This window comes from Ochotona princeps, chromosome 1, assembly GCF_030435755.1.
Source record: "Ochotona princeps isolate mOchPri1 chromosome 1, mOchPri1.hap1, whole genome shotgun sequence".
NCBI classification, from domain to species: domain Eukaryota; kingdom Metazoa; phylum Chordata; class Mammalia; order Lagomorpha; family Ochotonidae; genus Ochotona; species Ochotona princeps.
In genome coordinates this window covers 11,721,244-11,865,422 of record NC_080832.1, presented here as the reverse complement: position 1 = coordinate 11,865,422, position 144,179 = coordinate 11,721,244, and positions in this window count along the sequence as shown.

Genomic DNA, 144,179 nt, shown 5'->3' with positions numbered 1-144,179 from the left:
CTCTGCCCTTCAGCACAGATAAAATTATTAATTTTTTCTCTAGGGGTAGTCTACATATTATGTGTGTTTGTCTCATTAATAATTCATTATCCAGATCTGAATTGGCTTTTAAATGTGTCAGTAAGTATAAGATAAAATGGTTCTATTATATGTTTTTGATATTTGTAAATATTAATTTGCTCTTCTCTTTTTGGCGGGAGAGTAGGAAACCACATGAAAATAATTTCACTTTGTTTCCAACATGTAAAAAAAAATCTTGAAATTCTAGAACAAATGTTGGAAGACCTTTCCTTTGTATTTAGTTCCGATTAGCTTTAGAAAGAAGATGAAGGCAGGAAAGATGAAATGAAAGTATTCACTGAGGGTGAAAGTTGCTTTTTGCCATCAAGTAGGTCAATTTATATTTAAAGACTCAAAGTCAATTGCATATGTATTTTTTCTCAAATACTGAAAAAGACATTTGTAGCAAGTTGAAACCTGTAATTAATCTTTTGCTTTTTGAAAGTTAGTCTCTTTCATCTCTGTTTCATATTCCAACAAAGTCAGGAAAATAAAATGTTCGTCTCTCTTGACATTACGAAAGCTCTAGAGATGTCTTTAATAAAACATCAAAGGAAGCATTTATCAAACAGGTAATAGGTAAGTATGATTTCAAAGTTGAAATAATAAATGTCACTGCATGCTTTTAATTGAGCTTTATTTGAATTGAAAATGAATCTTGTAATTGTCATATGTCTATGTATATAGTTATACATATATACTATAACTATATATACATATATAATTACTATGTATATGTATATAGTAATAATCAACTATACTGTATAGCTGATTATTAGCAAATTATCTATACCATTATTATACCTGAAATACATCAAATACAGTATTTCTTCTGTATTTCTTTTTTAGTTTAATGAAAAGTGCCTATAAATTTATTACAATGAGTGCATACTTATAGTCTCATAAAATCCCCACTAAAAGATATTTTAGAAAAAAAGAAACTTAAGTAAAAAAAAGTGTCCAAATGCAAACAATTTGGGTTAAACTTGATTTTAAAATTTATTTGCTTGAGTAGAAAAGAAGAGAATACACAGACAGACAGACAGACAGACAGAGTTCATTCCCACCCAGTGGTTCACTTCCAAACTGTATGGGATGGCCAGAAAACAAACCTGCAGATCAGAAATGCAGTCCAGGGCATTAGATGTATGACAGGAACCTAAGCATTTGAGCCATATCCACTGCCTTACAGAGTCCACATTAGCAGGAAGCTGAAATTAGAAGCTGGACCAAGGAATAGGACCCAGGGGCTTTTTTGTGCCATGTGCACCTCCTAAATGTAGTCCTTAGTCCATTCTCCTACAAAAGCCTTTTCCCTGAGTCCTGCACACCTGCACACCACACAGGGCATGACTGGAGATTTCTTCAACTCTCTCAAAAGCATCCCAACTGCAGGCTTCTAGTATATATATATACCTCCAAACATCTAACTTCAGGTTTATTAGTGAAGTTTATAACATTTAAGAGGCTTATGTAAACTAAGAGTCTACAGTTGGGATATTTTTGAGAGGGTAGAAGGCTTTTGTAGAAGAATGGCTTTTATTATATAAAGAAAGATTTCAAGAATACATAACAGAATTTATAGCCCCCTATTTAATAATGTGTCATTGAAGATGTAGAAAAGTAAGATCATGCTGCAAATGGTGAATTTTTAGTACCCATGGGTACTGCCCCTTCCTGTTCATTTATTTCAGGGAACCAGCCATTCCCCGCCGCCCTTATTTGCAAATGGAAGAGCTGGATGGAGCTCTGGGCTCCATCCCGGGTATTGTGGCAAATTAGGGAGGGCACCAGTGATGAAAGAACTCTCTTCTTGTCTCTACTACCCTATATAACTGTCTTTCAAATAAAAAATAAATCTTTAAGAAAAACAGCACATATTTTTCATAATTCTATACATCAGTAATCTTGATGAGCTCTCACCGGAAGACTGAGGAAAGAATTCACTTCCAGCTCACTCAGGTTGTTGGGGGAATCTAGCTCCTTGCATTGTCAGTGGCCAGCAGCCCCAAACCCCAGGTGTCATCCATTTGATCCCTCGCAGTGGTCTGTAACAGCTTAGAGCTAGCAATGACATGCCAAGCCTTTCATTATGAAACCCATCTGGCTTCTATTTCTGCTATCTTTCCTGTTTCCTCTGATAGTATCTATCTGATTCAGCCAGATAAACCTCTGTCTTTAAGTGTTCTAATAATTCTAGTCTGTAAACTTTGTTAACCTTTTGTGATACAATAAAATATATTAACAGGTTCTGTTATAGAATGGAAACATTTGCAGAGTCAATGTATTTACCGCACAAATCATTTTATCACCTTAGCCAAATCAAGGTCTCATAGTCATGAATACAATATTAAAAATATTAGGTACTCATGTCACTAAGACAAAAACAATGCTAGACTACATAAACAATATTAGCTACTCAAATTCGCTAGATGAAAGTCTACTATATGGAAATCAGGACATTTTTCAGGACCCTATTATTGACACAAACACCATTTCTAACGTGCATTGTCCTTTCCCAGACCCTCTTGAAAGCAGCACTGGATGAGGCCAGTGCCAAGAAGACAAATAAATACTCCAGCAGACTAAGCCTAATGAGCAATTTCCTGTACAGTCCATGGAAAAATAGTCATTAGGAAGTGCACTTTCTGCTTTTGTTTTGCTTTCACTATGAAAGAATTCCCTCTGTGGCTTTTTAAAGATGATGAAATAGGGACACACAGCAGAGAAATAAACCTTACTCATGCTCTGTTCTCACTCTCTCCTCCTCTGTAACTTTCCCTATGGAATTCGAGAAAGGAACCAACAGGCAAACGAGACATTTATGAGCCCTCCAGCTGACAACTGCATGAGTTCTTCATTGTCTTCTGTCATACTTCTACTGTATTTCAGGTGCATTAATACCTTTAAAAATTTTCTCCAAAATTTACCAGATCATACTATTTCTACCTTGATCAGTTCTACCTTAATCAACAATTGGGATGTCAGAGAATGAACTTTCTATCATCATCATTGTTAAATGTCATAAATGTGCTTGATAGGTTTCATTTGATTGTTTTCAGTGACCTCTCAGTGACAAAAGGGCAAATATAGAGAAACTTCCATTTGACAAAGGTAAATTATAATTCAGACATGGTGAAGGATGAGGAAAAGGAGCTATTAATTAACAGTTTTTTTAAGAAAATGAGTAATTATGATATAAAATTTCATCATATGAAGAAGTTCTCATAACAAGAAACTCTAAATGTCAACCGTGAGCAATGTTGAAGCTGTTTATTTAAACCTGACTTAAAGAGATTATGAGATATTTTGCTTGCCATGACCAAAAGAGCAAATGCTGAAAGGAAATGATTTTGTATTATGTTCCCACAGAGAAAAGAGTAGGCAGGTCAATAGCTAAAAATTATGAGATTTATTTATTTCCCAAGTGAACCAAAGCAATTAAATAATTCCTTCTTTCAAATACCTTTAGGATATAACAAATATTCCATTATTATTACTTGCTGGAAAATCGAGCACCTTTTAAAATCGTCTATTTCAAAAACTCATGTTTTCTGATTTTTGGGGGGTGGGGGAGTAAAACTTCATTATATAAAATAAAAAGGTATTCCTAACCATTAATGTAGAAGACAGAGCATGTAACATACTCAAGCATGATTTGTAGTGGACATGGTGCAGTTGGGAAAGACTGGAAGAGAAGCAATAAATGAAACTACACCATGCACAGTCAAGATCATTAGCAATTCCCTTTGCTCCTGAATGAACTTTTCCTCAAAAGTCTTCAAGCTCATTAGGAAACTCTTTCTTAGTTTTCTGTTTCATTTTTCCTAGAGGAATTCCATTTGTGGGTTTTTATAAGTAAGATTAACATGAAAACGTGACAAGCAAAGAAATAAACCCTTATATCCTAAACATTCAGACAAAAACAACTTATTAATGTTTAATTCCCCTTCTCCTTTATTTCTGACTCTGGCTTTAACATTTCCTATTTTTAGGAAATTATTATGATCTGATTTTTAGCTTATCAATAACTCTTCTTTGGAAATCTTTAAGTGGTTAACCAATGTTGGCAGCAAGCATTTTCCACTAATGGGGTACATTACAGATGTCACTTATCCCTATTCAGATAGTGTAAAGTGTCTTATTACTTTATGTTCTCAAGCTTGATTTCTCTCTTAATGGACACTCCTTTTTTTTTATGAAGATGAAGTTTTGACCAACTGTACCATTTTCTTTCTGAAGAACTTAATTTACCATTGCTTGCATCTAGGTTGTCTGCTGACAGATTTCCTCAATTTTTGTTTGTTTGTTTTATTTTCTTCACTTTTTGAGTGTACTTTCCAAGGATACAGAGTTCTATTTTTGTGATGTAGCACATCAAACATTTCATTCTTCTAGTTTGCATTCATGGTTCGTGAAGATAAGTCAATTAAATCCTTATTTAGTCATTCCATAGGCAAAATGGTTCCTTTTCCAAAGCTTATTATCTTTGATGAACATAGATAAAAAGAGTAATAACAAAATACTAGTGAATTGATTCCAAAACCACATCAGAAATATCATATTATATATCATAGTGAAGAGGAGTTTATCCTAAATAAGTGTTAATCAACATTCATAAATCAATAAAGGTTATACAGCACATAAACAGAATAAAGAACAAACAGCATAGTCATTTCTATCTATATGGAGAAGGTTGTGATAAAATTAACCACCACTGCATGATAAAAACACTTCAAAAATTCAGAATAGAAGGAAAATATCACGAAATTATTATGGCAATATATGATAAAATAGCAACCAATCTCATACTGAATGAGGACTATATGAAACATAAAAATCCTGCACACCAAAAAATAAGAGTTAAAAGATGTAAAACAGACCTGAAAAAGAATATTGCAACATGTCTATCTGACACAGGATTTATAACTAAACTATATTAACAACTCGAGGCATTCAACAACTAAAAAGCAACCACTCCAGTTCAGAAATGAGTGAAGTAACTCAGTAGACAGCTTTCAGAGAATACATACACCCACTATACGAAAGAACACTCAACGTCACTAGTCATCAGACAAACGCAAATCCAAACCACAATGAGATGCCACGTGACCCACAAAAGAGTGGCTGCGACTCCAAAGACAGTAACCAGTGCTGGTGCGAACCTGGAGAAAGGGAATGATCTCTGTACTACTTGTGGAAATGCAAATTGGTGCAAATGCTGTGGAAACCTGAAAAATGAAACCACTTCAGGGGGACAACAATTATGCATTTTTCTTGAAATCCAGAAACAGACTTAACATATGATTCAGCCATCCAGCTTCTGCAAATATACCCAAAGAGTACCAAAGAGATGCCTGCACCGCCATGTTTATAACACACTATGTATTCAGCTATAAAATAAACAAAATTTGGGCCTGGCGCGATAGTGTAATGGCCTCGCCTTGAACGCGTCAGAATCCCATATGGACGCCAGTTCTAATCCCAGCAGCACCACTTCCCATCCAGCTCCCTGCTTGTGGCCTGGGAAAGCAGTTGAGGACAGCTCAAAGCCTTGGGACCCTGCACCCGCGTGGGAGACCCGGAAAGAAGTCCTGGCTCCTGGCATCGGATAGGCGCAGCAGCGGCTGGTGCGGCCACTTGGGGAGTGAATCATCGGACGGAAGATCTTCCTCTCTGTATCCTCCTCTCTGTACATCTGCCTTTCCAATAAAATAAAATAAAAATCTTTAAAAATAAGCTATGGTTCATCTACTCCATGGAATACTACTCAGGTATTAAAAAAAACAAATGCAATTCTTTGTGGCCAAATGGGCCAAACTGGAAACCATAATGCTAAGGGAAATGAGCCAAAAGGTCAGATACCACATGTTTGTGTTAATTTAAGAGGATATGATGTTATATAAAACATGTTATTTCATGTATATTATGTTATATGTTGTGTGTAAACTAAAACTGAATTGACAATAAGGTGATCACAGAAGATGGTTAAGAAATTGCAATTGTTTTTAACATACTGGTTACTCAATACTATAACTATTAGATACGCAACGAAGTTAATTGTTGCTGAGGGTATGTTGGAGCCTTTAACTGATCGGGTTCATAATCTGATGGTTCTGCCCTCGGACCGGACAGGGTCTCCCCAGGAAGCCGAGGAACTAGACTGGACTATAAGATGTTGGACTCTATGTTTAGTTTATGCTTGTAAAGAAGGAATCTCAACTGTACTTGATCAGTGGATATGCAACAAGGTGGAATATTCCACATGGGGGGAGGGCGGGAGGAGCGGTGGGGTGATTCCCAGTTCTAACGAAACTGTATCACGTAATACAATGTAATCAATGAATAAAAAATAATAATAATTAAAAAATAAATAAATAAAGCTATAAAGGAAAAAAATAAACAAATAAATGAAATTTTACCATTCCATCAAAATGGATGCAACTGGAAGACATCATGTTTAATGAAATAAATCAGGGAAAGAAAGACAAATATTGCATATTATTTATATGTGGGAGTTAAAACTAAAAAATAAAAAAGGAAAGTAACTCCTGTATGTATCAATATTGCTGCAAATGTACTTTTGTCACATTTTGTTTTATGTCCTTGCCATCAACGGTAGAGAATGCTAGACTACAATCTTTTTAATGATGTGTGATTATTTTAAAATAGGCTGTGTATAGGTGAAATGCTTATAATTCTGTTTTATAATTGTTGATAACTTTTGCCCCTATGATTGCTGAACCAAGGTATCTAGAGTCTTTTAATTTCTGATTTAGATTTCTGATTTAGTGTAAACGTTAAACTTTGATGGAAATGCTATTTACATGGCATTACAAAAACTAAAAATGAAAAAAGAAATAAAGAAGAAAAGAAGGGAGAAAAATGGTTAAAGGAACGGAGGGAGGCAGAAGGAGAGAGAGAGAGGAGATAGAACAGGAGCTAGATGGGAAAGCCATTGGATACTTAACATTGTTTCTTTGAACTACATTGAACTTGTTCTCTTTGTATTAATGATGCATACACTAAAGATAAAGTATCAGAAAAAATAATGAGATAAAACAAAAAATCAAATTGATACATGTATGTTTTAATAAATGTGTTATAAAGCAATCTTATCATTGTGTCAGCATTTGCAGAGTTTACTTGCAACAAACTAAGGCAAGCATTACATCCTATGGAATCACTGTCATTCGCACAAACCACAGAGCTTTTCATTCATTCAACTGTCATTATATAGTGCATATATATTTTCATCTCTTCTTACATGCTTACTTTCTAATAAATTTTTTTTCCATGTCATCAATCTCTTTAATTCCACAAAAGGAAACAGAAAGAAAACATAGAGGCAGAATTCTAAACACAGTGAAACTTTCTGTCTGAATATGTTTGGTTTCTTCTCGACTCTTTAGATTTTATCAATATTCCCAAAAATACCCATTTTGGTATTTGTAAAATAAAATTCTTTCACTTTGAGGTGTTTCATTAAAGTTCAACTACTGATGCAATAATATGATATTGTATCAATATGAATTTGTTAAAACCATGTAAACAATATGTATAAGTGTTACTAAAATGCTAGGCTAGTTCCCAGTATCCACTTGTGAGTCATTTACAGTCAAAACTCTTCAGAACTTAATATGAAGTTAGTAACAGTAGCTTATCAACCACATAATATTACATAAGACTGTATGTTAATATCTGTATTCCCTTTACATGGCTAATGTTGATCATATGATAACAGTATTGATCATAAGTTCTGATTAGTTAGCCATTCAAAGAAAGAAGAAATCGATACGTTACATAAGTATTAAAATAATCATTCATCCTCTGCTTAGGAAGATAAAAAAATGCAGTGAAAAGTGTGAAAGTATAGATTAGGGAAATTTTCATTTATTATTTCATTAAATATATCTGTAAAACCAGTTTCTCTTTCTGCACCTCTGGGACTCCCATAGCTTTTATATTTGGCCTCTAAATAGTGTCTTTCAATTCTTGAATACTCTTTTTTGGCCTGATCCAGCTTTGCTTCCAGCTTTTTGTTTGCTTCCCCCTAATGACAGGAAATACCTTCCAATTCTGAGATTCTTTCTTCTACTTGCTTCATTCTATTTTGGAGACTCTCCACTGTATTTTTAATTTGCTCTACTGTGTTCTTAATTTCTGATATATCAGCGTTGATTTGCTTTATTGCTGCTATTTCTTGTGTAGCATATTCCTTAACTTCTTTGAACTCTTGTATGTGCTTCTCGTTGTTAATCAGAATCTTGAAAATGGGTTTTCTGAATTCTGTGTCCCCAGTTTTCTCGATGTCTTCCTCAATGAACTCTCAGGTGGGCATAGGGTTTCATTTCTTTGCAGGGGAGTCTTCAGTAATATTGATTTTGCCTTTGTCTCTTCTTTTGCTCTTGATCATTGTACTTCTGGTTAGCAGAGTCTTCTCCTTGGGGCAGGTTTCTAAGCTGTGTCACCCACAGGTCTACAGTTCAATTTTGCTTATTGCCCTTGGTACCCAGCTGTTTGCTTGCAGCCACTTGTGCCACTGCTCCAGCAAGTTCCAGGTCTGAGTTCTTATGTTAGATTTCGACCGTGGTCTCCTAGCCCCAACTCCTGGCTCACGAAGCTCCACCTTCTGTGCTATCATGCTACGGTCGTACTGTTGTCTGTATGACCTTTCTCCTGCTTCCAGTTGGAGCAGGTCTCAGGATTAGGGAGAAACCAGATATCCTGTATAGCTAGTTTGTTGGTGATGCTGATCTTGCGGGAACCTGTTGGACATTAGGTCTGGGTGCCACACGGACCTATTTTGACCTGTACGATGCCACAGTCAGTGCAATCCACTGAACTCGGTGAGTTCTTGCGAGCTCTACACATGCGCAATTCACTGTTGTCCCTTGTAGTCCTAAAGCTATTGCCACAGTTTACACAATGGCACCTACTAGAGTTCTTGATCTGCTGGCCATCATGTCTGAGGGCTACCCAGACCTGTCTTGTGTGGAACCTGTAGAATGTCACGTTGATGCAGTTCACTGAGTCAAAAATGAGTTCACTCCCAGCTCAGTTTACGCTCAGTCCTTTCCTTTGCCTTTGTTTCCTTAGGCAGAATGGCACACAATTCAGCTCTGGGAGGCTTTCTGGGCTGTGAAATCCACTCTGTTCTCACACTGCCAGTCTGGGATCTGCTGCTGTGTCTCTGCTCCTGGTCAAATTAAACAGACCAGCAGGACAGACAGTTCTTTGCCTGAGCTCACCTCCCAAGCTCCCAGTGAAAGTCCCTTCCTGCCTGGTTGCTGGTGGAGATTCAGCTGCTGGTGGAGTTCAGATCACCGTTAGCTGAATGTCGCAGAAATATCAGTCATTGCAACACCACACCATTGTGTCCATTGCTTTCCTGTGTCTCTCCGTCTCCAGGTACCCCTCTGCTGTTGTTCTGTTCTCTCTTATATCCTGGAATGTGTCCTCTCTGCTTCATCCTGATTAAATGTTTCTCTGTCCATTTAAACGTGTCCTTACCCTATTCCGCCATCTTGATTCTCTGTTATTATTATTATTTTATTTTATGACACATTTCCATAGGCTCTGATATTCCCCCAACCCCTTCCTAAGCCCTCCCCCCATATTAATCTCCTCTATATTACTACAGTAGTACCTCATTCTGCTATGCCCTCTGTTTTGAAAATTTATTTTGTTCTAAATATCATATTTTCTCCTCTCCTGAATTTTTAAAAAAGAATAATGGTTGGAAAATTGTAACTATTTAGTGGGTAATACTAAAAGTGCTACAATGTTAGTAAAAATGGCCTGAAAAGCATTAGGGCAAGAAAAAGTGTTTAACATAAAAATGATACTGCAAAGCTATTTATTATATAATTTCTTTTGCATAGTGAGCACTGAACCTTGCAGAATTTAGCCCAATTCATGCAATTTTAACATTAAATTAAAATCAATCATGAAATTACTAACGTTTGATATAAGTTGGTTGAGAGAAACAGTTTAATTTTACCATAACATCTTTCATTCTAAAATTATCAGATTAATTCAAATGTTATCTCAGAATAGCTACAAAAAAAACATGCTTTCATGCAACACTAAACATATGACACAAATTTTTAGAATACTGAAGCATCACTCTACTACATCATTTTGCTTTGTTTTGTTGTTGCACAATGGCAAAAGGGGTTGTGGTAAGACATGAGGAGGAAAATAACATAAGCTTCAGAAAGAACAAGATGTGGTATGTTAGGAATGTGAAATTTTAGTATTGACACACAAAACAATTGGAAGTTGTTACAATGCATACAATAGTATGCAATTGAAGAAGCTGTCAACAGCTGTCAACCCTATCAAGGATTGAAGTCCTATGTCATAATTATAACACTGAAATGACTTTGTAGATGAAACATGCTTATGCTTTATTGTACAAGAAGTCTTATGTTTTTAAAGCAAATAAAGGTGTTTAAAAAAAAAAACACTGAAATGAAATCTTGAGCTATTTTTTTAAAGGAAAACAGTTGAGGTCCACTTACTTACAGCAAAAACCTCCATACCCATACACTTACAGAAAGTATTGCGTGACCATTTAAAAAAATTGTGCTAAGAAAGAAGTGACATACAATTTATGCTGCTTACCATCTTTTAGTTGTAGAATGCTCTAATATTAAATGTATCATTAAATATATTCACATTGTGCAGCTATCACTGCTAGCTATCTCCAAAATATTTTTATCCTGTGAAGCTAAAATTGCTTCATTTCCATGAAGATTAATAGATGTTATATATTCATGATACTGATCTTTGTGATTATGCAAATGTTGTATCTTCCAAAATACGCTGCATCTTTACAAATTCTAAGAATATCGTGTGATTTTAAAAATTCACCTTTCATAAAATGAAAATGATCAGTCATTTAAATTGTTTAAAAAGGTCTGTGCCTTGTTTAAGTATGTTTGCTATTCCAAGATTTATGAAAATATTCTCCTTTGTTCCTGAAAATTTTTAGAGTTGTATTTCTTACTAATGATCTTTATATCCTCTGTTCTTTTTGAGGAAATTCTTAGAAGTTTCTTAAACTCATGTCAACTAATATCCAGTCTCCAGAAATTTATGAAAGTGTGCCCTTCCCGAACTTAAAATAAAATAATGTCCTCAAGAGGACATTTCTCCAAAGAAGAGATTTAAATTGCCAATAGACTACAAAAGATGCTCAGCAAAAGGAATCATGAGAAAAATGGAAATCTTGGAATACTTAAAATCTTCTACTAATCTTTATGAAAAGATAAGAAATCAATGAACAAACAGACCAAGAACATGAAAAGTGTGCTCAGCATAGGAAGCATAAAGAGTCCACAAATAAAAAGAAATATGTGCAGTTCTGTTGATCAAGGAGATGTATGGCATAACTAAAAGGCGATATAGTATTAGAGTTACTGAATTGTTAGTCTAAGGAAAACATTTTTGTTCCAGGCACTATTAAAGAAGCATGCTTAGGATCCATTGTCAAAAATCTTCATTTTTCCTTTAAGTGGAATCTTGGGAGTGCCTAGTGAAAGAGAAAGTGATTGGTGTTAACATGGCAATGTAGATTTCACACAACTGTCCTTCATAAATTGCCTTCAGTTTCTCTTCATTCAAACTCCTGCGTTGGCATTCATGAAAACAAATATGTGCCTTACCTGTTATCGGATCATAGTTCCCTGCTGAAAGTGTTAATTACATTAAAGTAATTAACATGATTGGTAGTAGCACTGAAGGCTGTAATGTTAACAAAGTGGAGCTGTTGCATCCTTACCTCATGCAAGGACCAATGATGACAATTAAATGATGAGTATTAGTCATGATTATATTGAATAAATTTTGTTTGCCATTTCACTTCCTCAGCAATATTGTGAATACATTTTGCTTTTTGTACAAACTTAAAGAGTAACATTTAACCTCATAGACCAGTAAAAGTTGAAAACAGTAATACTTAGAATCATGCATCTATTAATATAGTTTTTATTGTTTTTATGAAACCTTGACTTCTTTGTTATGAAGAATTTAAGCATGGCTGCAAACATAAAAATATGATTTTAAAACAATATCCTTCACACCAAAATCTTTAATCCATTTTAAAAACTTGTATATGCCTTAGACTTGGCAAAAGTTATTTTTCATTTTTGTAAAGAAATGAGTTTGATCAATATTCATATATGTGGGCTATACTGAGAAGTTCTTAGTCTGCATTAAATGAGAGTTAGTGCTGTATAAACTTGAAAACAGAGTTAGACCCTATGCATGTGAGCAAATATCTGTGTTTTTTGTCTGCCTTGCAGAAAAACAAACAAGTACAATTCCTTGCATTGGTACCTCTCCCAGTATAGCATGTATGTGAAATCTGATGAAATTACACCATCATTAAGCAGGAAAATAAGGGTTTTGTGGCCATCACAGACATTGAATGTTCTTAGCGAGTGCATGACATGATAGGGAGAATAGAAAGCTTTTCAATATAGCTTCTTCTCACAAGCTCAAGCTTAATGGGTAACAAAATTAGAGCTTGCTTAATTAGTGACAGACAAAAAAAAAAAAAAAAAATCAATAGAGCTGTAAAGTAGCAGGGACCCAAGTTACCCAGTCACTGATCTAGGTTCTCTCAGGGTACATATTAGCAGTGAATCACATGGGAAGTGGAGGTGAAACTCAAACTCACCCGATATGGGATAAAATTACCCAAAGACATAGCTAAATTACTTGCCCAACAACACATGTCCTACACACAATTTAGACTCTGAGTTTAGTTTTAGCGATCTGAACCCTATTGTTGCAAGAGATACTGGCTTTTATTTCAGAGTAGTCATGCAAGCGTTCTGATATAAAAGTTGATTTTTAACTTCCTACATCCAACCAAGTTTTTCAGAATACTTTGAAGCTGTGAACTGAATTCATTATTCACTTTATTTTCAATAATAATATTCTATGTGAGCAATTAATTGTCCAATACACTGTGAATTATTAGTTATGTAACAGTTTCATCAATGGGTACCATTGAGATATACTCATGTGTACATACACATATAAACACACACACTTTTACCTACAGACATAGCTAAAAATCAGTATTCTTACAACTGGTATAAGAATCAGTAATGCCTTTAAATAAATCCGATTAGAAAATCAATTCCAAGTGACCCAGGTCTAAAACTACACCTATTTTTAGTAATTCTATTCTCCTGGAATAACTTCTGGTTTTCATCTCACTATCAGAGTTTGAACATGGAAACAGCACAATTACGAGTCATATGAAATGAATTTATTCTCAAGATTATGGCTTTCACAGTTTAGGAGCTGGTTAAGAATTTCTGGGAGGTTATGGCCTCTATGCTGGGTGGAGGGTTTGTACTTACGAAGCTCAGTTGGCAGTTGGGAATAATGTCAGCCATGTGACAAAGTGGGAACATGTTGGGTTCCGTGCAGTGGATGTGGGGGACACGAGGGTGTGAGGAGTATTGTTCCATTGTAGGCAGAGCCTCAAGGAATTTCCTGCTGTATGGCAGGGTCCGGTGGATGTCTCCACAACCACCTGAATGCAGCTCCACCTTCCTTTGCATAGATATGGGACCACCCTGTGGAAGAATTCTAATCCATCCAGGCATTGTTTGCTACTGTGAGGCTGGCTTTTTACACAATGTGAGCTTGGAGGTTAATGTCAATATTAATGCCTTACAAAAGGGCCTTCTATTGTTCCTACTGTCTTGGCTGTCCCCATTGAAATCATGCTAATCAAGGGACCTATATTTAGCGTTTCATTCTTTCCTTTATCTTTAGGTTCTCCTTTTCTTTGTGATACAAGATTAAGTTGTAGAATAAGAATTGTAGCAGGAACTTCCATTTTTGGGGGGTAAAGCAGGTGGCAGGGTTGTCCTTAGAAACACCCACTTAGGGCCCGGCGCAGTGGCCTAGCGGCTAAAGTCCTCGCCTTGAAAGCCCCGGGATCCCATATGGGCGCCAGTTCTAATCCCGGCAGCTCCACTTCCCATCCAGCTCCCTGCTTGTGGCCTGGGAAAGCAGTTGAGGACGGCCCAATGCATTGGGACCCTGCACCCGCATGGGAGACCCAAAAGAGGTTCCTGGTTCCCAGCATCGGATCAGCGCAGCACCGGCCCATTGCGGCTCACTTGGGGAGTGAAACATCGAATGGAAGATCTTCCTCTCTGTCTCTCCTCCTCTCTGTATATCCGGCTTTCCAATAATAATAAATTCTTTTAAAAAAAGAAAAGAAAAAAAAAAAAAAGAAACACCCACTTGACCATGACGTGGAAAGTCTGAACCAGAGTTTGACTGATTCTGCTTAAATAAAGCGGACTGCATTATTGCTGAGTCCAATGATCAAGGAATCCTAGTGGTCCGACTCTTTCTTTATTCTTTCTGCGCCTCTTCCATGCACCCTTCAGGAGTTCCGAACCTGGGCTGGAGCTGACTGTAGCAGGAACACACAAGAGAATCCATCATTTGAACTGATATCATGAGGATAGTGTAAAACTCATTTCTACTTCTCATGACTTCGAACGACAATATTGTGAAGGTCATGTAAAAGAAGCTGAAATCCTTTGTCAAGGAGCTAAGAGGTACAAAGCACTGTAGGGTGAGTTACACAGAAGGTTGGACAGCTTAAAAAGTTGTAACAGATTTGGTCTCAAGCACTTGAGTCATTGAGGGAGCGGCAACCCTCAATAACCTTGGATATGATGTTGCTATTGGCTTATTTCTATGCTCCAAATCTCATGCCAAATTTCTCCCATAGCCAGGCTGGCCCAGATTCAAACAGCGAAGAGTATCCTAGGGGAAAGAAGTTTCGGTATAGAGAAGCAGTACAAGAAAATGTTATAGCATTTTCCTCAGGCAAATGAATGCTAGAGGTAGGGCACTACTTGCTTGATTTCATCACTTGCCTAGATCAGACTGTTAAATGTAGTTTCCTGTCAAATAATAAAATCAAAGGGTATGCGTAAGTCAATCATAGGTGTGTTGTTGCATTTTATTTGTGTTCCTTGGAGCATTGGTGAGTGTGTTAATTCCTTTGAAGCACAAAGAAAGAGAATGTTATGAGTTTAATCTGAGAAACTCCATTGGTATGGCAGTTAAGTCCCCAAGGGCTCTTAAACACCCCACATCAGAGTGGGGTCCCAGATATTTTGACTATTCCAGTTAAAGCCTTCCTTCTTTCTCTCCCTCATTGCCTTAAAAACAAACAAATAAATCTTCAAACAAAGGAAAACACTCTTTGCAAGTACAGGGTAATTATTTATAGAAAATGCATGTAAAATATTTATGTATTTAAAAAGTTTTTGAACCATAATAGATTATATTTTGATTTCCAGGAAGTTTTTTTAGCTACCCTCACATATACATTGTGCTCCCATCTTGGTACAAAAATAATTCTGAAAATCAGAGTATAAAAAATTTGCCCAGCACATGTCATTCTAAAGATAGCCATGTTGATTGCATGGGTCAGTTAGAAATTAACTACAACAATTAGCTAAAGCAGGAGCAACACAAAAAATGAAATAAGACAAACAAAACAGAATCATCAGTGAAACAAGTGTGCTGAAAAGTTCTCTGAATCAGCCAGATTGATTCTGTTGTTCACCAGCAACTCTGTTTAGTTACCTTGGCCGAGGGTCTCAAGGTATCAAATTGGGAATGACCTAAGAGCTTAGAACAACATAATTTACTGAATTCTGGCTGTATTAGAGACTCTAAATCAATATCCTCACCTCAGGGGTTCATAGCAAGCAGCATTTAATCAAAAGGCAGAAGAGGAAGGGAGGAAATGGAGGGAGAAGGCAGCAGTTCCATCGATACTGGAAAGAGCAATGGAAAAACAAACAATGAGTGACTAGGGGACTTAGCATTATGAATAAAAGGGTAAGTTAAGGTTTAATGCCTGATAACAACACCTAAATGACATCTGTGGTCCTCCATTTCTCTATAGGCAAAGTGGAAATGACAAAGAACCAGTTTCAAATAATAACTACACACCCATTGCCCCTTCACATACTTTCATATTCTGTGTCAATGTTTAATAATGATTTTCATTTTTTCAAAAATCTCTTTCTCTGTTTTCTTCCAAATATCTTAATTTGAGTTTTTATACCTGAAAGTTTTGTTTATTCTTCCTGAGTTCTGCCTGTTTCCAACAATGTCTGATTTGTTTATACAATACAAGGTACTTGCAGTAGTTACAAAAAAAAAAAAAAAAAAAAAAAAAAAGAAAGAAAAGAGAGAAGAGTTTGGGACCTGGAATCAGAGTGTGGACTACAGAGTCAATTGCACAGACAATTTAACATGATGAGCAATTTAAATGAAATTTTGATATTCACATTTTTCTAAAAAAATTATGATAATCCATACTAGGTTGTTTGCAAAGGTTGAAACGACATAGTGATGGGTTAATTGAGAGCTGCATAGTTGTCACTATCATTTATCACTGATGACAGATAAATACTTTAAAGAGAAAATATGCATTAGACACTCTTTGTTTAAAATTATAACTTTTATTTTAAAACTTTTGTTACAGATTCATTTTCCTATCCATCATGATACATTAGCATTCCAAAACTGGTTGTTTTGATTAAAAGTGTGCTTCTTCTGATAACTCAAGCCTAATGCCCAGAGACAGTCAGAACAGAGGAGGTTAGCGTTAGGGTTAGGATTAGGGTTAGGGATGCTCACGCAAAGTGCATCAGGAAAAGCTTAACACTGGTTAAGTGTTCTATACAATGTAGAGCATCTGAATATTTCACAGACACTAACATGTTTAAGGCAATCTCATTGTCATTCTGCATCCTTCACAAACTTAGAGAAATGTATGATGCATTTTATGAATACTCTCCTAAAACACTGGAGCTGTAAATGCTTAAAGAGCAGTAGAAGGTTGTTAGGACGATGTCATTCATCTCATTTGTTTGTGTATACATTTTTAATTATTATCGTATGCTGTTTCTTCAATAGTTTAAAAAGCATAAACATAAAAGTGTGAGCTTATTTTTGAATTCTTTTTTTGTAATTTGTGAGAGAAGGGAGAGACAGAGAGAGTTGTTCCACCTGTTGGTTGATGCCCCAAATGCCCATAGCAGCCAGGGCTTGGTTGGCTGGAGCCGAGGGCCTGCAGCTCAGTCCACTACATGAGAGGCAGGAACTGGGGTTTGGTTGGCTGAAGCCGAGGGCCTGGAGCTCAGTCCACTACATGAGTGGCAGGAACTGGTTTCCCTGAGCTGTCATCAGTGCCTCCAGGAACTGGGTCAGAATGAAGAGGATGGACTTGATTCCAGGCAGCCTTGACTCCGGCATTCCTACGTGGTGTGCAGATTACCCAAGCAGCACCTTAGCATGCTGCCTAACAACACTTTCTGTGGATATATTAAAAAAAAAAAATGCCCCATGTTCATGATGTTTACCCAAGTACTAGTTTTGGATTTCCACCTTAAATAATTAAAATGCATTGATATAATCATCACAGACTTTCTTGTCATGCACTTTATTTCATCAAAGAAGTCCTTAAGATGTAAAACAGAATGTACAAATGTACTTATAACTTTGCCAAGTCAATCCTGATTTATTGCTCTCTTAACAAACCTTGTGCAATGCTGTTCAGGCGTTTGAAAGCTCCCAAAGGGAAAGATAATTTACTTCTCATGCTTGTTAATAATAAAATAGTACATTGTGTCATATATTTCAGAGAAAAAGAGATAGTGATCTTTCCTATAGGCCAAATATTAGACACAGTTTAAGTAATCTTTGGATCCTTTCCCCCACATGATCCCTTAAGGACTTTTGTATGTGTTCCTGGTGTGAAGCAGAGGTTTTGTTTGTTTATTTTGTTGCTTTGTTCCATGGAAGAGTTGTGTCTTCCCTGAGGTCAAGGCGTGTGGGTGCAATGCATGGACGCTTCCTTTCAATCTGCTCACAAAGGTACCTATAAATAAGGTTTATCTGTTCACACCTATTCATAAAATTAACTGGGAAAAAATTACAAGAAGAAAAATCTGTGAAAAGAGTCAGTTGAAGATTTTGAGGTCAATTATATTGTAATATAAAATAAAAAAATTAAAGACATGAATTAATGCGATCTAAAAATTTAAAAATATGAAAAAATGTAAACTGAGTTCATGAGGTTTGAAAAAGGAAAAATATTCAGTTGTATAAGGATGGATAAGTAGAAGAAATTGAAATAGGATAAAATAATGAGCTAGCAAACATTAACTGATAAAAAGAAAAACAATTTAAAAGATTATTTTCATAGTTATTACCATTGGAATAAAAACTTCTACTTTTTTCACAAAATATAATATTATGGATACATGTAAGGAAAAAGGAGAAATATTTCATATATAAAATTAATTTTTATAGGATTCTTGGCTGTACATGCAAGAAAAATAAGATTTAAACAAAAATGTTTGTCCCAAACACTGCTCCAAATGGGAAAGCTGTTCCTCCACGTTTTATTAAAATGTTAGCAATGATCATTGCAGAACAAAGCAATGGAAACTCTGAGAATATAGATCTGGCTTCTGGATGCGCGTCACACTGACCCGGAAGGGCCATAAGCAAAGGGAAGGCAGAGTCAATTACAGCCCAGCAAACGCAGAAAATGCGCAGAAGCAGCCACAGCAATCGGCGGTGGTTTCCTTTAGAATTCAGGCAGATAAGCAAAGGCCAGTCTCAATAAGCATTTCATCACCCCACTCTCCTTCCACTCTACCCAGCAAAAAGGCTGCTTGTAGAGAGCATGTTGGAATACCTCAGTCCATCAGCAGAGAGCTGCAGCTCCTGGACATGGGTTTAGGTGCCCCACAATGACAATCTGACAAAGTGGTTGTGACCATGTGCCAAATTAATCTGGCTGTGGCACTCTCCATTTGAAACAGAAAGTGGCTGTGAGGAGTGAGAAAATACAAAATTCATTGAAGCCCCAGACCACCAGACCTGTATCCATTGCCTGCCTTCCCTATGCATTCCTTACCAGGAGAGAGAGAGATGACTAGACACTAACTCCAAAAGACTTGCTAATGAATAACCAGGGCTCATCCAACTGTTCATATGTACAAAATAGCCCAATGTGGAGTTGCTGGTGTGCAAGCCTCCTGGGATGGAGGCAGGAAGCATCATGGCCATTTTAAGCTGTCTCATGGAAACAAGCAACAAAGAAAACATCACAGCACACCTTGCATAGCCAAACCAACACATCCTGAGCCAAGGATGAGCAAGAGCTCTTCACTGGATGCCAATCAAAGTTCATTATAAAAACATTTGTTCATCTCTCAGGGGAACCAGTCAGCGCAACCTGTTGTTTGTCCTCTGCAATCTCCCTGTTTTGGAGTCTAAGGCCCCAACAAACTTAGGGTTGTATGTTGGCATTTTCTGTTTCTATTTTCGTGTGAGCCAAAGAATCTGACATTGGCACCACAGAACTTTCAGAGATAGAGATGTTTAAGTAGGAAGAGAATTATCCATGTAAACAGTGAGAGAAACTCTTCCTCCATAGCTATCCAAATTAGTCCAGACATCCGCACATAAAATCCACATAGAGAGAGGCCAGGGATTACTGGATACAAAATGATCCAGAAATGATTTTGGACTTTTACATTTTCTCATTAAGATTTTTTTTTTATTATTATTTTTTATTTCATTTTATGACACAGTCTCATAGGCTCCAGTGTTCCCCCAACCCCTCTCCAAGCCCTCTCCCCATGGTAGATTCCTCCACCTTGTTGCAGTGTTACAGTTCAAATCAAGCCATGATTCTTTCATTGCCAGCATGTACCATGCATAGAGTCCAGCCTCTTATTGTCCAGATAAATGCAACAGATTCTTGGGATGACCATCTCTGGTCTGAAAGTAGAGTTGGCAGAGTATTATCCCATCCAATTAAAAGACACAACATAGCATTAACAACAATTTACATCATTATGGTGTTCATGGACATGGTTTTGAGTGACCAATATATTAGAAAATGCAAGTTCTTAACCACAACCTGTGACTACTTCATTGACTTTTCTTTTTTTTTTTTAATATATTTATTATTTAACTTCAGTAATTACATTGTATTATGTGACACAATTACATAGATACTTGGGTTCTCCCCACCCCTCCCCAAACCCTCCCACCATGGTGGATTCCTCCACCTTGTTGCATAACCACAGCTCAAGTTCAGTTGAGATTCCCCCATTACAAGCGTATACCAAACATAGAGTCCAGCATCTTATTGTCCAGTCAAGTCCAACGGCTTCTTAGGTATACCCTCTCTGGTCTGAAGACAGAGCCAGCAGAGCATCATCCCAGTCAATTGAAAGCTCCAACATACCATCAGCAAAAATTTACATCATTATGGAATTAATTGACATAGTAATGAGTAACCAACATGTTAAAAGTAAATGCGAGTTCCCAGTCACCTTCTGTGACCACCTCACCTATACTTCAATCTTAGTTTATACACAACATATAACATTCAAAACATAACATGTTATACATAACATCATATCATCTTAAATTAAGGCAAACATGTGGTATTTAACCTTTTGGGATTGGCTCATTTCCCTTAGCATTATGGTTTCCAGTTTGGCCCATTTGGCCACAAAGAACTGCATTTTGTTTTTTTTAATAGCTGAGTAGTATTCCATGGAGTAGATGAACCATAGCTTTCTTATCCAATCCTCTGTTGATGGGCATTTTGGTTGCTTCCATGTTTGGCCTAGTGGCTCATTAAGATTTATCTTAAACCCTAAATTACCCCTCATAGGCACAATTTGAATGTTTTGCATAATTTGAAAACATTTTGGCTATAGATGAATAAGCACTCCCGGATTCTAGATATGAAATAGTTTTATTACTCCCCCAAATTCTCCCTTACAACATTGTACTCAACTTACTTCTCTAGCTCCAGGTCCATGCTGCTTTAGTTCGGCATCATTATGTGTTTATCAAATTGGCAGATTCTTGCTATTGCCTATCCTGTTGCTTTTAGTGGTCTTCATGTTTGTGAAGTGGAATTTTATGGTGTATGTGACTTTAATCTTCATAAAAGCTGATGATTCCAAGTTTACTTTCATGGACTGGTGGCAAGCGTTGGGTGCAGCGGCTGTGTGCTGTTTGAAATTCTTGTATCCTCCAATGGAGTGCCTGTTTTAAGCCCTGGCTTCTCCACTTCCATTCTGCTTCCTGCTAGCGGACACCATTGGAGGCAGCAGATTGTTGCTCCAGGATGTGGGTTCTTGTAACCCTTGGGAGACATCTGAGTGCTGACTTCAGCATGGCCCACCACTGTCTGTTGCCAGCATTCAGGAAAGGAACTGGAGGAGAAGATTCGTGTGTCCCTAAAATTCAAACAAAAAATTATAAAATTAAAAATTGTATATTTCCATGTGCTTACTGACTTTTGCATATCTTGTTTACTTAAGTATCTTTTGAAATGCTTCTCATGCTTTTTACAAATGAAGCTGTGTTGTTCTTGTCGAATTGTAAACCCTTTAAGCTTTTAGGGAAAATTCATTGCTGGGTACACACAATTAGCAAATATTTCCTTTACTCTTTCATGATTTTTTTGTTCTAGCAGCACCCCTGAAAGATTCAAGCATTTACTTTGGATAAAGTTCAATTAACCTATTTTTACTTGTTTTTGGTATCATGTCTAAGAAACCAGTGCTTAATGCAGGCTTACAAAGATTGCACTAACTTTTCCCTCCAAGATTTGCATTGATTTTTTTCTTCCATTTATTTCTAGAATTATTATAGTATGATTTGAGGTAGGAATCCAAACACATTCTATTTGTGGGAAGTTCTTTATTTGCTCTGTTAAATTAACGTGTCACTCTTCTTGAAAATAAATTGATTAAATAGAGATCATAACCAAACTCTAACTTCTCTATCATTAAGCTCTGCATATCTAGTACTGTGGGGTATCAAATTGATTTGTAGGTTTGAAATTGTGAAAGGGAAGTTTGCTCTGTTTTGCTGTTTTAAAAATTCTTTGGCTATTTCTAATCTCTTGTACATTTCTTCATGAAACTTAGGTTAAACTTGTTGGTTTCTGTAAAAAAAACTAATTGGGAAGGAATTGATTTGGATAGATGTTAATTTGAATATGTATAGCAAATTTAGAAGTATAGCTATCATAATAATACTAATTTCATGAATAGTTTTATGAATTAGATATCTTCCAATTTACTTGAACATCTTGATTTCTTTCACCAAAGATTTACAAATTTCATCGTTGCTTTCTAATTATTAAGAATTCCAAAATTTCTATGCATTTTAAAATGAAATTGTTTCTTGAGTTTTATTTTCTCTTAATTTTCCTAATTTCTTTTTCATGTCATTTATTTCTAGTGAATAGGAATGTAATTGGTTTTGTGTGTTTATATGTTGAAATTGTCTGCTGCAACATTTCAAGTTTAAAGAGTCTATTGACCACTGGTAGAGTCCGTGTTTGTTACCCTACGTGATTCTCATCTTGTGCTTGTTCACAGCACAGAGAGAGAGACTCTTCCATCCACTTGTTTGTTCTCCAAATGGCCACAATGGCCTCAGTTGAACCCATCCAAAGCTAGCAGCCAGGAGCTTCTTCCAGGTTTCCCACTTGGATGCAGGGACACAGGGGGGTCTTGGGTCATCCTTTGCTGCTTTGCCATTAGCAGGGAGCTGGATGGGAACTGGCACAGACAGGACAAAAACCAGTGCCTATATGGGATGCCAGTGCTGCAGTTGGAGTATTAACCTGTACGCCACCGTGCCAGCCTCCTACCCCAATTTGTTTTTCTGATTCCCTAGCACTACTAAGTGAATAGGCCTTTGTTTGAAATACCTACATAAAACTTAAGAATATAGTACCACTTGGTCCATAGTTCTAAGAACTATATACAAATAAAGGTCGCTTTGTTTAAAAATAATGTTTGTTTAGTAAAGAAAACTAAACAAGTGTTTTGCAGAAATTGATGGAAGCTTATCCTGAAACCCAAGACTGTTTGTATTGCCTCTGCCACTGTAGAATTCTAGAACAAATTGTAAATTGAGACACTCTTTGTAGTTGCCTGAAATTTTCCATTTGCAGTGCAAAATTAAGAAATCTCTGAGGAGAGCAATAAAGTCTTTTCAATTTCATTGAGAGAAATGTATCTTGCCCGATTTTATGCGGCTCACAGGATGTGTCCCACAACGTGCCCAGCAGGCAAGATTGTTTGTTTTCTCTTTCCTGAGTCCTATGATCATTATCCTATTAAAAACAGTTCCACTGTATGATTTTCCTGCAAAATCTTAGAATTTGGGTGAAAAATAAACTGCCTTTTTTCTCTGGACAACCCCTAATGTTCAAATGTGTTCATTTGGGGTGAAACAAATCTTGATCTCAGTTTCTTCCTGAAACACAACAGGAAAAACGTCCTAATGACAAATGGGCAAATATCCTAATGCGGTTCCTCATACCTGGACAATGTAATATGCACTTTAATAGAAACATGCTATATCTAGCTTCAGTGAGAAGCTAAAATGATCATCAGGAAGCTGTTAAAATTTGAACTTCTATAAAACCAGGTACAGAGTCCTTAAGTTTTAAGCACTAATGCAATGCCAAATCTTAAATATGTGAAAATTAGGCTTAATACAGCATGATAATGTATTATTACCTTGCTGAATTCAATTCACCTACTGGGTGGTCAATACAGCGTCACTTTTGTTTCACTAATGCTTTTGAATTTGAACAGATGGAATATAATTTGGCTCATGTGATCGCTGTCCTTGTGTTCATTTTAGTGGCATTCTTGTTCTAAACAGTTCTTTCTTTTGATTATCTTGTCAATTTACTAATCACTTCAGAGATATATTCCTCACATATACAGTGAAACCAACATAAGACCGGAACACTGTTCAGTGGCTCAAATTCGCATCTCGAAGCACTGGGATCCCATACGGATACTGGTGTGTATCCTGGTTGCTCCACTTCCCATCCAGCTCTCTGTTCATGGCCTGGGAAAGCAGTGGAGGATGATCCAAGTGCTTGGTTTACAGCATGCACAAGAGGCACCAGGGAGCTCCTGGCTTCCAGTTTTGAATTAGTCCAGCTCTGGCCATGGAGGCCCTTTGGGGAGTGAGCCAGCTGTGGGAAGGTCTCTCTTTCTCTCTCTCTGTAACTGCTTTCAAGTAAAATAAATAAATCATTAGAAAAGTTATTGAATTCATGCATTTGTCTAAGAGTTATTTTCAGTTCTCTTGTTGAAGATTAACTGTGTAAGTATGGTTGACTTCTGGAGTTTCTATTTTGTTCTATTAACATTCTCTATTTCTTTTCTTTTTTTTTTAAAGATTTATTCATTTTATTACAGCCAGATATACACAGAGGAGGAGAGACAGAGAGGAAGATCTTCCGTCCGATGATTCACTCCCCAAGTGAGCCGCAACGGGCCGATGCGCACCGATCTGAAGCCGGGAACCTGGAACCTCTTCTGGGTCTCCCACGCGGGTGCAGTGTCCCAATGCATTGGGCCGTCCTCAACTGCTTTCCCAGGCCACGAGCAGGGAGCTGGATGGGAAGTGGAGCTGCCGGGATTAGAACCGGCGCCCATATGGGATCCCGGGGCGTTAAAGGCGAGGACTTTAGCCGCTAGGCCATGCCGCCAGGCCCAATTCTCTATTTGTTTTAAAAGATTTATTCACTGTTGTATCTGAAATTCAGATTTATAGAGAGAAAAAGTGACAGAGAGGAAGATATTCCATCTGCTGCTTCACTCTCCAAGTGGCCACAATGGCTGGAGTTGAGCTGATATGAAGCCCGGAGCCAGGAGCTTCCTTCAGGTCTCCCATTCCGGTCCAGGGTCCCAATGCTTTGGGCCATTCTCTACTGCTTTCCTAGGCCACAAGTGGGAAGTTAAATCAGAAGTGGAGTAGCTGGGGCATGAAGCCCATGCCCAATGGGATCCTAGTGCATGCAAGGCAAGGATTTTAGCCACTAGGCTACCTCATAGTCCCGAGTGGTCTCTATTCTATACCAGCACCAGGCTTTTGGATGCTACTGCTCTGTAGCATATCTTGAGATCTGGAATTGTGATGCTGCCTGTATTGTTTTTTCTTCTTCAGGATATCCTTGGCTATTTGTGGCCTCTAGTGTTTCCAGAAAAATTGTTGTGTTATTTATTCTACTTCTGAGAAGAATGTTGTTGGGGTTTTGATTGAGATCACATTAAATCTTTATGTTACTTTTGGTAATACCCGTATTTTTATGGTGTTGATTCCTTTAAAGTGTTTCTCTATTTCTTTTTTAAAATGTTTTGTGATATTTTTCATGGATGTATTCCACATTTTTGGTTAGGTTTTTTTTCAATGTATTTAAACTTTTCCTATAATATTTTAAAGGGATTGTTCTTACAAGTTTTTAGCCATGGAGTTGTTTGTGAATGCTATGACCAATAATTTATGTTCAATGATTTTGTACTCTGCTACTTTGCCAAACTCTTATATGTGTTTGAATAGTATCTTTATTGAGTCTCTTAGTTCTATGTATTGAATCACGTCCTCATCAAAAACGAATAATTTGACTTCTTCCAATTTGAATCCTTCCCCTCTTTTTTTTTTTTTTTGTGCCTAATACCTTTAGAGAAGACTTTAAAACACAGCCATTAAAAAATAGAATTCTACTCTTTGCAGGAACGTGGCCTGACTGATCATTATGTTTAGTGAATAGGCCAATCCCAAATGGACAAATATATATTCTCTATGATATAAGGCAATATTCATGCAAACTACAAAACAAATAAATGTATAGGTCAACTGGTCTAAACACATGTTCTCATAAACTGTTTAGTGCAAGCTAACATATTGGAAAGTGAAGATATGTCACAGTAGGCATCCCTACTCCCTGCCTCCCTCTGAGGAAGGACTCCCAGTGAAGCAGTTAAATATGTCTTGACAAGATGATACTAAATTTTCTGTTTATACCTACAATTTCATGATTTGCCTAATTAGTGAAATGTTAAACACGCCACTGTTACTATAACAATATGTGGAGGAATGATGAGAGGAAGACATCCATGGGTAGGAATGGGAGCCTCAGTGTGGATTTCACCACACGTACAAAAAATGTATCATGGAAAATAATAAAGATAATTTTAATAAACTATTGCATTGATAAGTTTACACCAATACAGATTTATGTGTGTTTATTGACCACATTGAAAATCAAGGATCATTTCATTAAAAACTGAAGAATACCAGATGAAAATGAACAAACTTGATTACTGCTTAAATGCAAGGGTTCACTACTGTTCCCTTACTGAGTTATCTACACACTTTCAGAAGCAGACATTGGGATCCTCAGTCGCTTTTCCTAAAATGACCCTAAGCACTGCACTCCTGCTGTAATAGCTGAGATCTTTCTTTATCCACGCTGAGGTTTGCCTATGTGTGTAATTTGCTTGCTAGAGCATTGGAAGGTTCATGTTACCTGGCGATCATCAGCATGGCATCTTCCTGGACAGTTAGCAGCCTGTCTGGCTGAGGCCTATGCCAGCTTCAACTTCCCCAATGCTGCCTTTATAGGAAAACATTTTACTGGTATCTAACTGTCTGGAATTTATCCAAGCCTGACAAAGCTAGAAGAAGACAGTGACCTAAGCTCAACCCTCTCTGGACTTTGGCTTGGAAGAAAGAAAAGCTCCAACTCCAGCCATTCCAGTTTTCAGTGCAAGAAAAGAAAAATTGCAAGTGAAACACACTGCAAAGCTGTCTTTATAGTGTGAATGAATGCTTTCCTCTTCCCCCCACTTGGGCTGGGTCAGCATACAACCAGAAACCAGGTGCTTCTTTCAGGACTCTCTTGTTGATGTCAGGAGTCAAGCATTTGGATCAGGCACATTGGCAGGGAACTGGATGGGAAGTAGGGTAGCTGGGTTTGAGCCAGTGCTCATATGGGATGTTGGTACTGCAGGCAGAAGCTTAACCTACTGTATCACAGTGTCAGCCACTTAATATAGCAGAAGAAGAAAAACCGAATTGAAAGAAAAATATCCAAGGGCTTTCAACACTCAATATCTTGGGGCAATTATAAATTACACAATAGGCAACATGTGCATAATGAGGGTATTAGAAAGTAAAGGGGAACAGAAAAAATAAACACCAAATTATCACCCTAATGTGTAGTCTGAGATTTCTGTTGAATCTCTATATGATCTTCCGTTAAAGATACCATTGTAAGCTCGTAACTTCACACTATTGGTAGTCCATTCTAGTGTTTTGTTATTTCTGCCGAGTTTATTTCTTTTAATTATCTATTAGAAATCAATTCCCTTTGAAGAATAACCAGGTTCATATACTTTCAAATAGGACCACATTTTATAACAAAAACATACAACTTTCATATGTCATTGAAGAAAGTACTGAAAACTCTAACATCAGTAATAGAAGCAAATTATTTCTAGAATCTATCTATATGTATTTCTAACTTCATAATATACATGAAAATAAGCCAGAATGTGAAATATACTTTTATGAACTTATTTATGTCTTAAAACAAAGCTCAAGAAGATTTACAGGAGGACAAACATCTGAGTGACAAATGGGCAAAATACTCAATACTTAGCACTCATTCAACAAACATGGAGAGAAACGGGCAATATGACTCAGAAAGAGGAGAAAATCAAGCAATTGGTACTCGCTCAGAGTTGATAAGATGATTAGGGCATTGACTGAGATATTATAAATGTATTCTTTATTTTCAAAATGTCAAACTGGGGCCTGGTGCAGTGGCCTAGCAGCTAAAGTCCTCACCTTGAATGAGCCTGGATCCCGTATGTGCACTGGTTCTAACCCCTGCACCCCCATTTCCCATCCAGCTCCCTGCTTGCGGCCTGGGAAATTAGTCGAGGACAGGCCAAATTCTTGGGACCCTGCACCCATGTGGGAGACCTGGAAGAAGCTCCTGGCTCCTGGCTTTGGGATTGGTTCAGCACCGGCTGTTGTGGTCACTTGGGGAGTGAATCATAGGATGGAAGATCTTCCTCTGTCTCTCCTCCTCCTCTCTGTATATCTGACTTTCCAATGAAAATAAAATAAATCTTAAAAAAAGTTAAACTTTGAAAGTCAAAAAAAAGTATAAAATTAAACTTTTCCAAAAGTAAAAGGTGTGTGTCAAAAGATTGAAAGCTTTCTACTCTAAGATAAAAGATGAGACATGAATGCTTGGTTTTAGCACTTCCAAGCAGCATAAAATCAGATATTTGAGTTGAGGAAATTATAGAAAACAATGGAGGCAAGGCAATGTCGGGCAAGGTAAGCCATCCAAACTCGACAGGAGAATATAAACTTATTTTTGCTTTATGAACAAGATGATTTTATACGTAACAACCCTAAAGAGTTCACAAAAACATTACTACTAATAAATGAATTCAATAAGGTGATAAAACTGAAGAACACACAAAATTAGTCATACTTTGTAATGTGACAATTAATAATAAGAAATTATATAAGCAATTATATTTATAATAGTGCCAAAAATAACAAAATACTTATATACTAAAGAAATGAAAGTCTTAACTAAAGAAATAAAACACATCTCATGTTCACGAAATGGACAGCAGTAATTTTAAAATATCAGTGCTGTCCAAAGAGATCTACTGAGTCAATGTGAACCCTCTCCTGATCCCATTGATATTGTTGACAGAAGCAGAAAAAAATTATCCTGAAATATATCTGGGTTCGCAAATGACCTTGAGTAGCCAAACAATCACGATAACTAATGCGAGGTCACACATTTGCTGATTTCAAAACTTACTAAAAAGCTACAAGAAATAACCAATTTGGTACTGGCAGGAACTCAGATATGAAGACAAACAGAATGGAGCAGAGAGCTCAGAAATAAACTCTTGTATTGATGGTGAAGCAATCTGTGTCAGAATGCGAAGACGAGCTCACTGTGACAGTGCTTTTAGATTTCACATGTGACCATCTCACAACAGGAAAGCACACCGAACATTCCACATGGACGAGTCTTTTGTTAGGTAAATTATAATTCAAAATTGCTAAGTATAATGTCATAAGTTTCAAGGTGTTTAGATTAAAAATTTTAGGCACATTAGTAACACATTAAATTTTGAAAACTAAAATTTTAAATGAGTCAAATGGTGATTCCAAGTCACAGCTAGTCTGTAGAGAAAGATAGTGTCACACTACGTGATACATGTTTACATCTGTGAGTTAAAGAAGGATTTTTGAGTGAAAAGCTTTTCCTAAATCACTGTGAGGCCCTAAATGCTATCCCAGTACCTTATAAAAAGACTTAAGTGATACAGATACAGGTCAAGCAACACTGCCAACAACCAGTGGTTGGAAGCAGCAAGGAGTAGATTCTCCTCCGGATTCTGCCAGGGGAGCGGGACAAAGCTGGTACCCTGTGGTGGGCCCACATGAAGCAAATTTTAGACCTTTAAGACCCAGAACTGTGAGACAGACAACCCAATCTAGCTTAGTGCAGATCGGTTCGTGGAAACGAATACCAAGAATACAACCATGAAATTTCTACTTCAGTATGAATCTACAAACACATATTTAAAAAGATAATGTTTTAATCATCAGATTTCATAAACTCAAATAACTGATTATATCATCTCTGTACGACTGATTCTTGTCTTGTCTTGTCTTCCACCGTACATGGTGTAGGCTGCATTAGGAAGTACTTGGGAATGATGAATCAATTTGGTTTGTGGAATTAACCACTAACTTAGCAAAAAGTGTTTTTTTCTATATCTAAATCAATTCATTTTAGATTTATGAGGGTACTTCAAAAGTTTGCAGAGATGGAATTAAAAGATAATTTTATTTTGTTACAATAATTGAAAATCATGCAAATGAGGAGTCTTTAAAACATTCATAAGATCTTTATTATGCAAAAGAGATGCATGGATTTCAAGATTTTTTGTAGCCAAGTAAACAACTCGCATTCCATGTTGTATGAACTTTTTAAGTGTTCTCTTATATCCTTGAGAACTCAGGTAAATTGAATGCTTATGTTCAATAATTCATGGACTTAAGAACCAAGGAAGCTCCAGAGACTCAATCTGATGAACACTTTGACACATTCACTTTTATCATTTTTTGGGGGGGGAGGTTGTGTTCCTACTTCAAGTAGTGAACCTTTTGAGATAATTAGACATTTGAACAAATTTCAGTGGGCTGATACTAGTCAAAATGAAAGTATTTACAAACTGGAAACTCCCTGGATGACCAATAAACTCAGGAATAAGCATGTGGATTTTTATGTGAATAAGCAATAGAGTACAAATATTAAAAGCCATTCTTTACAGAATGGTCACATGTGTGAGGAAAGAGTCTCAATGCACTTTTCAGTTGAAACAACAAGTTACTTTGTACCTTATTGAGTACTTGACAACATCTCTTCAGGTATAACAGCTTCTTTTGATGTTGGTTACAGTAAAAAGAGGTAGATAAAGTTTTTACTTTTTATTCTATTTTTTTTTCAAATGATAAAGAATCCAAAGCCAGAGAAAAGTCAGCTACATATTCAGAGTCACACATCTGTGATTAATTGTAATTAATTCCATAGGGTAATTTTCTAATCAAAATACTTATCTCGGCCTGTCAACAAAATAATGCCCAAGTCTTTTTCTTGATCTATTCTCTGACTACCAATCCCTAGGGGCCATATTGTTCATGTTCAATTACATCTGCTGAATTACAAAAGTGGCATTTTGACACAGCATCTTTTCCTAGGTGAAAGAAAATTTAAGGAGAATCATTTTACCAACACCTTCATTCCTGGAGCCTGGTGCTTCAATATCCCAAAATGTACAGAGCTCCAGTATAGATTATAGGCTCACCTACATACACCAAGGAATGTTTCAGAAAACTTCAAAAGTGAAAATACTTTAAAATAAAATGCTTTTGAATGAAAGAGGAGAAAATGAAAAAGGAACTCGGCAACCAAGAATTCAAAGGGGATGCACTGTCCAACAGAAGCCACACTGCAGCTGTGCCAGCTGCCAATTATCCTTGTGCTCAAAACAACATTGCCTTGGCATGAGTTCCCAGCGCCTGCTTTAATGCCTCTTACCGCCTGCACAGAAACACTTCCCCTCATCTCTGCAGTATTTATTGCTTTATTAAAAACATGCAAGCATCACAGGCAATGACTTTGAAGTGATAAATATGTTTAATACTTTGACACTGGAAGCTCTTTCCAGATGCACAGTAAATGATGCCTGGAGGCTTTTCAATATTTTTTGAGTTTTAATAAAGTAGAGAAAAACAAAGAGTCTGGCAACCAGTAATCCGGGAACTATTGAAACATCCACCCCACAGTTTATTGTATTTTTTCTTCTCATTGCATGAGGTCCTTGGACTTCTCACATGAAGGAGAGGAGCTGTTGTGGGTGTTGCTCTACTGAGCACAATTAATTGCATGTCTTAGTTTTGTAAAACATGTGGAATAAGCCCCCCATGCCAACACTTCTAGTGCTATAATATTCAGTAAGGGCTCTCTGCTTCCTTACTAGGAATTTTCTTTCCCTGTCTTTGATTCTTTTCTCCCTCTAACTTTCCCTGTCCGTGGTTCTTCTCCTATAAGGCATGCGTCTCTGTGATCATGTGTGTGCGTGCTGGACACCACCATTTTGCAGCCAATTTGATCGACTTTATTAAACTAGAAGTTTATGGTAAATGTCAGGGGGGTCTCAGCATTTCCCAACATATTGCCTTGAAATACCCAACAGTTAATAGTCATAAAAGTGCGTGAGACACAGCACAGTGCTTTGAAAGTTTTATATGCACATGCATCACACAAGGGGCTTGTGACAAGGCAGATTCTGATTTCGTGGGAGTTACAGAATTTGTATTTTTCCCAAACTTTCCAGTGACTCTGCAGATCACACTTAGAGAGGCTAAATCATGGTAGAAAAGGCATGAAATATGAGATCCAAGCTGTAACCTGCCTGGCATTTACTGACTACAAAACGTCTGTAGCTTTGAAACATGTCTTTTGGTCTCATTGTTGTCATCTTGAAGTGAAAATTAGAAACCAGCGCAGAGCATATCATCCATGACACAACAGCGCCAGGTTTGTGAAAGCAACTGCCAAACAGTAGCTGCAGGATGAAAGCCAGGTTCCTTTCAATTCCTTTCAATGACGAGGGCCATGTAAGTTTGTGGAGAAGGGTGGCAGTTTTAAATATCCACAAAAGTGTATTTCAGGGTGGGTGCTGCGCAGTGTTGTAAGGGTCACTTTAATGCTTTTGCCAAGAAGTGAAAAACTCCTGCTGCAATCACAAATTTATTTTCTCTCTACCTGTAAGAAATGTTGGCAGAAGTTCATTGCACACTCACGGGTTTGCAGAAATGACCAGATATGACTCCTCAGAAATGACTTGCGTCTGTACAAGAGTTATAAGAGGCTAGCGAGAGTTCAAAAACTCTGTGGTATAAAGTTTAAGCGCACAGTTCTGTCATCACCATGAAGGGATTCAGTGGCAGGATTTACACTGCTCTTCCGAAGCAGTGCTTTGTGTCAGCTGTCTCTTGCTATTCAGCTCTAAATCTATCTTCCTTAATTTTACTTGTAACACTGGAGTATTTCTCCTTTACCAGCTTGTAGACAGTAAAGTTTCTCAGTAGAGAATGCTGGCATGGAGGACAAAACTCTGGAGCACGAAGGGCTTTTCTTCTATGCTGTTGTTTTCCGGATCAAAATGCAGCTAGCCCAGCGTGGGATTCCTGTGTACCTAATCTCTACCCACCAACAGATATAAACATTTTACCAGTTTGAGTGCAAGGTGGAAACTAATCTACCATTACAAAATTGTAAAACAAATAAATGAAAAGATCCAGGAAAAGTGTTGTGGACAGCAGGGATCCCAGTTAGACTTTTTTCTTTTAAGTGTGTCCCTTTGTGTGAAATAATTCAAAGTAAAGAGATAAAGAGGCATTGGATTTGTTCAACACAAAATGAAAATACATTATCAAGAAACAGACCATTTTAAAAGAGAGAGTAAACCAAAAGCCAAAATAACAAAAGACTCCAACAAAAAACACCAAGCCAAAAAAGCCTGAACTGGTTTCAGCCTGTTTATATACTGACAGGTGGTATAGGAATGAATTGGTGTCTGGTGTGGGTACGCAGAATGTTCTCAAGAGGTGGGCAAGTTGAGCTGGAGTGTCGTTGTTCCTATGTTCCTTTTGGAGCTGTCAGAAATATCAAGGCTTCACATGCATGATGGAACTGGCAGTTCAGCTGTAGTTTTATTATAATGACTTTCAAATGATCCTGATGTCATGTGGGCACATCCTGCAGACTTGATATATCCAAGAGGCACTAGTCCGAAATTAACCAAATAATGTAAGTTTCCGTTTCCACAACACCAGATGGGAGCTGTGTGGTGTCCAAAACATGGACTTGGGTGGTACACAGAATGAAGAACGTGTGTGGTATAGAAAGACATGGGAATTTGGAGTATCCAAAGAAAGGTGAATGTCATACGGGCTGGCTAAGGCTGCTATGGAGACACTAGCTACAGATGTCCCACAGTGGACTGTGGGCCAAAGCCAGCCAACAGAGTCACACAGCAGTCGGTACTACTAAATGGGCCAATAAGGGCTGTTCAAAGGCAGCACACACTCTGGTGTGGTTTGTACAGAGCTGTCATCACAGCTTCTTCCTTTTTTTTAAGATTCATGTATTTTCATTGGAAAATGAGATATGCAGAGAGGATGAGAGGCAGAGGAAGATCTTCCATCTGATAATTCATTCCCCAAGGAGCTTCAGTGGCTGGAGCTGGCGCCCAACCAAAGCCAGGAGCAGGAGCAGGGAGCAGGATGGGAAGTGGTCCTGTGGTCCAGGTTGGATCTTGGCATTTTAGGAGAGATTTGTTGGGGGGAGATTTTAGGCTTAATATTTTAGCAAGGCTGTAGCTTGTTTGGTGCTTTGGTCCATTCGATAGCAGCCTGACAAGGCCATTGAAACAACCCTGAAAGTGACACACTGAAGGGAGTGTAGAGGACTCCTTAAGAACAGGAAAAACCTTCTTCATGAAATGGTTGTTATTGTTCATTTGTCTTGTTCCACTGTAACAAGTTGTAAAGGAATGCAGGTGACAAGCATTATTAATCATGTATTTTAGAACGAATTAGTCTCAATAGGTTTCATGGAACACTGGAGTCTCAACAGGATCCTTTATCTCTTTCAGATACCAGTCAGATAGTGTTTCATATCAGTCATCCGTGAAGTACATGCTTTTGTTTCACCAGTGTTAAAATCAAGCCACCAATTCTTCAGTTTATTATTGAAGATCCTGGACCCAGGTTTAAACTTTATTAAAAACATCCTGGGCCTGTGGTGGTAGCCTAGCTGCTAAAGTCCTCACCTTGTATGCACCAGAATCTCATCTGGGCACCGGTTCTAATCCCGGTGACCACACTTCCCATCCAACTTCCTGCTAGTAAGCTGGAAAGCAGTCGAGGATGGCCCAAAGCCTTGGGACCTGGCAGCCATGCGGGATACCCAGAAGAGGTTCCGGGCTCCTGGCTTTGGATCGGTGCAGCTCCGGCTGTTGTGGCTGCTTGAGGAGTGAATTATAGACAGGAGATCTTCCTGTCTGTCTCTCCTCTCTGTGTATCTGACTTTCTACTAGAAATAAAATAAGTCTTTAAAAAGTAAACATTCTGACGTTGAATACACAATTTCAGTGACTCACTCCTCACCCTTGAGCTCTTGCTTCCAATGCCTAGCATTTTACTGAGACTGTCTAACCCTACTAAACCCTTGCGTTGGATCCAGGGGCAAATCTTTTGAGGACGTTCTCCCTGGGCCAACGTCTCAGGGCCTATGTTTGCATGTACACTGTCAGGAAACTTATCATTTGTCAGTCACCCATAGACTTTCACCAGGTAACCAGGAAAACAGCATCTTCATGTTGGCAACATAGGGATTGTTCAACTATTTCCTAATGGTTAAGACCACCAATGGGGAAGATCTTCTGCAGGTTCCCATCCAGAGAAGGAGGAGTTGGGGCACCTTAAATACCCAAGACACTTCCTGAAATCCCAGTCTGTCTTGCTCTCTTTCCAGAAGACACCTGTATCCCCCAGACTCCTCCCAGGAGGTGTTATCCTTTTCTTTCTATTTTTTGCATGTTCGTTTCACGAATAGAACTGTTCCTCTGTAACTTATTCCCAGATTTATCTCTTTACTAAGTAATGTAAATGTCCACCGAGCTTTGTGGTTAACCTTTATTAGTTACCTTCTCTTAAGAACAGCTGTGACTTCTAAACTATCTAAATACTTTAACCATGTGCACTTGAGAGGATGGTAGTCCTTGATACATCCATAAGCTCTTTTATTCTACTAATACAATCAAAGTCATCTTCCTTTTACACTCAAACATTGCGTTCATTATCCTGGTTTGTGATACTGACAAGAACCAGGCTTTCAATATTAATAGTATCAACTCCATATCTCCATTCTTTGCTTCACTACGGGGAATGACAAAATTCCAACAAACACTGAAGAAAACAGCCGTGCAAACTAAATGGGAGGGTTGACAAGTTTGTACAAATGTTGGATTCAGAAAGCCACACATCAAGGAGTTTCCCAAACTGAGAGCAAGGGTGTTCAGAGGTCAAGATGACCAACCTATTTGCATATGTAGGAATACACTAATTGAATGAAGACCAAACATGTCATTGTAAAGGTGACAAAATATACAATGAGGCACATGTATCCTGCTGGAGCAAAAAACAAAAAAACTGCAGCATTAAGTATAGTCACTTGAAAAAGAAGTTTGGAAGTTTGGTTAGAAAATCTATACCCAGAAGTTGATAAAAAGAATGGGAAACATCTGGCACCATATGGCTGAGAGCAATCTCACCCTCTCTTATATGCCTTCTCCACAAAGGGCCCAAATGTGTCCAATCGGGATGACGTTGACTCTTGACTTCCCCCAAAGCCCTGGTCACTGGAAATAGCCGATATGGTGGGGTAAGAGGAGTCAGTCTGTAGTAGGTCAGCATAAAGGAGAAAAAGGAAGAAATAAACCAAGATGATCAAACAAAATAGCAGTAAGAGTCCAGTGATGCTTAGCACTAGATTTTTGGAAGGGCTTCTAAGTCCTAGCTTACCTAGTGGTTATCTGACCACTATGTTGTGGGCAGTAGGACCCCTGGCTGGACCTATTTTCTATACATGTGAATGAATTCAAAGTTGAAAGATAATGGTGTACAGGGCAACAGGATTTTACTAAAAGCAAAAGAAGCAACTCAGACTAGCTCAAGACTGCATCAGAGAATGAACAAAAGGCAACAGTACAAAAAGACTCCAACAGGAAAACCCAAAACTGAAAAAACATACATCAGGATTTACACTACCCTTTTGTGCTATCTGGAGCCATACAATGTAGTGACTGGGTGAGGGCTTCACCGAACATTCAAAAGAGAATGGGTCAGTGATTATTACCCAGGCCCGTGCTTGTGCTCTAAAGATTGGAAGTGTCATGGTATAATGCACATGATGAGTTTGGATGTCCTAGCCACGATAATTTTATCATCACTACATTATAACGACCAAGAGTCATCATGGGATCACATTCTGCAGCCATATTGAATATTTCCAGTTGGCTCTTGCTGTAAGTTTCTAACATTGTGGAGCTTAACATTTTCACTATTCCAAAAGTGGTAGGGTTTGGCGGTGCATGGAAAGTGGGTCTGGAGAGTATACAGAAAGGGGGATGTGTTGGTATACAAAAAGAGAAGATGGTTCTACGGTTCACAGAAAGGGGGGTTTCACTGAGGCTGCACTGTGGTACCATGCATGCTAGGCTGGGATGTCGTAGAATGGCAACTGCCATTATACCATGTCTCTGTGCTCACTGGAGTTACCCACAGATGGTTGCATCATCATACCAAACAGCACCCATGCTACCACACCAATTGCCCAGAGATGTCAAATCTCAGTTCCTGTCTCTACTTACCTTCAAAGGCACATTATTCTTATTACAGTAAACCTGATATGCTGGGCTTGGAGCATAGCTGCTATAGTCCTCGCCTTGCATCTGCTAGGATCCCGTATGGGTTCTGGTTCATGTCCTAGCTGCTCCACTTCCCATCCAACTCTCTGCTTGTGGTCTGATAAAACAGTGGAGGATGGTCAAAAGCCTTGTGACCCTGTGCATGTATGTGGGACACCTGGAGGAGGCTTCTGGTTCCTGGCTTTGAGTTGGCTCAGCTCCAGTTGTTGCAGCCATCTGAGGAGTGAACCAGCAGATGGAAGATTTCTCTCTGTGTTTCTCTGCTCTCTGTAAATCTGACTTTCCAATAAAAGTAAATAAATATTTTTAAAAAGCTAGTATGCTATCGTGGAATACACAGCTATCCAAGAGTAATTACTTAGATCTTGGCAATGAATAATACCACTTAACTTTGTGCATGTCAGCATTAGAACTAAGCTGTATGATTTTTAGAAGAAGAAACTATCACCATTAATCAGATGTCTTTAATCATTAATGTTTTGCCACAATGCAGATCCAAATGCCAGCATTTCTAACACAGCTGGGTGGGTGGAAAGAGAAACACTGGTTTAACATCTAGTAATCTCGTGCAAAATTCCATTCCTCTCATACAAAAAGCAGTGATTCACACACAGTGGTGTAATAAAAAAAAAAGCAAAAGCTATCTTTTTGGACACAGCTTGGAAAAAACTAAAAAATAAAAAACAACCAGGTTGCAAGAAGAGGAGCTTTGTCAGGACATTCACTCCGGACTTGCCCTGTGAGTTGACGGACAGCGTGATGTACCGTAATTCTGAACTGGTTATGCCTACCTGCCACTCCTCCAAGGATGAAAAAGTATCTATATATTTTAAATAAAGAGCACAGATCTTGCATTGTTTGCCCATTTAGTACCTCTTACTTTATAATCTGATGACAGATTGCTGTACTAATGCTGAAGATGGCAAGTTCTGATGTGCACGAGAACATATTTGTAGCTGTCCTCATGTTTCTTCCATTAACAACAGAGCTGCCTGCAGCAATGGATCTTCCAGTAGAAAGCACGACAGGCATTGAGCACAAAAAATCTAAGCTCAAAATTCAGCTCTAACACTCAGTGAATAACCTTCAGTGACTTCCTGCAGATCTCTGCATATCAGTAATTGGGATAAAACAAATTCTGTCGACTCTATAAAACTGATGTAAAAAAGTAAATAATTTATTTGTATGAAGTTGCTGGCCTGGTTAGTTAGCAAGTAGTGATACAGTTCTTATAATTTAGTGGCATGTAATATTCTAAGTCTTTTCCTTAATCCTCACAAAAGGCTGATGAGTTCCTTCTTTCTTTAACTGAATTCTCAGGATGAGATGACACAAAATCAACTAGGAATAGACCAAGCATGTACATACAAGACATTAGGAGCACTAGGGAGTTAGATGGAATCTTCCTTTTTCTCTTCTCTCCCTTTCTATCTATTAAATAAACTCACAAATAGACTTTGAAAATGGTGAGAGTTAACAAGCATTGACGAGAATGTGGGAAAAATGGAATCCAGATCCACGTTTGAATGAAAATCAAAGCAGCACAATCAGCAAGGGAAAAAAGTACGGAAATTCCTCAAAAATTAAAAATAAAACCAAAAATGACCCAGGGAAACCCTGCTGGATATCCACCCAAAGGAAATGGATGAAGTATCTCAAAGAAACATTTAATTTACTCCCATGTTAATTTTAATGCTATTCAAAATGACCAAGAAATGGGAACAATCCAAGTGTACATCATTGGAAGAGTATGTGTATGTGTGTGTACATACACAAGTATACATACACACAATTATACATATATAACTTATATGAGTATGTATATCTACATACATATTTATGCTCAATGGAATATCACCCAGCCTTTAAAAAGAAGAGTATGTGTGTGTGTGTACATACACAAGTATACGTACACACAATTATACATATATAACATATATGAGTATGTATATCTACACACATATTTATGCTCAATGGAATATCACCCAGCCTTTAAAAAGAAGGTGGTATGGAGTGGGGGAGGAGCTAGGAGGATCCGGGCGGAGGCCTGAGCGTCTCAACCCCCAGGCAGCCATGCTGCCCGGAGGGCTCGGGTCCCCCGCCATGAGTCCAGCCTAGCACAGCAAGGCCTACCACCACGTATGTACGTACATGGGGTGAGCGGCTCGCGGGCGGCTTCCGGATTTGCCGGAATCCTGGTTTGATGGCCCTCTTTTGGGATTGGGGGGGTTGTCCCAGGACTCTGAGAAGCGGATCTGGACCTCCTCAGTGCGCCATGCGGCTGGAGTGGGGGAGGAGCTAGGAGGATCCGGGCTGAGGCCTGAGCGGCTGAACCCCCAGGCAGCCATGCTGCCCAGAGGGCTCGGGTTCCCCGCCACAATTCCAGCCTAGCACAGCCAGGCTTACCACCACGTACGTATGTACATGGGGTGAGCGGCTTGTGGGCGGCCAGTGCGCCATTTGGCGCCAGGCTGCACCTGCTGGCCGCCTGGCCAGGAAGTTCTGGAATTTGGTTTCTTTGATATGCTACATGAGTAGCTCCATGCTGAACCCACAGTTCTCTGAGAATGTGTATTAGTCCTTAAGATTCTCAATGGCATTTAATCTTCCTCTGAAGAATCTGTAGTCACTTTATAATGCAGATTGCCAACATCAGTTCATTCAAAAGGCAAAATTCCGGGCTTGTCTAGCAGGATACCCCATTACCTGATAGGATGAGGAATCAGAAGAGGGGTCACACAAGGCAAGACTATGACATTGACTGGCATTCGAGAACCATACTCGGGGCAAGAATGTGTCAGGTATGTGTGGACCAATCCCTGTGCAAACTCTGACCCCACTGGATAATTTAGAAGGGCCGGAGGAGTCTATGCAGGAGGCATGACAGTCTATGGGGCGTGCTGGGCTGACCCAGAGCAACCTCTGGCATACTTAACACTGGCTGGCAACAGGCCTGGTTGGGGAGCTTGGGGGAGGCCTTGGCTAGGTGGAGCTTACACTAAGGGGCACAGGAACTGGAAGGGGGCTGAGTTCTGGTTGGGTCACAGTTGTAATCCCTTGGCACAAATATGGATTCGGACTTGACGCACCATGCCAGGTTAGACCGCAACACAGTTTGGTGCTCCGGAGGACCAGGGTAGATGTGGGATGGGCTCGGCTAGGTTTCAATCCCAACTGAGCCATGTATGAGCTATACGTGGGTATGGACGAGCCGTGGCTGGGCTGAAACTCTCAACAGCAGGAACCAGAATGGGTTGAAGAGCGGTGCTGGCCAAAGGACCTGCTGGTATGCGTGAAGCCTGACACCAGGAAGGGGTCTGATGGAGGAATCTGAACAGTTCCTCTGACAGGACACTGACCCTAGAAATAAACGCAGGAAGCATGGAGGTAAACAACCCAGAAGAGGCTTTGGAAAGTGACCTACTGGCATACATTTGGCTCGGGTTGGGGGCAGACCAGGCTGAGTCAGCTCACGTCATCCACTGGCAAATCCGAGTGCTGGAACTGTTTGGGGGCCTGGCCAGGTTTGGTTGCAATAAAAACAGTACAAAACACCAAATGCCAAGGTGAAATGGCCTGTGCCAGTAGAGAATGCAGCACCCAACCAGCACACCTCCCACCGGTTTAGGTGAGGGACGAGTGTGCGATGGGCAGAGCCGGGAAGAGCTGCAATACTCATTGTTTCCAATGGAGGTCAGGGCTCAGAATAGAACCAACCCAGGGGTTAAAACCACCAGCTGATCGGAGTGATGGACTGTGGCAGGTATTGTGCTTACTAGTAGTGCATGTAGGAGCCTGGACTGGGAACACCTCAAAGTTTCTTAGGGGATTCCCCTGAACAAAATGGAGGAATCAAAACATTAACCAAGAAAAGATAGAAGATGGAGTAGATCAATCAACCACCTCAGCTATATGCTTCCAGCGAAAAACTGGACAAGGGGAAACTCTAAGATGGACTATGTCAATCAGTGGACTCTGCACCAGTCTCATCGTACCTGGATTGTTGCTGATGATATGTTGGAGCTTCTAATTGATCGAGGTGACGCTCTGCTGGCTCTGCCTTCAAACCTGAGAGGGCCTCCCTAAGAGGCCGTTGAACTTGACTGGACAAGTAGGATGCTGGACTCTGTATGGTGTGAGCTTGTAATTAGGGAATCCCGACGGAACTTGAGCTGTGGTTATGCATCAAGGTGAAGGAATTCATGATGGGGGAAGGGTTTGGGGTGAAGGGGGGAGAATCCCAGTACCTATGAAATTGTGTCATGTAATACAATGTAATTAATGAATAAATGAATAGGAAAAGAAAAAAAAAGAAGAAGGTGATATGAGGTGAGCATTTGGCACAGCAGTTGAGATGCTGCTTGAAGCGCCTGCCTCCCATTTTGGATTCCGTGGGTTTAAGTTTCAGGTATGTTTCCAGCCCAGCCTCCTGATAACACACCCCCTGGGAAGCAGCAGATGACAGTTAAGGTATTTGGGTCCCTGTCTCTCATGAGGTAGACCTGGAATGGGTTCCTGGTTTGAGCTTTAACCTGTCCAACTCCCAGATCTTGGGGGCATTTGAGACTAAAATATTTGTTACAGACCATTCTCTATGTCTGTTTTTTTTAAATTTACTTCTTTATATTATTATCATTTTGTGATACAGTTCCATAGGCCCTGGGATTTCCAGCTATATCTGCTTTTAATAAGCAGTGAAAGAAAACAATTCCTGCCACTTATGACAATGTAGATAAGCCTGAAAGACTTTATTACACTAAGTGAAGTAAGTCAGATACAGAAAGAAAAGCACTGTATAATTCAGTTACACACATAATTTTTAAAAGCCAAATTCATAGAAGCACAGTTTAGAAAATGTTGCTAGAACTGCTGGGAGTGGGGAGAAATGGGGTGATGTTAGCTAATACTACATGCTTTCACCTGTAAGATGACCTGGGACCTGATGTACATTCTGGGTAATTTTGGATGTGCTAATTTGTGTTAATAATTGCCAAATATGTAGATAGCTCAAAGTATGCCATATACCTAAATAATTTTGAATCTGTGTCAAATAAAATTTTAAAACGTTACTTTGAAAAGAGAATCACATTTCAGGAAAAAGTTAATTTAAAGAAGTGATATGAAAAAAGGGAATAGTAATTTTCCTTGTAGGAATTAGATTTTTCACATCGAGTGTGTGCAGAAAGCCACTAAGAAGATTAAGAACTTTCTTCATAAACAGATTTTAAATATTGTAATTTCCCTCTAGGGCATTTAAGAGGAGCAAGTTCATTATTAAAAACCAGAACAATGTCAATTTCTCTTGCATTACTATCTTTTTTTTTTTTTTCTGAGTACCAGTTTTTTTTTTTTTAATTTTATTTTAAATTCATTAATTACATTGTATTATGTGACACAGTTTCATAGGTACTGGGATTCTCCCCACCCCTCCCCAAACCCTCCCACCATGGTGGATTCCTCCACCTTGTTGCATAACCACAGTTCAAGTTCGGTTGAGATTCCCCCATTGCAAGCATATACCAAACATAGAGTCCAGCATCTTATTGTCCAGTCAAGTTCAACGGCTTCTTAGGTATACACTCTCTGGTCTGAAGACAGAGCCAGCAGAGTATCATCCCGATCAATTTACAAATTTACATCATTATGGAATTAATTGACATAGTAATGAGTAACCAATATGTTAAAAGTAAATGCGAGTTCCCAGCCACCTTCTGTGACCACCTCATTGACATTTCAATTTTAGTTTATACACAACCTATAACATTCAAAACATAACATGTTATACATAAGATCATATCATCTTAAATTAAGGCAAACATGTGGTATTTAACCTTTTGGGATTGGCTCATTTCCCTTAGCATTATGGTTTCCAGTTTGGCCCATTTGGCCACAAAGAACTGCATTTTGTTTTTTTTAATAGCTGAGTAGTATTCCATGGAGTAGATGAACCATAGCTTTCTTATCCAATCCTCTGTTGATGGGCATTTTGGCTGCTTCCATGTTTTTGCAATTACTGATTGTGCTGCTATGAACATAGGAGTGTATGTTGGTTTCTCATAAAACAAGTGTTCTGGATATATTCCTAGGAGTGCTATTGCCGGGTCATACGGTATGTTGTATTTGAGTTGTTTGAATGTTCTCCATACTGATTTCCATAGAGGCTGTACCAGCCTGCAGCCCCACCAGCAGTGGAGTAGGGTTCCCTTTTCCCCGCAACCTCGCCAACAAGTGTTGTTGGTGCTTTTATTCATGTGGGCCAGTCTTACTGGCGTTAGGTGGTACCTCATTGATGTTTTAATTTGGATTTCCCTTATTGCCAGGGAACTTGAGCATTTTTTCATATGTTTATTTGCCATTTGGGTTTGTTCCTTTGTGAAGTGTTTGCCCATTTCCCATGCCCATTTCTTGAGTGGCTTGTTTGTTTTGACATTTTGGTTGTTTTGTAGCTCTTTGTATATTCAGGAGATCAGCCCTCTATCACCTAAGTCGTGTGCGAAGATCTTCTCCCATTCTGTGGGTTGCCTTTTTACTTTGTTGATTGTTTCTCTAGCTGTACAGAAGCTTCTTAGTTTGATGAGGTCCCAATTGTTTATTTTGGTCTTGATTTCTACTGCATTTGGAGTCTTTTTTAGGAAGTGAGGGCCTACCCCTAAGTGTTGCAGTGTGTTTCCAACATTTTCTTCCAAAAGTTTGAAGGTTTCTGGATGTAGGTTTAAATCTTTTATCCATTTGGATTTGATCTTAGTATATGGTGAGAGATGTGGGTCTATCTTTTTGTTTCTGCAGGCTATCAACCAGTTGTCCCAACAGCATTTATTGAACAGACCTTCCCATTTGCCTGGGTTGTTGTTTGTCTTTTTGTCAAAGATTATTTGGCTGTATTTCTGTGGGTTCCCATCTGGTGTTTCTATTCTGCTCCATTGATCTTCTTCTCTATTTTTTTGCCAGTACCAGGCTGTTTTGATAACCACTGCCCTATAGTATGTCCAGAGGTCCGGAACTGTGATTGCCCCTGCTAACTTCCTGTTCTTGAGAATGGTTCTAGCTATTCGTGGTTTTTTGTGTTTCCAGATGAACCTTTGAATCATTGTTTCCAGATCTGTGAAGAATGTTTTTTGCATTACTATCTTACACATTAAATTAGTATGTGACTAATTGTAATTTTCAAAGGTCAAGGCTGGCTTTTAAGCGGGAGCTTAGAAATGAGATCCATACAACCTTTAAGTTTGCAAAGATTCTTCCTGCTTATTTTATTTTCATGGGCTACAGAAATATGTGGAATTTGAGGGAGAACTAACAAAATAAGCTAAAATATAATAGGCATTGTATTAGTTCATGACACCTAATAGGTATGTACTGTAAGATTCCATTTACAGATATAATAGGAATTAGATTTAATCAATATCTAAAATACATACGCCTTCTTTCTTTCTTTCGTTTTTTTAAAAAACCATTTATTTAATTTTATTATAAAGTCAGATACATAGAAAGGAGGAGAGACAGAGAGGAAGATCTTCTGTCTACTGAATCACTCCCTAAGCGGCCGCAATGGCCGCAGCTCTGCTCATCTGAAGCGAGGAACCAGGAACTTGCTCGGGGTCTCCCACTTGGGTGCAGGGTCCCAAGATTTTGGGCTGTCCTGGACTGCTTTCCAAGACCACAAGCAGGAAGCTGGATGGGAAGTTGTGCTGCTAGGATTACAGCCAGAGCACATATGGGATCCTGGTGCATGCAAGGCAAGGACTTTAGCCAATAGGCTACCCTGCTGAGCCCTCATTTATTTCTTGTTGATTATGGTGCTGAATCTGAACGCGCTGTCATGGAAATCATAGAATTCTATTGTGAAGCATTTTAAAGTAATGATTATTTAAATAGTAGAGAACACTCCTAAAAAAATATGCTTGAGAGTTTTTCAAAAAGTCTGTGGACAGTGGAATTAAAATAAAAAATTTTTCTACAAAAATGTTGAAAGTCATGCATATGCAAGGTTCCAAAAAAGTTTTAAAAATGTATATTGAACAAAACTATGCCTGAATTTCAAAACTTTTTGCACATTGTATTTACTTAAAGTACAGAGAGAAAAATGAAAGCACACTACTTGCTATGAACTATGCCCTGATTTACTTCCCTAATACAATAGTTGATGTTAGGCCAGGCTGAATCCAGGAACCTAGAACTCAGTCCATATCTTTCATGTGTGTAGAACGGACCCAAATTCCAGAGCCATCGCCTGCTGAATCCCAAGATGTGAATTAGCAGAATTACAGAATTGGAAACAAAGCCAGGACTAACGGTGTGCTCTAAGACCAGATGCAGTCCTATGAGACTGCCAACAAAACCTATGCTAACTTGTCATCCTTTTTCATGAACTTTTGAATTCCTTGTAAATGTGTATAAATGTATCCAAGGCAAGAGCAGAGATCTACCAGCTGATTAAACCACAACAGACTGTGTTCAACACAATGGCCAGAAAATATGTGACAGAAGTTTGGAGAACCTGCAGGAGGAGGTTCCAGCCTATGCTGATGGTTGATGAAGCTGATCAAGTCAGGAGATGGTGGCCAAATCCCTAGTAGTGGAAGTGAGATGTAACATAGTTAAAAAAACAACATCTACATGAAGTTACAAAGTAATTCTGGCCATCAGACTGATTACGTGTGTCAGACACAAGCCTTACAAGCTTTTGTGGATAACCTGTGTGACCTCGTTCACAAATTTCTATAATTTTACAACTAGAATTGCAGAAGTCCAGGGCTAACAAGTTACACAACAGAAATTAGATCTCGGCCATCTTCTCAAGCGTGTCCTCAGAGCTAAAATTACCAGCTATTTGGAGTTAATATTCTGTAGCTATTGTATCCCAAAGTCCTCTATGCCAACCCAGTGAAACGATAAATTAAAATAAACCCAGCAAGGGAGATTTCCTTGTTTGTACCAGTCTACAATTGTCCTTCCTGCTTGTATTCAAGACATTTCAGATAGCACAGCAAGCATAGATACCAAGAAAGCCACCCAGTTTTTGTTTTTGTTGTTTTTTTCAAGATTTATTTATTTTTATTGGAAAGGCAGAAGTACAGAAAGGAGGAGAGACAGAGAGGAAGATCTTCCATCTGATGATTCATTCCCCAAGTGACTGCAACGGCCGGTGCTATGCCGACCTGAAGCCAGGAGCCAGGAACTTCTTTCTGGGTCTCCCACTTGGGTGCAGGGTCCCAAGGATTTTGATGGTTTTCGACTGCTTTCCCAGGCCACAAGCAGGGAGCTGGATGGGAAGTTGTGCTGCTGGGTTTAGAACAAGGGTCCATATGGGATCCTGGGGCGTTCAAGGCAAGGACCTTTACCACTATGCTATCACGCTGGGCCCAGCCATCCAGTTTTTAATGGCATTACAACAACATCAATAAATTCTTGGTTAAATGTCCAACAATTGTTATGCTGTATTTCTTTCAGATTTGAATATCAAGCTTATTGAAATACAGTTTCTGTAACATAAAACTTTGTCTTTCAGTGTGTTAGCAGACACAGCTCATTTGTTACTTGGTTAACAAATGTTTAAACTAGAATGAAGATACACTATGGGAATTGAAAATGCCAAGGCTCCTGAGAGAACATTGGTTATTTAGCTATATAAGCAAGTTGTCCCTCAGAAAGTAGACTTCTAAGTGTCCGCATCTCTGTCACACTGTCAATTCAGCCCGTTCACATCTGCTTCCCATCAGTAAAGTCATTTTTAAAATGAGCAAATCACTGACAGTCTCTGTCAAATAGCTTTTCCTCGCCTAGCAAACATAAATTCAGCTTTTTCTTTTTCTTTTGGTGTAACAGCATTGTTTTTTTGCAATTTTTGTTTAGAGTCATATCACCTGTTTATATCTGTCTTGATTTCTTGAAGTTTTTTTTTTGTCAAATGTTTAATCACCTTATAAAATATCGTAATAAATCTGGAAGCAGAATCTTGACATATTGCAGTTAAACCAATCTTTATTTCAACATGCTAATAATTTTTTAGAATATCCCTTGTATACTTTAAATTAGAAGTTACTATTCATGAGCTAATTATATAATTTAACCTTTCATGAGGTCAAAGGGAAAAGGAGAAAATTAAAATATGCATTTATCATGTGTTAAATGATCTGCTATGACATTTAACTTCTTAACATGCTGACAACATTTCCTGGGTGACTCATCCTCAAACTAGAATGATACATACATGTGTTTTTTTCAGACTATTTGGCATGTTGTGTTAGGTAATCATTTTTAATGCTGCAATTATTTGTGTTCCTTCTAACATTTTTAAGAATAAATGAATAACTGGAACAGATTATAAATGGTAACCTCAGTGGCTTTCACACTGTGCTTTGAGCAATAACCGAGTTAATTTATGACTAATTATTTGTGATTGATAAGAACAGAGCATCTAAAAAGAGATAAAATCTGTAACAGCAGATCTTAAACAAAAAGAACATCCTATCCAATCGGTTGCTTTTCAGAAAAGTAGACTGAACATAAGAAAACCGAGAGTTGTTTTCAGTTCACGTAATTGGTAAGTAATAAGAACACAGCTGGAGCCTTTATTGCCTTAGACTCTTAGTCTGCAGGGCTTAAATCAAATTGCACCAATTATCATTGGTAATATCATTTGTTCTTTGGCAAAAAAGAAACAGCTTATCACATTTTCTCCAACTTATCTAAAAGGCATTGCTGTAGAATGAAACGCAGCGAATACAAAGTCTGAAGTAAAATTCTAATTTTCATCCTCTTTTCATTTAATACAATTTCAGGTAGTTACTTAAAAAGGAGGATAAACCAGTATGCTTCTCCACTTCCAAATCAAAATGGGCTCCTGATGAAATTGCTAAATATGTCTTGACAATAGCATGGTGGACTCTCTGCCATTGGCAGAATAGTTACAGTGTCAGGATACACTTAAATAGCAGAATGATGGACTATGATCGTTTTTGAGGGACTCTACTATTGCAATAATATGGGGGAAGTCAGTGGGGGGAGAGGATTGTGGAGAGAAGGGGAATCCCAGATCCTATGGAACTGCATCATAACATAAACAAATACATACGATTTTTTAAAAGGAGGATAATGTATTTCTTATCTCTTTTCGTAATATAGGAAGGGAGGCAGTGGAACCAAACAGCAATGAAAGCCCTGCAGTGATTGGCTATATTGGGTAGTATTCAGAATTGGTAGGCATACAGAGATAGATGAAGGGAGATTTATCAGGGGAAATAGTTTACATGATTATGATAGCTGAGGGGATACAAAACAGCTCATGGGATCGCTCAGTCCATATCCAAGGGCTTTAGAACCAGAGGATTTCTGGGATAAGTCCTGGAGTCCAAAATCCTAGAGACTTGGAGGAGTCCTAAACTCCATCACCAGGGTTGAGTGTGTCTTCCACGGTGGAAGCTAAGTAGCTCCCAGAGTTGGCGTTAAATTTTATTTCTGCATGCATTATTTATTTCTTAGCAAAAGCTTCAGCAAGTGCATGACACTTTGTAAATAATAATAGCAGCCATTTAATTCATCCTTAAAAAACTGACAATTCTAGAAATTTAACTATTTAAGCACAATCTTTTATTTCCAACCTGATGTGTTATTGGTTTGAGCCAGATTCTTTTCAGTATATTTTGATGTCAAGAAATTTGAAATTCATGAGCAGATGTTTAGAAAACATGTGCATTCTGTAAGATTTATGAAGACTTCTTAGGTAGAAAGTGTCCCCATGGCAAAAACAGGGATGTGACGGACACGTTTAAAGTAGGGATTGTCAGCATCAACTAGTCCTGCTACTTCAAAAAGGTTGTTTCAATTAGATGTTTGCAATTTAATTAGAGAGGGATGGTCTAGTATGTTTTGATTTTCTCATACTGCAGCTGACGACACTTAGAAACTCTAAGAACTGAAATTGCCATCAACCATATTGCAAGTGAATCTTTACACTTTCATCTTTAAAAAAAATTCTCACTTAGCTAAGAAAAGTGATGTGCTTCAGTTAAGTTTCAAAATTCTCATAAAAATTAAGGAAAATATGTCCTTGTGTTTAAAAAATGTTATTCTAGTGAAAGAATATTGATACATTCCATCTTGAATATCTAATTTTATGCGATATTTTAAAACAAACACAAACCAGGAAAACAATACAGTAAATTAGTTCAACAAAACTATGAAAGGAGTGCGACAAAGCTACAAGCATGAATGTATCATATAGTTCAGTTTTAACTCTGAGAATGCATGTTTCTTGATGTTCATTTCACAAGTGTAGGGATTTCTCATAATCTTAAGACATTATAACTTTATTGTGAATCTCAATATGTACATGCAAAATCTGAATGATATGTAAAGCGAATAAACAAAACAAAAATCTTTGCCAGGTTAAAATTTCCTAATGAAAACTGAAATCTCTGTGGTTTTACCTATATACTAACTGTAACTATACTAACCACTATATCCCACCATCATTTTACTCTTAATTTTTGAGTTATGTTGGCATCCATATTTATATTAAAGTAGCCTACACTACTTGTTTGATGATAGGAGACAGTTTTCCTTGTTGAAATGGAAGCCGTCTTATCAACCACACAGAGAGAGCAGGTCTTCAGCTATTTTCTGTATCTCTGTTATGTGTCTGCGGGAGTTGGTGTTTCTAGGAGGAATTTCATCTTAGAACTGTTGATCTTTATTGATCAATTTCCAGTCAAATGCCAGAGCGTTTCTAACTCATTCATGTTTCACTTTTGCTTCTACTTTTCTAATTCTGAACTGGAATAGTTTATGCTGACATTCTTAGCATCTCCCTAAACTTTTCGGTTTTGTTTTCAAGATCTGTCTTTGGAATCAAATTACTTTTATTACATTCTTATTTTAATCAGTATGGTTTTTCATTTTTCCCCCCTCACATTTTTTGAGATAGAAGTCCAGGACTGAGCTCTGCTGAGTTTGATGTCCCATGAGGTCTCCCTTCAGCTTTCAGAGGGCTGCTTTCACAGTGTGTGCTCGAATCACCTCTTCTCTGTGTAGGAAGGGAAGCCAGTGATACTGTGTGTTTCAATGTAGCAGATTAGCACCATACCCTCAGGATCTTATTTCCCAGTGTCCCTTCCCAATGTCCCTGTCTCCAAACACAATGGAGATTAGAACTCCCACATACGGATTTGTTGGGACAGGGAAGGGGTGGTTGTACAACCTATCACTGTTCCTGACTGAAGGCTACAGCGTGGCTCAGACCTACCTCTTTTGGCCTCACATAAACAAATACATGAACAATTCAGTGAGGTATGTTGAAAACAAACTCAGTTTTAGTTTTTAGAAAACAAAACTATTTGCCTTCCATAAAAACAAAATTGAGCTGGCTATAAAATTCTAGGTTGATCGTTTTCATTGCTAAGGAATTTAAATTAAGCTCTTGTCAACTAACATTTTGTAATAAAATACAAAAACTGATACTTCCCTTGAATTGTTAACTTGCAATCACCTCCTATCCTTTTCAAAGCTTTTTAATGCATTTCTATCTATTTGAAATACAAAGTGTTATAACTGAGACATATAGAGAGATACAGGCAGGGAGATAGAGTAGATGATACAGATAGGCAGGGAAAAGGGCTCTGCAACCGAGTGAGGCACTCTTTTTTTTCTTACTTATTTATTTTTTTAAATGATCTTAGTTGATTAGGGTACAAAGGATCAAGGGCTACAGGGAGGTGCGCAATACCATTGTTTCCACGCTAATATTTTTCCCCCTGTATCTGAGGTCAGGGGAGAAACAAAGGGAAACGCCCCACCCAGCCTCCCATGCATCCCGGTCCCCAATGTGAGGCACGCTCTGAGGGTCCTGCTCAAGCAGTTTTGATAGTTCAACAGTTCTGAATTGCTGCCAATCTCGCTGTTCCAATCGCCGGGAAACCTATCCAGAATCCACCGGCTGATATAGTCTTTTCATGGTTGGGGGTCTGAGATCAGCACTTCAGTTGGAGGGATCTCCAAAGAATCTTCATCTGAGATGATCCCAGAGCTGACTCTAGTGTGTGCTTGCAAACACAGGGTCCAGGACAGTCCGTCGCCCCAATCAGCTTGTGCACATGCTGGTCGTTGCAATTACTGGGTCAGTTCTGTTTCCAGCCCTGTCATCCACTTGAACCAATGGGTGTTGTAGTCCTGCTCAATCCTACCCACTTCATACTTGGTCCTCAAGTAAACCAGTGGGAGCTGCAGCCTTTGAAATGCCTGTAACATTTATGCCTGGACCATTCCAAAGTCAAGAAGCTATAACTCCATCTGCGTCTCCCATGTGGATGGCAGGAACCCAAGTATTTAATCTGCTACATCCCAACATATACATTAGCAAGGAATCAGTTTTTTTTGTTTTTTTGCAAGGGCAGATCAGATTTGCAGTGAAGGAGAGACAGAAAGAAAGAGATTCAATCTGCTGATTCACTCCTCAAAATGTGAACAACTGCCCGCGCTGAGCTGTTCTGAGGCAGGAGCCTCTTCTGAGCCTCCCACTTGGGTACAGGGTCCCCAGGCTTTGGGCCACCCCTCACTGCTTTCCCAGGCCACAAGCAGAGATTTGGATGGGAAGTGGAGCTGCCGGGACATGAATTGGCACACATATAGGGTTCCAGAACATTCAAAGTGAGGGTTAAACCATTGCACTACCCCTGCTCCACCCTGTGAGGTTCTCTAGATCTTTTCAAAGAAATAATGTTTTCGGCCTCAAGTATTTGCATAGAAAATCATGAGCAAAGACCAGTGCTCCAAGAGCTTGAATTGTGTGCTCACGGATAGATAGTAATTGTTGGAAAGTATTTGGATTTCAAATTATCTGTGGTACGCATGCTCTGAATCACTGTCCTGTCCATTTTCACTGGACCACGTAGCACAGTTCATGTTGCACTGAGAGCTAGCAGAGTACTTTTATTTTATTTTATTTACATCGTTCTCAAACATTTCTAACTTTATATTTAGACATTGGGGCCACGGTTGTAGCATAGTAGATTAAGCCACAGGCAGTGATGCTGGTCTCCCTTATTGTACCAGTTTGTGTCTCATTGCTCTATTTTATAATCCAGCTCTCTTCTACTGTGTCTAGGAAAACAGCAGAAACCCGCCTAAGACTTGCGTCCCTACACTAATGTGGGATGCCTACATGGAGCTCCTCACTTGGCTTTGGACTGGCCAGTCAGGGTAGTGGTAGTCATTTGGTAAGTGAATTAGCAGATGAAAGATTCTCTATCTGCCTTTCAAAGACCTTATTATGTATATACAACATCATATATATATATATATATATATATATATATATTTGAAAACAGAGTTATTAATGACATTGGGTGAGGGATTCAATTCAATGTGGAGAAAGAGGAGCATATTGCCATTTACATGGGAAAATTCAGTGAAACAATCTTGATAACTAAACAACAAGTGACATGATACATAATTTTTAAACTATATATACTAACTTCCACAAACAAGAGAAAACATGTAATGACGTATTTCTTGGTTTAGCCATTTTTCTTGCCATGGCAATCTCCAGTCTTATTTATTTTATTTTGTTGCAAATATCTGGATTCCATAATTTTTATGATTTTGTGATATTCCATAGTGAATATGTGTATCTACATTTTCTTTAGCCAATCATGGTACGATGGGTGTCTACGTGGGTTCCACATCTTTGCTATTGTGAATCGAGCTGCTATAAATATGGGATGTAAGTATTGCTTTCACATGCTGTTGCATTTCTTTTGGACATAATTCAATTTCCTTTGAAATAGATGAGTCATGGGCCCAGCGGCGTGGCCTAGCAGCTAAAGTCCTCGCCTTGAACATGCTGGGATGCCATATGGGGGCTGGTTCTAATCCCAGCAGCTCCGCTTCCCATCCAGCTCCCTGCTTGTGACCTGGGAAAGCAGTCGAGGACGGCCCAATGCATTGGGATCCTACACCAGTGTGGGAGACCCGGAAGAGGAAGTTCCTGGCTCCTGGCTTCAGATCGACACAGCACCGGCCATTGTGGTCACTGAAGTAGTTATGTTTTTGGTTTATTGAGGAACACCATTACTGTCTTCCATCATATTTGTACCAATTTGCATTTCTGCCATCAGTGCATTAGGGTTCCTTCTCTAAACTTGAGCAGCACCTGTTTTTTTTTTTTTTCTTTTTGATGACTTGTTATATCACTTGGATTAAGATGATACCTCATTGTAGTTCTTATTGCATTTCCCTGTTGGCTAATGGACCTGAATATTTTTCATGTGTCTTTTAAAACGTGTATTAATGGGCCCGGCGGCGTGGCCTAGTGGCTAAAGTCCTCGCCTTGAACGCGCAGGGATCCCATATGGGCGCCGGTTCTAATCCTGGCAGCTCCACTTCCCATCCAGCTCCCTGCTTGTGGCCTGGGAAAGCAGTTGAGGACGGCCCAATGCATTGGGACACTGCACCCGCGTGGGAGACCCGGAAAAGGTTCCTGGTTCCTGGCATTGGATCGGCGCAGCACCGGCCATTGTGGTCACTTGGGGAGTGACTCATTGGATGGAAGATCTTCCTCTCTGTCTCTCCTCTGTATATCTGACTTTGTAATAAAAATAAATAAATCTTTAAAAAAATGTGTATTCATTTTTTTTTGGAAGATGCCTATTGATACCTTTTGCCCATTTATTAGCAGGATTGAACAGTTTGTGGTTGTTGAGCTTTGCATAAATTGAATACTAATCCCAAATTATATGCATCATTTGCAAATATTATTTCATATTCCTTGCCTCCTGGCTGGTTTTCCTTTATTGTTTGTACTTGTGGGATCTTAGTCGAGAAGACTTGCCCAGACTAATGTCTTACAGTGTTTCTCCTTTATCTTCTAGTATTTTGATGTTTTCAACACTTACGTTTCACTTCTTGAACCATTGTGAGTTGACTTTTTTATTTTTTTCAACAGGATGTGAAGTAGGTATCTTGTTTCAAGCTTGTGGATGTGGAAATCCAATTTTCCAAGCATAATTTGTTAAAGGGATTGGCCCTTCTCCAGGGATTGCAGCTCTTTTTGCAGATATTAGTTACTTATAAGTGTGTTGGTTAATTTCTGAGGAGTGTATTCTACTGCAATGATTTTCCTGTCTCTTTTTATGTCAACACCTGAGTGATTTGATTATAATGGCCTTATAATGTATCATAAAATATGGTGATGTCTCCAGCTTGGATTTCATTGTTTAAGGTAGCTTTGAATCCTTAGGGTCTTTTGTGTTGCCATATGCATTTTAGGATTTTTTAAAAATTCATTTCATGAAGAATGTCCTTTTAATTTTTGATTGTGCTTGCATTGGATCTATAAGTTGCTTTGGGTAGTATGGCCATTTTGAAGATATTAGCTCTTCCAGTCTGTGGGCATGGACAATATTTGCATTGTGTGTGTGTGTGTCTCCCATTTCTTTCTTCATTCCTCTTGTAAAGATCCTCTGTCAGCAGCAGGGGTGTTGGCTGCCTCCTGAGTTGAGTCAGAGTCTACCAGCAACTCCACCACACCAAACCAAGCCTGGCGTTTTTGTGTGAGAAGAGAGGGAATAAGCCTTCCCCTGGAGTCTGTAGAGTTATCCCTCAGTTAGAGCCGCCAGTGGTGGGACTGTGGCTTGTCCTCCCTGCTTGTTCCTGATAAAGGGCAACTCTGGCTGTGAGCCAATCATCTAAACACCAGGTGATTGTTGGTACAGGTGTCTGTTGGTACAGGTGTCTGTTGGTGCAGGTGTCTGTTGGTGCAGGCGTCTGTTGGTACAGGTGGCTGTTGGTACAGGTGGCTGTTGGTACAGGTGTCTGTTGGTGCAGGTGTCTGTTGGTACAGGTGTCTGTTGGTACAGGTGTCTGTTGGTGCAGGTGTCTGTTGGTACAGGTGGCTGTTGGTGCAGGTGTCTGTTGGTACAGGTGGCTGTTGGTGCAGGTGTCTGTTGGTGCAGGTGTCTGTTGGTACAGGTGGCTGTTGGTACAGGTGGCTGAAACAATGTCTCCATCTTCTTTCCTTGCTTCCCTGTGAAGCTTCTGTTCTTTTCTGCTCTGTTCTGTTCCGTCACTCCTCCACTAATATTTCTCTTAATGTGTTTGTTGGTAATATGGTCCTTCCTTTGTGTTTCTGATATCTTACTAGAGCTGAGGCCCTTTAAGCTTCTCAGCATTTAACCACTTTGGATCCCCTGGTATCGACCTCACACCATTCATTATAAGAGGCCTTGTGTTGGTTTAAAGTTTTTGATTATCATGAATGCATTTTCCAGGAGAACCTTTATATAAGACTTCATGTGAACATAAGTCATTAATTCTGAATGTTCAAGAAAGAACTGTGTATAATAATAAGCTTATGTTTACTTTAAGTAAATTGTCATAGTCTTGGTTTGAGAGTCTGGATTCATGTTTAACATTCTGCACATTTTGGATTCCATTGTCCCTTGTAAGATCTTCATTGCAGCTTTGTTATTGTTGCTTCATGGTTCATCTGCATTTTCCTTCTGATCATTAATTTCTTTGGTAATTATGGCATATTTTGTGTGGATCTACCAGGACCGATTGTGCTTAAGAATCCCTGTGCTTTCTCCAGACCATGTGCATTGCCAATTCTGGGAAAAAAATTGGAAGCAATTCTTGTATATCACTCATCTCTTAACTCAGATTTGTACTCGTTAATTTTTTGTTGATGGAGTCCTAGTTTCCTCCCAGGACATGGCATCGCTCCTTTCTTGTCTCTTCCTGCATAATTTAAAAATTTAAAATATTCAGTTCTCTAGTGACTGCTTTTCACAATACTTGCTGTTAAAAGACTTAAGAATTTTAAAGCAACCCCTGACACAATCGACAAGGTGACACAGTGTTATTAATCACTTGGCTCTAAGAGAGCTTAGTCATAAGGTCAAATTGGGAAATCAGCAGAAAACTAAGGTCCCAGAAATTGATGCCATAAAGAAGAGAAAATTTCCCCAGAGTGATGAAAATTACATACTTCAATGCACGTTCATAACCTCTACATCCATTCGGTAAAAAAAAGTGATGAATTTTGATTTTCTTGCCTAATCAGCTATAATATTTTAATGATAAATAGCTTTAATTTCATGTTTGTTGCAAGTCTTTGGCCATAAAATTTGATAAACTTTACTCATTTTGCAAATAAAACATTTTACACTTTAAATAGCTCCTTAACATATATCCTCTTTGAACATAAACTCTCCTTGTATTGAATTATGTCTCTTGCCTAAGTTGACAAGCTATGGTTCATTTAAGATCCACTTGCATTCTATACACATTTATTATTGGATAATTTTCAAATGCAGTCATATAAAATTTAACCATAAGCAACTAAAATCTTATGAATTTGTGAGGTATATCATTTGAGATTTGATTTCTTTATGAGACACTAAGCTTCTGATGTATGCATCACTTCCAAGTCATCTCCCTTATAAATTGATTTGGCAGATATGTAAACAGGACTGGATGCAGTGCGCATCGTCCCTCTGCAAGCCTGAACTCTCGGATTCAGCTCTGCTCCAGGAAAACACTGTTAACTCGCTTTGCAATAGAGGATGCATGTGTGGGTGTTGGGTTTGGACCATTTCTCACACCACCTTTGAAAGCTCTACATACGACTCTCCCTCGTACTTCCCACCTATATTTCTATTATAATCGAGATGAATCTGCAAAAGAACATGCCTATATGTTTCTAGCTATGAATTTGCCTCATTCAAAAAGAGAGCTGGGAGGAGTGCAGAAAATCTGCTTGCCTGTTGCCCATCTCTGAGGATAACAGAATCAGGAAGAACTGTCATTTGGTACACATTCATGAAAGTAAAGCGAATGTTGACACCATGTGATTCAAGTCTCTGCCACCCCCAGCACTGCAGCAACTCTCATGAGAAGCCGCTGCCTTTCTGTAACTAGATGAAATGAAAGGACAGGTTTTATCAAGATAATTAACTATTTATTGTTGCAATGTCTATGCTTAAGCAGCAAGTTTTACATCTAAATTGTGCTGCCATGTTCATCTTTCCAAAAGATAATATTTCATATTTTATTATAATATAAATCTAAATGCATGATATTTGGTGTTGTATTTCATTTAAAAAAAAACAGAGAAAAATAGATTGGGATCATGTCTTAGGAGACTTTGTAAGCAAGCTTTTGATAATCTAAAGATAAAAATATCTTTTGATGCAAAGAATTAAAAGGATATTAAGATTAATTCAGTAATAAAAAATAATAACCCACATATCTTCATGGGGAGAGAAGCCAAATGAAAATTTATTGCTGATGAGCAACAGGGTAATAAAACATGATACTGTTAAAAATTATTTTGGAGAAAGATAGGAATCCTAGAAAGAGATCTGTGTATTGACAGCTACATTTCACCAGAGATGCTACGGACGCACAATGAAGGACAGGTAATCCCATCAACAAACTTTGTTGGGAAAATTGGAATTTTACAGGTAGAAGAATAAAAATCAGATCCTTATCTCACATTCTGATGGTTAATCTTAGCTGTTGAACTATAAATCAGAATAACTAGGAACTGTTTAAAGCTTTGTGTGTTTGTTTCACTTACCAAGGAGGGCAGGTTCTATGTAACCATGGCTCATGAAAATAGCAGAGAAAGGGTGAATCAGTTTCTCAGAGCTGGCTCTGACTCTATTCCATCCTTAGACATCAGAGTTCCAGTCTTTCCAAGTTGACCAGCAGCTTCCAGGTTTTAAAGCGCTGGGCCCCAGACTGAGAGTTGCACAATCAACTTCATGGATCCCGAGCCCTTTGGCCTTGGACCAAGTCATGCTGCGAGGCGTTGTGTTGAGCATGTTCTCCCAGCCTACCTTCTGTGATGAACCCTCTGCTCAGATCCTTGGTTTGCTTTAGAATTAGGGTCTTAGGGCCTGCACCGCAGTGTCACAGGCCAATCCCCCACCCGCAACAGCAGCAGCATTCCATGTGGGCACTGATTCAATCCCAGCTGCTTATGGCCTGAAGAAGCAGTGGAGGATGGTTCAAATCCTTAAGCCCCTGGAGCCACATGGGAGACCAAGCGACCTGGCTCCAGGGTTTGGATCGGCTCAGCTCTGGGCACTGCATGGAAGATCTCTCTGTCTTGTTCTCTCAGTGTAAGATCTGCCTGCAAATGAAAATCAAAACAAACAAACGAAAATTAGGCTTTTTTTATTCTTACTGTATTTTGAGAATCTTTGGATAGTAGTCTTGTTCCAAGTAGATGTTTGATAGATACTTTAAATTGTTATTTTGTTTTGTTTTGTTTTGTTTTGTTTTTGCTTGTACTTTCACACCTAATGAGGAGCTTTACTGAAGTCCAACTTAGCTTTCACTTCTTGGCATGTGTTATTAGTGTTGTGTATTAAAACTTATCACTAAACTCAAGGCTACTTATATTTTTTAACTCTTATTTTTGAGAAGTTTTTTAGTATAAATTTTAGGTTAAGGTCTATAACCCATTCGGTGTGTTAATTTCTGTGAAAAAAATGTTAATCTCTATTATTTCATTTTTAAAAATTTTATTAGTGATGATGTTTACATAGCTGATCAGATGGGAAGGGTTGAGGATTAGGGTAGTGGCTGAGAACCTTACTTACACATTTTCTTCTTCCCAAACATTGGGGAGAGGGGAATACAAGTGGAGAAACCACACTAAGCCTCCCAACTGTTGCATGACCTGGGGGCCTGAGGAATGCCATCCCGATGCCATCCCAAGTTCATGTTTAGGTTTTATTTTGCATGTGAACATCCAGGTACTTAACACATTCATTGTAATATCTGGAAATTCAATATTTAGGGTTGTTGAAAAATTAAAAAAAACATATGTTCACATAAAGTCTGGCTCATGGATATTTATAAACACATCAGTCATAGAAAACTGATATATTGCATCTATAAATGTTGACCTCGTGTCTACTGCCTGCTTGCCAGCAGCTATATGGGTACCGATTCAAGTCCTGACTGTCCTGCTTATGCTCCAGCTTCCTGTTAGTGTTCATGAGAAAGATGTAGAGGATAGACCAGGTGCTTTGACCTCTGTCAAAGATGTGCAAGACACAGGTGGAGTTTCATGATCTTGGTTTTGGATTGGCCCACTTCAAGTCACTGTGGTCGTCTGGGAAATGAATCCACAGATAGAAGATCTGTTTCTCTTTCTGTCATTCTTTAAAACAAACTTCTTTATTCTTTTTTAAGAACAAATAGAGATGAGCATTGTGGTGCAATGGTTGTATCACCACTTTGAATTCAGTATTAGAGTACATAGTACTAGTTTTAGGTACTGTGTGCTTCATAAACTGATTTCTGTAGATGCACCTGGGTGGCCCTAGATAGTGACCCACCAACTTGTGATATTGTCATCCAAATAGAGTTTCAATAGAGGTCCTGGCTCTTTGTGTCAGGCTGGCCTGTCCCGGCTGTTCCAGGTGTGTGGAGAATGAAGCCAAATGTGAATTCTCTCCTTTTCTCACCCTCTCTTCATGTCACTATGCCTGCGATTATGTAAATATATATATATATATATATATATATATATATATATATATCTTTTTAAAAAGAATAAAATAGAATAAAACTAAGTGATAGCATACTGTACAGCAACATAAGAGAATAAACCTTGAATAATGCCTAAACATGAGTGAACATCAATAGTATGCATTAAGAAAGTGGCTCATACAAAAGAGTATGTATTGTAATAGTCTCTATATCTGAAATTTGTAGTAGAGGCAGACATGAGCGATGGAGCATGTTAGCGGTTGCTTGGAACTGAAGCCAGTTATAGAAGTGTATTGAAAAACAGCAAAAAGAAACCTTAAAAAATGATAGAGCTATTTGAAAATTGAGTCGAGTTTTTGGTTGCCTGGTTCAAGTCTGGCTACTCCACTTCCCATCTCATTTCCTGCTAATGCATACACTGGGAGGAAGCAGGTAACTGCTCAGGAAGGAATATGTGACACACACGGGAGTCAAGTTAGAAATCCAGCCCAGGATTCAGCTGGCCTAGCGTTTGGGGAGAAACATCAGCAAATGTAACACTTCTTTCTCTCTCTCTCTCTCTCTCTCTCTCTCTCTCTCTCTCTCTCTCTCTTATTTAGCGTCACTTACAAGTTTCATGGTTCTCCAGTAATGCTTCATGGACACTTCACATGATTTGAATGTCACTCAAACATTTTATAGTGAGACATACTTCCCATGATGAAAGAAGTGTTGTGGTACTGGTCAACCTTTGGAAGGTGGATTCCAGTAGGAAGTTTATATGCGAATTAGAAAATGCACTCAAAAGAAATAAAGGCATTTCATGTGATTAGTTCTCACTAGTTCTTGAGAGAATTATTATAAAGGTCTGGTCCTGCACTCACCCATCTTCTTTCTGGAATTCTGTTTTAAGATATGATGTCTTTCTGGAAGATAGTACCTGTATATTGTAATATTATTGCAATCTCTAATGGCCTGTATCCAAATGCAATAAGATAATGTGATGTAATCTATAAATCAGCAATTAATGTCAGACTGCTTATGATCTACATCAAAAAACTGTAAAACCTAAAATACTCTTAATACCCTATGTTACTCCGTAATGGGGAGGGAATGCAGAAAAATCTTTCATATCCCTAAAAAGTGTGAGGAAAACGTGAAATATTGCCTACCAGGGTCAAATCTGGTAACTCATAGACAACAGACTCAAGTCAGCACTAGACAATAGTAAAGCTACAAAGGCATAAGGGGGGAATGGGAGCGATCCTGACAGCTTCTTAACAGGAGGTCATGTGCATGGAGCGGGGGGTGGGGTACTCCAGAGTGGAGCAGGCAGACAGGAGGCTTATATCCCAACCCTGAAGACTCCCAGATCCTCACTACGGACTATCAGTACGAGCATAAAGGACTACATCCCAACTGCCAAGGAGACCATGGGAATTGGAATGCCTTCGGAGGACAAGAACTCTGAGTTCACTCACCCCCAATCTGGAGCTTCCACAGGGGATGCAGTGCAGGAACAACAACCAGGAGCCCTGAGTGGTCCACAGAAACAGAAGAACAATAAACTTCCTTCGGGATCAGGGAGGGGAGCATTCTCTGGTCCTGGCCTAGTTCCGGCTCTGGATCCCCACCCTCCCTCACAATGACCATCAGGATCGCTCTGGAAACCCCTCAAAACAAACAATCAAACCAAAAAAACCTTGAATAGATAGACAGACAACAACAAGGAAAGCCTAGAATCAGACAGAAATGGCCAGCGTGGATTTACTCATACCTCACTAGGTGGGACACAAAGACTAGTTACTCCTCACTGGGGTATTGAAGATTTCTCTGCACATCCCTCAAAAAAAATGTTCTGCACCTAAACTGTCGACACATGTCTTGTTAGAGCTATAAGCCAGTTCAGACCACCCAAAAAAAAAAAAAAAAAACAACAAAGTTCAGCAAAATCATGTTTCAACACTATAAACAGCTAAATACTAAAATGAAAATGGACATGAGACAGCTGAATAGCAATCTATAGCCATTTTAAGGTGTATAGAAAACGGTTAAATATAAACCAAAATTGAAATGTCTGTGAAGAAGTCACAGGTTGTGGTTGAGAACCTGCATTTTCCTATTAATATTATTGGTTAATCAATACCATGTCAATTAATACCATAATGTTGTAAATTGTAAATATTATGATGGGGCTTTTAATTGATTGGGATGATACTCTGCCGGCTCTACTTTCAGACCAGAGATGGTCTCACCAAGAAACCATTGAACTCACCAGGAAAATAAGATGCTGAACTTTATGCTTGGTATATGCTTGCAATGAAAGCATCTCAACTGAATTTGAACTATGGTAATGTACCAAGGTGGAGCAATCCACCGTTGGGGGAAGGTTTGGGGATGGGCGGGGGAAATCCCAGTGCATATAAAAGTGTGTCACATAATGCAATGTAATTAATAAAAAAAAGATATGATGTCTTTCTTTTACGTCTATTCCCAACATCTTCTCTCTGGCCATTGCTGCAGCTGGTGCTATGCTGTTTTGTCTTCCATCCCCCAAAACTAGGAACTAAATAACCACATTTCATTTATAAAGATACCTTGCCTCAGATATTTATTTCAGCCCTTTAAAACTACCTCATACATTCATCAGCAGAAAATGGGTACCTTCTCCTTTTCTTGCGGCACGTTTCATTTGACAGCATCGCCGTCTAGATCAACAGGCTCAGGTAGAGCTCATCCATCATGGTGAACAAACCTCTTGGCTTCAGTGAATTGCTGTTTTTTCATCTGTAAAATAGAGTTGAATCTATGAGTTTGATTCTGTCTCTAAAATCCTATAAATGCCAGCTCAGATTTCTATGCTATTTATTGTAAGACTGAAAGGGGGAGGGGGCTGACACAATGGTTCAATTGACCAATCCTCTACCTGCAAAGGTTCATGTCCCAGCTGTTCCAAAAGTGCAGACACATGCATGCGCATGCATGCAAACTCATCCACTTCTTTCTGCATTCACATTGCATCCTATGAACAAGATCACTATTTTTCATAATTTTGCTTATTATTTGCTTATTATTATTCATTTCACTATAAACATATTGACATTTATGAAGCAATTACTACTATGTTAGAAAATGTTGTGCCCATGTGAGTTAGCGTGATAAACCTTACCAGACTTCAGTGACTAGCGTCCCATTTCTAACAACTTGGAACTGTCTACTTTCAGGTATCTTTCTGTTTCTACAAGGTACAATTTAAGAAACAAACAAAAATTCTTAGATTGGAGAGATTTAGACACACTGCTGTTCCTCAGCCTTTGATAAGTTCCATACACGGTAGATAGTAAGCACCCAGTTGTGCTAATCTGAATCACTCTGGCATTGCCACCCAGACTGTTGGAGCTCACTCAGATGGAACAGTGTATTCTGAACTACTTTCTGCAAAGCCTCTAATTGCCTTTGGAATAAATTTTGTCTAATTTGAATCTCAATCAAATGGAAATGTTATATTGAATTGATTGCAATTTGGCTAAGTTCAGCTGTGATAGATTCTAAGAATATTGACCTAAGTACCAAGTAATTCTTAAGGTAGACATCAGTTGTTTCTGATTGGGATAGGTGTTGTGTAGCAATAGGTTAAGCTATTGCCCACGGTGTCTGCATCTCGTACAAATGCCAGCCTAAATCACAGTTTCTTCCCTTCTGATCCAGGTCAGTATTCAAAAGTCTGGGAAACCAGTTGAAGACATCCCAAGTATTGGGTCTTAGTCTTCTACGTGGGAGACCCAGATGAAGTTCCAGGCATCTGAATGCATCTGGCCCATTCCTGGCCATTGTTGTCATTCGGGGATCGGCCGACAGATGCAAGAATTCTGTCTCTTCCTATTCCTGTAACCTTAGATAAGTAAATAAATAAGTATTCTTACAAATAAAACAAATTATTAATGACAATATATTCAGACAATATAATATATATTTGATTTTCTAATATGCATATATTTTGATATAACAGAAAAAAAGAACACAAGGGAAGAATAAAATACTCAAAAAGAAAATGAACTGCTTCAATGATACTCTTCAATATCTACATTTGTTTCTAAAACTAGAATGTTATAATTCTTGAGCTAGGCAGCAAAACATCAACAAGTAAATTGAATCTTACTTTCTCATTCTGTGCTCCTGGCCCTGCAGGACACCAGTTACAAACAAGGGCACCAAGCAGCTGAGATTCTGGGCATGGCACTGCCCTCGGGTTTCTTCCCTGCAGTCTCGGATGTACGAAGAACTGTGAGAGAGAGCCAGAGCCAGAGTCAGGGAAGGGAGAGGCACCCGTTGGATTCTCTTGAATTAGTCAAACTAGAGTAGAAAAATCTTTTAAAAAGTTATTTTTTAACATTTATTTTTATTGGTCAGTCAAGTTATACAGAGAGGAGGAGAGACAGAGAGGAAGATCTTCCATCCTATGATTCACTCCCCAAGTGGCCTCAAGGGCTGGAGCTGAGCCAATCTGAAACAAGGAGCCCAGAGCCTCTTCTGGGTCTCCAACACAGATGTAGGGTCCCAATATTGTGGGCTGTCCTCGACTGCTTTCCCATGCCACAAGCAGGGAGCTGGATGGGAAGCAGGGATGCTGGGATTGGGACCGGCAGCCATATGGGATCCCGGCGCACATGTGGCAAGGAATTTAACCACTAGGTTATCGCACCAGGCCCAATATGTTGTTTTAAAGCTTATATTTTTCATTACGTATTTCTTTCTAATGATTAAAAATTACAGTATTTATGGTGCACAGTACCAACGGTTTGATATATGTCCTTCTGGAGGATGGCTGAATTCAACTCCGACAGAAGCATTGCTTTACATGTTTTTCTTGTGCTGAGAAAACTATCAACTAATTTTACAATGACAAATCATGCAATCTGTTCATGCTTGTTCACTCTAAGGGAAACATGAAAATTAATATAAACATGAAAGTCAAAGCAAAGTAGCCTCTGATGTATCTAAAATTTAGCTCTTGAAAGATACAAAGCAATTGCTAGTTGACTCAAATGCAAAACAGATGTGAACAGAAAAAAACCTAAAAAGAAACTGAGGCATTGGATGTACTGACACTCAGGAAATGAGTGTGTGACAGATGCAGAAGTTGTATTTAGTGGCATCACTGTGTCACTGCTGTCAACCTACAACAGTTGCATTTGCTGCAAAGATGATGATGATACATTTGGGAGTGGTCTTCAGACGCTCATGTGGGCATGCTGAAATGGAAATTTGATTTAAAAATGTGGGAATCCAAGAAAGGAATAAGCAGAGGCTGTGTAGTTGGGGTTTTCAGCTTTTGTTTGGTATTTATGCTCCTGGTTGAATAAGTCACTATGAGACTGTATGCAGATGGGATGGTTACTTCGATGTGACACTTTGACCAAGGAATAACTAGAAGCAAGGATCAGGACAAATGTTTGGGGGTGTGTCTGTGAGGGTGCATCCAAAGCAAATGCGACTTTGGGAAGGACAAAATGAAAAGGACCTTCCCTTGCACTGGACAGGGTCTTGAACCAAGAGCAAACAGACCCAGAATGCAACTGCACTCAGAGCTCTGGGCACCAGCAATTGTCAGCATCTGACGTGTACACATTTTACACAGTATAATATCTCTTCTAAAAAAAGATAAGCATTGCAAAGGCAATACTTATTTTTCTCTTTGGATATCACAATAGTTGGATATTATGTAACTGTTAATATATTCTTTTAAAAAAAGATTTATTTTTATTGCAAAGTCAGATATACAGAGAGGAGAAGAGACAGAAAGATCTTCCGTCCGATGATTCACTCCACAAGTGACAGCAACGGCCGGTACTATGCCGATCCAAAGCCAGGAGCCAGGAACTTCCTCCAGGTCTCCCACGTGGGTGCAGGGTCCCAAGGCTCTGGGCTGTCCTTCACTGCTTTCCCAGGCCACAAACAAGGAACTGGATGGGAAGCGGAGCTGCTGGGATTAGAACCAGCACCCATATGGGATCCTGGCACATTCAAGTTGAGGACTTTAGCCACTAGGCTACTGCACCAGGCCCTATATTCTTTTTTTTTTTTTTTTTGATTAATTACGTTGCATTATGTGACAGTTCATAGGCTCTGCCTATATTCTTTTGGAATAACCTTTTTTTTTAATACAAAGCAGATGTTTGACATACCTGTTAAGATTACAATTACTTTAAAATGGATTATTCACATGAGTGAAATGGTTTTCTCTTTTCTACTCGATCGTTATTTCTAGCCTTTGCCTACATTCTCACTAACTGAGCACGCTGTCAAACTCTTGTTTACAATGTAAATGAACCATTCTTATCTCATGGATTGTGGAAAGACCGCAAGAGAGGACAAGGGAAAGAGGCAGAGCGGGCTAAGGAGTGAGGGAGGAGGGGAATATCATGGCATTCTTAGAACTGCATTTGTAAGCTAGATCAAATCTGTTAAAACAAAAAACCACTAAAAATGAACTTTAAAAAACTTATGAGCTAGGATGCCCACATCACATGTCAGACAGCCTGGGTTTTACAGTTGACTCATCTCTGGATTCCAGCTTTCTGCTGTATAAACCCTGTGATTCAGCAGTGATGGCTCAGGCAGTGCGGGGTCCTTCACCCACTCAGGAGAGAGGCCTGTGTTTGTCCCTGGCTCGTGATCTGGCTGGCGCGGCCACAGTAGGGATGAGCTCAGATGGGGATGAGCTCTCTGCATATTTCTTACCCGTTTTAACTCTGTCCTAAAATAAATTAATAGATTAAAAAAACTAAAAGCCCCATTGAAAATCACTAATTTAATATGCTTTTATCTATTGCCTTAATAAGCAAAACGTAGCTGAACAGACATTTTAGAATATTGATATGAAAGCACTAATACTTGTGCATAAAATTCATGGTTATAAAAATATTATGTAAACATTTTAAATTTGAAGCAAACAATATTTAAAATTCAGCTATTTGGTTTTTCTTTTGCTGGCTTAAAGACTTGTGAGATGATCTGTTTCTCAAAATTCATTTTATTGTGATATTCATCTAACCTAAACAATTTCACAGTTGAGTTAGAGTTCAAATAAAAGAGTAGTTTGTGTAAGAACTTCTGTGAATAGTTTTTGCTTGAATATATTTTATCAGCTCAGTCATCTAGATGCCTCTTTCTTGCACAATGCAAACAGAAAGAAAAGTAACTGGCAGAATAAAGATGGGAAAGGATTTCAGTAAGATTTAAGCATAGATTGATGACTTACATTTGCAGAGACCCGAAAGGTGAAAGAACCATGAAACACCTTCCTTCAAAATTCCCTTGCTAAGCAGTAGGTACAGTTCTGAACATCCATTAAAACATAATAGAGACAAAATCACTGGCTCCCACAGAGAGCTGACTTACTGATTGCCTACCAGAAATCCATTAAAATGGCTTTACCATTTCCAATAATAGCGTAAGCCCCGCCACAACTTCTACCTCCAAGCGATGCTCCAATGCAGAAAAGATTAAGTCCAACACATTAGAACAGTGTCTTGTTTTCAAGAAGTTCACAAAACAAATGTGTTGCACAGTGAAGGTAATAACCCACATGTTTACTAAAGCACAATTATTTTTTAGTCTGTTGTGTCGTAGGATAATGGTCTGTTGTATCTTTTTAAAATATTTATTTGCTTTGTATGTATTTAACAGTCAGAGTGATAGCGAGAGACAGAGTAAGCAGGAACAGATAGAAATTTTCCATTCTTTGCTTCATTCCCGAAATGACTGCAGCGAGCGGGACTGGGCCAGGTTAAACTCGGAAGCCAAGAGCTTCTGGTTCTCCTATTGGATGATAGGGGCCAAGACTGCAGTGTCTTAACATGAGAAACATAAGATTTTGTGATGTAATTCATTAATCAAAAAAAGTGTAATAAAATTGTAAACGTAAAGAAAAAAATGTGGCTTTAGTACTAAGAAAGAAATATCTTGCATTGGAGCTGACAAAGAGAAATCTCTGTCCTTTGAATTTCATTTCTTAAACCCTAGAGGAAGAGAGATGTTTACAGGAACAAGTGTAGCCAGCCAGTGAGTCTCAAAAATCCCAGTGAGACACATTCACACTGGAAGAACTTAACATGTGATTGGGACTGTCAGGACATGCTGTTCTACAGAATCATACTAAATAAGAGAAAAATATGACTTCCAGGGGGGCTCGTCTTTCTCAATCTCAGAGGTTTCCTATGTGGGAGAATATGATGTGAACAGACATCCTGTGTTACTAGAGCAACTCTGAATTTTGAAATTCATCTCATGCTTCATGTCATTCATTATACATTACATTATGTTCCATATCTCACCATCTTCCATATTTTTTCAGCTGTCTGATAGATTTCTTTTTTATCTTTCCTCTGCCTTTAAATCCGAGTACATAGTACTATTTGCCAAGTACATTCTTCAATTGTCTCTGACTTTTCTTTACAACTAATGTTCTCTGATTCTCTCATCTCCTTAATTATGCCCGTTTCTGTGAAATCACCCACGGGACTGATCTCCCATCTTTTCGACATAGTAGAAGCACCCCACTGGAAACCATTTCATGTTGAGTCACACTGCAGGGTTCCCCAGGGCATCTCTCTTTTGCATGAGATGCAATTGCAGACGTCTGGACCTTGAGGTCTACACAATTTGCATTAATACATGATGTTGAAAATAGTCATGAGGCCCTGATATCTCATGTCTGGTTGGCACCGTTTCCACCCGTCTGCTTCAATCCAATTCACTCCTTCTTCCTCCCACAGAATTCCTTCGCTCTTCTCCTAACAGATTTGGTTAGGACTTAACCTTTTCTGTGACTTGGACACAAACTTTCTCTTCCACTATCTTCATTTTTAAAATTTTCTACTATTCAAACTGACCTCCATAATAATTCATAAATACCCAGACTTTTTTCAATATTTCTCTATAAAAATGTTGTGATTGTATTTTTAGAAAAAAAAGTCTAGAAAGTTCTGTATAGCATTTATCGTATTACGCTCCAAATTCCTGCCTTTGTTATTCCTCATGTTTTTTCTAGGAGGAAACACTACTTAAATATCAGAGAAGAAATTAATTCCCTCATATCTTTCCTTTCCTCAGCTGTATCCTCACTTCGAAAATCTGCTCATTATCTAAATCCTAACACAATGATAGTCAGAAAAGTCTTCAGGCTTCCTTGAGATTCACACATGTCTTATTAGGTAGCCTCTGCATGCTGTGCAAAAATTCAGTCAATGTGAAACAAAAAACTTAATTCCATCACATGCTCTTAAAAGTAATGTAAGTATTCTGCTCTCAAAAAAAATATCCAGTAGGGAACTTATAATTGAGAGATAAAAATTTGTGATAATTTTAAAAGACCTTGTGTTTCAAAGGTCTCTTCTCAAAATAGGAACAGAATTTATCAAATTTGTAATACAAATAAAACATTTTCAGTGTAGTTGTCATGCTAGCTTTTGGTTTAGCATTAGTGTGGATTCTACACTGCATACTGGCATTTCAATCAGCGACAATGTGTGCACTACCAAACAGGAGCTCCTATAAAAGAGACAATTAACGTGTGCTAAGAATTGATGCTGTTTGTTGTTCAGATGTTTTAAAGGCTTGACCGTTTTCAACAAACCTAAAGCAAATATCATTTTCAGAGCAAAGGTTATGAAATCCAGGAAAGGAATGAGCATATAGTGCAGGGGTGAAGCACTGCTTTGGATGACCAAACCCGTATCTAATGCCTGCTTCCTGACCACTCTGATTCGGCCCCTTGTCCTTCTGTGCACACCCCAGGAGGCAGTCCTTAAGCCTCTAGTCCTTGGGTTCCATCATGCACCTGGGAGGTGAGTTCCAGGCTCTTGCTTGAATCAACTCTTACTGTTAGGAACATTTGGTTAATAAACCAAACAATAAACAACAACAAAAGCAAAATAAAACAAATCTCTCTGTCTTGCCTTATCTCTCTCTCTCTCTCACTGTCATTCAAGTATTTATGCAGACAAACACATTGATTTTAATTTAAAAGAAAAAAAATAACTGTTTTACATGACATCTTCTTTTAGGTCCCTGAAAGGTTAAGTTCAGCACAGTTTTTAGGTCAATGGTACATGCATTTATAGGGCCACTGCCTGTACATCACCCTCCAGGCCTGATCACCCCATACATCCATGAAATTTCACATCAAAGTAGCATTACTGAATTTTATTTTTAAGTTCACCTCTATAACATGTTCTCACTGCTGAAAATTAAAATAACACATGGAAGTGTCCTTTTTGATATTCAGATTTTTGAAAGACATTAACATACAGTAAAAATGCTCAGTATTTTCTTCATATTCCTTACCAAAATTTACTTTTCTTCAAATTCTTGATGCCTGAGATACTTCAGAACTCTTGATATTATTTTCTATGACAACATAAAATAGAACTAATGTATATTGAAGTCACTCAGATACATCTAAACTAAACAAATTCTGAATACATTACTGGCATTATAAGGAAGAGGAGGAAGTGCAAGGAGAAAAATACAAAATCAGGCTTATATCATAGGTTAACAAACGCATCACTATGCAGTGTATCCTAGTGTGTAATTTTCTCAATCTGCTCCATCAAATTACCAGCAAGATAGAGTGAATACAATCCCAAGAATCACATTTGTGCCTAAATCAACTCTGTGTCATAGCCATTGTAGCATTCTAAGAAGAATCTCACTTATGATAAAATAAAAAGTATTAAGCTGGACTTGAAAGGGTCATTTCTTGACTCACTTTCCATATATCCTGATTAATATCAGGATATCAGGTATACGTTCTGACAGCTTCTTTTGCTAGGAAGGTAACAGCAGTCTTCGGCCTCTACTCTGGTTGTGCAAGATATCTCTGGTCTCTGAAGGATCTTCTTATTCACTCTTTATATTGGGATGGACTTTCTGGTTGAAAGGAAGGGGAATCGAGTTATGGTACTTCCTTATTAATGCTCCTAAGTCAACTGGATGACCCAGAGTGAGCACTGTCATTTCCTGAGATTTTCTTCCTGGGTCATCTGTCACTTCTCACCATGCAACAAAGCTGGGTTCAGCTTGTACACTGCGACCCTTGCAAGTCTGGTCTCCACTGCTGGATCTGCGTTTCAGTGGAATGTGCTCTAGATCCTTGAGTCACTCCTCAGTTGCATGGATTGGGGACAAGGAAGGGGGAACTGCATAGCCAAGAAAGCATGGAATGAGTAAACTAGGAACATTAAAAAAATACAACTTATTGTATCACCATTTGAATACTACTGATAATAGTATGGAGTCAGGTACATGAATTCCAGTCACAAGTCTGCTGCTTACCATCTGTGATACTGACCAAACTAATTGTGCTTATTTGCCTTGGTTTGCTTCATCGCCCAAATGACTATACGTTTTTCTCCTTTTGCACAGACTGGGTGATGATGAGCACACAGTAACCGGGGGTGAAGATCACTGCAAATGCCTGAGACTGGCTCAAGTGTAAACATTCGTTATGGGTTACATGCCTGGTCCACTCTCATCCTCTTCCCTCTCTCTACCTTCCCTCTCCTGGTGTTCTGTATGTTAGGCTAATGGAATCGCTCTCCTTCCCTGACCCATGGGCTGACAACATGTCACTCCAGCTCCCTTTCCTGTTTCTACACCCCGTCAGTTCAACCCTTGCCGCTTCGCATTAGGCACACAGAGTATCTGCTCTCTTGCAATCTCTCTAGTGTTGCAGCCAACGCATTTGTATGCCTTGTTATTCCCTGACAGACTGTTAGCTGGTCATTCTGGCACTACTTTATCTTCTAATCCATTGTTCAAAACAGCTGAATTTTCTCTAAGCTCAGATTTTTAGCAGACAACATATTCAATCTCCAGGGTAGTATTCAAAGCCCGCCCCAGCTTCACCATCACTGCCTTATATGTGTTAGTGGGATGTTGTAGCTGCAAATTGCCTCATCCTTCACAAATCATACTTCAATCCAACTTTCCTGCTTTAATTCAGGCAATTTCATCATCATGCAAGTGCCCTGCCTTTCCATGGCTTATGAAAATATTATGTTGTCTTATTTTCTTTTTTCAAATCCCTCTCATGCTTTGAGCTTTCTGTTCCTAATGATCTCTCTTCTACCCCCCCCCCTCTTTTCCACATTCCTTGTTCTTTTCTAACTATTTTATCTTTATTAGTCACCATGGGTGTTAAAAATTGCTCCAAGAATCAGCAGCTTAAAATAGAATTATTTTAATAATTATTATATCACATAATATTTGAGAGTCAAGAAATTGAGTGGCAGCTTATCTAGAGCACTGTACTTCAAGGTCTCTCTTGGTGCAATCAGTTGGGGCTGGAGTGGTGGATCAACAGGCCAATCTTTCATCTCCAAGCACCAGCATCCCATATGGGTGTTGATTCATGTCCTGGCTACTCCACTTCCCATTCAGCTTCCTACTTACGGCCTGGGAAAGTAGTAGAGACTGACCAAAGTGCCTAAGGCCCCTTCACCCACATGGGAGACCCTGAAGAAGCTCCTGGCTTTGGATCACCTTAAGTCTGAATGTTGTGGCCATTTGGACAGTGAGTCAGCAGATGGAAGACACATCTCCCCACTTCTTTCTCTTTGTAAATCTACCTTTCAAATAACAAGAAGTAAAGCATTTAAAAAGGAATTTAATTGTCACAAGACCAGTGGATATTAGTTAAAATCGCCATAGGCCTCTGTCAGGGAGCTATACATTGTAACAGCTTTCCCAGGGCAATCAATGCATGGGGAAAGTGCAGCAAGCATGATATAGGAAAGAGCAATACAAGGCATTTAATAAAGGAGACATGATTATGTAAGATGTTAGAGGCTACTATCATATTTTCTCAGAATATTCTTTTTAAAATTTCATTTTTCAAAAAGAACAAATCCTAATGACTAATAGATATGAAAAATGTTCAGACTCTCAAGCTATTAGGGAAATGCAGATAAGAATCATACTGAGGTTCCACCTAACTCTAGTGAGAATGTCCTACGATGAGCAATATGCTAACACCTGCTGGAGTGGATGTGGGGTTATATGTGGGAGTATATGCTAGTGTAGCCACTAACGAAATCTATACGGAAACTGCTCAGACAACTGAAAATTAATCTACTGTGCACATGACCTAGCTATCTCTCTTCTGGGCACATATCCAAATGAAGTGAGGAATGTGAGAAAGCGAACGGCAGCCTATATTTAGAGCAGCACAACCTACAATATGGAAGACATGAAAACATTCCAGACAGTGATGCATCTATCCTATGAAATACTACATTACCATTAAAAGAATAAAATCCTACCATTTGCAACAAAGTGTTCCTAACTGGAGGCCATTATGCTTACTGAAATAAACCAATCCCCAAATAACAAATATATGTTCTCTCTGATATAAGGCACCATTAATGCAAAATACAAAGTAAATAGATATATAGGTGAATGAGTACATACATATGTTCTCATAGATGAACTGTTTTAAGGGAGACTAACATATCAGAAAGTTAAGATAGGTCACAGTAGGCATCTCCATTCCTGAATAAAAGGACTTCAGTGAAACAGTTAAATATATCCTGACAATACGATGCTAAATTTTCTATCATTATTTATACCTATATTGTCTATACCTACAATTTCCAGATGTACTTAAGTAGCAGAATATTAAACTAGCAACTGTTACTAAAGACTATGCTATGGGAATAATATGGGGGAAATGGTGAGAGGAAAAAATGAGGAGGGAGAAGGGGGAGGCAAAATGGCAACACCTATAAGTACAAATATGTATTACGGAGTGTATTAAAAATAATTTTTAAAATAGCCACTGAGTAATGAGATGTAAGTATCTTAACTACAAAGGGCAAATGCCTACTCTGGTACCTTATTTTGTGATTATCATATCATCTGATGCTGTAGACTCAGCTATGTCTTAATAGCTACAAAGCAATGTCGTTTTATTCACTGAATTTGCAAAATGTTTTTGGTGAGTAAACATCTATTGTTTGTTATATTTATCTATCGTTATAGTGCAAAAAATAGGTCAGGGCATCTTTTACTAAGATGATCACTGTGAAATATGCATACTTCTTTTATGAAAAGAATGACATGTTACATGACAGGAAAACATACTAACTTTTGTGTAGGTGGACTTTCATTCCAACTGTAGAATGAACTTTTTTTCTTAACAGCTGTCATTTCTAATATAATTTGGAAGATGTAACAATGTGTTATACACTAATGATACACGTATTGCAGCTAGTACTCTATGAGACATGGATTATATACATTCATCAACTGAGATGTTCTAAGTTGAGGAGGTTGGAGTTCCACCTTTTCTTCTTCATACTTAAATCTTATTAAGAACCTCCAAGCTACAGGACATGTTCTTTAATCATAAATATCAGCTATTCTGTTTAGGATGTAGATCTCATCTGAAACCTAGAATTAGGACAATGGAGGGTATAATATTTTCAAGGTGATAATTTCTAAGTGCTTCTCCTTTCATTCAGGCAGAGATTTTACTCACTGAGGTTACCAATTTTCCCAAAGACTAGAAGTGATGTGGGAGGGTGTGCAAAGAAATGAAAAGCTGACATTTGAAAGGCCCATGCAGCCATCGCTGCACAGGTTCTGCTGGCACGGTGTCATTTGCTGAATTTCCAGCCAACCCACACAAGCTCATGATTAAAAACATCTTCTGTCATTGTGGGCATGAACCATGCAAGAAGTCCAGCATCTTATTGTCCAGATAAATTCAACAGTTTCATTGAAAGACCATGCTTGATCTGAAAGTAAAGCTGGCAGAATATCATCCCCTCCAATGAAAAGTCACAACACAAATTCAACAACAGGATGAAACATGGAAATTTACAACACCATGAAGTCAATCGACACGACACTGAGTGACCAATGTGTTAGAAAATGCAAGTTCCTAACCACATCCTGTAACTACTTCTTTGACATCTCAATTTTAGTTTATACATAACTGACTGCTATAAACCTTAAAATGGTTATACGGTACTATTCAGATGTCTCGAATTATGACTGGTTATGTGCTGTACTGCTGTAATAATATGCAGGAAATCAATAGGGGGGAGGGTTGGGGAGGGGTTAGGAGAATCCCAGAGCCTATGGACGTGTGTCATAAAATGAAATCAAAAAATCTTCTAAAAAATTAGGCTCACTTTCTATCAGTTGAAGGAAGGAAAAGGAAGATTATCTACAATCCTGTTAAAGGAATATATTTTAAGTACTCTGAAGTGACCTTTCCAATTAGTAAAACATGATCTAGAGAAAAATCTGGCTTATTTTTTGCTTCGTAGCCATCATCTCCTCATCCCACAACAGAAGTCCACTTCTAAAATCATCCTTTTACATGAGTATATGGAAGGTTCTAATATTCATTCACCATTGAAGAGCAACGTGGGGTAAAATCTGGAATGGTAAGGAAGATTTCCCCAACACCGTGCAAGAACTCACTCCATTTTTGTTCTCATCAGCTTACAGAATTAGAATTCTCCCTAGGTTCAAAGAGAAAATAGATCGAACTTTGCAAATGAAATGTTCTCTTCTGAAATTGCAAATTCAAATTCATAGTATTCTTTTTTTTTTGAAAGATTTATTCATTTTTATTGGAAAGCCGGATATACAGAGAGAATGAGAGACAGAGAGGAAGATCTTCTGTCCGATGATTCACTCCCCAAGTGAGTGCAACGGCCGGTGCTGCGCCAATCCGAAGCCAGGAACCAGGAAACTCTTCCAGGTCTCCCACGCGGGTACAGGGTCCCAAGGCTTTGGGCCATTCTTGACTGCTTTCCCAGGCCACAAGCAGGGAGCTGGATGGGAAGTGGAGCTGCCGGGATTAGAACCGGCGCCCAAATGGGATCCCGGGGCGTTCAAGGCGAGGACTTTAGCAGCTAGGCCATGCTGCCGGGTCCAAATTCATAGTATTCTTTTGGTCATGCATTTAATGTGAATATTTTCACATTTTAAAAAACACATAACTGCACATTTTGGATTCATTTTCTAGGTAGTTATCTTACTGTTTATTACTCATTTTCCAGTTACAGAAAATCACACACACTCCTTTATGTGGCACCAAAGAGTAAACCGCTCTGTTTTACTTCCATTTTACTAAAATGTGATATATAGTCAACATCTCAACTTACAATATAATGTTTGTAATTTGCTTAGTGTGGAGGCCAGACAGTAACATCTTCCTACAAACACTCCAGTCACTCCAGGAAGAGGTTCAGGATTCAGTGCATGTCATGACTAACCATGCTAGGCAGATGCTCTTAGGCTGAGGTAACTCCTTGAGAAATTTTGAAGTCATGTCTTTTCAAAATAATAGGTTCACTCTTTATCAATTGAAGGAAGGAAAAGAAAAGCTTATTTGCCATCTTGTTAAAGGATTATATTTTAAAGACTCTGAAGCATTACTACTAATTAGTAAAACATGTTTTAAGAAAAATCTTATTCTTTGCTTCTTCGCTACTATGATCTATAGTCATATTTGGGTGTATGTGTATATACCTATATATAATTGATACTAAACTAGAAATAAAACAAACAGAAAAGGATTTAAAAGTTGAATTATCTTGGAGAAAATATGACCCTCCTAGAAGATGACCTTCATATCAAATGGCAAGCCTTTGACTCCACATCAATTGCTGCACTCATTAAAATGTTAAAACTAGGTGCACCATTCAGATGAAAGCCAAGTTGCTCTTCATTACTAACATCCTCCTGTTGGGTGCTACTGAGAGTTTAGAAATTTATCTTTCATGCAATGCACTTGATATTTTCAAATTAACTTACCTTCTTTGAGTGAGCTAGGTGTAAATGAGTTTTATTAAAATTAATGCTCTTCCGCACAGTTCAAATACAAGCTGCAATGGATTCTTCTAGTGTTACCAACATTTTCAGATATTGCCCCTTTTTGCCTCTTTTTGCTATAAAGGACATCACTGGATTTGTACTGAGAGCAATTTGAAACGAACCTGGTTTGCCAGTATAGCTTGGACAAGACAGGTAGAATATATTATACAGCTTTGGGAAATTTTTGTGGCCTTTAGTGTGCATTTTTTCTGATGGTCTTCCTGTTTTTGTGATGGGAAAGATTCTTCAGAGTGTATTGCGTGTAGGAAGAAGGACTGTCCTCATGAATGCAAGTGTAGGAGCAATGCAGTTGTGGGAACTCTGCACTGGGAGTCTTGGTCTCTTCTCATCTGTGGCTATGAGAAGCTCCCCAGCCTCAAGGTTTACAATTCACACCGTAGATTCAGCTCAGCAAATGTTTGCTGCATTAAGGTTTGGGACATAAGAATTCCATGATAAGGCTATCCCACTCCTTCCAACTATCACATCACTGAATGCTAGTTTTTCGTGAAAGATGTATATATTGTTATTGGAAAGTTCAATATACAAAGAGGAAAGACAGAGAGGAAGATCTTCTGTCTCATGAATCACTCCCTAGTGACCTCAGCAGCTGGAGCTGCGCCAATCCGAAGCCAGGAGCCTGAAGTCTCTTCTGGGTCCCAATGTTTTGGGCCATCCTTGACTGCTTTTTAAGGCCACAAGCATGGAGTTGGATGGGAAGCAGAGCCACCAGGATTAGAACTGCCACCTATATGAGATCCTGGTTTGTTCAAGGATAGGCTACTGCGCTGGGCCACGAAAGCCCCCAAATCTAATCATTTAATATTACATGTTAAATTCCAGTACCTATCTAGTGGGAATTGGCTGTCCTCCAAACATTAACATACATGCACTGATTATCAACAAAGAATAATCCAAATTGTAAATGAACTAGTATACTTAAATTTATTTTGTATAATCATCTTAGTCACAGTTCTTAAAGTTGGAAAGTTAGAATCAGGGTGCTAGCAGATTTTGTCATGTAAAGATTTGCTTTCTGTTGAATAGAGAAGACCTCCAACTACATCCTCCCTTGGTGGGAAGGGCAGGCAAGCTTTGCTTTTCTTATAAAGGCACTGATCTCATCCAGACTCTGTCTTCCATTCCTAAACATTCTCCAAAGGCCTTTGCTCATCAGACCTGATATTAGGATTTCAGTATATCAACTTGACACAGTTAGGTGGCGTGAGTGGTGGGGAAACACAAATATTAAAGAGTTAGCAACCATCAGAATTAAAGAAAATTAAGTGCTCATTCAATAGAGTGACTTCTCAAAAGTAAAACTTCCTTGAAAATAGGAACTTATTACATAATATATGTCCTATGATTTAAAAAAATGAATTTTATTTGAACAGTAAAATTATACAGAGTGAGAAGAGATAAATAGAGAATATCCTATCCAGTGGTTTGTTCCCCAAAAAGCTACAATGGTAGGAGCTGGACCAGTCTGCAGCCAGAAACCAGGAACTTCTTCCGGGTATCCTACGTGGGTTCGAGTGCTCAAGGACTTTGACTTGGCCTCACCTTCTCTACCTTCCAGGCCATTAGCAGGGAGCTGGGTTGGAAGTGGAGGCTCCTCAACTTAAACTGATGTTCATAGGGGATGCTGGCACCACAGACAGAGGCTTAGTTTGCTGTGCCAAGGATCCAGCCCCTACTTTTACATTAAATATGTGAATATAGTAGATACATCTGGGATGGCATGCAGCACAGTGGCTAAAATCCTCATCTTGCATGTGCTGGGATCCCATATGGGTTCCAGTTCATGTCCCAGCTGCTCTACTTCCCATTCAGCTTCCAGCTTATGGTCTGGGAAAGCAATAGAAGATGGCCTAAAGTCTTGGAGTCCCATAGCTGCATGGGTGACCTAGAGGAAGCTCATTGCTCCTGGCTCCAGATCAGCTGAGCTCTGGCTATTTTAGCCACTTAGGGAGTAAACCAGCAGAACGAAAATCTTTCTTTTTTATCTGCTTCTCTCTGTGTATCTGCCTTTCCACTAAAAATACAGAATTCTTTAAATACATACATATGTGTGTGTGTGTGTATTTTGTGTGTATATATGAGCAATGGCATCTTGTATTAATGGCTGTAAGATAGCTACTCTAATTAGCACCACACTAAACAAAGGTTTATTTGAAATGAATTTTCTAAAATCTGCTTTGACTGCCTTAATATGCTCTTTTCTTTCATTGTGCTGTTGGGACCTTAATTTTTATTCAGTAATAAAATAATTATCAGGATTCCCATGAAGCTTACTCTGAAAATTGCTAAGTTATCTACCAGCAGGCATTCCATTTCTTCCACCCACTATGCAATGTGTGTTTAGTCCCGGTTCAAGGAAAATCAAATATAATCAATAGAAAATATAAAAATTAGTGTAAAGCAAAAATTCAGTCTCAGAAACAAAACCTGAAATATTAATAACATTGGTTAATTAGCTTGATTTAATTTCACTATAACTTTCATGATGTTCAGGATATAGTCCCATTATATTCAACCTCAATACAATGAATGGAATAAGAAACCATGAGGATATATATTCATATATATATGTGTGTGTGTGTATCATATATATGATTTGAAGTTCAAAAGATATATAAACAAATCAATTGAAGATGCAAGAGGAAAATTCATTATGTATTATCAAAATTATCTAATATTTCTTAAATGAAATAACATCATCAAAACAATCTATTAAATAAAATTTAAACAGCAATACAGCTGTAGTTAGAGCCCAAGAGAATAGCACAGAAACAGTAGGGAAGGAAAAATGCTAAGCCATCATAGTTTTAAATTTTTTTGAACTGTAGTCACAAATTTAATAATTTCAAAAAATTATATAATCCCAAGAAAAATAAATGTGAAGAAATTTGCATCTGGTCTCATAATAAAAGGGTGTAAAATCACAGAGTCAGAATCTGGAAAAGAACCAATGGAAAATGACCTATCACATATGCAAGAATTGTAATCCAAACAACTACAGAGTTCTTAACAAATTTTGTAACTCAGTGGTATAATAATGATAATTAAAAAGAAAATGGGATGAGATGAATGAAATACAGAAGAAACGGTCATGATTTGACAAAAACCCTGAAAATTATCCAATCTGTAGAACCAAGGGGAAAAGTAATCAAACAAAATTAATAAGTCTATGATTTGGGGGTCAATTAAAATTTGTTTGGCTAATTGTAAATATAGCCCCAGAAAGAGAGCAGGGTAAATATAGGATTCTTGCCCAGGATGCTAGCTTGGACAGGGGCAGCTGGGAGCCCATAGGGACCTGTGGTTGTGAGCTTGCGGGTAGGAGTTGGGAACATAGCACCGGTGGGAATATGGGGTCCTGGGAGCTCACCTCTAGGCAGGTGGAGTGCACCTGGGGATTTTCCCATGTGCTTGGTCCTGGGTGAGGATATGGGAGAGCAGAGCCCCAGGTCAGCGTGCTGTCCAGGTGTACTGATGGATCAGGTCTGGGGAGCCTCAATGAACCTGGATCTTTGATGTGTGGAAGGATAAGGCACCAGGCCAGCCCATGTGTCAGGAGCCCAAGACTCTGGTGGGATTAGAGAGCTTTGGATCAGCACACAATCTGTGGGGCTTCCAAAGGCTGGGTTGAAGAACCCATGCATTCCTGGACACAAGAATTGCGGATTGAATAGGGAAAGGAGCAAGGGGATATGGGGTAGGAAGGGCCACCATGGAATATCTTGCAGATGAAGACAGACTCCTGAGAGATTCCCAATGACAACAAGGCCACTGTACTTGCAGGTATGTGAGGGAACTGAAACTTGGTGTTTTGGAGGGGAGACTGGAAGACCTTTATGGGTCAGACCGATGGACCAGCCCACATGGGAGACCTGAGTTTGGCTTATTAGAATGGATCATTGATGACCACCACATGCTGCCCACATGAAAGCTAGGGCTGGGGGCCTGCCTGGCAAGGACACATCCTAGCACCTGACAGTGAGTGTTGAAACATGGGACAGGTCACATTGTTCTGGGCCATGACACCAACCAGCATGCAAGAGAACCAGGTCCAGGGGTAGATTCTTTGGAGGATATGTGTGCCTAACCTTATGGAAGTACAAGTCCTGCTGGTTGGCTTGAGAGTTGGGGTAGTGATGGGCTGAGAACCCGCCGACACTCATGGGTACTGGAGCTGAGAACAGGCTGGTTAGCTCCAGGCTGCAGCACCTGCATGGGAAACCTCAAAAAGGATTTGGGGCAGGCCAGGCCACAGCATCCACTAGCTCATAAATAGGCTGGGACGGAGGGGTCAGGCTATGTCAGGTAAGGGGCTAGCACCTCATGGCATGTGTGAGATCTGGGTTTGGGAGTTGGCCTAACTGGGGAACTTGGGAAACCCCCCTAGTGTGGCATAGCTCCTGCTGGTGCATGTGGTCCAGGCCTGAGTTTTGGGCAGGCTGGGCAAGGTAGCTCCATCTATTGGCAAGAGTGTGGGTTGGTTTTCCAAGAGGGCAGATCGAGCAGGGCCAGGCAAACCTTAGCCCACTGGTGAGTGCAGAAACCAGGCTGGAGTGCAGATCATGCCAGGCTAGGTTATCGTATTTATTGGTTTACATAAGCCAGGGATGGGAGGAGACTGAGCATGGCTAGGTTGCAGCACCCACTAGGAAGGAAGAGTTGGGGCTAACCAGGTCAAGACAGGATGTAGCATCTGAAGGCAAAGGACAAGACAGGTGAGGGGCTATGCCAAGTTGGGTAGGGGTAACCACTAGCATGTGAGAGATCTGTGGCTTGGAATAGGCCTGGTTGGGAAGCTAAGGGGATGCCCTGGCTGGGTTGTGATTCCCGTGGCTGAGCATTAGGACTAGAGTGTGGACTTCAGTCTGGTCTGAACATGGTTGCAGTGTTCTTTAACATGGTGTGGACTGGTTCTAGGATGTGCCAGACTGAGCTTGACTCCAGCACCCACTGGTGCTCATGAGAACCAGGGTAGGTGTAGGATAGGCTGGATTAGATCTCTACCCCCTGCAGAGCCACATGTGAGCTGTGTTGGAGTGTGGACCAGGCTTGGTGGGGATATAGCATCCAACACAAGAACTGGAAAGTGTGAGGGTTGGTCAGAAAAGCCAGTTCCTGTAGCACAGAAGGTAGACTAAGTAGGGCTGGCCTATGGACCCACACATGTGCACAAGATCTGGCACTGGGAGAGATTCTGATGGAGGAGCTTGGGGAACTTCTCTATTGGGATACAATCACTACAGAACCAAAATAGGGAGCTGCCCAGACTAGGCCAGGATACCCATTGGCATAGATTGGCTTAGGTGTTGGGCAAGGTAGGCTGGGTCAGATCATATTACCTACTGACAAATTCAAGAGCAAGGATAGAGTGTGGGTCAGGCTAGGTAAGGTTGCAATATTAGCCAGTTCAAATTAGGGCTGAGAATGGGGGTTGGATGTGTTGGGGTAGACTGTAGCCCCCACCAGGGTGAGCTGATATTAGGGGTGGGCCGGGCCTGGGCAGGCTACAACACTCACTGGCAAATGTCGATATGAGGCAGGCCATGTCATACTGGACCACACCACTGAACCAGCACAAGTGACAGGGTAGGGAATTGAATCCAGTAGGGGGGCTGCGTGAGCCCCCTTATTGGGCCACTACTCTCTCTGGTGAACATGAGAGCTGGGATCAGGGGCAGATCAGATTGGGCAGGACTACAGTACTTCATGGCCTATATTTGAGCTGGATCAGGGGAAACCCAGGCTAGATTGACTGCACCTTCTGGTGCATGTATAAGCTAGAGTGGTGTGGGTGGGTTTGGCTTTGCTAAAGCATCAACTGTCAGATGCCAGCATGAGGACAAATTCTGTCAGGCTAAACAACAGAACCATTTGGAGAGTGCAAGATCCAGGAGTGGGAGTGGGCCCATTAGGGAAACAGTGGGTATCTCCCTCTTGGGTTGCCATTCCTGCTAGCGAGCATGATAACCAGGACTAGGGGCAGGCATGGCTAGACAGATGGTGACTGGATAGTGGAACTGGTTGGGATGAATTAGGCTTCAATGCCATTGACATGTACAAGCATGAATGGGATGTGGGACAGAATGGACCAGTCTGCTGTACATACTGGCAAGTAAGGGAACCAGGGCAGGGGGCAGGCCAGAACCGCCAGACTCAGAACTCCAACCATGGAGAGAATTCCAGTTTCCACGGTCTGACTGTGGAATACATGCGTTAGAGGTGAGCCTCTTCGATGGCTTAGAAGGAGCAGTGGACAGCATACCCAGATGTACATGGAAGATATGGCGGTATATTAGAGCCTGCAGTGGACACTTGGTATCATAACAGAGGAAGGAGGACAGAACACATTGATCAACTACCCCAACCAAGCGTTTGCATTGAATATCTGTGCAAACAGACTCTAAGGTGAACTAAGTCAGCCAGTGAATTATGGGGAGATTTCATTGTGACTGGAGTGGCAGGATCAACAGCAGTTCAGAATTGTTGAACTATCAAAGTCGCCTGAGTAGAACCCTTGGAGCATGCCCCACATCGGGGACCCTGGGATGGTTTGGAGGGTGGGTGTGGCTTCTCCCATTTTTAGCCTCCTTTCCCCAGAGCTGGAAGGAAAAAAGAGAATGTGGAAACAATGGTCTCACCCATTTTCCTATAGCCTTTGATCCTTCGCATCCTAATCAACTATGTAAACATCATCAAAAAATAAAATATAGAATATAGGAAATATGTTTTAGTAAATAGTAACAAGATCTCCCAATCTGATGATAACCTTAACTTACTGATATGAGAAATTCAACAAATTCTAATAAAGTTAGACATAAAAAAAAATCCCAAACAACATCATGGATAAATTTACATAAGTTAATTATGAAGAGAAAATAATTAAAATCAAAAAAGAGTATGCTAAACAGTGACAAAGTGACCAGAAGTAATGGAACATTGTTTAGAGCACCATGGGTGGGTAGATAGACAAGTTATAAAAACAGCCAAAAAAAGTGTTTAATGCTGAATTCTAAACCCATTCAAACAATTATTCAAAATAATATTATTCTTAGACTTTTTAAAATGCAGCTAAACAAAATTGCCACCAGCATATCCCCATGTAACACAAGAGCTTGTACTTCTATTTGAAAGACAAATCAAAATGAAAGGTAACGGTAAAACTCAGCTATTTCTCTATTTAAAAAAAATTAAATGCCTACATAAAATAATCTCTAGTCTATGACACTGGATCTTTGCAATATATGTAACATGAGAAAAGAACCCGCTAAATAGAATTACATTGAAAGGTTTTTACACTTATACAGTGGGAAATAGTATAATATTAATTCAAAGCCAACTTGGATGAGTTAAGTATCCTGTGTACTTCATAAAGTAGCTAGTAAGAAATAATGAAAATACAAAGAAGAGACATCTGGAGAACTAAAAACCACGTGGAATAAGTAACATGATATAGTACAATATAGTGTCCTATTTCCTAAGAAGGCAGAATAATGAAAAAATAATAGTGTAGAAACATAAAATAATAACCACAACAAGGAAATAATGAGAGGATTGAAAGGAAAGTTCTGTTGCTTTGTCATTAGAGCATTTGAAGGTATGCCTGGTTTTCTAGTTGTTTCATAAAAAAAGGGATGTGAGTGTTATCAAATGTTATTCCGTTGATATGATTTCTGACAACTACTGATTTGCAAAACCAATCCATTATTGCATCTCTGGGAGAAATCTCACCTGATTGTGTTGAATGATCTGTTCTATGCAGGGTTGGATTCTATTTACACTATTTTGTTGAGAATTTTTGCATCTAAGTTCATGAAAGGTATGTTTTCAGTTTTCTTTTGTGTTGCTGTGTGTGGGAGATCACCCCTGGATCTCTGCTTGGCTTTGTGGGAGGTCATAGGCACATGGCACACCACCTCCCTGGGGGAAGCCCCTGATAGTGCTTTCAGCTAATTGAGACCTCCACCTGGCCTGTTCACTGGCCACACAGGCAAGGGCTGTGGGTTGCACCCCAGTCTCTCTTCTCTGTCCTTGAATGAGCTGTGCTGGAACTTCCTGGATAATCAACTCTGGGAAGTCAGGTGCGACCCATGTTACCTGCCAGCCTACCTGGTGGGCTTAACCCACAGCCTACCTGCCAGTCTTGAGTGTTGTATGTGATCTGTGACATGATTGGAGGGTCTAGAAAGATAGATATACCTTCTAGCCAATTATGGTACTGTTTTGTGGAAGGACTGTTGGAAAATGCCCCCTGCCTTCCCCTATATTTGTCTATATAAATTTGTGCTTTTACTACAATAAATGGATATGCCACCAAACTGTCTCCAGTGTTTTTTGCAGCTGCTGAACACCGCTGCCTAACCCCCTCAGTGGTCGCTAGGGCCTGCTGGTTAGGAAACCACTGAAGAATTGTGTCTTGGTTAAGGTTGGGTGTCAAAGATGCTAGCCTCATAAAGAGTTGGGCAAAGTTTCATCATGCTCAGGATTATTTGGAATAGTTTAAAACCACTGTAGAATTCAGTAGTGAATGCATGAGATCCTGGTTTTGCCTTGTTACTGTTTCAATGTCATTGCTTCCTCTGGGTAAGATTCTCTATTTTTACTTAATCCTGGCAAGCTATGTGTGTTCAGGAATTTATCCATTTGTTTTTTTTTTTTTTTATTTTTTTTAAAAGATTTTATTGTTATTGGAAAGCCGGATATACAGAGAGGAGGAGAGACAGAGAGGAAGATCTTCCATCCGATGTTTCACTCCCCAAGTGAGCCGCAAAGGGCCGGTACGCGCCGATCCGATGCCGGGACCAGGAACCTCTTCCGGGTCTCCCACGCGGGTGCAGGGTCCCAATGCATTGGGCCGTCCTCGACTGCTCTCCCAGGCCACAAGCAGGGAGCTGGATGGGAAGTGGAGCTGCAGGGATTAGAACCGGCGCCCATATGGGATCCCGGGGCTTTCAAGGCGAGGACTTTAGCCGCTAGGCCACACCGCCGGGCCCTATCCATTTTTTTTTTCTTTTTTTTAAATTTAATTATTTATTATTTAACTTCATTAATTACATTATATTATGTGACACAGTTACATAGATACTTGGGTTCTCCCACCCCTCCCTAAACCCTCCCACCATGGTGGATTCCTCCACCTTGTTGCATAACCACAGCTCAAGTTCAGTTGAGATTCCCCCATTGCAAGCGTATACCAAACACAGAGTCCAGCATCTTATTGTCCAGTCAAGTTCAACGGCTTCTTACGTATACCCTCTCTGGTCTGAAGACAGAGCTAGCAGAGTATCACCCCAGTCAATTGAAAGCTCCAACATACCATCAGCAAAAATTTACATCATTATGGAATTAATTGACATAGTAATGAGTAACCAATATGTTAAAAGTAAATGCGAGTTCCTATCCATTTGTTTTAAGATTTGAAATTCACTACCACATAGTTGTTCCTGGCAGTTTCACATGATCTTTGCTATTTCAGTGGTGTCAGGTTTAAGGTCCCATTATCATCTCTGTTTTTATTTATTTGAGTTTGTGTATTTTTTGTTAGTCTGGCTACAGGTTATCTATAAATTTAATTTTACACAAAGAATTTTTTTGCTTTTTTATTTTTTGAGTTTTAAAAATTTGTTTCAATGCCATTTAGTTCAGCTTTGATTCTTTTTCTTTTTAAAGATTTATTTACTGGGGACTCGCAAGATGGCCGACATAGGAAGATGGATGTGAGGGAGCTCACAGACAGAGAGGGATAGAACGCGACAAAAGCGTAAGTGGAGCAGCATAGACCTGCAGGGAGAGGAGCGTGAAGTTACCAGGACAGTGTGGAGCCAAAAAAATCCACAAAATTCGGAAGAGCAACCAGGAAAACAAACGAGACAAGGCAGGGAAGACGGTGTTCCGCTCCAGACCTGCTGAGTCACAGCCGCTGGGAGCCGCGCCGGGAGCCGCGCCGGGAGCCGCGCCGGGAGCCGCGCTGGGAGCCGCGCCGGGAGCCGCGCTGGGAGCCGCCCCTGCAGCCGCACGAGACACAGCAGCCACAGAAACCTCCGGCAGCCGCCATACCCGCCACAGACCCTGACCCGCCGCAGCCGCCAGGAGCAGCACCCACGGCAAAAGTCCTCACCAGAGGCAGAGGCAGACTGCAAGAACTTGAGGTTTGAGGGAGCTGGGTAGGGGCAGCAGTGGGTCGGAGGCTCCGGGAGTTAACTCTCCAGCGGCAGGCACAGACCCTGAACATCCTTGGTACTCATCTCCCCACCCCTCCACCCGCCCCCCCCCCCCCCCCCCCGGCGACTCCAGCCTCTGGGGACACAAGGCAAGTGCCTTAAAACTGCCAAAACTGTCTTGGAGTTGACGCACAGCGGTCCTGTGCGCTGAGGAGAAAGGCAGAAGGCACACTGAATACTCCCCCGTGCCTTGCAGACTGGCACACAGCTAGGCGGTACTGATCCACAGGAACCCACACCTCTGGACTGTGCGGACCCGGGTGTGCCTCTGGGCTGGGCGGTCCTGTGCAAGCGCTGGGGCGGTCCCCTGCACTCGGGTGGGCGGTCCCGTGCTGCTGGGGTGGGCGCTTCTAGAGAGCATCTGGAACAACCCACGCCCTACAGTCCTGTGCTTGGAAAACACACCAGGAGGGCACTGCGGACCCGCGTGCAGGAGGCGTTCCCAAAGAGCGCCTGGAACCTCCACGCCCTGCAGTCCCTGACACTGGGGACACACTGAGAAAGCACCTAGAATCCTCTGTGCCCTGTGTTCCTGCGCAAAGGGGGCGCACACAGAGTGCCTTCATTCCCCCACGTCCTGTGGTCTCATACGTGTAGGGGACAAGCTGAGAGTGCGCTTTGAGTCTGCTGGGCCTTGGAAGTGGCGCCCTGTGGTCCAGTGTACTGGAGACGCACCAAAAGTGCCTTGAAAATTCCCGCACCCTGCTACTCCACGCCTGCACGCTCGGATCTCTACAGGATAGCGCTTGGAGACCCCTCAGCAAGCTGGTGCCTGGGTCTCTCAAAAACAAACACTAGACTAGGGTGAGAATCCAACAACACCTTGGGCCACAAATATGGGAAGAAATAAGAGAGTTAGTGACGTAGACACAGCTTGCTCCGCCCCAAAAAGCCACCATAAAGCTTGGTCAATCGCAGAGATTACAGATGAAGAAATTGAAGACGTCTCTGATAAGGAGTTCAGAAAAATAATTATAAAACTCTTCAGAGACAATGAAAAGCGATGGGACGAGCTCAAAGATTTTAAAAACCACATAGTCACAGAAACAAAATCGCTCAAAAACGAGATCCTAGACTTGAAGAACAAAGTTGAGAGCTTAGGCAACAGAATTACAGCAGCAGAAGACAGGATATCCGACTTGGAAGATTCCCAGAATGAAAACAGGCAGATTATTAACCAACTAGAGTCACAACTACACAAGGCAACCAAGACGATCCAAGAGATGAACGACAACATCAAGAAGTCAAATATCAGAATAATGGGGCTCCCAGAAGGAGTGGAAAGAGAGACAGGCATACAACCAGTACTTGAGGAAATTATGCAGGAGAACTTCCAAAATACCTGGAACATGAACCCAATCCAAATTCAGGAAGGCCAGAGGACTCCCCACAGGGTGGACCCAAAACGATCCTCCCCAAGACACGTGGTAATCAAGCTACCCTCCAATGAATACAAAGAAAGAATCCTAAGGTTAGCACGAACCAAAGAGAAGCTTACATTTAGGGGCAGGACCATCAGAATCACTGCCGACTTCTCAGAACAGACGCTCCAGGCAAGAAGGGAGTGGAACAAAATCTTTCAAGTACTGAAAGAGAACAACTGTCAACCAAGAATACTCTACCCAGCAAAGATTTCATTTGTATACGAGAACGAAACTAGATACTTCCACAGCAAAGAGAAATTAGAAGAATATGCCAACACAAAACCAACTCTACAAAATCTCCTTAGAAATGCGCTACTCCCAGAGAAAAAGGAAGCAAGCCATAAGCAAGGATGGCAATCAGGGAGATCTCAATAAAGTCCATCCACAGAAACGACAATCAATTACCAACAACCTCAAAAACACAGGCATATGTCACGGCAAAATTATAATTTCTCAATATTAACCCTCAATACAAATGGCTTAAATTCATCACTCAAAAGGCACCGATTAGCAGACTGGGTTAAAAATCAGGACCCAACTATATGCTGCTTGCAAGAAACACATCTAACCAGAAGGAACTTCAGGAAACTTAAAGTGAAAGGGTGGAAACAAATATTCCATGCCAATGGACGAGAAAAAAAGGCTGGTGTGGCAGTCCTATTCTCAGATGATACGGACTTCAAAGTAACAAATGTCAAAAAGGATAGGGAAGGGCGCTACATCTTCTTGAAAGGGAGGATCCAACAAGAACCAATCGCCATTCTTAACATTTATGCTCCTAGCCCGGATGCACCCAGCTACGTGAAACAACTACTTTTGGACTTAAAGGGAGACATAGATGAACATACGATAATTCTGGGAGACCTGAACACCCCACTAACACCAATAGATAGATCAACGCAGCAAAAGCTCAACAGAGAAACCACAGATCTCACACACACTATAGAACAACTGGACCTAGTAGACGTCTATAGAATATTTCATCCTAAGGCCACAGACTACACCTTCTTCTCAGCAGTGCATGGCACCTTCTCCAGGATAGACCACATAATAGGACACAAAGCAAGTTTAACTAATTACAAAAATATCAGAATCGTACCATGTACCTTCTCAGACCATCACGGAGTGAAACTGGAAATCAACAACTCAAAATGTCCCAGGAAACATGTAAACTCCTGGAGGCTGAACAATATGCTATTAAACGAACAATGGGTTAGAGAAGAAATTAAAGACGAGATCAAAAAATTTATGGAAATCAACGAAAACCCAGATACAAAAGTCCAAAACTTATGGGACACCGCCAAAGCAGTGTTGCGTGGTAAGTTTATTGCAATAAGCGCGCACGTCAAAGCCCAAGAAAGGCAACAAATGCAAGAATTAAGGACACACCTCCAGGAACTGGAAAAGCAACAGCAGAAAGACCCCACAAACAAGAGGAAACAAGAAATTATCAAAACAAGACAAGAACTAAACCAGAAAGAAATTAAAAAAACCATTCAGAAAATAAATGAATCAAAAAGCTGGTTCCTTGAGAGGATAAACAAAATAGATACCCCATTGGCCCGATTGACAAAGAAAAAACAAGACAAAGCAAGAATTAGCAGTATCAAAGATGAAAAAGGCAACATAACAACAGACGCTACTACCATTAAGGAAATAATTAGAAATTATTACAAAGAACTATATGCCAACAAATTCGATAATCACTTGGAAATGGAAAGATTCCTAGACTCCCACCACTTACCAAAACTCACCCCAGAAGCAACAGAAGACCTGAATAAACCCATTACTGAATCAGAGATAGAATCAGTGATTAAAGAGCTCCCAACAAAGAAAAGCCCAGGCCCAGATGGTTTTACCACAGAATTCTACAAAACATTCCAACCAGAGCTAACCCCAATCCTTTACAAGCTCTTCAAAACAATAGAAAAGGAAGCAACTCTTCCAAACTCATTCTATGAAGCCAATATCACCTTAATCCCCAAACCGAATAGAGAATTAACAGAGAAGGAAAACTACAGACCGATCTCCCTGATGAACGTTGACGCTAAGATTCTCAACAAAATCCTAGCCAATAGAATACAAAAAAAACATCAGACAGATCATCCACCCAGACCAAGTAGGTTTCATCCAGGGAATGCAGGGATGGTTCAACATAAGAAAATCCATAAATGTGATACATCACATCCAAAAACTGAAAAACAAAAACCATATAATAGTATCAATAGATGCAGAAAAAGCCTTCGACAAAATTCAACACCCCTTCATGTTAAAAACCCTAACCAGGGTGGGGATAGAAGGAACAATCCACAACATAATCAAAGCAATATATGAAAAACCCAATGCCAGCATCATACTAAATGGAGAAAAACTGGATCCCTTCCCACTGAGATCTGGAACAAGACAAGGCTGCCCACTATCACCACTGCTATTCAATATAGTCCTAGAGGTACTTGCAGAAGCCATAAGACAAGACAAAGAAATCAAAGGAATCCAAATTGGAAATGAAGAAGTCAAGCTTTCACTATTCGCAGACGACATGATTCTCTACATAGAAGAACCAAAAAACTCAATACAAAGACTCCTAGAACTCATACGAGAATTTGGCAGAGTGGCAGGATACAAGATAAATGAACAAAAATCAACAGCCATGGTGTATGCAAATGGCCGCAAGATGGAAGAAGATCTAACCAACAAGCTACCATTCAAAATAACAGAGAAAAGCATGAAATATCTGGGAATAAATTTAACCAAAAGCGTAGATGACCTTTATGAAGAAAATTACAAAACACTCAAAAATCAAATAGAACAAGACCTCGAAAGATGGAACAACATCCCATGCTCCTGGATAGGCAAAATTAATATCATCAAAATGTCTATACTACCAAAAGCAATATATACATTCAATGCAATCCCAATCAAATTACCCACAGCATTCTTCATCGAACTGGAAAAAATGATACACAGATTCATCTGGAAACACAAAAAACCACGAATAGCCAGAACCACTCTGAAGAACAGGCACTTAACAGGGGGAATCACAGTACCGGATCTATGGACATACTATAGGGCAGTGGTCATCAAAACAGCCTGGTACTGGCACAAAGATAGAGAGGAAGATCAGTGGAGCAGAATAGAAACAACAGATGGAAACCCACACAGATACAGTCAATTAATCTTCGACAAAAAGACAGACAACAACCCAAGTAAATGGAAAGGTCTGTTCAATAAATGCTGTTGGGACAACTGGTTAATAGCCTGCAGAAACAAAAAGATAGACCCACATCTCTCACCATACACCAAGATCGAATCTAAATGGATAAAAGACCTAAACCTACATCCAGAAACCTTCAAACTTTTGGAAGAAAATGTTGGAAACACACTGCAACACTTAGGGGTAGGCCCTCACTTCCTAAAAAAGACTCCAAATGCAGTAGAAATCGAGACCAAAATAAACAATTGGGACCTCATCAAACTAAAAAGCTTCTGTACAGCTAGAGAAACAATCAATAAAGTAAAAAGGCAACCCACAGAATGGGAGAAGATCTTCGCGCACGACATAGGTGATAGAGGGCTAATCTCCAGAATATACAAAGATCTCCAGAGAAACCAAAACACCAGAACAAACAAATTGCTCAAGAAATGGGCACGGGAAATGGGCAAACACTTCACAAAAGAACAAACCCAAATGGCAAACAAGCATATGAAAAAATGCTCAAGTTCCCTGGCAATAAGGGAAATCCAAATGAAGACAACAATGAGGTACCACCTAACTCCAGTAAGGATGGCACACATACATAATACCACCAACACTTGCTGGCGAGGATGTGGGGAAAAGGGAACCCTTCTCCACTGCTGGTGGGAGTGTAGACTTGTACAGCCTCTATGGGAATCAGTCTGGCGAATACTCAAACAACTGAAAATCAACATACCATATGATCCAGCAATAGCACTCCTTGGGATATATCCAAAACATCTTCTACTCAAGAAACCAACATGCACACCTATGTTCATAGCAGCACAATCTACGATCGCAAAAACCTGGAAGCAGCCAAAATGCCCATCAGTGGAAGACTGGCTAAGAAAGTTATGGTTCATCTACTCCATGGAATACTACTCAGCTATTAAGAAAAACGAAATGCAATTCTTTGTGGACAAATGGGCCCGACTGGAATCCATCATGCTAAGAGAAATGAACCAATCCCAAAAGGTTAAATACCACATGTTTGCCTTAATCTGAGATGAAAAGAGAGCAACTTGGAAGATAGTACCTGTATATTGTAATATTAGTGCAATCTCTTATAACCTGTATCCAATGCAATAAGATAAGGCGATATAATCTATAAACCAACAATTAATGTCAGAATACTTAAGATCTACATCGAAAATCTGTAAAACCTACTATACCCTCAATACGCTATGTTAACCTGTAATGGGGGGGAGTACAGGGAAATCTTTCAGGACCATAAAAAGAGTGAGAAAAAAGTACAATATAGCCTATCAAGATCAAATCTGGTAATTCATAGATAACAGACTCAAAGTGGCACTAAACAACAATAAAACTACTATACCAATGCATGAGGGGGGAATCGGGTGCGATCCTGACAACCTCTTAACAGGAGGTCATGTGCGTGGAGCAGGGAAGCACTCCAGGGTGGAGCAGGTGGTAAGCAGAAAGCCTGGATCCCAACCATGAAGACTCCCAGACCTTCACCACAAACTATTAATATGAGCAACAAGGACTATATCCCAACTGCCAAGGAGGCCACAGGGAATTGGATGCCCTCGGAGGCCGAGTACTCTGAGGTCACCCACCCCCAACCGGAGCTTCCACAGGGGATGGAAGAAGTCCAAACACTACAGTGCAGAAACCAACGTCATCGGAAAGACAACCAGAAGCCCTGAGTGGTCTGCAGAAACAGAAGAACAATAAACGTCCTTCCGGACCAGGGAGGAGAGCTTTCTCTGGTCCGAGACTGGCTCCACCTCTGGACCCCCCCTCCCTCGCAATGACCATCGGGATCGCTTCGAAAACCCCTCACAGCAAACAAACAATCATACAAACTAAAAAAAAAAAAAAAAAAAAAAAACCTAAAATAAATAAACAACAGAAAGTAGAACTTGAAATCTGACAGGAAAGAGCTGGCATGGATTGGCTCATGCCTCGCTGGGTGGGTCACAAAGATTAGTTTTACTCCTCACCATGGTGCTGAGGATTTTCCTGCACACCCCCCCCAAAAAAAAAAAAAAAAAAAAATGTTCTGCACCTAAAATGTTGACATATATCTTGTTAGAGTTACAAGCCAGTCTGGATTATCCTAAAATCTGCCAAGATCAGCAAAATTTTACTTCAACACAACAACTGGCTAAATACTAAGATGAAATGGACACGAAACAGCTGAATGGTGCCTTATGGCCATTTTAAGGTATAGAGCAGCCGGTCCTGTATATGAACTAAATTGAAATGTCAATGAGCTAATCGTAGGTTGTGGCTAGGACTTGTTTTCCTTTTTTTTTTTTTTTTTTTTTTTTTTTTTTTTTCTTTTTAATACACTGGTTACTCAAAACCATGTCAATTCCATAACATTGCAAATTGCTGTTGATGTTATATTGGGACTCTTAATTGACTGTGATGATATTCTGCCAGCTCAAACTTCAGACCAGAAAAGGTCTCCCCAAGAAACTGTTCAACCAATCTGGACAATAAGTAGCTGGACTCTATGCTTGGTATATGTTTGCAATGAAAGAATCTTGATTGAATTTGAACTGTAATACTGCATCAAGGTGGAGGAATCCACCGGGGGGAGGGGAGGGGGAGGGAGGGGGGGATTCCCAGAGCCTATGAAACTGTCACATAATGCAAAATAATTAACAATAAAAAAAAAAAAAAAAAAAAAGATTTATTTACTATATATATAATAAATAATATATATATACAATCTGTCCTAGAAAACATCTTATGTACTGCTGAGAAAAATGTATATTCTGTTAGCATGCATTGCATAGTTATGAAATGCTTATTAGCTTTATCTGTTTAATAGGATGGTTGATCTGTAATGTATCTTGATTGATTTTCTTTATGGTTTATTTATTTTCTTTAGGATTTATTTGTTCATTGATAGCATTCAGTTCCTTTAGATTTAGTAGTATTTGTTATACACACCTGGGTGAGCTAGTGTTGAATATTTATGTCATTGGAATATCTGCTTGCTGAATTAACCCAACTATGTAATGTCTTCTTTGCCCCTTCATATCATTTCTGATATTAAAGCCTGTTTCATCTGCTGTGACCACTGCTATTGCTGCCTATCTCTCTAGTTTCCATTTTCCTGGGAATGTTTCCATGGGCCTGGTCCTTTTATAACATTTAAATTCTGCAGTAGAATTTTTCAAGAGACCATCATTTTTTAAAATATTTATTTAGTTTTTATTGGAAAGTCAGATATACAGAGAGGAGGAGAGACAAAGAGGAAAATCTTTCTGTCCACTGATTCACTCCCCAGGTGGCCACAACAGCTGGAGCTGAGCCAATCTGAAAGCAGGAGCCAGAAGCTATTTTTGGGGGTCTTGCACATTGAGTGCAGGGTCCCAAGGCTTTGGATTGCTCCCAACTACTTTCTCAGGCCAGAAAGGGAGAGAGAAGGGAAGTGGGGCAGCTGGGATTAGAACAGGCACCCATATGAGGTCTTGATGTGTGCAAGGCAAGGACTTTAACCACATGTCTACTGCAATGGGTCTGAGACTATCATTTCTTAAATGTATGGGTTGACACTCCATGAAACATCAATTGGCTGTATGTCTGTGAAATAATTTCTGGGCCATTCTGTTCTGGTCCACTGATCTTTTAGTTTTCATCCAAGAACAATGCTATTTTAATTATAATAGCTTTGTAGTGTACTTTCAAATGAGATACTGTACACCTTCAGCTTGAGGATCGCCCCCTCTGGATCATTTTGGCTATTCTGGCTTATTGTATCAGTTTTCCAACTTTTTTCTGATTTGGTGATATCATTTGCAAGCATAAAAAACATAAGAAAAGGACCAATTAAACTCAAGTTATATAGAAGGAAAGGGATAATTAGATGAAAACATTTAGTTTTTAAATTAAATAGAAAATTACTGTAGCAAACAAAGGCAAACTTTAATTCTTTGTATAGATTGATGTAGATTACTCTCTAGACAAATTAGTCAACTTACCTTACTGAAATGCTTCCAGAATTCTTTTTTTTTCCTAAATTTTATTCCTAAGACTTTCAGTTGTCAGGAAAAATGTCCAAAACATTTTCCGTGCTCTTTATAGAAAGTGGAGTGCTGGTGGCATATAATTCAATGTAAAAATTATGAGCTTTAGTGCTGAATTCATGCAATATCCCTCCTACATAGTTAATTCCCCAATTTCCTTTCTTCATAAACTTATTATGTCATGATATATTTAAATATGGAAAGTTAAACCCGTAACTTGTACTAAAGGACTACGCTATTATGACAACTGGAACAAATCATGGCATAGGAAAATTTGAAGAGAGGAAACGGAGGGAAGGGATGACCCCCTTTGCCTGTAATGCTGCATCATGGAAAACAGTATGCTATAAAAGCTTATACACACTCACATTTAGAATGCTCCTTTGGAACATGAACACTGCAAAAGGTTTGGGAAAATGAAATTAAAGTCTCTTTCTATGGTGTCTAAAATTATTGACAATGATATTTCACCAGCCAGGAAATAATTTCCCAGTTTCAGATAGTGCTTGATGGCTCATAATTTATTTGTATCATTCAAATTATTGATATGTTGCTATATACTGTCACTACTTCACTATTTTTAATAGTGTTGATATTGCAAATCCAAGGATGTGGAGCTCCACTCTTTTTTTTTAATTAAATTTATTCATTAATTACATTGTGTTGTAATTTCATAGGAACTGGGATTCTCCCCACACTTCCCGACATCCTCCCCCCATGGTGGGTTCCTCCACCTTGTTGCGTAACCATAGTTCAAGTTCAGTTGAGATTCCCCCATTGCAAGCATATACCAAGCATAGAGTCCAACATCTTATAGTCCAGTCAAGTCCAACTACTTATTGGGGAGACCCTCTCTGGTCTGAGGGCAGAGCCAGCAGAGTATCATCCCGATCAAGTAAAAGCACTAACATATTATCAGCAACAATTAACATAGTTATGGAATTAATTGACACAGTATTGAGTAGCCAACATGGTAAAAATAAATGTGATTTCTTAACCCCATTCTGTGACCACCCCATTCACTTTTCCATTTTAGTTTATATACTACATGACATAACATCCATAACATAACATGCATAACATCATATTTTCTTAAATTAAGGCGAACATGTGGTTTCTAACCCTTTGGGATTGGCTCATTTCCCTTAGCATTATGGTTTCCACTTTGGCCCATTTGGCCACAAAGAACTGCATTTTGTTTTTTTTAATAGCTGAGAAGTATTCCATGGAATAGATGAACCATAGCTTTCTTATCCAATCCTCTGTTGATGGGCATTTTGGTTGCTTCCATGTTTTTGCAATTACTGATTGTGCTGCTATGAACATAGTAGAGCATGTTGGTTTCTCGTAAAACAGGTGTTTTGGATATATTCCTAGGAGTGCTATTGCTGGATCATATGGTATATCGATTTTGAATTGTTTGAATATTCTCCATACTGATTTCCATAGAGGCTGTACCAGCCTGCAGCCCCACCAGCAGTGAAGTAGGCTTCCCTTTTCCCCACAACCTCGCCAACAAGTGTTGTTGGTGTTTTTCATGTGGGCCACTCTTACTGGCATTAGGTGGTACCTCATTGATGTTTTAATTTGGATTTCCCTTGTTGCCAGGGAACTTGGTGGAGCTCCACTCTTGCGAAATCCTACCATTCTTGCTAAACCTTATGAAAGAGAAGTCTAGTTTTGTTAACATGCTTCAAAATAAAATTTTGCTGGATCGAAATTTTTCATGACAAATGCAAAGAAGGGGAAAGAATTGATGTTTCTAATATCCTTCTAGATCTATTTTAAAGATACATTATGAAAAAGAAGCTAATTTACTCTTAGCCTTATCACTCCAAGAAAATACATAATTTAAATTGATTATATATGTGTGTGATACTTGTAGACAGGGATCTAATGGACAAACTATGCAAACACACATGATCACCACTTTTTTTACATTTTATTATTATTATTATTATTATCATTGTCATTATCATTTTATGGTACAATTCCCTAGGTTCCTGGTATTTTCCATATCCCAGCCCCAATTTCCCCCTTACCACCTAGTTCCTCTATATCATTACTAAAGTATAGTTCTTCATCATTGCAGGCATGGACAATGGCAGAGTGTCCAGCATCCTATTGTCAAGATATAGTAAACTGTTTCATCCTGAGTCCATCTTTGTCTGGAAGTAGAGATGCATACTACATTGTATCCTCACATCTGGATATGACAGTCTCCATTACACAGTTACTGTAGATCCCCTTAAATGAAAAGCCACACACAAAAAAAAACCACTCAACATCAGGGAGAAAAAAGAAATTAAGTACACCATGAAGTTAAATAACATGCCACTAAATGATTAACATGTAGCTGAAGAAATGAAAAATCAAGAACTTCTTGAAGAAAATGATGCTAATCTATGATCTATGAGTCACTGAATGATTTATTCAGAAGAAAGTGTTTTGAAGAGATGAAACTAACAGAAAAAAACAAAACCCATGTGATATAGTTTCCACTGGCTTTTGTTGATGGAGTGTTTCTTTTCTAGACAATAAATAGATGGGTTTTGTTTTTAATCCAGTCTACTAATCTATGACGTTTGATTGAGCTTAAGCCATTTACGTTCAGAGTTCAAGATGTATGGTTGGTACTTTGGTCCTGTCATTTTAGGAATGGGTTGTTCATCGGTTTAGTATTCTGTTGTCATTTTACTGGGATGTTTTTCCTGTTTGCCTTTGGTTTTGGTAGGTGCTATTCCTCTTCTCTGTCAAGAGAACATCTTGACAGGCTTGGAAGAGGCAAATTCTTTTAACTTTTCTTGACTGTGGAAGAATTTTTTCTCATTTTCAAAGACAAAAGAAAGCTTTTGCTGGATATGTACGTTATCCTGGGCTGACGATTTTTGCTTTTAGAATCTGGAATATATCACTTCAATCTCTTCTTGCCTGTAGAGTTTCCTGTGAGAGATCTCCTGTGAGTTTACTTGGCATTCCTTTATATGTCAATTGATTTTTTTCATGTACACATTTAAGGATCTTTTCCTTATGTTTGATTGAAGAGAGCTTGATGATCATATGTCGTGGTGAAGATCACTTTTGATCAGGCCTCTTGGGAGTTCTGGATCTTGTTTCCCAATTCTTTCTCCAGATTAGGGAAATTTTCCTTTATTATTTCATTAAATATATTTGTAAAACCAGTTTCTCTTTCTGCACCTTCTGGGACTCCCATAACTATTATATTTGGTCTCTTAATAGTGTGTTTCAATTCTTGAATACATTTTTTGGCCTGATCTAGCTTTGCTTCCAGCTTTGTGTTTGCTTCCACCTGATGACAGGAAATATCTTCCAATTCTGAGATTCTTTCTTCTGCTTGCTTCATTCTACTTTGGAGACTCTCCACTGTACTTTTAATTTGCTCTATTGTGTGCTTAATTTCTGATATACCAGCCTTGATTTGCTTTATTATTTCCTTAAATTCTTTGAACTTTTGCCTGAGCTTCTCATTTTTGATCAGAAGCTTTAAAATGAGTTTTCTGAATTCTGTGTCTCCCATTTTCTCGATGTCTTCTTCGTTAACTCTGAGGTTGGCATCAGGTTTTGCTCCTTTGTAGGAGAGTCTTCGGTGATATTCATTGTGCCTTTGTCTCTTCTTTTGCTCTTGATCATTGTACTTTTGGTTATCAGAGTCTTCTCCTTGAGGCAGGTTTGTAAACTCTGCCACCCACAGGTCTACAATGCAATTTCACTTATTGCGGTTGGTACACAACTCTTTGCTTGCAGCCACTTGTGCCACTTCCTCCAGCGAGTTCCAGGTCTGGGTTCTTATGTTAGATTTCCACCAATAACTACATAGCCCAGCTCCTGGCTACCAATCTCCTCCTCCTGTGAGAGCTCCGAATCCTAACCACTAGACCACCAGGGAGGCACTAAATCTCCTCCTCCTGTGATACCATGTTGAGACTGCACCTTTGTCTCTACAACCTTTCTCCCACTTCTGATTGGAGCAGGTCCCAGGGTTAGGGAGACACCAGATGTCCTATATAACTAGGTTGTTGGTGGCGCTGCTCTTGCAGGAACCTGTTGGACGTTAGGTCTGGGTGCCACACAGACCTATTTTGACCCGTACAATGCCACAGTCGGTATTATTTTCCTGCAGTACCAGTGCAATCCACTGAACTCAGTACGTTCTCGCGAGCTCAGCACATGCGCAATTCACTGTTGTCCCCTGCAGCCCCAAAGCTATTGCCACAGTGTACAAAATGGCACCTGATGTGTCCCTACTAGAGTTCTTGATCTGCTGGCCATCAGGTCTGAGGACTACCCAGACCTGTCTTGCGTGGAATCTGTAGAATGACGAATCGCTGCAGTTCACTGAGTCAAAAATGAGTTCACTCTGAGTTCAGTTTATGCTCAGTCTTTTTCTCTTGCCTTTCCTTAGGCAAAATGGCACCCAACTCTACTCTAGGGGGCTGACTGGGCTGTGAAATCCACCCTGTTCTCACAATGCCAGTCTGGAATCTGGTGCTCTGTCTCTGCTCCTAGTCAAATCAAACAGACCAGCAGAACGGACAGTTCTTTTTCTGGGTTCACCTCCAAAGCTCCCAGTGAAAGTCCCTTCCCACCTGGTTGCTGGTGTTGTTCCGGATGCTTGTGGAGTTCAGATCGCTGTTAGCTGAATGCTGCTGGAGTATTAGTCGTTGCAACACCACGCTATTGTATCTGTTGCTTTCCTGTGTCTGTCAGTCTCCAGGTACCACTCTGTTGTGGTTCTGTCCTTTCCTATTTCCTGGAATGTGTCTTCTCTGCTGCATTCTGATTAAATGTTTTTCCATCTGTTTAAACGTGTCCTTGCCCTTCCGCCATCTTGATCCTCAGATGATCACCATTTAAAAAAAAAGTTCAAAGGAGAATTCAAGTTATTTTCTAGGACGATTCACCTTTTACTTGGTATTCATCAGCAAATATACAAAGAGACATATGATTAATTCCATCATAGGAAATTTATTCCAACACTCAACATGGTGCCCACTGCTGTCATACACGTTATGGTAGATTCATTTCAGAGAATTTGCGAACTATGTCCACATAAATCTTCTAAGTTTGTTGTGCCATTACTTACATTTGATGGTTTCTAAAATAAATCTAAGAATGGTCATGATTAGAGAGGTATAAGAGACACAACCTGTAGAAAAATAGATCAAGCTTACAGTAATCATATGCTAGGCATTGTCTCATTTCTGTTTTAATGTGAACCTAATATGTGGTTTATTGATTTGATCATACAGATGCAGAAATTTCCACATGCCTATAAAGTAGAAAAGTCAAGTATTGAAATCAATCTTTTATGATTGTTGAGCATGAAAAGACCTAGTCATTAAAATTGCCATGGTCTTCACAATCCAATTTCAAAACATAGCTTCCAGTTCCATTATAAATTATAAATTCAACATGGGTTATAAATTATAGAAACTGCATTACCCGTTAGGGGCAAGGAAGGATTGGAAAATTACAGGCTAATTTATTATTCTGAAGAAAGTATCAGAGTCATTCTTGTGGTATCTCTGCTGATGGTTGCATGGTATTGTTCATGCTAAGACACAGAGGCATTTTTGAAAAGTCAGGCACGCCAATAGCTAGAATGGTTGGTTATTTATATTTGGGAATTCCAATGACTATTTTTTTTTAAGATTCATTTATTGTTATTACAAAGTCAGATATACAGAGGAGGAGAGACAGAGAGGAAGATGTTCTGTCCGATGATTCACTCCCCGAGTGAGCACAACGGCCAGTGCTGCGCTGATCTGAAGCCAGGAACCTGGAAACTCTTCCAGGTCTCCCACGCCGGTACAGTGTCCCAAAGCTTTGGGCTGTCCTCAACTGCTTACCCAGGCCACAAGCAGGGAGCTGGATGGGAAGTGGAGCTGCCAGGATTAGAACCAGCGCCCATATGGGATCCCGGGGCGTTCAAGGTTAGGACTTTAGCCACTAGGCCACGCTGCCAGGCTCTCCAATGTCTATCTTATACCCCTCAATTTCTTTTGAAATACCAAGAGCTGTGTCTCATAGTCTACAAAACCAACTGGATTATTGGCTTATGAAATCCAGAGGTGATAATTGCAGTTTCTAACATCTACTTTTCTCTCTGATAATCAGGCATTGCAATCTGTTGACGTTTTTTGATTTCAAATGGATTACTGAAAATGTAAGGCAAATCTCAGGCAAAATTAGTACAGTGGACTCATTTGCATGTTTAATTCATTTTTGGACTTTTGTAAATTTTTAAGGTGAATTCGCCATGCTCAACTCCTCTTATTTCAGAAGCAGTATGGACACGTACAGAACTTACAGTGTGATCTGACATAGAAATACACGATGTTCCATAGAGACTTTCGCCTTCAAGCTCATTAGAAATCGTCTCTAGGCTTCAATTTCCTGAACTGTAAAACGAAGATTATATGCCCGTGCACCAACATGACTTTCACATAATCAGAAGTAATGTTTGCCACGTATCAGACATGTAATCACTGCCCAATCATGTATTAACACACAAATAGTAGACACTAATGTCTGTCACGTTTTCTTCAATTCCTTTCACACTTTCTTATGCTGATATGACTAATGCCAGTCTATTTTTTACTTCCTTTTTTTCCAAGCTTGTGTTAAAGCAGCTGTATAGAGCTACCATGGTTGCTTCCTCTTCCATTTTTGCAAGAGAAGAGCAAAATCTGCAACAAGATACCCAGAAAATTGTTTATTTTCCAAACTTATTGTTGTTAAGGCAGAGAAGTATTTTCTCCAAAACACAATTATTGTGTTTTGCACTCTTGTGCTATTATTTTTCCTCAGAGCAGTAGAAATATGGATCAAATATTCTATTTGGTTGGGCTCCAGGGCCTCTCACCATGTTAGTTTGTAGTTTGATGTCATTGCTTATACAACCCAATTCTCTGTGTTTTGCTTTCTTCACCAGATCATTTCCAATGTCTATGAAGTTCATGCAGATTAGATTCAGATTTCTTTTCATCTTTTACCTTACCTAAATGTATCAATAATTATAGCCCCAAAGGGCAACTTTGGTTTTAGGCAGTGCTTTTTACATTTGAATATATATATATATATATTTCTTTTAAGATTTAATTTTATTTGAGAGCCAGATTTGCATAGAAGAGAATGAGATGTGTTCCATTCACTGCTTCATTCCTCCACACGGTGGTGACAGCCAGAGCTGGTCCCATCCAAAGTCAGGAGCCAGGAACTTCTCCCAGGTTTCCAGCATGGGTGTGGAACCAAAACACTTGGGACATCCTCAGCTGTTTTCCCAGGCACATCAACAGAGAGCTGATCAAATGAGAGCAGCCAGAACTCTGAATGGTGTCCACATGGAATGTTGGGTGGCAGATGGCAGGTATACCCACTGTAGCACCACACTGGCCTCTGTTTCTGTTCTTACTACTATATTTCTATTCTTAATACTACATCTTTTTATGTTTTATTATTATTATTTTATGATATAGTTCCATAGACTCCTGGCATTTCCCTTATCCCCTCACCAATTCCCTTCCCCCACCTAGTTCCTCTATATCATTACTAACATATAGTTCTTCATACATAGTCATATGTCCATCATTGCGGGCATGGACAATGGCAGAGAGTCCAGCATCCTATTGTCAGGATATAGTAAACTGTTTCATCCTGAGTCCATCTTTGTCTGGAAGTAGAGATGCATACTATGCTGTATCCTCACATCTGGATATGAGAGTCTCCATTTCATAGCTACTATACATCCCCTCAAATGAAAAGTCATAATACACTTGAATATATTTTATGTTACTGTCTGTCACATGTAAATTATTCAAATGTATATATATGTGTGTGTGTGTGTGTGTGTTTACATACAATTTTAGCCATTTTTCTAACTTCCAGCTACTGAGAAACAAATTTCCATAAGTGATTACGAAATTATACTCTATGCCTCTGTTGACTGAAAACTGTTAAAACGGTGTCAAAAAGGAATTGGCAAGTAAAGTGACTGCATACTTGAGTGATTATTTGATAATTTAGACCTTAAACCTCGGAATGTTATTCATGCCAGCAGTGTTTTAAAACACCATTCCTTCCAGCAACCCAGCATGGAGATATAATTGCTGATTGTTACAGATCAATAACAACCAATTTAGAGAGAAGAGGAGCTGTGGACTCCATTGCGAAACTTTTATAACGCATTTTTGAAGGAAGTAAACATTATGAGTAATTATGAATTCAAGCTCAAATGGCAAAAAAAAGCAGAAATGAATAAAAACAAGGAAGATGGACTTAAAACAAATACACCTGACTGAAATGTACACACAGAAAATGATGTTGGAACAGCAGGATAATACTACATGCCTCTTAGAACTGCCAATGTGTGGAATGCTAAAAACACAAAATGCTGATGTAGGTCAACAAGAACGCTTATTCATTACTGGTGAGAATACAGAATAGCACAGCTACTTTGCATAAGTCTGCCAGTTTCTTATAAGTGAAAGCATTCTCTCACTATATAATCCAGCAGTCGCTCATTAGTGTTTACCAAGAGTTGTTCAAATTAAGTGCATGCAAAAACCTGCCCATGAATGTGTATAGAAGCTTTATTTGTAATTGGGAAAGTTTGGAGATAAGCAAGGTGTACCTCAGCGAGTGAATGAATAAACAGTGCTACATCCAAAAAAGAAAAAAATGATGCAAATAGGGTCAGAATTAGGAGGCACTGGAGCCATACTTGTATGCATTCTCCTTGAAGTTGTTTGTGTTATTTAATTGCATAAAGCTCAGAAACTATTTAAGGCGTAGAAATGGCATGGCACACAAGCTGGGTTTTTCAATTTTCTAAGATCCAGGTGTTTACTTTCTCTGTCTTTCCTTAACTCCATGCACTGAATACTTGAGACTGCAAATTTAGATGTATGCATCCCATTTCCTGGGTTAAGGTCAATATTTCAATTTCCTATAAGATGTCATAAAATTGATCTAAAAATATCCAGCTATCATCTTGTTAAAAAGATCTTTCATTTAGTTGAAAGTCAGATTTACAGAGTGAGAGACAAAGATTTTCTATCTGCTGGTTCGTATCCTACACAGCTGCAGGAATCAGGAACCTCATTTGGGTTTCCCACCCGGATGACAGGAGTCCTAGGCCTTGGGCCATCCTCCACCGCTTTTCCCAGACCTTTGGTAGGGAACTAAATCAGAAGTGCAGAAGTAGACACATGAAGTAGTGCCCGCATGGGATACCAGCATGGCAGGCAGAGACTTAACCAGCTACACAACAATGCCAATGCTCAGACATCACTTTGCAATTTTCATTATGTGCTTTTCCCAATTTACCTGGAAAGTAAGTAGATAAGGGGTTGTCAAATTATTTGAAACATTTGGAAAATATAAAATATGATGGCTGTATTATTTGTAAACAGATGCCCAAGTTATGCAGTGATTATTATTCATGTAAATGTAGGCTTTGTGTACAGGAAGATGTTACTATTGGTGGAGATAGTTGATATTAATGGTTTCCCTGGTGGTAGGAGTTAATTTTGTGATGTTTTTTTGAAAATCCCCGTAATTTACATTTATTCAACTGATCTATTATTGCATGTATCTAGTTAAGAATGTATGCACATTGATTTCTTTCTTTTTAAGATTTATTTCTTTTTATTGCAAAGTCAGATATACAGAGAGGAAGATTTTTCACTGCAATGGCTAGAACTGAGCCAATCTGAAGCCAGGAGCCAGGAGCCTCTCCCAGGTCTCCCACATGGGTACAGGGTCCCAAGAAATTAGGCCATCCTCTATTGCTTTCCCAGGCCACAGGCAAGGAGCTGGATGGGAAGAAAATGGGGCTGCCGGGATTAGAACCCGCGCCCATATGGGAACCCCCTGTTAAATTGTGAGGCCTTCAGCTACTAGGCTACTGTGCTTGGCCCACACATTGATTTCTGTTACTGACTTTACGATTTTAAAACTGACTCCCCATTGCATGAAATTAATTACAAGTCACTAGTTTTCATTTAAATTCATAATCAGTACCCTTGGCAAGTGATCAATTGTGTTAAAACTGTCCTGTTAGAATAAAGCCTCTCTAAAAGCAATGAATGTTCAATCATAGCAAAGTAAAAGTCATTAAATATTATGCATGTCATTTATTGCTACATGCTGCTCTGTGGATAGTAGTAATTACGTTAGTCACATCACAGCAGCTTATTTAGAGCACAAAGTATCCACATTCCCTGGAAGGTTTCTGAACTTTATGGGTGTAAGTGAAGTGCAGAGCCCTGCTCTTCAAGCTATGGCCACAGGCAGGCAGGCAGGCAGGCGAAGCTCATCCCACAGTGACCAATCAAAACTCTGCAGCGCCATCCCACTCCAGACCTGCATTTGAAAAAACCTTAAGGTGAGTTACCACCTTAGCAATTAAAGCACGCGGTCCACACTGCCTGCCGTTTGTTTTCCTTTAGTTTCAAAACATCAGTTGAGCCAAGATTCAAAACCCCATGATCGAATCCAGTTCTGCAAGCAGATTGCAGGTCTTCAAAGAAAAGGATCTCGAGTACCACCGTTTTGCTCAGACACATTGAACACAGGGTAAAAGAACATTCAAACCTTTGTTAATGATGGGCTGTTTTGGTATTACCTAGCTTTATTTATCAGTGCTTCGCCTTTTAAAACTTTCAAAGAATGTGAAGTAAGAATAAGACTATTGCAAATATAAGCATTTTGTGATGAATTTTGGTAGAGCATTAAGCTCCACTGAAGTTTTCTCAGGCAGTTTCTGGACACCACATGCTGATAAACATTTTTCAGCTCTTCTGCTTGAGAGAATTTCAAGCATTTCGCATAAATTTTTCGTGGCAGAACTAGAGAATACAGGAAGGTGGAAATTGTAATCATTTCTGGGATAAAAAAGCAAACAAGCAAGCTGAGAAGAGTCAAATGCAGAGGAACAATGAGAACAGACGCTTCTCTCTTTATCCGCCCTGTGAGAGCTCAGTGGCGGCAGTGAGTGAAGCCAATTCCCTGTGTTAGAACCGCGAAATAACAGAAGACTCAGCAAGATCTGGGCACATGCACGACACATTTTGACAGGGCTAACTAGGTAGCCAAATGGCTTTAGGTTTTAGCATTTGAATCTAAGTAAATGTTATAAACCTTGAAAAGTAAATATTCTTTGTATGGGATTTTGGTAACAGAAGATATACTCATACGGATCTTCAAATAGTTCATAGAGAACATATATCATGATTAATATGCACAATTTCAATTATTTTGACCGAAAAAGAAAGTTATCTTTCAATTTCAAGAACCTGAATTTCTTTAAACATCCTTCCATACATTTTCATAGAAGAGAGGTACGTAGGGAAAAACGTTGAAACATTTGATCTAGGGTAACATATAGGTGTTTATTTCAATAATGGAACAGATATAGAATGAGGCAATGGAAATCAAACACAAATTCTGCAAATTCCTTCCCATTAGATAATTTACAGTTTCGCACAGAGAGAATTCTCATCCTTTGAGAACTGGTGTTGAGGGATTGTCAGAGGTTAGTGAGGTCTGGGGCTGAGAGGGAGTGGGAATACCATGTCAGATACACTTTGCGTAGGACTGTTCAGAAGTGAGAAGATGCCATCCAGAACCTGAGAGGGTAGCAAGGACAGATCACAGCCGTGGGGGACATGCGACAGAGCCAGGGCACTGGGAACATTAAGGCCTCTCCATCGAAGTTGCCAGAGAAGCTATTTTTACTTTCAAGATACAGCTGGTGATCGTCACAGAAGGAAGAATGTCCAGACCTGCTATCTCTTCTGCTGACAAATAAATACAGAATAACAAGATTTCCACAGTTTGACTTCTCTCTCTTCAAAGATAAGAAATAGAAAGGTCATTCTGCCATTGAACAGGAAGGCTAGGCAAGCTTTCCCTCTGTGGCTTGTTTTTCTTTGGTCTATTTACCACTTTGCAGATAACGAACTCTAACTGGTGTCTCCACAGTTAACTTCCCGCACTTGTGTGTGGTTCGCATCGCTGGTATTAATGGACAAGCAACTAATATCCTGAAAAGCACGATAAAATGGATGTGTTTTTCAGATGTGCAGTCTTTTTGGGGAAAAAAAAGCCACTTACAGAAATTGTTTACTTTATTTCTTCCAGGATATGAGTCGGAACTGAGGCGGAGCTGCCGCTTCTCCCTGGAGATGGATTCTTGTAAGCTTTTGGTTTGGCTCGGTCAGTGTGACGATCTCTCTGTCAAACAAAGTGCATGGCTGTGCAAAGTCACGCTGGGTGAGAAAGATGTTCGTTGTGCAGCCAGTGGATGCCAGACAAGGAAGGGCAGTCATGTTCTCACCATCTGTGAAATATTGCTGCTATTCCGAAGGAAAAAGAATCGCATAAAGGTATCAAATTACACTTTCACACACGAGTTTTTCAATTTAGCCTCATCACCCTGTGTGGTGAGTGAAAACGTCAGGTGTAGGAATATGACTTTTTTTTTAGGTACTGAGATAAATATGTTCAAAAACGATCTCAACCCTAACACTTTACAGACAACTTTGCAAAAGTGAAGCACAGATAAGATTCTAACAATTTGCATGAAAGAAATCCCTGGTTGATTTTGAAGTGAACTCCCACCAGATGGATGACATTTCTCCAGGGAGCATACCGACCAGCAAAGGCTTGAGAGCTACAGTCCAAGGCGTAAAAGAAGTCACTATGTTACCAGTAAGTGAAGCTGAAGTAAAGCCTTCCCCAAACAAGCAAAGATTGATGGCATTTGTTAGCACAGGCCAGCCTTGGAAGCGAGATTAAGAATGTTCTTAAAGAACCAGCATCATTAAAAGAATGTGAATGGAGAAACATCCTAGTATTTTTTTAAGGATAGTCAAGGCAACAATTGGTGACTTTTGTGTAAATTTAGTAAGACCTACCCATTACATTTTGACACTGTAGATGAATGTATGAAACCTATTGCAATTGCATTTTGTCTGTAATAAAAAGCCACAGATGCTGAAAGTAAAAAGATAGAAAATTGTATCCTAAGAAAATTGAAATCAAATGCAAACAGGAAGGGGAGCAGTTATGTCCCTATCAGAAAAAAAAAAAAAAGATTTTAAAAGGAAAGACTTAAAATACACCAAAGGGATTAAGGGACAAATTCTTCAAGATGTTAATACCTACACTCAGTGAGAGGGCACCCAATTGTATAAAACATTTGTTACCAGGTATAATGCAAGACATACAATCCCACACAGCAATGCTGGGAAACTTCACCACTTGGCTCCCATCAGTGAACAAATCTAGCATGCAGAATCCACAGAAGAGCAAATCTACACAATATGCCAGATGCACTTAATAGATATGTATAAAATATTCCATCTACAGTAGTAGAATACACATTTTTTCATCAGTACATGGGACATTTTCTAGGATCAACCATGTGCTACGCCATAAAATATGTCTCAACAAACTAAAAGAGTCGATTTGCAGCATGTATCTTTTCTGACAACAGTAGGATGAAACTGGGCATCAACAGCCAAAGAAACTCTGAAGTTATACAAACATGTGGAAATAGAACAGCGTGCTGCAAACAGCAGACCATGGAGGAAATGAAAGAGAATTACATGTTTTTTGAAACTAATGGAAACCCAAAACTCAATGATTATCGGGATTGAGCAAAAGTCGTGTTTAAAGGAAAATTTGTATCAATAAGAACCCAGGCTAAATATATTTCTTGTGCCTCCCAATTGCTGAAAGACATTTTATGTTTCATTCTGGTTTTAAACTGATTAACAGAATAGCATTATGTCGGTATTTAGACTATTAAAATTAAAAAAACCATAAAAATAGTATAAAACATTTAGAACTATTAGTCATGATTTAAAAGACTATCAAATATTGTGTACATCTCAACAACAAAACTCTGTGTTATCACAGAGTATTTGTACTATTTATTATCCACATATTTGTGGATATGGTCATCACTAATTTTCTTAAATATGGAACACATGTGATGTTTCCACCCCACTTATTTCATTGGAAAGATTGATGAAACAGAAATTCAGCATGGCAACAGCAGAGCTCACCCAGTCAATACAGCAAATGGATATAATTGATATTTACAGAACATTTCACCCTGCAAACAAAAACCAACATCCTAAAATCATTTCATGCATCTTTTCAGACAATCATGGAGTAAAACTGGAGGTCAACAAGTCAAAATATCCTAGAGGATATGCAAATACGTGGGGGCTGAACAACATGCTACTAAATGAACCAAGATTTATAAAAGATTCAGAATGGAAGCAAAGAAATTGCTTGAAATGAATGAAGCCAGCAACACAACATATCAAAACTGTCATATTGGGGCACAGTCAAGGTCGTACAAAGCTCATTGCCACGAGTGCCTAAGAAAATAGGAACACACGGGGTAAATGAGCTAAAAACAAGTGCTATCATTCCTAAACTGTGACTTTGGGGACACACAGTTTTCTAAGCCCATGTAGTTTTGATGAAGCACAGATATTACTACCTCTGAGAATAATACAAGCGTTACAGAAAACTGTCAACCAAACATACCTGACACCAAGCAGTCCTTGAGAATGCCACATATATTTCTCTAATGTAAGATACACAGCAATTATTAAGAAGTGAAGTCTGCAATTTTGTCAAGATTTTGTCATCTTGAGTTCACTGAGAGATTTGGAGATGGAATAGAATTAGGTTTGGCAGCTAGGAGGTTGGACCTGATGATGATTTGTTAGACAGCCTTCAAGGCCAAACTCAAATTAAAAGCCAAGATACATAGCAAAAAACAACACATCAGTTGCAAGAGGTCCCAAAGCAGCAGAATACAGAGAAGTTACAATACTCCGTAGCAGAGTGAAAATATTGATAAGAGATACTGGGAGTCAGAGAGACAGCTCCATGAGTCACTGGGCAGCTGTGTAAATGTCTGGAATTCTGCTCAGACACTAAAGGACCCAGTTCTGGATCAGCAAAAGATCATTAAGGACCTTTAACATTGAGTCAAATTTAATTAAATTAAAATGTGAGTGGGATTAATAAAGGGAATATTATTTATTAATGTTAGAAGAAATGAAATTGAAGGAATATTCATATCACCTTATTCTTTAGTGATACAACACCAAATCTTCAAGAAAGGAAATATTTAAAAAGTAATGTACTCTCCTAGTTGATTCATGAGAATTTGCTGAAACGCTAATCGAGAGGTAATGGGCTGAATCAGGACGTCTTTAAAGGCGAAGGGAGGGCATTTGGACATCATTGTTCTTGGATGCAGGACTGGTTTCTGGTGAACTGAAAGCCTGCAGTCCAACAAAAGTAACCTTATATGTCCCTATTTTATTGTTAGGAGTTGAATATGTGTTGAAGAATATGACACAAATACAATATTTTGGCTCCATCTATAAGTCTCAAATGCCTTCTTGATATTAAAATCATTTATAAAATCACAAAATGGCTTATATGTTTCTTTCTAGTTTACTGATTTTATAATTCTATCAGAAAACAGAAAAGATTTTCACTATGAGCATAGAGAACACATGATATACCCTGCAGAAATATTTGCAAAAGTTTAAATTGTCATGTTCTGGTCACCTGGAGATATTGATTATTTTTCTCACTCAGCAAATATGTACAGAAAACCTACCATGTGCACGCTGTCTGCCAGTCACTAGAGCTGGACTAGGAAACATTAACAAGCCCCATCTCTGTCAATCTTCCCCTCTTAATGACAGGGGGCACAGAGGGATCACAGTGAAATGAGCTGTGTGTTAATGCAGAGCTTGAGGATATGAAAGCTGAGTTGGAACTAAAGCAACATGTACAATGGTTTGTAAAGGATATGAAAAATAGGAATGATGAGTGTTAGTTGACAGGAGTCTCTGAAAGAAAATCGACAGTTTACTATCTCCAGGGCAAAATAAAATACTGGGAAAAAGTAATGTGTATCTGTTGAAATGCATCTTTTAAGATGGACATTCTGACCTCTAAGATACAGCCCCCAGAAGCACAGTGGATTCTGTTAAGAAGCACACATACAACATAAAGGTGCCCTTAACAACATGTTTGGTCTGCTGATGGCTTAATCTAAGTGGCTCTAGAAGTTGCTTTTGGTCAAAGAACTGCTTAGTTGGAGGATGCACCCTTTCCCACATATATTATGTATATATGATCAATTAATGTGGGATATAATAACCCCCAAATTTCTTCAGCAAGAGTTCACCTTCAGGGTTGCGAACCCTGTTGCCACTGGATCACAACTGAATTTACTCTTCTACTCAAATTTATTTCCATTATGCAAGTGCATGTGTGTCAGGATTGTTTCTGACATTACCTCCTAGGTGCAAGGCTGTTCTAGAATGTGTCTAAACAAGAAGTCTGACGAAAGATACCAGCTACACAAAGTGGATCTCTGATACATGCAAGCAATATGAAATAAGCACATGATAAAATAATCTATACCCATGTTTATAGTGGTACAGTTCGTGGGGTCAACCCAGATTCCCATCAACTGATGACTGGGTAAAGAAAATGTGGCATACACATGCACCATAGACTACTAATCAGCCATAGCGAATGCAATCTTATCTTCCACAAATGGATCCAGTTGCAAACCATTGTGCTTAATGAAACCAGCCAGGATAAAAAGACAAATATCATAGCATGTTTTTTTTCTCTTGTCTGTGACAACTCATACACAGACTATAAAAAGAATGTAATCACCGTGAGACCAGCATTCAGAGATTTGATGATTGTTTACAGCCTTTTCCTATACTCCTGAGGAATATAGGATTTTTGGTTTTTTTTTCCCTCTAACTGATATTTTTGATATTTTTACCTACTGAAGCATTAAAGCTGTGATTGTGAAGTAGAATTAAAGTATGCCATTATAATAGTTAGGAGAAAAATAGTGGGAGACGGGGAGAAGTAATAATGGTGGGGTGGGAGGAGTTTTAATGCCTCCAAATCAGCACTGTATAATACATGAAATGTATTCACTTTATATAACTAAGTAAAATTAATATAAATGGAAAAAAGTGAAAGTTGTCATGTGAAGTGTCATTTGAGCACATGTAGGTGCTAAAGAACCTTGTAGTCAACCAGGAATGCAGCCCCTGGCCTGGTGTTTCAGTGTGAGTATTTGAACGGCCACATGTTGTGAACTGGGATAGAATGATGTCAAAAAAGGTTCTATCAGAGTCTGGTCTCTTCTGCTCCTGCTGGCATATTAGATAATGACGAGGGAAGACTATGAGTTATTAGCTGCACATTTAAGGGCAAAAACACCTAGGAAGCATATAAACACTCTTCTAAAACTTAGGTCCAGGATGTGATCTTGATTAGGAAAGCAGCACCCCCAGCAAGCAGATTGAATTCCTCAGCTCAGTAAGGTTATTTCCCTGATTGGTAAGCATGTTACCATACTACTAGGTTAGGATGACAGCAGACTCGAATCTGCTTTTCCTGAAATCCCAAGGCCTGAATGGCAATACTTCAAAGGACTGGTGGAAAGTGGAATAAGAAATAAGTGTATTTTTGTGAAAACAGTTTTGAAATCTGTGCATAGTTCTTTTCATAAATCGTGTTGACCTTGAAAGTTTTGATAAGCCCTCATATGAGTCACAGAGCATTCTACGGTGAAGATTAGCTCACCCCTTCCTTGAAGATAAGGCAGATCTTGTGCCTTAAAGGGCAATGCTTGCCCCTCCCCCATTCCACTTCCACCCCTTGTCTTGTCCACTACGCAAATGAACCCACAATCTTGTCCTGAAGAGGGAATATTACTAAAGGAAATGAAAGTCTATACCCAGATGCTACGGAACTTGACCAACATGCACCAGCAGGAGAACCAGAACATAAATCAGACTGTACACCAAAGATTCTGGATAAAAGCTAAGGAAATATAAAGCTGGAAAACTAAGTGCTCAGAGAACAGGGCTGCTGATGTGGACTTATGAAGGAAAGCTGGGCAACCCACCACTGCACCACTGCCTGGAACATGCCCCACTTCCCAAGGCCATCATAGACGTGCTGCCATTGTTGAAAGCTTACTTCAGCAGACAGATACATGAGAAACAGAATAGCAGATGATGTAAAAGTCGATGAGCTAATTCACAGCCTGAAAAATTTGAGTATATAAAATGATGTAAAAGTAGAAATTTATCATACTCAATCAGCAAAGTTTTAAATAAAGAAAATGCGGCAACATGTAAATAATAAAGCATCCATTCGGAACCAATTGCCAGATTCCAGTGCTGAGCTTCACTCTGTGCCAGTTAGACATCCAGCCTTAAGCAGCTTCCTGTGCATAATTATGTCTCCACTGTGTTCATTTGTAGAACTGAAAGAATAGGAAAATCAGTGTCGTGTCTATCTGTGGTAACTACAGAGCTTACTAGTGTGTTGTCCGGTGCCACAATGAGAGGCTGAGCACTTTACAAGGAAAGAGTTCTTCAGTTGGCAGTTCTGAAATTGGCATCTTCTGGTGTCTGATTAGGATCTCCCGATGAATGGTACCATTGTAGTGGGAAGCCTATGAGAGCAGCAGAAAGTGCATGCAAAGGAGGGATTCGGTGGCTGTTCCGGGTTCACTTAAATATTATAGTCTGATGGAAACTAACTGTGAACAAAACAAACTGAAAACACCTAAAACCAAATTGTGAGAAAATCTCTTCCAAAAGGGGTGCCCCTCCTCATTTCCCACTAGATCCACCTTTTGTAGATATTATCACCAAGGAATACTGGTAGCAGGATTCCCAGATTCCACTGGATGAACACGCGGGGGACAAATCACCAGCAAAAAACAGAAACATACAAAGTGTTTACAATGCTGTTCAGCTTATAGGACGCCCTCAAAGGTTTTACTACTGGGATCGGTGTTTTGGGGCATCAGGTTAAATAGCTGCTTAGTGTCGATGCCTCCTATACTAGAGTGCCTGATCTAGCATGGGTTTCTCCACTTCTGATCTAGCTTTCTACTAACGTGTCTAGAATGGCTGACAATGATGACCCAAGTACTCATATGTCTGCCATCCACATAGGAGACCTAGACAGAGTTCCTGGAATCTCTATGGGGTCTAACAAAGCCTTTGGCTGTTGTGGAAATTCTTTGTTAGCCAGTAGATGGAAGATGTCTCTGTCTCAACTTTTGTCTCTGCCACTCTACCTTTCAGACAAATGAATCTTTCTGAAATTTACTTTTAGCAACATATAGCTCATGCAAATGAAAAAAAATCTCTCACTTTATTCAAAATAAACCTCTGCTACTCAAACTCAGTGAATCTGAGCATCAACGTTAAAACATACATGAATGAGGAGTAGGTATTTAGCTTAGTGGTTGGCACACTTGGTCAGATGCTTCTGTTCTGCTTGGGGTCAATTTCTCAGTAGGAGTACTGATTCTGGTTTCCTGCCACCATGAATCCAGGGAGTCAGCTCGAGTACCCGGGCTCCTACCACACATGTTGGAGACTGGAACTGAATTCCCAGCCTCAGAATTAGGTCCAGGGCTGCTGCAGGCATGTGGGGAAGAAACCAGCAAATGGGAACTCACTATTCCCTCATACTTGTCTCTTTTCTCCCTTATAGTTCTGCCTTTCAACATATAAAAATATTTATGTTCGTGTAGGATACAACAAATTAAAATAAATTTGCACATATTTAAATATCAACAAATGTGGACAGAGTATAACAAATTATTGTAAATACGAAATAGTTATATAAATTCTAAAATATTTTGCTTCAATTGTGCTTATTCACAAATGGCAACATTAACTACATAAACATGTGCTATTATGACACGCAAGGAAAGTAGAGAATATTTTTATGATTTTTAATCTGAAATATATGATTAAATGTAACTTATATTCAAAAATTGCAAAGTGCAATTGTTTTTCATTATGCATTTGTAGGGAATTTGAAATGAATGCACAGAAGATTTTCCTCTCTGTCTCTCCTCCTCTGTCTCTGTATCTGCATTCCAATACAAATTTTAATAAATTTCAAAAATAAATCTTAAAAAAAATCCTCTGTCAATAATAGAAAGATCAAGGAGACAGAAAACAGGGAAAGGTACAAGTGACCTGAATAACTCACTCAAGAAAATTGATGTGACTGACATTCAGAAAACATTATATTCAAAACCTAAAGGGTATGTTGATATTAATCACTCAGCAAGATAAACAATTTCCTGTCCACAAAAACACATTATCATATTTAAAATTATAAAAGTTATGCAGCCTATTACTTGAGATCACAACAGAATTAAATTAGAAATCAGTAGAGCTAGAAAAATTCCTCAACAGATGCAAATTAAACAGTTGTAAAATGTGGGCTGCTAAAACAGCACTCACAGCACTTTTTAAGAGGAAAAGCTCTACAAATTAGTAACCTATGCATTTATCTGAAGAAATTAACTAAATAATGGCCAATAAAGAATCCATCAAAAGAATGGAAATTTTTAAAAATAAGACCATGAAAATTGAAGATGAGGAAGAACAGTAAAACTCAAAATCAAAACTAGTTACTTAACATTGTCAATTAGTGATATACTTCTAGGCTAGCTAACCCAAAATAAAAAAACAGATGAGACACATTATCATATCAGAAATGAATTATTACTAACGCTTTAAATTCAAAAAGGATCCAAATCCTTCAGACACATTCTATCATATTTACTCAGGTGAGAGACACATAAATAGCCTTATGTCTATTGTAGAAATTAATAATTCAAAATCTTGTAAAAGCACATAGTATCATGCCTAAATTATATAATAAGTAAATGCTATTGAATATTTAAGCAAAGACATACCACTTACCTACAACTTCTTCCAGAAAGCATAAGCAGACAAAATATAACTCCTTCTGAGACGCACATTACACTTATATCAAAGGGATTACAAATGAAGATAGATTACTTCTACAACTCTCATCAAGATAGACACAGAATTTCATAAAAGAGTATCAGCTAATCAAATTTGGCAATACATGAAAAGGATGATTCATCACCAAAAAGTGGCATTCACTCCTAAAAATGCAAAGCTGGTTTAACACTGATATGTGATTTTTTTTTCATATTAACAGAAAGAGAAAACAGTGTGAGTATGTTACGGCAGCTTAAAAGTTTGGTGCAATCTAGTATATTCTAGAAAAACTAGAGAAAGGAAGGAGTGTCACGTCCCAAGTATGGAAACATGGAAATCAGTGGGTACTGCCACAGAAGGTAAGCAGACAGGTGAGACAGAATACAAGCCGTTTTCCTGTTTCCGGGTTTGTTGAGCAAGCTCCCACTTTCGGGAATGCATTTAAACGCAGCAATTTCTAATAGAAAATGCTGCAATCATGGCAAGATGATTTTAGTAATGAAGATTGCAAGCATCTATAATGTTGAGTAAAAAAAGAATAAAGCAAAACTGCTGACAGTGGCGATCGGATCGATGGATCGTGAAGAGCTTAGTTTATTTACATGCTTCCACGGCAAAGAGGTTCTGAAATAGCGCAGCAGGGGTGTTCAGTAGGCTGAACTCTGTTAGTGGCCTCCTTTTCATCTCCTGTTCCAGAGTTGTGGAGCAACCATGGCATCATATTTGCAGAAATATGGTCCAAAAAGGTAATGAGATCAACTTGTTTCAAATCTAGGAAACTCACCCTAAGTCAAGCCAAGCACATGCATGATACACAGGTGCTATATATATATATTTTTTACAGCAACAACACACACATGACTAATTCAGCCTAAAACGGTGTGGTTTTGCATAACTACTCAACTACTATTCCTCCTGCAATTTGTTTCCAAGCTGGCTCTTATTTTGAAACAGAAATGGGGCCAATTTTCTCTATTCTTACAGTGTTTCTTCAAATAAAACCATTATCCACGCAAATATCTTGGAAACATGACAATGTCATGGCAATGAGAACTGCATTGCTTTTGAAATATTTCCCATTCCTCTTAACTTTATACCTCCCTGTAATTTTAGAGAAGTATGGATTTTTGATGTCAGCTGTCAACGCTTAAGTTCATCAGTAAACTTAATTTTAGAGTTTTAGTATTTTATGCTAAGTGTATCAATTTTGCTGTGTAAACATTTATTAAAGACAGAGATAGCTATTACTCCCGGTTCACTCGTCAGACATCTGCAATAGCCTGAGTGGGGCCAAGTTGAGGCCAGAGGTCAAGAACTCAATGCGGGTATCCCCATTGGGTGGCACAGACCCAAGGGCTTCAGTCACCACCTGCTGGCCACGGTTCATGCTAGCTGGAAGAGCGGAGTGATGAAATAAGCCAGGATGTCAACGCTGGCACTCTGACTTGGGGTGTAGGTCTTACAAGTGGCATCTTAACCACTAGGCCAAATATCTTTCTCATGTTTGAAGGTAGGGCTAAGTTTAGTCACTTGAAATATTGTAAAAGAATCAAAATGCTCAAAGATAACTATATCTCCACAGCCATATAGAATGTAAAAATGGAATGTTAAATTGCTTCATATAAGTTGAAGACATGGGGCCAGCGTGATAAACTAGCAGCTAAAGTTCTCACCTTGCACGCACGGGGATCCCATATGGTCGTTGGTTCTGATGCAGGAAGCCTCACTTCCCATGCAGCTGCTTGCTTGTGCCCTGGAAAAGCAGCCCAAACCCTTGGTACACTGCACCGTGTGGAAGGCCTGGAAGTAACTCCTGGCTCCTGGCTTTGGATCAGCTCAGTTTCATCTGTTGTGGTCACTTGGGAAGTGAATCATTAGACAGAAGAGCTTCTTCTCTGTCTCTCCTCCTCTCTGAATATCTGACTTTCCAACAATAAATAAATAAACGTTTTAAAAAATACCAAAAATAAGTTGAAGACATTAGCCAAAATGCTTAGGTAGAGTCTTGCTGAAGCAGAAATCTCTTACATTTCAACTATATTTTCAAATTTTGTGATATTTGCATAGCCACAACTGTGACACCTAAGGATAAATACAAAATTCATTTATTTTTCATATCTACCTTGTGCTTTTGTGCTTATTGTCCAGAAAAATAGAAGTAAGTTAACGTATGAGTTAATTTTGAGATTTCAGCAGCTTGGTACAACAATGTTATGTGTTTCCCTCTTGTTACCACTGATTGAATTGTACAGTCAGCTTTTTATAGACCAATTCTGTGTTCTCAGAGCCTTGCATCTTGAGTCATCATCTTCCTAGAGTTCCTTGGATCCCTCCACTTCCCTGTTTTCAGGGACTGAAGATTAAAGTGAGAGTATAAGGGGAAGTACTTGGATTGGTTAGGGCCTTATGTCTAAAAGTAGCATCTGTCACTTGACCTCACATGTTGAATCTTAGCCATATGGCCTAAGCAGGCTATAATGGGATTTAGGAATAGGAGTTGCTTTTTACTTAAGGAAAAGAAGCATGAGTAGGGGACCATCAACTACTGTTTAGCAAACTTCAGTTACACTGCAAATAATTTGCAGCCAGATGACCTGAGTTAGAATCACTGTCTTGTCACTTTCTTGTAGAGCAAATCATGCAGCCTCTTTGGGTCATGATAGAACTGATAACATCGCTGTGAAAATTAAACAACTTAACAAAAGTAAATTTCTTTGTGTTGTATTTTGCACTCAAGCTAAATTGTATATCCCCAAACTAAGTCCTACTCTGTGTGGCTCACAATGCATGCTTAAAACAAACAAACAAACAAAAAACTATTGTCTTAAAAGAGAGTAAAAAAGACAGAGGCTCTAGTTCAATAAAAACTTCGTCCTTATACGAAAAAGAAGTTTGGATCCAGGTGTTCAAAAGGGGGAAGTGATGTGTGTTCCAAGAAGGTAGATGGCCAGCTAGAAGGACAGGAGGGATTCCTGAAACAGGTGATCTCAGGGTGCTTAGGCGAGACAGGTCTTGTCAACACTGTGTTCTCAGAGCGGAGGCCTGTTTTAGGAGAAGAGAGATGTCTGTTGATTCAACCCTGCCTGTGATCCTTTGCCACGGCAGTCCCGTCAGCCTAACACAGGCTCTGAACCGTCATTCGTGATTTCTTCTGGAAAATAGACCATTTTGAATCTTTATGTAAATTTAACCTTTAGGTATAAAGTAATTACAAAATGCTACTCTTTTCCTAGAGAATAGGTTTGCTTTCATTAAAGTCTTTCAGAAAAATCCCAAAAAACTAAAGCACAGAATACAACAGAATTTATACTGTGGCTGATGAGTAATTCTTTTCCTCCTCCTGTCAGCATGACTGCAACACCCACAGCCTATTCCCATTGCTCCAGTGTGAGCTACATGCCCTTCTCCGCTTTCCATCAATACATGTTAGAACCCAATAGAAACTTTACACTCCAGTTTAGGAGCTGAAGTATCATTTTATAACTGCAGCAAAGAATACAATTTCAGTTAAGAAGCTTTTTTATCTTCTTTTCTCTGAGCCCTGAAAGGTGTCACAGATGTTGTGTAACAGTATTTTAAATCTGAGGGATTTTATTCAGCTTGCCTTCTAAAACACATCATATGTGTAGGTTAGGGCTTTTTTAAAATCATCACTGCAGCAATGTGAATTGTTGTAACATCACAGATTATTAGAGTTTTAAAACAACCATAAAGATCACCTTTTTCATAATAGATTGATATAACCAATCTGCTGGGTATATTCTCAATTATTCCATTATATAGGTGTTCTAAAAGATGCTATCATTCAATTCTTCAGTTATTACTAATATTTTTGTCATTTGTTGATAACCCACAGATTCCCCAATGTTGTTTTTATTCTATTTTTCCCTTCCATAGGATTAAAGTTTTTCATAAAGCCTTGATTCTAAAGAAGACACTGATTCTTCAGCTTCAGCTAGTCTGTTGCTAAGGCATTCTACCGCTTTTTTTCAAATTGTTAATTACTTCATTTCTAAATTTCCATTTTATCCACATTTCTATTTCTGCTTAAAATTTCAGCTATATTTTGGAGTGACTTCTCTTTGTGATTGATATATTTTTAGTAACCTTCAAATTCATTTGAATTTTGTCCAGGCATTTCATCATTCTCTAATTTTACATGGTTCCATGTGAATGTGTGATTTTTGTCCCTTTTGGCTTCCCATATTGCTTTCCAAGTTGTATTTCTTATGTTTCTACATTGAGTTTTTGGACAACTGGGAGAAACCTCTGGGTTTCATCATGTCTGGAGAACGATTTCTTTGAAGGATTTTTGCCTAGAGAGGCACCTGTGCCTGTTGGCTTCAATGTGCGTTATCCTTTGCTACATCAAGATTCTGTCATGCAGTCAATAGATGCGAGCTGCAGTGGGATCTGAGTGTCTCTCTGGCACAGTGCGGCCATTGAGAGTCCTCTGACACAGGTCCCTAGTCAGTTAGGGACCGCTGGGATGGGCTGTGTTGTTCTCTGAGAACTTCACCAGCTTCCTTAGCTCTTATAAAAGTGGCTTGCTGTATGCATAGTTGTTTGAAATGATGTGAGAGATCACTGTTACGTGTTACTCAGCCAATATCTCGCGACCACTTCTAGAAATTAATTTCAACCAAAGTGGATTGAAGTAAAGGCCCTTAATGAATGAGGTTCTTTGGCAATGTAACTTTGTGTTCCCTTCACATTCTGATTTACAGCTACGTTAGGTGAAATCAGACATGATAGCAATGGAATGAATTTACTTGTTTGTGTGCTTTCGTTATTGATTTCTGCCATTGTCCCCCCAGAAAAGCTGATTAAGAAATAGTAGAATCATGTGGAAATCTAGACGTGGGTGAGCAGGCACACTGCTGGAAGACCAGGTCCCACACTGGCATGAGAGCTTGTGGATTGCCCAGGAAAGTGTATTTTGGGTTGTGTGGGGTTGGGCACCACTAAGGGAGTACTTTACAGGAGTGGAATGAATTCTGTGGAATTCCAGGGACCAGGACACTACACTCATAGGCTGCAGCACCTGTGGGGGCATCCAATTGGGCCCAGGAGCAGACCAAGCTGCAGCACCTGCTAACGCATTAAAAAGGCTAGGACTGGAAATGGAATATTCCAGGCTTGGGCCTAGTACCTGCAGACACTAGATTCCAAATCTCCGAGTGGGCCTGCTAGAGGAACACCTATTGGCACATGTGTGGACTGGGTCTCTGCAGGGGTCGACTGAGCTAAGGTACAGCATCCATGGGTGTGTAAAACAGCCAGATGTAATGCAGCAAGGACCAGTCTCTTATACATGCCTACACACGCAAGAACTAGGGCTGGAGATAGACCTGGTTAGGGTTTTGCAGGGGTTCCCTGATTATACTGCAGTTTCCACTGGTGTGCATAATGGCCAGGTTTGGAGAGCTGAATTGGGTTAGCCCACACCCATCAAGTATTGGGACTGGGCCTCCTCAGTTGATGATGCCTGCATAGTGGACAACATTCCCAGGAGCACTTGGGGGACCTGATAGCCAGATCACCTGGGCCAGCAGAGGATGTGGAGTGTCTCAGCAGAGAATGGAAAGCAGAGCAGATTGGACAACTCCCCTGGCCTAGATTTCCCCATTCCCTGACTACTGATGGGATTTGGCAGCCAGAAACAACCCTCATTATGTCCCCTGACCGCTACAGATATCAAAGGAAAAAAAAAATGGGAACATTCATGTCACCCACCCTCTTCCATGCCTGGATTCTCCCCACCTTGACTGGACACCCACATGGGCATGTATCTTTCTACACTATATAAGCAGAATTATGACTAATAAAAGAAAAATGAGCTGCTTATCAGTGGTCATCTTAGATCAGGCAGCTCCTGACTCACCAAAGCAACTGCCACAAATGCATGCCAGAACAAGGCCAGGCTCAGTAAAATGTAGATTAGATCAGCAGAAAAACACAGATGGCCCATAAAATGTAAGAAATAGTAAATGTTGAGTTTCTTCAACAACTGATTTTTTGGTGCGCCTTATTATGCATCATGTTGAAGCAATAAATAATTCTCAAATCATCTCTGTATTTCCTTTAATTTTTTAAAAGAAAAGTGAACTGCAATCTCCTCACCATTATTGTATTTCTTCACCATATATGCCAGCAGCTTGGCTCTTTGGAAGAGGTGTGGTAAATGAAAGGTAAAGTTATTAAGTAAAAAGTAATATACCGCATGGGGAGACTGCACAAGGTGGAATGAAAGAGGGAAAAATGAAGGCATGCAATTGGATCAACAGAAGAAATCAAAAACGCAATCTTGGGTCTAGCGACATTGGAACACTGTTAAGATGCCTTGTGAGACTCCAACATTCAGTCTCATTATGCCTAGACTAAATCCTGGGACCAGTTCTGACCTAGATTCCTGCTAATACACACCATGGGAGGCAGAAATTGCTAGCTTAACAACCAGGTACGATTGGTTAGTAAAACATCAGTTGGAAAATCCTTGTCTCTCTCTCTCTCTCTTTCTGTGTGTGTGTGTGTGTGAGACTGTCACTCTCTGTCTTCCAGATAGATACAAATAAATAAATACATGCAAAAAATGAATACTGAATGACATGATGAGAATGTCAAACATTAATGACCTGTTATTCTTTCTTCTTTTTTTAGGCATTGCTTTTTTACTGACAGCTCTACTTGAAAGTACCCAGGAAGATACTTTAGAAATTTGACTTCTTTGCGCTAACATAAGGCAAAAAATATATTTCTCTGGCAAGACCTTCTATACATTATGTAGATCACAGTTTCAGACATTCAATGAAATATCAGTTCTGTGGAATTTCGTTGCTACTTTCAAAAGATTTAAAACTTAAGGAAAGCGCCTGACTACCGAACATTTTCTTAACGAGAAGAAAATATAAAAAGTATACCTTGTGGGCTATTGTGAGACAACAAACAAACTGTGGTTTAAGGTCAATATGTCACTTTACCATTTCTACAGAATAATGACAGCAGAATGACAAAAAGAGTGGGGCATTGTCAGAAATGGACGATGAACAAGATCAAAACCACAGAAACCAGAAAATATGTCTGCCTCAGAGCAATGTTATGTGCATCATCAGTAATGCTTAAGGAGACGTCAGGAGTGCTACCAGTTCTCACAGATTGCAAGAGAGGTGATCACCATGACCCAGAACATTTGCTTTCCTCTTTTGTTTCCCTTTTGAAATGTTTTTTGTTTGCATGCTTTGCTGTGAATGAGTAAGGGGAGCTTCAGTTCAAGATAGAAGTATCAGGCAGAGAAAAGCAAAGCTGCTGTAAATGCAGTGAGAAAAGCCCCGTGCTCATCATTGCGTGGTTTGCAGTAGACACAGTAAACTGACACAGACCAAGCACAATTGGGAGGTCACTCTTACAATCCATTGCCTGCATAAAGTGGTGTGAAAAAGGAAAGATAAGCTCATCAAATCATTATGAATACAACCCTATAGAGAAATTATGTAAAGGCTCAGTCACAAATACAGTATTTAAATGATCAGTCAGTATTTGGTAGCCTAAGAGTAATGAAATAATTTAAAAGAAAAAGTAGCATAGCATCATACACACACCTAACTTGAAGAATACTGAAGGGAAAGTCACTGGTCTTAACGGCGGGGGTCAAGCCCCTAGGAATGCAGCGTGAACTCTGATTAGAATTTGAAATTTAAAATCAATTTAAACAGATGACAACTTCATTGAGGCATTTTTGGACATGCAGAAGCAAAAGCCTTACATTTAAAGGCCAGGCAGGAAATACAAAAAGAAACTTGAGAGGATGATCATAAAATACAGTTTTCACGTAAATACAAGATGCACAATGAGAAAAAAGCTTTAGAAAATTAGTTCTCAGGAAAATTGGTTTCAATATAACAATTCATTTGTTTAAAAGCGGTCCTTAGTGGCAGGAATCAAATCTCCCCTTAAGAATACGAATGTTGGACTTGAACATAATGCACACAAATTTAGCCCAAATATATGCTACCTACCTGGTGTGTAAAAAACTAAGCTACTAAATTAGCCTAAACTGGTGAGAGTTTAGTAATTTCCAGCCACCCACAAATCCTCTGTAATACAGATACACAAAATTTTGTCTGTTACAATCAATAAACAGCAAAGTCAAAAATGCCATCTAGAGAGAGACCATGAATGAAAAAAAAAATACATGCAACAAAGCACAGACGCTCTTCTAGCACAGGATGTTAAACTGCCCCACACCCCCACCAGCCTTCGGAGTCATAGTGAGCTCAAGTGTGGACTACATTGCTTCTATACCAGCTCCGCACTAAGCCACCTGGGAAAGCAGTGGACAAGAGCCAATTGCTTAGGCCCATGCTACCAATGTGCAAAATCTGGTCGGAGTTCCAGGCTCCTGAATCCCGCTTGACAGGCCCTCACCAATGTTGACACTTTGGGAGTGAACCAAAAAGTGGAAGATCTCATTCCTTCTTTCTGTGTCTCCCTTTCTCTCTATCTTTCCTCCACTATCACTCTACCTTTCAAATACATAAAAGATTTTTTTAAAATTATATAACACAAACATTTTACTGACAGTTGCATTGTCTATAGCAGTAGAATAACAAAAACATTAGAAAGCATCTGAAAAGTATTAAGATGGTTGTTTATCTAGAATTATACACCTCGAGAAGCTATCTTTCTAGAACAAGACAGATTTAAGTGAATTAAATTTAGTGTTTTCTGCCATCACTCCATCTATAAAAGATGAACTTCAGGATAATATAAGTAATATAGTAAGAAATGCTTGAACAAAAACACTGGCAAACAAAACATGCTTACTGATCTGAGCAAATATTAACTAAATTTAATAGTAGTATTAATATTTAATTCAATAAGAATGAAAATAAAATGCTAGAAAATAATGGTTTATTATTTTTGATGAATTATAACCAGAGCTAAAGACTTAAATGTATTATGATATTTAAGAAGAATGTGAGAATAATAATGAAAATGATGTGATTAAGTCAGCTAATTAACTTTCTAGCAGTATCACCAATAAACAAAGAAAAGAAAATAAGTAAGAGAAAAGCAAGTTACTTGAAAAAGGAATAGAAGAAATACACAATAAAAATGTTAGTGAAAAAATCTACAACTTTAAAGTAATCTCAATGACTGAAAACAGATTGACCTTGCCAATTAAGTGACATCGCCATATCAGTTACAATTTCTGATTACCATTTACAATGCACAAATATATAACACAATTATAGAGATTTGAATTTGACATATCTAATTACTTCTAAAAAGTAGATTTTATAAGCCTAAAGATAGTGTTGAGGGTTTTTTAAATTATTTATGCAATGGTAGAAAATTCAAAGTAATAGAAAATACATAAAAATCCACTTAACATAATAGTTTCAAATTTCTAGAAGGAGAAATTTGCAAAACCATAAGAATAAATTGATAAACCCATACACACAATTATTCCATTTTTCCTTTTTTGAGCAGTCGACAGGCCAGCTAATCAACAATTAGTGAAACTACTGAAAATTTAAACAACACACTAAATTTTATCTAAAACTCATTTTCCCAATATCACATGAAATATGTATAAAATCCAATATTGTAGACTACAATATAGCAATCTTAACTTGACCAAAGCAAATAGTAGGAGATTGGGTGTTGTAGACACTGATATGAAATATTAAATTTTGATGGAAATACAAGAAACTCAGAATACCTTGGATAATTTGGAAAGAGAAGAGAAAGGTGAAAGGAATCAGTTTGCCTGATTTCCTAACTTCAACAAGCAAGAAAGCATCATGATGGTCCAGGTACTGAGGCCTCTTTCTCCATGTGGAAGACTGACCATTGGAGAATGAGCCAACAGAAGATCCACCATCTCCTTCTCTGTTACTCTGCCTTTAAGATAAATAAGCCACCTTTTGAAAAATAAAGTGGTGTACATATCACAAGACTCACTCATGTCTCATTATATTTTCTTTCCAGATAATGGCTTACGTGTGGGGGCAGATCATTCACCTGGGAGATCCATATGAAGATCCCAGTCCTGGCTTCCACCTGGACAGATAAGGCTTATCCACACATTTGAGAACGGATTAGCAGGTAGAAGACCTTTCTCTTTCCTTGATTTTCAAGTTGATGAAAATAGGCAAACATTTTACAAAGTCAAGAAATTTATACTTATAATGAAAACACATTCACTAATTTTTGTAATATTTCATTTAGATTGCAATGAATTTACTCTTACATGTGATTTCTAGTCAACAATTTTCTGGGAAAAAATCCAGAATTGAAATTACTGTTCATTAATTAGAAGTATCTCAGTCTTTACTTAAATCAGGGGTTGGTCAGAGTGCACACCATCTAAAAAAATGAGTCAACATTGTTAACTTCTATTTTTAGCTAATCTACAAAAAATGTTGATTGTTATTTTTCACAGACATTTTGATATGCAATGTTTATTCTTTTATTATTTGCCATTTCATTATTCCATTATTTGTCAATCCATCACGGCAATGATTTCAAACACCATTCATTATAACATCAGCACTTCAAAGTTTTGACAACTTTTCATGGACTTTTAAATTAATTTTTATTTTATAAATATTTAATTAATAAAAATACTCAAATATAATACTTAAAGTGTTATACTGATTACCGAAGAGTAAATGAGATTTCCACTTTGTTCAGCTTGAAAGACCCTCAATCTCAAAATTAAAATATTAACTACTTGTGACTTTCCTTTTTTATTTGTGATTTTTAAGTTGAATTGTATAGTATATCTGACATCTTGGGACATAAAGAGTTTTTGGAAAAAAGATATTTGGCGTCCCATCCAGCTCCTGCTTGTGGCCTGGGAAAGCAGTCAAGGACGGTCCGAACTCTTGGGACCCTGCACCCACGTGGGAGACCTGAAAGAAACTCCTGGTTCCTGGCATCAGATGAGCTCAGCTCTTGCCCTTATGGCCATTTGGGGAGTGAAACAGCAGATGGAAGATATTTTTCTATATGTGTTTTTCTCTCGATAAATTTGATATGCCTTTCCAATGACAATAAACTAATCTTAAAAAGAAAAAAACCTTACATATTGCTTTTCACACTTTATTCATTGGCGGCTCTTTTTGTTGTTGTTGTCGTTTTTTTTTTTTTTAAAGATTTATTCATTTTTACTACAAAGTCAGATGCAGAGAGGAGGAGAGACAGACAGGAAGATCTTCTGTCCAATGATTCACTACCCAAGTGAGCACACCGGCCGGTGCTGCGCCGGGAACCTGGAAACTCTTCCGGGTCTCGCACGTGGGTGCAGGATTCCAAAGCCTTGGGCCGTCCTTGACTGCTTTCCCAGGGCACAAGCAGGGAGCTGGATGGGAAGTGGAGCTGCCAGAATTAGAACCTGCGCCCATATGGGATTTTTCCATTTGTGTTGCAATCTGTTTTATTGCATTAATAAATTATTTTATTGACAACACCTTTCATGCATAAGTGAAGTACCGTTTTTCAATTAACTATCAACATTAAGAGGGCACAGTGGTGCCCATATCCTGAGGCACTGATTATTCCATCACTTGGTGATTTTACTCTTCTGCCAGTAAAACAACTGCTGCACCTCCTCTCCATACTGCTCAGTCAGCGAGGGCTGTGTGCTCACCACTCACTTGATTTTAGTTTGACTATATACACCCATGCAATGCATATGTATTTTGTACTTAAATACAAAAATTTCACATATTGGACTTTACCTTTTAAAACAATTGTGAGGTTGTTTTTAAAAGGTCAAGGGAAATATGCACTATAAGAAATTGAATACTCAACTTTCTTTGCACCAAAACAAACACCTTTGATCAATTTTACAGTGCCATTTTGAATTACTTGTTTTTTTCCTGAGTTCAATGCTCTTTCTTTTGTTCAACTTCATATTTATATTTGTCATCTTGAAGTGATACTACTTCACTCACATTCACTATTAAGCAGGCTCTAACAAATGTATTATGTTTTGGTTATTGCCAAATTTCCTGTTAATTATTAATCAGGTGGAAGCTTATTTGATATATTTTTGATTACACTCTCATCTCAACTAAGATGGATGAACTGTAGTCCCTCTGTTGGGTCCTAGAATAAAATCTTCATAAAATTAGCACCTGCAAGAAATGCTCCCCTTCTAGTTTAAAGCAGACAGTTCTAAGAGTTAGCAAAGAGTTTCTGAAGGAGTCCCACCATTCCTGGTTAGTGTACTCAAGGCAAAGAATTCAAAGGTAAGCAGAACACCTAATTTTGGGTTTCTATTTATTTTACTCTTGGCAAGGGTTTAGGTTTTGCTGTTGAAAATTTCGCTTTTTAAAAATCTATTTACTTTGACTGAAAGTAATGACTACAGAGAATAAGAGACTAGATAGAGAGGTATAAATCTTTCATCTGTTGGTTCATTCCTCAAATAATTGCAATGGCCAAAGCTGCGCCAGTTCAAAGCTAGGAGTCAGGAGCTTTTCCCAAGTCTCTCACAGGAGTGCAGGAGCCCAAAGACTTGGAGCATTCTCCTCTGCTTTCCCAGACCATAGGCAGGGAGCAGGATTGAAAGTGGAGCAGCTGGGACATGAAGTGGCACCATGTGGGATGTCAGTATTTTGGCGGAGGATTAGCCTATGGTGCCACTCTGCTCACTCCGCCACTGAGATTTTTCAAATGGGCTTATTATGTAAGGCACTGTTTATTTTAAAAGGCAAATACAAGCAGTGAGGACAACTGAGCTTTTGCAAAGCATACAACAGAATAAAAACTTTCCACCATACTGTGCAAGAAGATCACAATCCATTGACTAATATGCTTTCTACCACATACGAATCAGTAAGTTGTGTTTTTTATTTAAAACCAGTGTTCCTATAGACACTGCACATTAACTCACATGATATTTAAACATTGAGTGGCTAAGTTAATTGCTTAGAGACACAACTGACATTTTTTGGCATTTCTTTGAGTTCTGGGCACCCTTTCATTTAATTAAAGTACACAATATTCTTACAAACTCTATCATTGATGCATTTTCCCTAGCAAAGATTTTTCAGATTATCTGGAAATTTGGCATAATTTTTTCCTCACCAACCAGATTATGAGTCATGAATTGAATAACTGACAAGCAGATTTCATTATAAACTTACTGTTTTTTTTTTTCTAATTTTGTACAATTCCAGAGAGAGACGCAGTTCAGTATGTCATATTCATAATTACATAATCAAATCATGATTTTTGCATATAAAAGTATATATATGTACAGTACATCTACATGGTAAACATAAATTTAAAATCTAGAATAATTAAAGTTACTAAAATTATACACAAATTTGCTGCTGATAAATCAGGTTAGCTCCAAACTAGACAGCTTGTACTTTTAATTATAAAAAATACCATCTTTAAGTCAACTTGTCATAATAATCACTAATATTTGTAACTGGCACTGGATTTAACTCACAGGAATATTTACTAGCATTTGAGGCTTTAAAAATTATTTTGTCATAAGAAATCCAATGTTCATTTGTAGTAAATACTTTGTTTTCACAAAAAGATTACTCTACAAAATCAGTTCACTGCTGTGATGAATTCTTAGCAGTCTAGTTTGAATTAGTTTCTATTTCGGACCCAAACTCATTGAGTCATCTAATCAACACTTTTGGACATCCCATTGTGACAAGATCAAGGCATGAGCTATGCTGAAACTATCAATACAATTATTGTTTCAGAAAATGCACAGCTGATTGCAACAAGCACCTAGTTGAATACAGCAAAGCCTTCTTATTTCACCATTTCATTAGTATGGCTTTCTATTAACTGTTACATATCCCAAAGTCCAACTTCATTGATTGATGCAGAACTGACATTGAGGTGCAATGAGTAAAGCCAGCATCCTTCCGGGTGACAGTTCATGTGTAAACTGCTCTGCTTCCAAAGCAGCTTCCAGTTAACTGCCTGGGAAAGCACCAAAAGATGGCCCACCGTCTTGGAACCCTGTACCCATGGGGGAGACCCAGAAGACGCTCCAGGCTCCTGACTCCTGGCTCTTGGTTTTGGATCAACTCAGCTCCAGCTTTTGCAGTCCTCTGGATGAGTGAGCCAGTGTGTGGAAGGACTTTGTCTCTCCTCTTTGTAAATTTGCTTTTCAAATATAAATAAACAAATCATTTTAAAAATAAGAACATTTTAATGTACTGAGAAAGAAAATATGGAATTTACTGTAGCGAATTAGTAATCTTCTCCATAGGTTACCACCCCCCACAGAAAGGGCACGTAAACTAGAACAGGGGGTAGGGTGGCTAGACAGACACCCAACAACATCCATGAAGGCTGGATAGTTGAGCTGGTTAGATGGAACAAGGTTTTAATACCCATTGACATGTATGAGAACAGAAGGGGATGTGGGGCAGACTGGACTAGTCTACTGCACATACTGGCAAACCAGGGCATGGGGCAGGCCTGGTGGGGTTTATTGTGGGTCGCTCAGACTGGGCTGAAGCCCACATTGGTTTGTATGAGGGCTTTGTATGTGCTGGGCAGAACCAGGCTGGACTGCACCACCCATTGGTTCCAGTGAAAGACAGGGATGGAAACAGAACCAACCCAGCAATTGCAACCACCACCTGATGGAGGCAATGGACTGTGCTGGGCCCTGTGCTTGCTAGTACATACAAGAATCTGGTCTGGGAATACCTCAAAGTTTGTTTGGGGATCTCCCCAATCCAGCTTCTGGACTCAGTACCCTAACCTCAAAAGACAGAGGACAGAACAAGTCAATCAACCACCTCAGCTATATGTTGGCAATGAAAAACTGGGCAAACGGAGACTCTATGATGGATTATGTCAATCAGTGGATTTTTCAATGACTTCATTGTGGTTGGAGTGGTGAGAGTGGCAGCAATTCAGAACTGTTGAACTATCAACACCACTTGATCAAGACCCTCGGAGCATGCCCCACATCCAGGACCTGGGGTGGGTGGGAGACTTGGTGGGGCTTCTCCCTTAAAATCCCCCTTTTACATCAGATATATTAAGGAAACAATATGGAACTCATTGTCTTGCCCATCTTCCTGCAGCACTTGAACCTTTTACCCTAATTATGTCAAGATTGTCAAAAAAAAAAAATCTAAAAAGAAAAAAAAATGTTTCAGAACTAAAAATGATGTGGTTACCCAACAATTTATTAGATTGAAGGTGGGAGAATGAACATTTAGAGCAGTGATTAAAATGTCACTTAGGATGTCTACATTTGTATCAGAGAACCAATTCAAGTCCATTTTCACTAATTCATATCTGACTGCCTACTGATATGCCCCCTGACAAGAAGGAGGGAATGGTTTACGTTTTTGAGTCCCTGCCCTCCACATGGCAAACCGAGATAAGAGTTCAGTGCTCCTGGATTTGGTCTGACCCAACCAGGACTGTTAGTGTCATTTGTAGAGTGAACCACAAGAGAGAAGGGCAAATGAAAAAATATTATGATTCTGATAGCTGTTTGTGCTTCTTTGCAAGACTTTAGCAAGAGTCAGTGAATGTCTTAGAATGTGCCCCAATTAACTTCTCTTGGGAAGACTCAGCATCTTTCTTTGCTGTGAAAGCAGACGTGTGGTGGGGGCCTGCAGACAGTTTTTATCATTGAAGCTTGACAGGAAAAAAGGACTACAGGAAAATCTCCCCAAGGCCCATAGTCTGTCATTTAATGTGTTTCTTCCACTCTGAATATCCTGAGCAGGCAGAAGTAATAACTGTTTCTACACCTTCTGTGCATGCCTTCCTCAGCTTCCCTATTCACTTCTTCTTAGAGTGAAATCGGGTTAGTATGGGAAGCCTTAATAAAAGAGATGGAGAAGATGTAAAGCAGATGATGCCAAGTGCACAGAGCTTTAAACTCTAGATCTCAGGCTCTTTCCCGATTTGCTTAAACTCTCCTTAAACTGATTTCTGGCTTTGTTGGAAAATGCAATTGAGGCTACAGATAATTCAGTGAAGTTGTGACATGGGTGAGTCAAGCCATTCTGTGGAGTAAAACAGGGGGAAAGGGCCCAGCACAATAGCCTAGGGGCTAAAGTCCTCACCTTGCATGCACTGAGATCCCATAAGGGGAACTGGTTCTAATCCCAGCAGTGCCCCTTTCCATACAGCTCCCTGCTTGTGGCCTGGGAAAGCAGTCAAGGACGACCAAAAGTCTTGGGACCCTGCATCCACGTGGAAGACCTGGAAAAGGTTCCTGGCTCCTGGCTCCTGGCTTCAAATTGACTTCGAATTGGGTAGTGAATCATTGGATGGAAGATCTGTATGTCTCTCCTCTCTGTATGTCTAACTTTCCAATAATAATGAAATAAATCTTAGAAGGAGAAACAAAAAGGAATTTGTGCACAAGTATATCTTGATGCACAGATACATTTATTTACTTTATTCTAAACATTTCAGATTGAAGAAGAAGCACAATTTTATTTGGAAAAATCAAATTGCTCAATCTGTATTGCTCAAAGCTATACTGTCTACATAGAATCTCTTTCATTGATATCCCTGATGTGCCCTTAGCAGAAACTCTGGCTTCTCTTAACCACTCATGTGTTCAAGCCCTAATTCTTCACTAATATGAAATGTGTGACAATAGTGCCGAGTCATGTTTCTAGTCTGATATATGCAGGGATCCTTGATTTAGAATTGTTGGGCTAACTGAAACAAAATTGTAAGCTTGTTGGAGGGGAGTGAATCTTAGGAATAGTCACATGCATTTCTCTCTCTCTCTCTCTCTCTCTCTCTGTGTGTGTGTGTGTGTGTCTTCCTATGATTGCTGGAGTGTTTGAGATGCCACTTGGGAGGACTGCATCTCGTGTCTGAGTGCATGGTTCTAGTCCCAGCCCCTCTGCTTCTGCTCCACTTGCCTACATTCATGTAAACCCCTGGAGGCAATGACAATGTCTCAGATGCATTCCTGACACTCACGAGGATTCCCAATTCCAGCCTCTTTGCCTCAGTCTGAACCTGCCCTGAATTTTATAAGCACTGGGGAGTGAACCATCATATAAAAGATCTCATTCTCTCTTTCTTAAAAATAAAATGAAATTAAGCAAAACAAAATTAATTAAAATTTGATTTTAATTAACATCAATTTATATAATTTTTGAAATTGTGTAAATTTTGATAGTTAAATGTATAGTAAAATATTACTGTATAAATACCACATACTATATGTGATAAAATGTAGCAGCTTGTTACTTTATAAGTATTGCACATCACTTCATAAAAAACACACAATTATATATTACTCTGTAATTTTGGTGTAACCATTCAAGTGCTATTTTGGATTATTATTTGTGCTTTTCTAAACTAGAAATTAATTTTCACAGCAAATCAAATTGCATTACTTTTTTTAAGAAGAAAAAGCTCTATTGAGAATCAATTTTGTTTGTTTTTTAACTGACAATTTTCTCCTAACCTTATCGTACAGACAGCTTTCAAGAAACTGGCAGCATACTGTGACATTGATGCAATATAAAAAGGTATCAAAATAAAAAATGTTAATAAAATGCCCTTAAGAGGTTTTTTTTTCCCTGTTAACAATGAAATACTGTAAAAACTGATAAAGTAAAATCTTCAACCATTTTTCTCAGTTCTATCCTAGAAATAAGTCATGTTGACAATCAACATACATCATTTCATAGCCTTACCTTTTATTCACAGAAATATGTCAGTGCATGGACACACACATACACATCATTGGTTGTGGCATGGTCGTTACTTGAGGTACTGCAATAGTGCTAGATGTAGAAACATCTATGGAAAAGTGCTGCTCTCACTCTTACCCCAAGGTAGAATGAGATTGGACAACTATGGAGCAAATGTGTACAGCGGGGGAGGAAAGGACAGAAAGTGTTAGTGACAGCAAGAAGGCCATCATGTTTCTTACAAAGCTATGAAGACATATTCAGTGCTTCAAACACAGTCTAAGCCCAGGAACTGATAAACAACAAGTTACATGCACCTGATACTAACTTGACTTGACATAATCTGACAACTTATTAAATATCCATTTCATTTTGACAGCATAACCTAAAACCCATATAATTCAATCACATCATTAAAAGTATAAGATTGTTTAAATTAAATGACAAGCTTAGGGTTTGAATATAACACACTTCATTTTAGTTTTCAACTTTGAACTAAAAGAATCAGTGTTCACCAATTGTGACAAGTTAATAACTTATACAATGGTTTGATTTTGTTTTATTAAAACACACCACAGTCTTTAAGTTTTACTGAAAATTTCATTAAAAATGAATTAGCTTTTAATCCAAACCCAGATAAATCCCATATGTCTTCTCACAAATATCAAACCAATATTTTAATTAGACAAGAAATCACCTCATTTGGGTAAACTTAAGCTTTTAAGTTTAGTGTGCAACATAACTAAAGTTTTGGTGTGAAGCCACTGAAAATATTCTTAATGTAAAATATTAACACAGTTTGGTTCTCAATAACCAAGGACTGTCCTAGGACATACGTGCTTCTGTGTAAATTCATTGAGAAATCCTACAAAGTTACAGTGGCAGGAATCCAAGATGAGCAAGTAAAAGTCACATTTTATTATTTAATATTTAATTGATTTGAATGACACAGAGAGAGGTTTCATTCAGTGTTTAATTCCCCAAAATGTTGTAACATTCAGGGTGGACTAGACCAAAGTAAGGAAGTAGCATGGATCTCCCATTGGGTGCAGGGCCCCAAGCATTGGGCCAACTTACATTGCTTTCCCAGACATATTAACAAGAGCTGGACTGGAAGTAGAGAAACCAGGACCAAACTACAGCCTGTAATGGTTGCCAGCATTGCTTAATATTCTTCTTTAAACTAATCTTGATCTCAAAGGCACCACTTCTAAACAACATTAAGTGGACTTAGTTTCCATCCTTAATTCTATTAGGGTAGAGTTCAGTCTGGCATGAATTCTGGAGGCAAATTACATTCACACTACAGCACTGAGACCCCAAATCAAACCACATCCACCCAAACCCCCCCCCAAAAAAAAACCAACATCTTTTGGACCCTGAACACAGCATGGGTCGTCGTGCTTGTAACCCCTCTGCTTGTATGAGACCCTTAACATTCTGTAGGAGGAGAAGGCTTGGAGATCTCTGAAAGGCATTCAGAGTCTAGTTCCCATGTCTGTACCCCCTCTTTTCATACTACTTATTTTAGCAAACAGTTGTTCAGGCCCACCCCCTGTTTCCTATCCCTAAAACACTTTTGTCCCCTTTCATTGGTTCGGGATGAAAGTTGTCCGAACTTTCCCAAACTGTATTTTCTTTTCAGTTGTAAGTTCAGTCTCCAAATCATCACTTCAATCTTTTATTTCACTATCAGCAGCTATAAGCAACTGTGCAGTGTCCTGAATGCTTCACTGTCACCTGCCAGCATGCAACAATCTTTCAAGAAATGAGGCTGAAGGACAGGAGTGGAAAGACTTAGAAATACAAGGTGCAAAATTGACAGCAGGGACCCAGAGACCCGATGCACGCAGGCAAGTGAGTGAGCGATTCACTCCCACACTCCGGATATGTGATATTTCTTGCAATACATCATTAGAAAGATCTGAGGGTTTTATAAAACAGAAAAAGGAAAGATTATAGAAGCACAGTAACATAATTAAGAAGGTCCAGCTGTTTATCATAGCTGCTCTTGCAGTTGGATTGCAGGCAATGCACCTTCCTCCTATCTCTGGATAGCATTCAGTGACAACAATAAAAGGTTCCCTTGACATTCAGGCCACAACACACATCTTCCGTGCTTATCACCACTTTTCTCAGGCAGTCCCACTCAGATCTCAGGAGTTCCCATGCATACAATATGATTGCCAATGGCAACGCTGTAAAGAAAGTGTAACCTTGAGAAGACAAAGAGACCTCACACACACTGCTGTTTCCCATGGCCAGATTAATTCATAAGCCAAGCTGCACAAAATCCTGGCACTTTGCAGTTTGGAAATTTCCTTCACCTGATAAATGAATTCATACCATTTTTGTGCAAAAATGCAACTTAATGACACTTCAATTTTAAACAAAGATTACTCTTTTAAGTTTAGCATTTGTCGCACTGCTACAGTGTGATGACCCAAACTTGCTGTGCAGAAAATGACAGCTCCCACCCTGCGGAGTGGTTCAGTCCATCCCCAGCCCCAAGAATGGAATCCACCCTAACTTGTCCTGCCTCCATGGCGGCAGGATGGAGCCAGATTAGGCCATCTCCCAAATTGCCCTCGTGGTTGCGAATGGGGGTTCGCTTACCAGAGGGATCCTTGCTCCCAGGCGTGGAGAAGGCCAAGGGCTCATCCACCTCCTTGCGGGGTGGTTTTGGCTTGAACCCTTAGCCAGATTCTGTTTAGCAGAGACGCCTCCCCGCAGCTGCTGCCCTGTGGAGTGGTTCAGTCCGTCCCCAGCCCCATCTCGGCTAAACAGAATCCAGCTAAGGGTTCAAGCCAAAACCACCCCGCAAGGAGGTGGATGAGCCCTTGCTTTGGGCGGCCAGTGCACCAATTGGTGCCAGGCTCTGCCTGCTGGCCTCCCAGTGGTGAGCTCTGGGGCTTTTATGATTTGTAATAGCTGCTCAGGGACACTCATGAATTAGAACAACTTTAGTATAGGTGAAACATGAATTCCTGGCGATTGCCAGTGATAGGGACATGTAACTTTGCTCTTGCACCTGCTGGTCTACTTTAGTCATGGATGCTGGGCCACAGTGTCTGGGGCAGAGGCCAGGACAGGAGAGGGCCTGAGACAAGCTGAGTCTGAACAGCCACTGTCGGGTGCGTGATCTGCAGCTAGGAGCAGGCCAAGTTAGACAGCTGGGGGGACACCCTAACTGGGTTTAGGTTCCCACCAAGGGGGACGTGTGCTGGAATGGGGTAAAAGACAGCCATGAAAAGCCACTGTTCCTGCTAGGACAGAAGGTGAACTGAGAAGGGTTGGCTCATGGACCCCCTGGTATGTGCAAAATAAGCGCAAGAAGTATGATAGGAAACAGTCCAGAATAGGCCATGGAAAGTTTCCCACTGGCATACATTTGGCATGGATCAGGGGCGGACCAGCCTGAATCAGTTCATGTCATCCACTGGCAAACCCAAACACCAGAGGAGAGTGTGGGTTGGGCCAGGTTTGGTTGCAACAAAAACTAGTGCACAATATGGAATGCCAGGATGAGATTACCTGTACTGGATTTGAATGCAGCACCCAACCAACACACATGAGAACCAGGAAGGGAGAGGGCAGAGCCAGCGGGGGGATTGAGGGGCTGGTCCCCTCGCCGGACAGCTACTCTCACTGGATAGTGTGGGCTGGGATGGGGACAGACCAGACTGGGCATGGATGCCACACCTGAGCGCCGCATGTGGACTAGATCAGGGAAAAGCCAGGTTGGGCTGATTATTCCTACTGGTGCAAGCATAAATTAGAGCGGATGAAGGTTGTTTGGGCTTAGCCGCAGACAGCTGGCAGAAGCTGGCACTGGGGGCTAATTTTGTCAAGTCAAACCACAGAACCATCCAAAGAGTGCATAAACCGGGACTGAGAGAGACCTGGGAGGGAATTGGTGGGTACCCCCTCTTGGGTCACTACTCTCGCGGGAGGGCATGAAAACTAGGAGGGGGGCTGGGGTGGCTAGAAGGAGAGGCACTCAGCAACATCCAAGAGGGCTGGATAGTTGAGTTGGTTGGAGGGAACTAAGCTTCAATGCCCATTGACAGGTACAGGAGACAAATGGGAAGCAGGACAGACTGGATTAGTCTGCTATGCATACTGGCAGGCCAGGGTGGGGGGCGGGCCTGGTGGGGGTTGCTGTGGGTCGCCCCGACAGGGCTGCAGCCCCCACTGGTTGATGAAAGGGTCGAGTACGTGCTGGGCGGAGCCAGGCTGGACTGCAACACCCTTGGTTCCAGTGCAAGTCAGGACTGAGAGCAGAACCAGCCCAGCAATTGCAACCACCAGCTGATCTTGGCAATGGACTGTGCCGGGCCCTGTGCTTGCTGGAACATGCGGGAATCTGATCTGGGAATACCTCAAAGTTTCTTTGGTGATCTCCCCAATTGAACTGCTGGTCAGAGCCCTGGCCAGGGGAGGACGGAGGACGGAATAGGTCAATCAACCATATCAGCTAAATGTTGGGCAGTGAAATACTGGGCAAATGAAGACTCTATGATGGACTGTGACAATCAGTGGCTTCTCCAATGACCTAATCAAGCTGGGAGTGGTGAGACTGGCAGCGATCCATAACTGGAGGACTATTAAGACCACTTGAGCAAATATCTCAGAGCATGCCCCACATCCAGGACTTTGGGCGGGTGGGAGACTGGGTGGGGATTCTCCCTCAATATCCCCCTTCACCTCAGATACATAAATAGTATAATAAAAATAATTTAAAAAAGAAAGAAAATGACAGCTCCATATTTGTTAATCCCTTCCAGGAAGTTCAGTATCAATGTTCTCTGGAAGAATCAAACAGGAAGACATTCATGGCTGTGTGCAGGATGTTTAAAAACAGCAGCCCATTAATACAGCACAGCCCAGAACCACTCAGAGGTCCTCCTAGACCAGAGGGTCAGCACAGCCAGGCCACTAAGGAGAGAGCTGGGCTGCTGCAAAGCATGCCACTCCTGAATAGACCTTTGGGCATCACTACTGGCCTCCTGGCAGAATTGCAAACATTCCTTGTGATACAGTCATTCTCCTAACTTCTATGGAGTGAACATCTTGAGCTTCTTCTCAATTACTTCTTGTTTTGAGCATTAACTGCAAAGGCAGAAAGAAAGATATAAAGTCTTTCCATCTGTTAAGTAACCTTCCAAATACCTGAAACAGCTGGCATTGCAACCAGGCTGAATCTGGGAGCCAGGGACTCAGTGTAAGTCTCAGAACCGGGTGCTAGCAGCCCAATTACTTTAGCCATCACTGCTTCCTCCCGACGTCTGTATTAACAGACCCAGGTACACCAGTTTAGGTTGCGAGGGTCTTAACTAGTATCCCCTCCATTAGAATAAATGCCTGCTTCAGTTCATCATTTTAAAAAAACATCATTTACTTTTCTGTGTGTTTTATTTAAAAGACAGAGTGACAGGGAGAAACACAGGAAGATCTTCCTTCTCCTGATTTATTACAGAAATACTTGCAAAAGCTAGGATGGGCCAAGCTGAAGCCAGGATCCAGGAACTCAACCCAGGATTCCAACATGTGGATAGCAGGGATGCAAGCATTTGAGCCACCTCCTGATTGTTAGAAGGATATGCATGAGCAGGAATCTAGAATCAGAAACAGTGAAGACTCCAACCCAGTTTCTCCAGCACAGGGAGTGATTGTCTTAAGTGTGCATTCTGTTTGTGCCAAATACCCACAGCCCTTTTATCACTCTTAATTTCAGTTTCCTCTAACAATTTAGAGCCTGGACACAGTGAAGCTAAATTCCTTTTTATCATGTAGCATTGGTTATCTTTTTTTCTTCTTTTTTTTATTGATTACATTGTATTATGTGACACAGTTTCATAGGCTCTGGGATTCCCCCAACCCCTCCCCCAACCCTCCCCCCATGGTGGATTCCTCTACCTTGTTGCAGTATTACAAATCAAATTCAGTTGAGAGTCTTTCATTGCAAGCATATACCAAGCAAAGAATCCAGCATCTAATTGTCCAGATACAATCAACGGTTTCTTGGGGAGATCATCTCTGGTCTGAAGGTAGAGCTGGCAGAATACCATCCTGATCAATAAAAAGCCCTGACTTGACATCAACGGCAATTTACAACATTATGGAATTAATTGTCATGGTATTGAGTAACCAATATGTTACAAGATGCAAGTTCTCTTCATATATATATATATATATATATATATATATATATATATATATATAAAACTAATTAACTACATTGCATTATGTGACAGTTTCATAGGCTCTTTGATCCCCCAACCATTCTCCATACCCTCCCCCCATGGTGGATTCCTCCACCTTGTTGCTGTATTACATTTCAAATTCAGTCAAGATTCTTTCATTGCAAAAGTATACCAAGCATAGAGTCCAGCATCTTACTGTCCAGATAAATTCAACAGTTTCTTGGGGAGACCATCTCTGGTCTGAAGGCAGAGCTGGCAGAATATCATCTCGATCAATTTAAAGCCACAACAGAAAATCAACAACAATTTACAACATTATGGAATTAATTTACATAGTATTGAGTAACCAATATGTTAAAACAAATGCAAGTTCTTAACCACATCCTGTGACTACTTCATTGACATTTCAATTTTAGTTTATACACAGAACTGGCTGCTATACACCTTAAAATGGTTATAGGGTACTATTCATTTGTCTCGGGTCTATTTTCATTTTTATATTTAGCAGTTTATAGTATTCAAGTGTGATTTTTACTGAACTTGGCAGATTTTAGGATAGTCTAAACTGAGTTATATCTCTAACAAGGCATATGTCAACAATTGAGGTCCAGAACAGTTTTAGGAGGGGCGTGCAGAGAAATCTTTAATACCTTAGTGAGGAGTAATTAATATTTGTGTCCTACCTAGTAAGGTATGTGTGAGTCCATGCTGACCATTTCCTGTCTGGTTCTAAGCTTTCCTTGTTGTCCTCTGCCTATCTATTCTAATTTGTGTGTTTGTGTGTGTTGGGGGGGGGGCTCTGGAGCGACCCTGATGGTCATTGCAAGAGAGGGTGGGGGTCCAAAGTTGGAACTAAGTAAGGACCAGAGAAAGCTCCTCTCCCTAGTCCTGAAGAAAATTTATTTTTCTGTTTCTGTGCACCGCTCAGGGTTCCTGGCTGTTGTTCCGATGATCTTGGATCCTGCGAGGAAGGATTTGGGCTTCTTCCATCCCATGTGGTAGATTCAAAAGGGGATGGATGACCTCAGAGTTCTTGGCCTCCGAAGCGTTCCAGTTCCCCATCGTCTCTTTGGCAGGTGGAATGTAGTCCTTGGAAGATGCAAGTTCTCAACCACATCCTGTGACTACTTCATTGACATTTTGATTTTAGTTTATATGTAACGAGCTTCTGTACACCTTAAAATGGCTGTAGGGTACTATTCAACTGTCTCATGTCTATCCTCATTTTAGTATTTAGCAGTCCATAGCGTTGAGGCATAATTCTGCTGAGCGTGGCTGATTTTAGGATAGTCTAAACTGGCTTATAACTCTAGCAAGGCATATGTCAACAATTGAGGTGTAGAACTGTTTTAGGAGGGGTGTGCAGAGAAATCTTCCATTCCCCAGTGAGGAGCATCTAATCTCTGTGTCCTACCTAGTAAGGTATATGTGAATCCACACTGACTGTTTCCTGTCTGGTTCTAAGCTTTCCTTATTATTCTCTGTTTATTCTGACTGTGTTTGTTTGTTTTTTGGGGGGGGGGCCTCTGGAGTGACTCTGATGGACATTGCCAGAAAATGGGGATCCAAAGTTGGAACTAAGTAAGGAACATGGGTTATCTTTAACATAACCTCAAGTAAGTCCTTATTTGTAGCTGAGAACTCATCAACACAGATTCCTCCCTCCCTCCCTCTCTCCCTTCCTTCCTTCTTTCCTTCCTTCCTTCCTTCCTTCCTTCCTTCCTTCCTTCCTTCATTTCTACCTTCCTTCCTTCCTTCCTTCCCTCCTATCAGCATACTGGAAGCAATTTCTAAAAGTTCCACTTTTTTCCAAAGTCTTTTGACTCTGAGTCACCAGAAGAATTTCACATAATATTTTGTTTACAGCATTGTACGTTTTTTTGAGACGTTCTTCAAATTTACAACTTCTACCAGAAATATAATTATCAAACTTTCTATATCATAAATGATATAGTTCATGACAACCATGTCTTTGTGGCCAGTGTTCTGCATTCACTTGATTTTTATTCCAATCAACACATATAGCAGGCTGACAGTGTAAAGACAAAGGATTGATTTTGGCTCATGATTCCTGAACCTCACAATTCAAGGCTGGATTTAATCTATTGGTTGTGGCATTCCTGTTTGCATATTCATAAATCAGCAGAGACCATCATATGGCCAGAGATAGGCAGCATGCATGGGTCCATTGAAGTCTCTTCTCATCTGTCATCCTATAATGCCATGACACACTCATAGGGGCTGTATCCTAATGATTCAGCCTAATCTTAATCAATTCCTAAAGGCTACACCTTTAAACATCATAATTTGATTATGTTTTCACTCTTTTAATAGCATTAACATATCATGTTAGAGTTGACAATTCTGTATGCATTGAGGGGCAGAATCATATCCAAACCATAGTAATATCATTCCTCCCTCATATCGTCCATAAAATGTGTGCTGAAAACGCCAATGACAATTTTATGGCAATGTTTTATTTTCTCCTGCTGATCTAACGTTCTCTTTTCTTATGATTACAACGTGCTAGCCTCCTTGTGTTGATGGAGTACGTCAAGCTTTTTAGATTCAGATGTTCATTTCCTTCCTCAGATTTGGGAAGTTCTTTAAAATGAGTTCTACCCATGTGTGCTTTCATCCACTGGTGCTCTCAGAATGCATGCTTGAATAACTTCATGGTGTCTCCTAGATTCCTTTATCTTTCTTTACATTTCTTCAGCCTGTTCTCCTTTCTGCCCTTCTGACAGGTAATTTTACATGTCTTGTCTTCAACTATCATGTTTTTTTCTTATGCAGTCTGCTCTTTCTAAGGCATCTACTCTGTAGCTATGTAATGGGAGCAAAGAGCTTACAGAGAATTTGCCTCATCTTTTCATTAATTTTTTTCTATGATGGATGTTACTTTATTCCATTAAAATAAATGAACTTTAGTCCAGCGCAAAAGCCTAGTGGGTAAAGTCATTGCCTTGCATGCACCAGGATCCCATATAGGCACTGGTTCATGTACTGGCAGCCCCGCTTCCCATTCAGATCCCTGCTTGTGGCCTGGGAAAGCAGTCGAAGATGGCCCAAAACCTTGGGACCCTATGCCAGTGTGGGAGACCTAGATGAATCTCCTTGTTCCTGGCTTTGGATCAGCTCAGCTCCAGCCATTGTGGACCACTTGGGGAGTGAATCAGTGGATGGAAGATCTTCCTCTCTGTCTCTCCTCCTCTCTGTATATCTGCCTTTCCATGAAAAAAATACATAAATCTTAAAAAAAAATAAGTGGAACCTATCTGGATATGTATTTCAAGGAATGAAGACAAATCAGCATTTGTAGAAAATTGTGCTTATTTATCAGATTTGCTAGTTATCTAATTTTGTTTTAGAGAACTTTTGAAAGTGCCACCTATTTTAAAAACTTTTTACTAATATGTAGGCAGGATTAGATTTTATGATAAATTATTATAAATATCTCTGCTTTCCTTTTCTATTATTGACCATCATAAGTAGTATAATGCATTTAAAATTATCAACTTAAGTCCTCACCCTCAATAAGAATTTAATTTTACTGCTATATTTTAATAATTTTAATTTTACAAGGTTTTGCCTTTAACATCATATAACCATCAACATCTCTGTATTGAATATTGAGAATATCCATTAGCTTTTGCCTACAAAGATTTTGAATTACTTATGTGTATCATTACAGAATTGGAATGAGCACCATGGGTGCACCAAGGAAATAAACAGTTGATACTATGCGGCTTTGGGTTCCTGCTTCCCACGTGGAAGACCCAGAAGGAATTCTAGAACCCTAGCCAGGACCTGTTATTGAGAGAACTTGGAAAAAGAATCAGTGAATGGAGAGCTCTCTAGCTCTCTCTCTCTCTCTCTCTCTCTCTCTCTCTCTCTCTGCCATATATATATGTATATATGTATGTATATACTTACACGCATATATTGATATGAAAATTAAAAATTATATCATCTGAGTAAATTTTTGACAAATGAGAAAGTCTTTG